We start from the raw sequence: 144,179 nt of genomic DNA on the forward strand, positions 1-144,179 counted from the left end.
ACACAGACCATCACCTCCAAGCTTTCACCTAAGTGAACGTAGGTGAATTATTCCGTTTCCATTTTTTTTAATTAATTTATTTTTTAGAGACAGAGTGAGTCAGAGAGAGGGATAGACAGGGACAGACAGACAGGAATGGAGAGAGACGAGAAGCATCAATCATTAATTTTTCCATTGCGCATTGCAACACCTTAGTTGTTCATTGATTGCTTTCTCATATGCGCCTTGACTGTGGGCCTTCAGCAGATCGAGTAACCCCTTGCTGGAGTCAGCGACCTTGGGTTCAAGCTGGCGGGCTTTTGCTCAAACCAGATGAGCCCCGCACTCAAGCCAGTGACATCGGGGTCTTGAACCTGGGTCCACTGCATCCCAGTCCGACGCTCTATCCACTGCGCCACCGCCTGGTCAGGCCGTTTCCCTTTATTTCATGTTGCCACTTAACATTAAACACTGCTGCAAGTTTAAACGTTCAGCCACTAGCCAATCAGAACTCAGTAACGCTACGTTTATTCTCCCCACCCCCTATTACTTTTTATGTTGAGGCTACTCTAAGCCCACAACATTTAAGAAGGCTACTCACATGTTAAAAATTTCTTTGAGATAATTTGGTGATTTGGTGGCTGACTTCAGTTTGTGCTGTCAAAAGACTATAAAGGGTTGGTTTTGATTATTAGGTCTTACTCTAATCAACACTCTTTTAGCAAGAACTACAAATAATGAAACTGAGAAAAATAAACACAAACATGAACAAATGACCTTTTATTTCATACAAAGAGATACAAAGGCAATTGTGTACTGCAACAATCTGATGGGCAGTCCAAATTCTTGGAAGTAAGTTCACGGTAAATGTCATGACGGCTGGTGGAAGAGAAGGTCAAAGAAGGAGAGCGACCAGACAGAGAAGGCTACAGCTAATAAATAAAAGTACTAAGAGCTATGCAGTTCCAATGCCACGTGAGTGTGTCTGGGCCGCCTCCATGTTACTAAAACCATGATTCTATGTTTAGTCACAATCAAAATTCTTGAAGTTCATTTTGTGCTATTTTACATTAAAAGTTGTGTCAAGGGAACTATAATCCTTACAAATAATTGCTAAGTCATGTAATGTTAAAGGATTTGTAAACTTGGCTCAGCGTCTGTCCTGGATACGGCCTTGGGGCCCAACAAGATTTTGGGATGGGAGTACTGGTTGAATGCAAACGGGCCGACACTTGGGTTGGTCCCAGTTTCTGAGGCAATGCTACTTGTAATAGCATCATCTTTTAATCTGAGGGAAAAATTTACAAAATAATCATCTTGCAAAATACAACAAAAATCAAGGTCAGGGCAGTGCGGACTCCTTCCATGGCACCTCCCCCTCACCTGCCTGGAGTGTGTAAAGATTCAGATAACTTCTATTTGTGCCCACAGACCCAACTGAGCAAACAGTCTATTATGAACAACATATCTCCAGTACTTACATGTGTAATAGGGACACATCACATAATTTGTTATTAACAAAACAGTTTATTGGCTTTAAATATACATCAGTAGATTTTTAAATGTTAGTTTATCTTAAGTTTTATGTCTTATGATAAAATACTGAACCAAAATATTGGAGAAAATGGAGGCTCAGTAGCATGATTTAATAGATTTTCCTGGATAAACAAAAAAAGGTGTTTCTTTTTAAGTATATGACTTTTTATCTAAGGAAAAAAACTTGCTAAAATTCAATGTTTAGAATTAATTTTTTTTTTTTTTTTTTTTTTACTAAACCCAGAAACTTGAAGATCATAAAATAAAACACAGTGTGGGCAGCAAAAAAGAAAGAAATGGAAAACAATAGATTTGAATAGCAAGTGTAATCTAAGTTGTCTGGGTTTTGTTTGAGTTTATTTAAAACAGGATTCTCTTTCTGCAACCCTGTAGATAAATCCTAATGTTTGGCTATAAGAAAGTTTTAAGATTTCAGATATACAGATAAGCCAATTTAAAAAATACCTTTTCTTATAGTACTCTAAAGGCTTTAAAGCATTATATAAATCTTTAAAATTCCTATCACCCACATTTTAAGAAATAAATCTACACTTTCATAAAGCACTCTTGAGACATAAAAGTTCTGAAAAAATTACATCCTATGCTAGGCTAACCCACTTCTTTGCTGCAGGGACCAAAGAGACCGTCTTCCTGAAGGCAGGCAGGCAGGCAATCACTGTGCATCAACACAGGCAAGCAGGCACCCCTGCCGAGAGGGGCGCCTCCGCCCATTCTAAATTTACTTAAATTGCTGAATTTAATCAACGGGACTCTCCTATCCACTGACAGGAGAGTTATACTAACAGAATTGCAAAACATAATGGTGAAATTTAAAAACATTATTGTCCTTTTCTAAAAAGGTTTCCTTTGAACACAAACAGTGACTTCTCTTAGCTCCTGCCCATAAAGGGAAGCATATTAGAGGAGGACAAATACCTTCCCATATCCTTCATTTTTACTGATGGAATGAAAATATAAAGAAACTTCACTTTTAAATGACAATCTAAGGGATAGATAGCCTGACCTTTTCATTGTGAATCTTATATGTCTGTATATTATTGATGCTAACAGCTTCCCCTTTAAATCATAAGAATTCAAATCCCACCATCACTATTGCTGATTAAAACAAACACCAAAGCATACAATATAGTAATGCAACCTCTAAGACTGAAACAAAGAGATTTTTAGTAAAGTCCCCACTGTTTCCTAAGTGATAGAAGGAAATGAAGGAGTAAGAAGGGTCAGACTAAGCCTGAGATACAATTCCACTAGAAAAAAGGGCTACAAATGTCCAGTCAGAGTGGGAGGAGTTACAAAGGCGGCACGGGGAGTCTATCAGATTGAGGCACCACTTTGGGCTGGGTCTTTGCTCCCATTGGGTAAAGAAGGGCCCTGGGAAGGTAGCCACGAGGGGTTCTTTCCTCTATCCTCCTGGGCTGGTGGCAAAGGATAAGTTACTTCCCGTAGAACTTCTTGTTGAGAAGGAAGATCAGAAGGTTGACATTTACTTTAGCTCTGTCAAATAGTTTCATGACTGCAACTCCTTCATATTGCAGCTGCAGCAGGTCCTGTTTGGGAAAACATTCTGACAGTTAATCGAGTCCGTGGGACAAGTAAAGCAAGGACACAGTGAGGAGAGGGGGCCAGAGGGAGTGATGTACCCTCGTGGGCTTGGTGCAAGTAGGCTGAGAAAGAAGTTCCTGACTGCAGAACAGCCCACAGCTCAGCCACCGGAGAGCGCGGGCAAAGCTCACACTGGTCAACTGATTTTTTTGGTACATTTAGAGTTAAGAAGTCATGTGGCTTGTTATCACAATACACAAAACATGCAAAGAAGAAGCAGCATGCTCAGTTATCACACACATCCACGCTTTTTACTTTACAACTATATATCTCTAGTTTGTCTAAGTGACGATTCAACCTGGAGAAGGTGAAGGCATTTCAAACCCCAATGAACCAGACTAATCATTGAAAATAAGACAAGGTCAGTAATATTGTGAGACAACATCTACTAGAGTCTTAATTTCTACTTCACAAGAAAAAGCTTTTATATCCAAAGGCACGGGAGAAAGAAAGGATTAAATGTTTACCAGGTGTCTACCATGTACTCGATACTGTGTAAGCGCATTATGAGGTACCTTTATAGTCGTGACAGAAATCCCAGGAGGGGTGATTATCCCAAGTTGAGAGATTGGGCTCGGGGAGTAAGTGATCGGCTGCCAGTGTGGACGGGGCTGGCTGGGCAGAATCAGGGTCTGACTGCAAAGCCCTGCATTTCCCACCCCACCCCACTGTCCAGAACAAATTAGGAAATCTGATGGGTCATCTCTTCCTTCAATTTTCAGAGTGGTGATAAGAAAACAAAACTCAAAGGGTCTGAAAGGCCCCCAAAAGTTCAACCAATTCCATGAAATCCCAGCAGCTCCATGAAGACCAGGACTCCGGCACATCACCTGTGCTGAACATAACACCTCATCCCTGGCAGTCAGATCTCCCGAACTGCACAAGAAGGACCACATTACATGAGGCAGCCTGGCCAGCCTGTAAGAATTTGGGGAAACTGAGGGAATAATAAGCTTTTTGTATAAGTACTCAAGTTAGTTATGTGCATCACAAAACTATCTCGCATGTCAGCGAACAGGTTTGGATGGTCTACAAGTCACTGAGAAGGAAACAAAGCAATATTACGTGGTGGTAAGGGCTTTGCAGTGTGGGGGTGAGAGGAGAGTAAGTCAGCACTGTGGTACCAGAGGCTGCTCCTAACGGCTGTGGAGCAAAGAGGGGACCATTTGCGGCTTGGCTGACCCAAGGCTTCAAGGCAGTACCACAATAAACGACAGAAGGAAACAGGGAGAGGGAAGGGACAGCTCCTAGTGAGAGAGCACAGCCGTGCACAAGCCCACACGCACGTTCAGAGAAAGGCACCGGCAGAGGGGAGCAGTGCAGGCAGAGGTGGGAAACGACTCTGAAACGCTACACACATAAAGCTGCACTTTCCCTAGGAATTCTCCTATCATCCTGATAATTTTTAATGCATAAAATATACAGACATTGCAGAATAAAACCCAGGAGTAATTGTGTTAGAAAATGATTCACTGCAGCATCCATTTTGAATTTAAAATGCGATTCAGTTTACAAAGATGCAATTTATGCACATCTTGTCAGAAATGCTCCTTTAAGCACCTATACCAAATCAAAATATTTTAGAAAAAGGATGTCAAGCTACTGAGTAGGCTTATAATTTTAAACTGTTGAAGACTCATACTTAAGCATTTAGTTTGAGTCCAACACATTGGCTCAATTTAGTGTCAATACTAAGTGGGAGCTTCAGGCAACTGCTTTCTGAGGATTTCTACATCTCAGAGTAGACAGACCAAATCAGACACACAGAATCCAGACACAGCGCCTTTCTCTGTGGTGTGGAGCCCAGCTCACCACCACACACGGACCACTTCCCCCAAATGGTCTCCACACTCTCGACTGTCCGACTTGGACAAGAACATGACCACTCCAGACCCAGCTGCAGTTCTACCTGGTGCAGACCCACCTGATAATGTAACATAAACGTCTCCATCTGAACTCCCATGAATTTGGCTTTCACTTCAAAGTCTCCAACTTCTTCTGTTGGACTGATTTCAAAGATAACATTTTTAAACCTGTTGAAACATAAAATCATAATGGTGTGATTTTTATGTCCTCATATAAAAATAGCCTGTGAAATGCAAAAAGGAGACGAACAATGTCTTCAAAAGTGACAAGGGGTACAAATTGAAGGTCCAAGGATGTCTGCAGGTGAAGTGGTATGGAAATTTAAGGACCACCTGCTTGGATGTGGAGAAAATGGCACCCCATCCCTGTAGTACCCACTTTCTACGGAAAGAAGGACTGCTGAAATGTCACCAATGGCCTCTGAAGGGATGATGTCAGAGGAACTCTATTGACCTTGTGCGTGGCCCCTGCTGAAACCAGGATAAAAGGAGAATCCAGAGCAAATTGGGCTGGAAGGAGAAGGTGGCGGGGGTGTGTACTGGAGTACACACATGCTTGAAGACTGGAGAAAGTAAGCAAAAAAATAAAAGGGGGTCAGAATAAAAAGAACTAAGAGAATAGATTTTCTGGAGAGAGTGGGTTACAGTTATAATGCGCTGAGTGCCACACAGATAAACTGCTATTATTGAATGTATTAATCATTCATTTTCAACATGCTACATGCCTGTAAATTTTATGGCACCAGAAGGTGTGTGTGGGGGGGTGAGCACACAATATGTGTTGTAGGATTGTGCACCTGAAACCTGTATAATTTTAACTAGTGTTGCCCAATAAATGTTTTTTTAAAAAAGTGAAAAATATGCTGTTGTCCAAGTGATCACAGTATGTCACCTCAGATTTTTAGAACTTATCTATGGAGCAACTTTATCTATTGTGAACAAAGCTGAGAAGCATGAAAGATCAAAAGAAGCACTAAGAATACATGTATTTTACTCAACAGGAAATCCTCATGGGTTATTCCTTAAAGATCTTTATTTTCTGTGATAAATAATTCTATTTTAACTGACTTAGTTTGTTATCTAGTTTCTAAGCCCATAATAGCAAATTAAAGAGAGGCAAATAATGGTAGGCACTTGAATAGTAGTAGAAAATGATGACAAAATAAGAGATAATAAATCTTATGAAACAAATCTGAAAAATACATAAAGTGCTCAACAAAAAATCTCCAAGCCTGATGAGGCGGTGGCGCAGTGGAAAGCGCATCAACCTGGTACACAGAAGACCCAGGTTTGAAACCCCGAGGTCACCAGCTTGACATGGGATTGCTGGCTTGAGCGTGGGATCACAGACATGACCTCACTGGCTTGAGCCCAAAGGTTGCTGGCTTGATGCTCAAGGTCGCTGGTTTGAACACAAGGTTGCTGACTTGAGCAAGGGGTCACTGGCTCAGCTGGACCCTCCTGGTCAAGGAACATATGAGAAAGGAATCAGTGAACAACTAAGGTGCTGCAGCTATGAGTTGATGCTTCTCATCTCTCTCCCTTCCTGTCTGACCCTCTCTTTCTCTCTCCTTCGTTAAAAAAAACCCCAAAAAGACAAGATCCCCAAATGAAACAATACCAGGGAAATTACAGTTAAGCCATATCTTTTTTTTTTTTTTTTTCATTTTTCTGAAGCTGGAAATGGGGAGGCAGTCAGACAGACTCCCGCATGCGCCCGACCGGGATCCACCGGGCATGCCCACCAGGGGGCAATGCTCTGCCCCTCTGGGGCATCGCTCTGTTGCATCCAGGCCATTCTAGCGCCTGAGGCAGAGGCCACAGAGCCATCCCCAGCGCCTGGGCCATCTCTGCTCCAGTGGAGCCTTGGCTGTGGGAGGGGAAGAGAGAGACAGAGAAGAAGGAGAGGGGGAAGGGTGGAGAAGCAGATGGGCCCTTCTCCTGTGTACCCTGGCCGGGAATCGAACCTGGGACTCCTGCACGCCAGGCCAACGCTCTACCGCTGAGCCAACCAGCCAGGGCCTAAGCCATATCTTACACACACCCACTAGAATTGAAAGAAATGCAAAATTTAAAATGAGGTACTTTTTTAAACTATTGAACTCAAAAATCAAAATTATTTTATTCAATAATGGAAAGGAAGCAGTGAGATAAAGCACTTTCATACACATTTTAGACACTATTGGAAAATATTTTGTTAATACACATATAAAATTTAAACAGTTTTTTTTTAACTAGTATGAAAAAGAGTATGGAAGTTTCTCAAAAAAACAAAAAATAAAAATAGATCTACCTAATGATTAGCAATCCCACTTCTGAGTATTTATTCAGAAGAACTGAAACAAGGATCTCAAATTGATATTTACACTTCCATGTTCATTGCAGCATTATTCACAATAGCAAAGAGGTGGATGCAACCCAAAAGTCCACTGATGGATGAATGAATAAATAAAATGTGGTCTATACACACAAAGGAACATTATTCAGCCTTAAAAAGAAAATCTGTCACATGTAACAACATGGGTGACCTGTGAGAACACATCATGCTAAATGAAATAAGCCAGTCATAAAAAGACAAATAAGGCAGAATGGCAGCTGTCAGGGGCTAGGAAATGGGAATGAGTGGTTGTTTAATGGACACACAGCTTCAGTTTTTGTTTTTTTGTTTTTTTACAGGGACAGAGAGAGAGTCAGAGAGAGGGATAGATAAGGACAGACAGACAGGAATGGAGAGAGATGAGAAGCATCAATCATCAGTTTTTCATTGACACCTTAGTTGTTCATTGATTGCTTTCTCATATGTGCCTTTACCGCAGGCCTTCAGCAGATCGAGTAACCCCTTGCTCGAGCCAGTGACCTTGGATCCAAGCTGGTGAGCTTTTTGCTCAAGCCAGATGAGCCCACACTCAAGCTGGCGACCTCGGGGTCTCGAACCTGGGTCCTTGGCATCCCGGTCTGATACTCTATCCACTGTGCCACCACCTGGTCAGGCAGAGCTTCAGTTTTATAAGATCTCTTTGTTTAGAAATAGAAGAAATGGAAAAAATAGCTTTCTTCTTTTTTTTCTTCTTTTTTTTTGTACTTTTCTGAAGTTGGAGGCAGTCAGACAGACTCCCGCATGCGCCCGACCAGGATCCACCCGGCACGCCCACCAGGGGGGCGATGCTCTGCCCATCTGGGGCATTGCTCTGTTGCAACTAGAGCCATTCTAGCACCTGAGGCAGAGGCCACAGAGCCATTCTCAGCGCCTAGGCCAACTTTGCTCCAATGGAGCCTTGGCTGCAGGAGGGGAAGAGAGACAGAGAGGAAGGAGAGGGGGAGGGGTGGAGAAGCAGATGGGCACTTCTCCTGTGTGCCCTGGCTGGGAATCGAACCCAGGACTCCTGCATGCCAGGCCGACGCTCTACCACTGAACCAACCAGCCAGGGCCAATAAATAGTTTCCTTCTTTAAAGAGGAAAATTAAGATGGGATCCACACAGCAGGTGTGAAAACATGCTAATACAAATATTCCACAAACAAGGCAAAGAAATACTTCCTGTTAACCACAAACAATTGCCTCTGAGTATTAGATCTAAATCTGCACATAAATATATATAGATAGAAAAATGTAAAACTGATCATCCAGCTAAGAGAAATAAAGACATTAAGATAAAGATGTGATAAATGCAGGAATAAGTTAAAAAAAAATCAATGTATAAAACAAAGTAAAAAAACTCTGGCTGGCCTGACCAGGCAATGGAGCAGTGGATAGAGCGTTGGACTGGGATGCGGAAGACCCAGGTTTGAGACCCCGAGGTCACCAGCTTGAGCGTGGGCTCATTTGGTTTGAGCAAAAGCCCACCAGCTTGAACCCAAGGTCGCTGGCTCCAGCAAGGGGTTACTCGGTCTGCTGAAGGCCCGCAGTCAAGGCACATATGAGAAAGCAATCAATGAACAAATGAGGTGTTGCAACGTGCAATGAAAAAAACTAATGATTGATGCTTCTCATCTCTCTCCATTCCTGTCTGTCTGTCCCTGTCTATCCCTCTCTCTGACTCACTCTCTGTCTCTGTAAAAATAAATAAATAAATAAATGATTAAAAAAACAAAAACAAAAATAAAAAACCCTGGCTGGGCTGGTTGGCTCCATGGTAGAGTGTCGGCCTGGCATGTGTATGTCCTGTGTTCGATTCCTAGTCAGGGCATGCAGGAAAGTGACCATCTGCTTCTTTACCCCTCTTTCTCACTTCTCTCTCTCTTTTCTCAAGAGAAAATTGGGACTCATAAGGGTGGGTGGTAGTATCTCAAGCAAGGGGCCAGAGATGCTGGCAGTATTCCTATAGAAGGTAACTGAAATAGCTATCAAAATTACAACTGGACAAAACTTTTGACCCAGTAATTCCACTTCTAGGAATTTATATTTAAAAATATGCCCACATCTGCCTGACCTGTGGTGGCGCAGTGGATAAAGCATCGACCTGGAAATGCTGAGGTCGCCGGTTTGAAACCCTGGGTTTGCCTGGTCAAGGCACATATGGGAGTTGATGCTTCCTGCTCCTCCCCCCCTTCTCTTTCTGTCTCTCTCTCTCCTTTCTAAAATGAATAAATAAATAAATAAAGTTAAAAAAAAATATGTCCACATTTTTCAAAATGACTTATGTACCAGGTTATCTGTTGCAAAGTTTTTTTATAATAAATAACTGGATATAATGTAAATGACCATCAATGGAGAATTTATTGAATTAGTTGATCTATCTACCTACCTACCTATCTACCTGCACAGTGGAACCCTAGGCAGCCATTAAAAAAGAAATGACACCCCAGCTATGTCTTAGCAGGCCTAGAAGCAACGATGCTGCCATGGCAATGTGCATATTGCCTCCTCTTCTGCAGCCATAGCTCAAGTACAGCTAGTTGGCCCCAGGCGCTCAAGGTGGCTCCATGGCCTCTGCCTCATGCACTAAAATGGCTCAGGTATCAACAGAGCAAGGGCCCCAAATGGGCAGAGCATCGCACCCACGTTGGGCTTTCCAGGTAGATACCAGTCGGTGCGCATGCAGGAGTCTGTCTCTGCCTCCCTTCCTCTCACTAAAAAAAAAAAAAAAAAGGAAGAAAAAAGGAAAAAAAAGGTAAAAAATACTCACTGATTCACTTGTAGGTCCTCAATTTCCAGAAGAACTCCTTTTTCATGTAGTCTTGCTGCTGTGTATTTCAGAGAAATTTTTTTGCTTTTCTTTCCTTTCATTTCCCTAGGCTTCTTGGAGACCCTATAAAAATGATATCATGTCACTTTCTATAAATATCTACTTCAATCCTGTTGATAATTCAAGGATATGAGGTCAGAAAATGAATTTCCCATACACAAATGTAAGTAACATACCAATTCTAAAATGGCAAATAAATATTAGGACTAGACTAAGCACAATTATCATTGCAAAACAGGGGAAAGATTAAGTTGATTTTGTCTTTAACTTAAATTACACTTGAGAACACACCATAAATTTGACAGTGTTTTAATCTTTCTATGTCCCTCACAGAACCTCAGAACATACCAGTAAGTGTTAGGGCTCCTAATGCCAGCCTGGTGAAACTGTATTGAAACCCAGGGGAGTCACTATAAGCCCCTCGACTGTGCAGAGACAAAGTATAAACATCTCTGAATAAGGACTTGTTAAAAGAGTTTAAGCCAGCATAGCTATTACAGAGGAAGAAGAGAAGAGCAAAGAAAAAGAAACAGATGTTAGAAGCTATTGGAACAATTGAGGCAGAAGAGTGGTAAGAAAAGTAAATAAAAGAAAAATAGATAAGTGAAAACCAGGGATTTGGGGCTCTGGCTGGTTAGCTCAGTTGGTTAGTGTTGTCCTAATACAACCAAGGTTGCATGTTCAATCCCTGGACAGGGCACAGAAAAGAGTCAACCAATAAAATATAAATAAGTGGAACTACAAATCGATGGTTCTTTCTCTCCCTCTCTCTCTCTAGAAGTCAGTAAAAACCAACCAACCAACTCAGGGAATTGGGACTCATAAGGGTGGGTGGTGGTATCTCAAGCAAGGGGCTAGAGATGCTGGCAGCATTCCTATAGAAGGTAACTAAAATAGCTATCAAAATTACAACTGGCCAAAACTTTTGACCCAGTAATTCTACTTCTAGGAATTTGTATTTAAAAATATGCCCACATTAGCCCTGGCCGGTTGGCTCAGCGGTAGAGCGTCGGCCTAGCGTGCGGAGGACCCGGGTTCCATTCCCGGCCAGGGCACACAGGAGAAGCGCCCATTTGCTTCTCCACCCCTCCGCCGCACTTTCCTCTCTGTCTCTCTCTTCCCCTCCCGCAGCCAAGGCTCCATTGGAGCAAAGATGGCCCGGGCGCTGGGGATGGCTCTGTGGCCTCTGCCTCAGGCGCTGGAGTGGCTCTGGTCGCAACATGGCGACGCCCAGGATGGGCAGAGCATCGCCCCCTGGTGGGCCGAGCGTGGCCCCTGGTGGGCGTGCCGGGTGGATCCCGGTCGGGCGCATGCGGGAGTCTGTCTGACTGTCTCTCCTTGTTTCCAGCTTCAGAAAAATGAAAAAGAAAAAAAAAAAAAAAAAATATGCCCACATTTTTCAAAATGACTTATGTACCAGGTTATCTGTTGCAAAGGTTTTTATAATAAATAACTGGATATAATGTAAATGACCATCAATGGAGAATTTATTGAATTAGTTGATCTACCTACCTACCTACCTACCTACCTGCCTGCCTGCCTGCACAGTGGAACCCTAGGCAGCCATTAAAAAAGAAATGACACCCCAGCTATGTCTTAGCAGGCCTAGAAGCCACGATGCTGCCATGGCAATGTGCACACTTGGCGCCTAAATCTTGGTTTCTAAATATACCATTCTTCATTAAAAGGAAGCAGGAATATTTGGAGAAAAAGCTAACTCTAAGCCTGGGGAGGGGAAAATACAAGTTGAAGCAGACACATCTTGCCCTGTAAAGTCAGGAAGTTCTCAAGAATGATGGGGACATGTCAAAAGGAAATAGGAACCAGCCCAGCAAGCTGGGTAAAATGGACCTGATTTTTGAAAGAGAAAGAGAGAGACAGCTGATGTGGCAAAATGTTAAAAAACAGGTGAATCTAGGCAAAAGGTATGTAGGTATTTATTTTTCTGTTTATTCAACCTGTCCGAGTTTTGAAATTTTTTAAATGAAAAGTTAGGAGCAAAAACTAAACTAAACTACACATAGAACCTACACTTAGTACCCCGCTCTCTGGGTTTCAGTTTCCCTCCCTATCAAACAGGCAGGCTGCTGGCTGCTGACCTGTGCCAGAGAGGCTGTACCAGACTTTCCTCAGCAGCCAGGAGAGCTGGGGACTGGGACCCTGTCCCCAGGAGGTATAGAGTGAAGCTGGAGAGCCAAAAAGTTTAATATCCCTTAACTGGTTTTGAAGCATAGCCAGGTTTCCAGACAACTAGATAACATCCATCATGACTCTTCCATTTCTAGGGCCAGGAAGATATTTTGGAAAAAGAACTGCATAGAAATAAATACCCTTGAAATCCCCCACACGTTTCCATGTGCACCATACAATAACAAATGGGACCACAAATTTATGCAAATGATTAGAGGCAAAATAAAGACCTAATGTAATATAGATCCAGTGTGTTTTAAGTAACCATGCCCCGTATCACTTCAGTTGCCTCTAGTTTTGCCCCTGACACAGATTCCTTAGAAGAAGTACTCACTTGCCCTTGCTGGCTAGGTTATCCAGGCAGGTTTTGATGTAGCTTTTGTAGTAATCCACCTGCTCCCCGTAGAAAGTGGCCTTCGAGTTCAGAGCAGCATACGTTTGCTGCAGTTTCACCAGCTCGGCCTTCCTCCTCTGTCGGTATCTCCGCTGATTCCGAATATCCTGGGACACAATCATCAAAATGAGGACAATACTGACAGATGTTATGTGCTTCTTCAATCAGTAACACTAGAATCCAGCAGCACTTCACTCTGCCTTGCCTGACCACCCATTCTTAACTGGCAGCAACTCATGTTCAATAATTAACAAAGACATTCAGACCCCATCCATTTCCCCCCATTTGTATTTTCTAAAGGTAGGGAGAAAATACAAATTATTACTTTTAGAGACTTCCACCTTCTTAGAATTTGCTTGCAAAGTTGGTTTAAACCTCTTAAATATCTTCTCAGGAGAGGAAGAAAAATAAAAATTTCATGATCAACTCAATGTGAATTTATACTTCACAGAAATCATTAAAAAAATCTGGAATATTCCAAAGAGGCCAAAGACAAACTGAAACATGGGAAGTTCTAGTTTGGCCCTCTTCCTATAAATTTAGGCTCTGAAATAAGTCATCCAAGGGTGGGCAAGGCCCTCATGTTCAAAGAATTAGACATGATTCTTCAGAGGGAAGAACACTAATTTGCTTGTGAACTAGAGGTAGGTTGTCATTGGAACAGCTACTGTCTCTTTACAAGGCCCTGAGAGAGCTGTACAGACGTGGCCAGGCCATCACGGACCCCCAAAGCAGTACCTTGGCAATGTCATTGATCAGCTCCTGATATCTGTTCTTTGGGTCCACGGTCCCAAGCTCCGTTAGCTTCTTCAAGCCCGACTGAATCTTTTCCTTCTTCTCCTGAAGAGTGAGGTTGCTGTCTTCCTTGACAAATTTTGACTTTTTCATCTTGTCTGGAGTTTTGGCATCACGAATAGCACGTCTCTGCATGGCTCTCTGATGTTCTGCTTCCTACACATAAGAAAAAAAGAAGTTCCAGCCCTGGACAGTGGCACAGTGGGTAAAGCGGCTTCCTGGAGCACTGAGGACCCCAGCTGGACACCGACCTCAAGGGGCCCGATTCAAGCCTGGTCAGGGCATATGAGAAGCAATTAATGGCACAATCAAGTGGAACAATGAGTTGATGCTTCTTACTCTCTCTCTCCCAAAAAGAAAAGACAAAAGAAGTTCCTGGTCAATTCAGTACATCAATCCAAACCCTGAATTTATGTAGCATAACTGCACCCAAATTTACCTAGCTCTCAAACTGCATTCTGAAAACAGAGGGAACAAACTTAGCTGACAGCTGACAAGAGAAAGAAACTGCATGAAGCAGAGGCAGATCTCTTTCCATCTTTTAATCATCTGGCTTCTCAGGGCTTCTCTGCTGGGCTCTTAGGTACAAGATTGGGCTCTACTGGCTACAAAATCCCTCATTCCCCCCCCCCCCCCCCCGTCACATTATGGGACACGAAACCTGTTTAATTTTATGGGAAACACAGTGTTATCCAGTGCTCAGTATATTCCTGCTAATTCTTTTGGCCACCTTGTCCAGGCTGAGTCATGTTCTGACCTTCCCTCTGCTTTTAAACAAGCTGCAAATGCCAGTATCTTGAAAACACACACACTTTCCCTTGAGTCTTCTCTTTCCTAGTCAATACGCAACGTTTTCCCAGTATGCCCTGGCCCGACATACAACCCAGCACTTTCTTCTTTCTTTATAACTCTCTGCCAGGGGCGTTCTGTATCTACCGCTCTCATCGCCAGTTACCATCCTCCACCCCAAATCCAGTGCCTTTTCTTAGTTGTCACCTTGCTCATCTCCGCATTTTCCTCTTGCCTTGAGTATGGGTTTGGTACCCGCAAGTGACCTAGGGTTGGTTTTCTGTAATGTTCACTCTCAATAATTCAGTGGTCACCGCTGTGCTACTAGACCCTGTCACTAAGACTCCAGTGCCATATTTTGAGCTGTTTGTACTGGGTTAATCACACTTGGAGTGGCTTGTAATTCCTCCCAAATTGGAGTGTTTCCCTTCCCCTTATTGTCTTTCCCCCTAATGTCAAGGCTACTCTGCAGCACAGAAAGCAAACAGCATAGACTCTGGACCCCGATCTGGGCTCTGCCACAATGAGCATATGACCTTGAGCAGGTTCTTTAGCCTCTCAGGGTCTTAGTGTCGTCCTCGGTATAAAGAGGACAGAAAGACTCACCTCTCACCCAGAGAAAGCCAAGGGCTAAAAGAAAGAACAGGTGAGTGCACCAAACTAGTATCAGGTTCTCAGTAAAGATGGGCCCTCCTCCCTCATTTTTAACTTCCTTGCAGGTTAAACAAGTCGTAGCTACTGCTTATGTCTCTTTTCTTGCCTCTCACACACTCTATCTATTCAGCAATCATCACAGCTTCTAAAAGCAGAGAAGTCATTTAAAACAGTGGGGTTTTTTTGTATTTTTCTGAAGCTGGAAATGGGGAGGCAGTCAGACAGACTCCCGCATGTGCCTGACTGGGATCCACCCGGCACGCCCACCAGGGGGCGTCGCTCTGTTGCGACCAGAGCCACTCTAGCACCTGAGGCAGAGGCCATAGAGCCATCCCCAGCGCCCGGGCCATGTTTGCTCCAATGGAGCCTCGGCTGTGGGAGGGGAAGAGAGAGACAAAGAGGAAGGAGAGGGGGATGGGTGGAGAAGCAGATGGGTGCTTCTCCTGTGTGCCCTGGCCGGAAATCGAACCCAGGACTTCCGCACGCCAGGCCGACGCTCTACCACTGAGCCAACCGGCCAGGGCCTAAAACAGTGGTTTTTAAACAGTCCTCTGTGCAGCCTGGAAAGAATCCCACAGGTACCACAGAGTTTCAGAAAGTGGGGTTTCAAAGGCCCCATGCCTGCTGCTATCAGAGTAGCTCCAATTTTACCTCCTTTATATATATATTGGGCTTCCAAGTAAATTACCACTTAATAGAAAGTATTTCTATGTTCAAACTCTGCAAATGAATGACTTGACCTACTTTTCTTATTTTATGAGAATGTGAAACAGGAGTCTTCAACATGAGGTGACTCATCCATCCCTTCCCACAAGCAGCCAGGCCTGGGACCTTAGCACACACCTAGGTGACTCAACTACCATGTGCTCTGATGTCACTGCCAAATTAGTTAGCATTAAATGGTCCCCAAGGTTACAAAGGCTCTTTACCCCGTATCTCTCTGGTGCCAAATTCCCATCCAGGTTTTGAGTTCTGCATAATTTGTTCTGGTGTTTTAGCTCTCACTCATCTTCACCCTCCGTCTTCACTCTGAGAAGCAGGTCTGGGCACATCCCACCAGCCCTTTCTGCCGGTTCTCATGCAGCCTCCTGCCTGCACTGGCGCTGCTGTCCCACAGCTTAGCCATTCTTTCTAAGTGTGGCTCAGTCCTACTTCGTTCTGATGCTTTGCTCTTCAATGGACTCCGTCTGGAACTTCTAGCATGTTTACAACCAATACTACAGTTAACTGTTAAAGGTTTCCTAATTGTTTCTGGTGTATATATCACATTTCCCCACCTACATCATGGATTTGTTGAGTTTAAGAGCCACATCCTGTACTTTTATTCTATGTACCAAGGCACTAAACAAAACTCTAACCATATAACATTTAATAAATTACGGGGTAGATGCATTGATTCTGGGTTGGGTTAAATTAAAACTCACACACACACACAATACATGTAAGTGCCAATGAGCCTTATGCCCTAAGAACATCTGCCTCTGGATTGAGAACTAACGATTTTCTCAACAAGCTTTAACCACCACCATCCCCCGATCTCCCCAGGCCATCACCTCTTGCTATCTGTGTCCCCCTATCATGGGAGCATCTCTGTACCTTATTACGGTATATGCTAAATCCCTAAATTTTACCTGTTCACTGGTGGCTGGTGTTTCTAGGATTTCAGTCAAGGTCTCTCCTGGCTGGAACCGGATGACATCCACAATTAAACGTTTTGTGCTAAAGGAAATAAAGGATACATTTAAATATTAGCAGATGTTCTACTTCTCAATAGACTTAAGCAGCAGTGGTCCAAACACCACCTCCCAAAGGTGCCACTGGGCAGCTGCTAATACCAGGTACTTAAGGCCTTAGATATTTTTATACAATTACAACAGAGTGGGTACTAAGGCTAAAATTTTCAAGATGTAAATTTCACCCTGACCCAGTAGCCCAGTTGGTTAAATCACTGTCCCAATACACCAAGGTTGCAGGTTCGATCCCTGATCAGGGCATATATAAGAATCAACCAATGAAAGCAAAAGAAGTGGAATAACAAATCATTGTTTCTCTCTCTCTCCCTTCCTCTCTCTGAAATCAATAAATTTAAGAAGAAAAAAATTTTAAGCTGTAAATTTCACCTTAGCATCTTATTGGCAAATAAGACAGATAAGTCCTATGCCCAGTATAATATATGAAATGACCACAGTTATGACAGGCTTACAAAGGCCAAGATGACCATTTCAGGTATGAACAGTGGATTCATACACCAAGGCCAAGGATGGCTGGGTTACACTGATTTCATGCTTCCCACTTTCAGTACTCACTTCAGTAAGATGGTCCGGGCATCCATTTCAGCATTCTCATCCCCAGGGACATCAAACTTGTTGGTCAGTGTGAGAGACACTTCTGTCTTAGCCAGTGCCTCCTTGTTTGGGTCATTTAAATTGCCAGCACTTTCTCCTAAAGTTTTGGGAGGATAGAAAGAACCAGTATAATAAAGACAGGAGATGCTGGAGAGAAGATAAAAACACAAGTAAAAGATAATGCAAGTCTAAGGAGATACTTGAATAATCCATCATGAGCACTGGGGCAATGGTACCTCTTACTGAGAAAATAGCCTGACCAGGCAGTGGCACAATGGAAAAAGCATTGAGCTGGGATGCTGAGAAACCAGGCTCAAAACCCCAAGGTTGCCGGCTTGAGTGCTGGCTCATCCCTCTTGAGCACTGGGTTGCCAACTTGAGCTTGGGATCATAGACATGACCCCATGGTCTCTGGTTTAAGCTCAAAGTCACAGGCTTGAGCAAGGGGTCACTTAGCTGGAGACCTTGGTCAAGGCACACATGAAAAAGCAATCAATGAACAACTAAGGTGCCACAACTGAGTTAATGCTTCTCATCTCTCTCACTTCCTGTCTGTCTATTACTGTCTATCTCTCTGACTAAAAAATAAAATAAAATAAAAATAAAATATGTATATATGCTAAATGATAAATGCAAAGACTTTATAATAAAATAATTTTATAAATGTTTGACAATGGTTTTAACACTATTATAATTCTCTCTGCTCATTTCCTTTATAGGACTTACAACTTCTAATTACGTTATTATGTATACACGCACATTTAAAATGACCTCCTCCACTGGCCATCAGTTCCTCATGGGCAGGGATCATGTTTATTTTCTTCCCTAATGTATATTCAGAGCATGAACAGTGCAGACATAGAGGAGGTGCCAATTACAACACTTCTCTGTTAAGAGTCCCCCCCTTATTTCTGGGCAGGTACGTCAGAACCTTACCTATCAGGGACTCGATGGTGGGCACCTCGCCAAGGTCATCCAGCAGCTCGTGGATCGGATCATTGTGCTCCGGGGCAATGGCATCCTGGTGATCTAGCAGGAGCTGCATTGAACACCACGAGATCAATCCCATTCACGCACTCAGCCCGTCAGCCCCTATCCCCACCCACACTCCCAAACAGAACAACAGGGGGTTAGAAAACAGAGCTCCTTCAAAGAACTGACAAGCCAATCCTCAGCAAACCTACCCAAATCAGCAATACATAAAGCATCACACTTGGCCTCTGTGGGATGACTTATCATGTGTGGAGAGAAAGCACTGGTACTCTCTCAACCTTATGGGCATAGGGGATTTAAATATGTCCTGTGTAAGAGAGAACAAGGAAGCCCACAGACGTCCATGTCCAAAGTCATCGATGTGCCCTACGACCAGTTCAAACAACTGTCATACTTTTCCTTAATGTCTGTAGTATACACCACCTTTAATTCAGAGAAAGTGTATACCCTGTCAATGTCATTATCTTGGAGGCACTCAAGCAAAACCTGTAAGAGTCTATTATCTCAAGTGATATACTCAGAAATGACAATACCTGAAATTTCATTTACATTTTATCTATTTTCTCATTTCCTATTCTGTATATCACCAAATAGGAAAGGAATGAATTAAAAGTATTTGTGGGAAGAGGGAGCACCCAACGGAAAAAAGGCGACAGAGAGGAAAAAGTTGACATTCTATTCATGTTATAAAAATAACACAGAGTAAAAAGAAGTACAAGCCAGGGAAAAGGAAGGGACAGAAACAGGTCGTTTATCAAGCCCTTAGGCTAGCGCTCATAACAGCTGTCTGGAGCCCACGTGGGTTTCTGGTTCAGGAGGCCTGTGCTGGGCTCAGCAACTTCATGTTTAACAACCAGCCTAGAGGGCCACTTTGAGAAACTAGAAGAATTGTTAAGAATAACAAACAGCAAGGCAGATGTGATGTCAGTAAGATCAAAGGAAGGTGAGGTGTAACCGTAAGGAGCAGCCAGGGGAGGCAATCAAGGGCAGAGCGATGAAATTAAGTAACCAAAGAAAAAGACCTACTGTGTGGGTGTTGATGATTTCCCCGATGGAAATGTAGATCACTGGCTTGGTGAGGGTCACGAGATCGGAGTACTCATCCACATTAAATTTATCCTGCAGCTCTGGGACATCGCAAGCAGTCTGAAAAAAACGCCTGGAAAGAAACATAAAAGCCAGACCCCAACAAGTGACAGAAGTGTGAGAAGTTGGCGAGAGAACAACGTGTTCAAACAGAAGCCAGTCCAGACAGGTGATTCTAGAGAAAGCTGCATGTTTACCATGCTTGACAGCCTTGAGACACCGGCTCTAAGAACTTTGCTCCCACCGAGTTTTAGTTCAACCCACAACCGCTCAAACACCCGTGTCATTAGGAGAACCAACTCTATCTCTAACACAACACCCTGAAATTAAACAGAATGTTCAATTTACAGATATTAAAAGAACTCTCTAGCTTTTCTCTGCTTATAAAGTGGCATGTGCCAGTGACAATGCAGAACCATTATTTTTATGTTTTTTTTCCTCTGGAGCTGGAGTGTGGACAGTTGTTTTTATTTGTTTTTGTTAAGTACTATCTATTCCACAGATTTTTTTTTTTTTTAGATTTTATTTATTCATTTTTTAGAGAGACAAGAGAGAGAGACAGAGAAGGGGGAAGAAGCAGAAAGCATCAACTCCCATATGTGCCCTGACCAGGCAAGCCCAGGGTTTCGAACCAGCAACCTCAGCGTTCCAGGCAGACGCCCCATCCACTCTGCCACCACAGGTCAGGCTATTCCACAGATTTTTTTTTTTTTTTTTAATTTTTTATTCATTTTAGAAAGGAGAGAGAGAGAGAAGGGGGGAGGAGCAGGAAGCATCAACTCCCATATGTGCCTTGACCAGGCAAGCCCAGGGTTTCGAACCGGCGACCTCAGCATTTCCAGGTCGACGCTTTATCCACTGCGCCACCACAGGTCAGACCTATTCCACAGATTTTTATAGCTCAAAAACCTTCTCCCGGCCCTGGCTGATGGCTCAGTAAATGGAGTGTTGGCCTGCTGTATGGACATCCCCAGGTTTGATTCCCGGTCAGGGCACACAAGAAAAGCGACCATCTGCTTCTCTCTCCCTCCCTCTACCCCTTCTCTCTCTTTTCCCTTCCCGCAGCCAGTGGCTCTATTGGTGGGAAAACAGCCCCAGTCACTAAGGTTAGCTCAGTTGGTCTGAGTGCATCAGCCTCAGGCACTAAAAATAGCTCAATACTTGAGCATCAGGGTACTTGAGCATCAGCAGCAAATGGGTCGCTAGGTGGATCCCAGTCAGGGTGCATGCAGGGATCTGTCTCACTGTTTCCCCTCCTCTAACCTAAAAAAACAACAAAAAACCTCTTCCAAGCTGGCTTTAGCTCAGCGGTTCCTTCAAATCAGGTTTACTTGCAAAAAACCTCTTCCTCCCCTCTGGGAGGTCTGAGCATATCACACATGTGTCCTACACTATAGCAGCCCAGGGAAAGCTAGGTGTGGTTTTCAGTCTTGTCTTGACCCTCAGAGACTGAAACACACCCACAGAGTCTTTCAAGTCCCTTATCATTCCCCCTTACCTGAATTTCTGGTAGGACTGGGAAAGGTACTCGTTAATGATGCTTAAGTGAGCATTATCTCCCAGAAACATCTTATTGGAAGCTGCATGCTGGAGCATCTTGGCAATAGAGCCAAGATTGCGGCGCTGGTCTGTGGTAAGCTGGCCTCCGGCTGACAAGTCAATGATGTCAAAGGCATCAGGAGCAACAATGGCCGGATTCATGTACCGATAGTAAAGCAAGTTACCAATAATCTGGGAACAGGTGAAAAAAAAAGGTGGGTGTTAAAAGGAATCTACAAATGACTCTGTAGCAAAGAAAATGCAGTCCTGTGAGGAAAAAATAAACACTATAGACACTCATGCACACACACTTTCTCTCAAGGCCTGGACCTGAAAGGACCCAATGTCCCATGTTTGAATGCAGAAAAAAAGAAAGCAAGGACAGAACTGAAAACCACTGCAATGAGAACAGGTTCAGAAGGTAAAAATGACAGACTGAAGATCTGTCACTGAGCATGTGCAGGCATCCTTTGTTCATGTGTCAGGGCAGCAAACAAGGCTTTCACCCACGTGCACCTCCCACTTTCATGTAGGTGGGCTTTCATTCTAAGAAGCTAACAAATATAGTTGAAATAAGTCCTTAAACATGCTCTAATTAGCATAGTGTAATCTGCCCAACCTCCATCATCTTGATGCTGCCGACTTCAAAGGTAGACACGTTTGTGACTCTGAAATTAAAGTCACTCCACACACAACTCTTCCACGGAAGAATTCAAGGGCAGTCACAGCATTTTCCCTAAAGTAGCATTCAAAAAAATAAATTCACCTGAATAGAAAGTCTAGAATTGAGGCCTCACTGAAGGAAAGCACAGAACTAGAAGAGAGAAGAAAAAAGCATTCAGATTAAGAAAAAAATTTTTAAAAGGTAAGAGCACAGTCAAGAGTTGAGTAAGAGTTACCAGCAACAGCCTTAGCAGAAACAATTGTGCTTGCTCCCATTCACCTGGCCACCAGCAGAGGGAGCAACTTTCCAGGAAAAGATAGGACTCAGAAATTTATCCAGACAGGAAAGATACACCTAACTTGTTTGATGCAGGCCATTCGAACTCTGTAGAAACTCAGAGTTTCCGCTACTATTTATAATAATTGTCAAAATCTCACAATCAATGGCAAGCTACTGCCAGAACCTATGCTTAGGCACTTACCAAAGGTCCATGGGGAGACCTATATAGTTTTAGAACTTTTCCCTCAAAGGTCTAATGGAAGGGCAAGACGAACAGCTCTTGGAGTCTTACCTTCAGCAGCTCATCCTCACCAGCATCGGGGAACTTCTCGTGTAATGAGTCCTTTAGCACTTTCGCAATGAAGCGCATCCCATAGCTGTGAGAAGGACAAAACTCGTGAGAAGGGCCAGGGAGCAGAAGGGTACTACGCTGGGCTTGATCTGGGTCACAGCTGACAGTACTCACGGGATTTTGTCCACAGAACTGATGATGGCTGAGAGGAACTTATCTGTCACAGCCCGCATGTTCCGGATGGAGTTGTCCAGCCGTGTCTTGACCTCTTCATGAATGAGAGCCTGCTCAGGAGTCACATCGTAGGGGAGTTTGCTGGGAAAGCAGAAATGACCCCCAGTAACGTTAGACCAAAAGCCAGGGACTACCTGAGGCAGAACCAAGTCTTTCGTAAGAGAAAGGCCCAGAGAGATTAGCAACTTGCTCATGTTCACTGAGCTGGCAAATAGGGGGGCCAGATTTTGAACTCGGGTTTTCAATTCTGAATTGGGTGCCTTGAATTATGTGCCAGGCACCATGATAGGTACTAGGGATAAAAGGAATATGAGATGTGACAGTTTCTTGAGTATTACTGTCTGGTAAGAGAGACACACAAACATGTTGATTTAAAACATACTGTGCTGTAAGAAGTTGACCACAATGCTGCTCAACTCAGAGTGGGGGAATCAAGGAAGGCTTCCAGAAGGAAGGCACATTTGAACTCAGGAAAAGGAAGAAGGGTCATCTAGGAAGGAAGATCAAATGCAAAGAGAAGAGGAGAAATGAGGGTGGGAAGGTACATAAGCCCGGTCACCCAGGGTCCTATATATAACGCTAAGAAGTCTGGACTTCCCCGGAGCCAGGGATAGCCATTAAAAGACAGCAGATTTGGGGAAGATTGCTCTGGCTCACTCTGAGGAATGAATTAAAGAAGTCCAGTCACAAAAAGAGACAGGAACTCAAGAAGTGATGAAGCATGAACAAGCATGTAGCAGGGGGAACAAAGTGACAGAATTGAGAGACATGAAGGAGACACAATCAATGGAACTTGTGACCCTCTGTGCATTGATGAGGGAGGTGACAGTTATAAACAGCCGGATGAGCTGACCAGATCCCTCAAGGAAAGGGCACTGAGTGAGAAAAAACTGTCAGTAGACATGCCAGCACCTGGCCTCGGCACCATCAGGAAGGAAACCGGATGGAAGGGAGTGGAAAGTCAAAAGTGAAAGGCGGGGCCAGGTTCTGGTACTTTTAGTGAGGTCAAAAGGTGGCATGATTATCAATGATTTTCTTGGATTATCTGGGTGGCCTAAATTTAATTAGGTGTCCTAACAGAAGAGAGGTAGACACACAGAAGAGGAAATAATGTGATGATGGAGGCAGAGACTGGAGTGATTCAGCCACAAGTCAATGAATTTTCCTCTAGAACCTCTAGAGCAGTGGTCCCCAACCTTTTTTGGGCCACGGACCAGTTTAATGTCAGAAAATATTTTCACGGACCGGCCTGTAGGGTGGGACAGATAAATGTACCATGTGACCGAGACAAGCGTCAAGAATGAGTCTTAGACAGATGTAACAGAGGGAATCTGGTCATTTTTTTAAAATAAAACATCATTCAGACTTAAATATAAATAAAATGGAAATAATATAAGTTATTTATTCTTTCTCTGCGGACTGGTACCAAATGGCCCACGGACCGGTACTGGTCCGCAGTCCGGGGGCTGGGGACCACTGTTCTAGAGGGAGCACAGGCCTGCCTTGGTTTTAGCCCATTGATACCGACTCTGGACTTCTGGTTTCCAGAACTGTGAGAGAATAAATTTCTGTTGTTTTTAAGCCCCAAAGTGCACGGTAATTTGTTACAGGAGCAACAGGAAACTGATAAAGACAGATAGAGATACAAATCCATTCATCACATTGTGGCTGGATTATAAACATAGGTAGACTATGAACACAAGAATTCAGCAAAAATCAACAAAAAACAAAGTCTTGCTATGAAAAAAATGTGCACTGAACTAATCAACAGTGTGCTTAGTGACATGGACAATTTTCAGTCATTGGTCCATGGACCACACTATGAGCGGCAAGGATATGGAGAGCTACTCCTCTTGAGCTCCAGGGAACTTCACACATGATCTAATCTGAGTCCAGAACAAGAAGAAACCTCCATAGACTCAACTGCCTGCACAGCCATTCTTCACCCTCTCCATGTCACCCAAGCTGGATAACACCAGAAATATTCTGGCTCTCTGAACTGTTTTTCCCTAGCATTCCCCATATTCTACTGACACACTTTTACTTCACGTGTGTTAATGCTGGTGGCGAACCACAGCCTTGCCCAGAATCTCCTGAATATTGTGAATTTAGTTAATCCAACTCTCAGTATCCCATACCATCTTCTCTCTGCTTTAACAAGACACTGATCACACTCAGACCTGTTTGAGTCTTCCAATCCAATGCATCTCTGGTTCTCAGTGTCCGTTCAGGTCCTCCTAGGCCCTCCTCACCTCCCTCCATCACAGAGCACTCAGGCAGGAAGAGTCTGTACCTCACTCTGAGCAAGGTGGGCCCCATCTTCTCCTGTAGGTCTCCGCTCAATGAAACTTTGCCTTCATAACAGGCTCTCTCTAACTAATCTCTGGGTTAGCTCCCTCTCGTAGTCTCCACTTTAGTTCCCTGCATGAGGCTTCATAAAATGACCCTCAATTTGTAACTATGCTTTGTTTATGTGCACTTTTCCTCACACTTTTTTTTCATTAAATTTTTTAAGTTATTGTGTTAACAGAGATTCAAGTGTCCCACTTAATATAACCCCCTCAATTCCCAACAATGTGTGCACCTGCTTTTTTGTCACTCCCACCCAACCAACTATAAAGAGGGCATGGAGCATGTCTGTTTCATTTATTACTGTTATGTGCATCTAATACAATGCCTGGCACACAGTAAGCACTCAATAAACATTTGCTAAGTGAACACTACCAGGTCAACAATTTAAAAAAGGTTTGTAAGGAAAAACAATATTGAACACTTATTAGTTTGTAAATGAAAGGTCAACTGCTAAAAAAGAGAAAATAATAAAAATATGACAGAAAAGGGCATTTCAGTTACCATACCTTGCCTCTCCGGTCTGAGACTCCATCTGATTAACCCACGATTTGTAAATATCCACGGGGTCAGTTTTGATGTTGAGAGACTTGTCATCCATAATCTCCTTCACGACTGGGGCCAAGATCTGTCGCAGGGCATTTTGACCCCGAGCACCACGGTTGAAACTGACAACCATCTTAATAACTGTAGGATTTCCTGTCACAATCTCTTGAATCTGGTCTACTTTTGACCTATAAAACATCAGAAACAAATTCAGTTTAAACTAATCACAGAATCTATGGGCTTACAGATCCTTCCTCCTTAATGATTCCATCTCCTGGACATAGAAATAGCTGGAAGGAAGGATGTACAGTACTTGTTCTTTCTCTAAAACACTTGCCAACTCTCATCTGAACAGAGAACACTGTTCTGCTGCTGCAAACTCAACCACAAGAGTACGATCAGGTGCTTTATTAGATCAAAACGTGGAATCTCGGTGTTTGGATCAGCTTCTTAAAAATTATATTTTAAAAGAGAAATTTCCTAAAGTTAATTTAGCAAGTTTATTATTTTATCGCCTCCCCAGAAGCAACACTATATTAGTAATCTAACAAGTAGATGCTTCTTTCACACAAATCACAGTATTAGCTGAGATCATGACGGAAGACAGTAAGCCCCACTCCCCATGCTGAGCGCCTATGATGGTGGGGGGCCTCCATACTTGATCTCCTCCTGCAGTGCTGTCTTAAAGAGCCGCAGCAGCAGGTACTCTTCCCGTTGGTTGGATGCGTAGTTGTAGAGGGTGAAGATCACAGAGTCCATAAACTTGGTGGACTTGTTTTGGGGCATCTGAAAAATCAGCTTGGCCAGGTAGGTGGGGTTGGTCTGAAATAAAAGCAAGGGGTAGCTCATTACTGGAAAATGGAAAGGCTACAGAAAATACTCACTTTTTTAAACTTGAAGGATTAGAATGTATATAAGTAAATAAATAAAGAAAATGTAAATAAAGAAACAATTCTGCTCAGTGGGGAAATCATAAATAGTTCCACAAAGTTCTATGGGTAAGGTTTTCTTATGAGAAGTAAATTAGCTAAATTTTCAATACCAGGAACCACTCACCTGCAATAAATAAAACAGGTGTTGATAAGCTTCCAACTTCTCTCTCTTCTCCTTGCTCAGAGCCTTGAGACCTCCCTTCTGTTTATTTAGCATCATCATATCAGACAACTGTTCCTTATTTTTTTTGGTAAGTTTTTTACTGTGGGAAACCACATCCTGTAAACAAAAACCAACACATCAATCGAAAGGCTTTCGAAGATGAAAAGCCCGCACATTAGAAAGGCCTCTCACTGTACTGACAGACTCCATCAGGTACGATGCATCACTACACTGAATCCTGTTTTCTGAACACGAACCAAATAGTCCTACTTCCATCTTTCAGTAAAGAACCTGATCCATAAAAATGTCCATAGATTCAGGAAACCAACTCCTAGAAATCTGCTGAAAAACAAACCTTTTTAATACAATAAAAGCTACATATACATTAATTGCATTGTTAGTTGTAATAATAAAATAGCCTGACCAGGAGGTAGTGCAGTGGATAGAGTGTCAGCCTGGGACACAAAGGCCCCAGGTTCGAAACCCCAAGGTTGCTGGCTTGAGCGTGGGGTCACCAGCGCACCGCAGCACTGCCACCCAGTCAAGGCACACATGAGAAAGCAATCAATGAACAACTAAGGTGCCACAACTATGAGTTGATGCTTTTCTTCTCTCTCCCCTCCTGCCTGTCTGTCTCTATCTGTCCCTCCCTGTCTGTCACTAAAAAAATAAAGAAAAAAATCTTGTCAAATACTTCAGAAAAAAAGAGGTAAATTATAGCCTATCTTCTAATGAATTCTAATGCTGCCATGAAAGATATTTATGACTACTTTTCATATATAAAACATTTTATATTCTAACATTAAGTAAAAGTGTAGGATACAAAATGATTGTGGTGTGCTGGAATTATGGGATAATTTTTATCTTCTTTTCTCTATTTTAAATTTTGTTATTAAATAACAGTATTTCATTTCATATATAACTTTAGAAATTTATGGCATTTGCTGAAAAGAACGCCAGCCCCCACTCTCCCCGCGAATCAGCAAAGGTGAGGCAGGGAACCTAACCTAAGCAGGACGATGTGCCCCATGCCTCACACCCCACCTGGCTCTGGCACATACCTGCAGTGTAATTTTATTTTTAACGAGCAGTCCAATTTTGATATCCATGAGATTGAGGTCATTCTCCAGCTGCTGGTTGGAACGAATGAGGGTAATGACCTCTTCCCGCATCTTCATAAGATCCAGCTCCTCCTGAAAATCCTGGTCACTCTGGTCGAGCAGGTGGACAAACTTCCGGACCACGATCATCGGAGGATCCTCAGCATTAACTGACATAAAGAAAGCACGTGTCAGACAAAGAGTCAAGTTACCAGGAAAAGCTCTAAGTCTCGAGAAATGTCAGTATTGTCTTGAAGAAACAGCTCTATTCACACGTTTATTTTTGAGATGTGCAAAGACAACCACCAGGCACAGTCTCTCAGTCATGCTAATGCAGTGTTGTGACAAAAGCTAACATGGCAGGAACAGGACAAGTAGCAACAGGTTAGCAAAGGGGGTTAAAATCACAAGCAGTGCCCGACCCCCAAGCCTTGCCTGCAGGACAGAAAAGAGATCCGCGGAGAATACCCAGAACCTGACGGCCTCAACTCCTTCTCCGCTGAGCCACACTACTCACTGAGAGTCTTGTAGTCATCACGAGCTTTGTTTGCCCGAATAAAAGCCTGGATTTTGATAATGTCATTTATCTAAGGAACAAAGAAGAAATTCCTTTGGTTATCTGTCCACCAAAAATATAGCAAAACTGATTCTGCTTGGCCTATGCTACTCAAGGGCACTTACGTGGTCTCGGAAATACTGTAGGCGATCTCTATAGCGCTTTCTAGCTCGATGCATCCTCGCCAGGGACTGAATCTGTGGGAAAAGGACCCCGGAAATTACAAAAGCCCCTCCTCTTAACACAGGTCAGACTTGCGCTCCACACTGCCCCTGCGCGGGCTGCCGTACCTTCACAACTTCATCTTTATGCGAGCGCAGGTACGCTAAACGGTCCTGATAGGCCTTCTTCTGCTTGTATCCTCTCCACTGCGACTGGAACCATCAAACATTACAGTCGATATTATTTCCCAAGGATCAGAGGAAGTTAAAAATAATCTCTTTTTTATTCTCCAAGTGCAATCCATGACAAAGCTTTAAAGAAGACCACATCTTCCAGGGACAGAGGGATGTGGTCAGGGGCTGTCCTGCCCCCAGAGAGCACCCTGGCTAAATTCCACTTTCCTGGTGTCAGCCTTTTAAAAGTGTCTCCACACAGATTTTTTTATTGGTTCCTTATAATAAATTAGGTGAGGAAGATAACCTTGGAGAGGGGTACCACTCACTACCTGACATGGCGGAACTGGAATTCCTCGCTCAGATTTCTTCCTGTGACATGTGCTACCCTGTCAGAGAAGCTGCGGCAGGGCTGACAACTCACCACTAAATACCACATGAAGCATACCCTGATTACACTGGCAGCAGAGAGGAAACATTTGTCAGAAGCACAATAAGACTAAAAGGTCAGAAGGAAAAAACCCAGACACTTGATCACAAGAGCTGACTGTTTACTAGCCCTGCTCTAGGCGCCTGCCTGCTGTCTGTGGACTGGGCTCTGAAATACCTGAATGCAGGTGATGGCAGGAATCTGTTTCTTCAGGAAATTCATCCTGGATCGGAATTCCCGCCGGACGAGGTACCCACGGCAGCAAGCCTGCAGCTTGGTGATCAAGCCTTCGTTGGCGAGCCAGAGCTGCTCTCTGTTGTACGCGGCCGTCACCCCAGAGATGGAGCTCTGAAAAGGCATGTGGTCACATGGGAAGACATACATAGGTGAGAAGGGACACAAATTTTAACACAGTACTGGCCACAGTGCACAAGCTAATGCTTCCTGCCTTCTCAGTCCGTACCAGATCTATGTGCAACGAGAATGATTTCAGAGCCAGGTTGCTCTCATACCCCAAAAAGCCAGAGACAAATACTTGGTCTTCTTTTATCTCAAATGTACCCACTCATCTGCCCAACACTGACTGTGCCGGGAACTGGGCTTGGGTCATTGTTTACAAGAAGAGAGAGTAACAGGTGCCAACAAAGTCTGAGTACCAAGTCCCAGAAACCCTTAGAACACAAAGGAAGACACTGCAGGGAAATGGTCAGACTGCATTTGAATGTATGGGTTATATTCTAACACAGTACAGCCTGGAGTCTGCAGAATAGTCAGAAAAGAGGTTGAAATGTAAACTGGAAGAGATTACCAACAGTTGCATGCAATAAGTTAAAGCAACTTTTCAGTTTTCTTTTCTAGATCACCCAAGTTTTCTTTAATAGGCACACTATTTATCTGACTCAATTCCACAACCCCAGTGTTTCCTAACCTAATTTAAACCTTAGTCACTCTCCCAACCACTAGAAAAATAATTATTCTAAAACAGTTCATTATGTAGCCTTAATTTTAGTCTAGGGCTCTGACCACATGCCCTCACCCTCCTAACTAATATTGGCTCTAACACTTTCTCTCAGCTTCTTACGTGAAGAAACATGACCTACCTGGATCTCCTCCCGGGAAAGCTGCATTGAATTTTGCATAAAGCCTGGGGGTTCATCCCATCCTCCTTTCTGAGTCTCCAAATTATGGTAATAATAATATCCACCTTTCACCCAGTGCTTCACCCACTTGCTGTTGTTATCTCCTGGCAGACAACAGAGGAAAGATTAGAGAGACCCAGAGCCACACTCCCCACACTCACATGTCTCATAGGACAGGATGATTCTGATCAGGTTTAACAATCTAAATAAAGAGATTCCAAAAATCTGTTCAAGAATCAGCCTGGTGTGCAGAAGTCCTGAGTTCGATCCCTGGTCAGGGCACACTTGAGAAGCTACCATCTGCTTCTCTTCCCCTCTCTCTCCTCCTTCTCTCTCTCTTCCCCTACCACAGCCAGTGGCTCGATTGGTTTCAGAATCAGCCCTGGGCACTGAAGATGGCTCAGGTGGTCTGAGCATTGGCATAAGATGGGGGTAGCCAGGTGGATCCCGGTCAGGGTACATGCAGTTGTCTGTTTCACTATCTTCCCCCCTCTCGCTTAAAACAAAATGAAACAAAATACCTACCAAGTGCAACTGTGGGATGAACTTTCATTAGTTTTGTTACTTCCAATTACCTGGTCAAGGCACATATGAGAAGCAACTACTGAGTTGATGTTTCCTGCTCCTACCTCACCTCTCTCTCTAAAATCAATAGATAAAAATCTTAAAAAAAAAAAAAAAAAGCCATTGAGCCTGACCAGGTGGTGGTGCAGTGGATGGAGTGTCTGACAGGGATGCAGAGGATCCAGGTTAGAAACCCCGAGGTCGCTGGTTTGAGCACAGCTTACCAGCTTGAACCCAAGGTTGCTGGCTTGAGCAAGGGGTCACTCGGTCTGCTGTAGCCCCCCAGTCAAGGCACATATAAGAAGGCAATCAATGAACAACTAAGGTGCAAGGTGCTTCAATGAAGAACTGATGCTTCTTATCTCTCTCCCTTCCTGTCTGTCTGTCCCTAGCTGTCCCTCTCTGTCTCTCTGTCACACACACACACAGGCCATAGAAAGGTATGAAAATCTTTATCTTTATTGCTCTCCTTTTGCAGATAAACTATTTTCATTTATGTATAGGATTAGATATTACAGGAGCTATGGACACCCAATACAAGATGAATAAACACTTTGACCTTCCTGCATTTTTAATTTAGTCTCCCACACACAAAAAAATAATATTTTCAAAAAGAGGGATAGTATTATCTCCTTAGGGCATTTAAAATGAGCCTAAATACTGTACTTTTACATGCGTGTCTCTGCCTACAGACTATCCCTTTCCTCTGCCTTCCGTTCCTTCATATATTCAAGTTCTTAGCTTCAGGGCACATATTTACTTCCCTGTAACTCACCTGCTGCCAGCTTTTTCTTCTTGGCTTCAGCAAGGTCACTCTGGTAGGTTTCACAACACTCAGGGATGACTCCATACAAACCCACATCGGGGGAACGAAGAGCACTCAGCGTTTTGCCAACATCACTACCCTCCACAGCCTCATTAATGGCAAAGATTCCTAAGGCAACTGTCATGGAAGAGAATTGTTACCAGGACAGTTTAGAAAGTAGCTAAATTCATACACTAGTTCACCTTACTATGCCTATTGGCAAACTGTTCCCCCATGTGTGCCACCTTGGTCAAGCTGAAATATGAAGAACATGATCTAAAGTATCTCGCCACTCTGCCCAACATCAAAATAGAAATGAAACCGCTGATACATACACTTCTGGGCTTCCTGGGTGTCTTTGTTAGACTGCCAGATTCCACCTTGAATTTCATCCAACCACAACACAGCTGACTCATCCTGGGTTTCCTACACACCATGAAAAGCAAAATAATATTAACAGCTATTAAATCAGGGCAGATATGATCAAGGTGGCTTCCGAGACTCAATTAGACATGGAGGAAGTTTCAAACACAAGACATACAGTCAACTGAAAGAAGCCGTGCATCAAAAAACCGGTGAAAGGTTACAAGAGAAATGCCTCAGATAAAGTGTTAAATATACAAAGATGAATTCAAGTGGTTCAGGAGGTCAAGAGCAGCTAAAAGGGGCAAAAGGACCAAACTGGGAAGGAACTCAAGGAAATTTCTGCCTAATCACTAGCTGACCACTAGCTAACCAAACAGAGACTTTAGTGCACACACGACAAAGAAAACCGACTTAACAGAAATAAAAGACACTAAACATGTAATGACAATAACAAACAGGAACAACAATACACCTTAAGAGTGGAATACAATCTGATGCTAGTCGCCCTGTTATTTTCATAAAATGTCCAATTTTCAAAAATTACAAGACATGCATAGAAACAAGACAGCATGTTCCAAATAAGGAAAAAAGCAGACAATAGAAATTGTCCAAATTGAATGTGGTAGACACAGACTTACATCAACTATTTTATTTATTTTAAAAAAATTTTATTGCCTGACCAGGTGGTGGCGCAGTGGATAGAGTGTTGGAATGGGATGTGGAAGGCCCAGGTATGAAACCCCGAGGTCGCTGGCTTGAATGCAGGCTCATCTGGCTTTATCACGGGCTCACCAGCTTAAGCAAGGGGTCACTGGCTTGAGCATGGGATCATACACATGACCCCATGGTCGCTGGCTTGAAGCCCAAGGTCGCTGGCTTGAACAAGTGGTTACTTGCTCTGCTATAGTTCCCTCTCCCCCCGGTCACGGCACATATGAGAAGCAATCAATGAACTAAGGAGCTGCAACAAAGACTTGATGCTTCTCATCTCTCTCCCTTTCTACCTGTCTGTCCCTATCTGTTCCTCTCTCTGACTCTCTCTGTCAAAAAAAGAAAAAAAAAATTTTTTTATTCGTTTTAGAGAGAGAGGTAGGGGGAGAGAGAAAGGACGGGGAAAAGAGAGAGACAGAAACATGAATCTTTTTCTGTATGTGCCCTGACTGGGGATTGAACTGTCAACCTCTGTGCTTCAGGACAACACTCTAACCAACTGAGTTATCTGGTTAGCGCATATCACCTATTTTAAATATGTTCAAAGAAATAAAGGAGACCATGTCTAAAGAACTAAAGGATATAAGAGCAAGTTCATATCAAGTAGACAATTATCAGCAAAGAGATAAAAATTATTTAAAAAAAAAAAAAGAATAAGCCTGACCAGGTGTTGGTGCAGTGGATAGAGCGTTGGACTGGGATGCAGAGGACCCAGGTTCGAGACCCCGAGGTCGCCAGCCTGAGCACGGGCTCATCAGGTTTGAGCAAGGCTCACCAGCTTGGACCCAAGGTCGCTGGCTTGAGCAAGGGGTCACTCAGTCTGCTGAAGGCCCACAGTCAAGGCACATATGAGAAAGCAGTCAATGAACAACTAAGGTGTCACAATGAAAAAAACTGATGATTGATGCTTCTCATCTCTCTCTGTTCCTGTCTGTCTGTCCCTATCTATCCCTCTCTCTGACTCCTCTGTTAAAAAAAAAAAAGAATAAGAAATTTGAATGGTAAAGTACAATAACTAAAATTTAAAAAATTCCTAGAGGGATTCAGCAGATTTGAGCCAACTGAAGAAAGAATCAGCAAAACTGAAGATAAGTCAACTGAAATCATCCAGTCTGAGGAACTGTAAGGAAAAAGACTAAAGAAAAATGAGCAAAGCCTCAGAGACCTGAGGACACCACAAATATTATCAATATATGCATAATGGAGTTCCCAGAAGACAAGAAGAAAAAGAGGCTGAATGAATACTTCAAGAAAATCTGAATAAACCTGCAACAAATATACGATGGAATAATAAGCATTGCATATCCTATGGAAGGAGAAGTCAGACCCCCTACCCCTCCTCCACTGAGGAGAAAGAAGCAAGGAAGAATGTAGGGGGAAGGGAGCCTGCAGGGAAGTAACTGCTTCCGATAATTCTCTGAAAAGGTGCATGGGGCAACTTGCTACACAGAGAAAGGAAGATAAAACTTACCTGAAAACCCCTTCCTCCTCTTCTCTTAAAAGTTCTTAAGACCTTAATTTACAAATTCCAACGCTTATTCTCTGACTTCCCCTAAACTCACCCTCCCATCCTAGAGTCATGTGAGTGACGTATACCTCTAGACCAGTGGTAGTCAACCTGGTCCCTACCGCCCACTAGTGGGCGTTCCTGCTTTCATCGTGGGCGGTAGCAGAGCAACCAAAGTATAAATAAAAAGATAGATTTAACTATAATAAGTTGTTTTATAAAGATTTATTCTGCCAAACAGCGAAAATCCGACATAAAGTACTTGGTAAGTAATTATTATTATATGCTTTAACTTGCTGTAATTCTGCTTTATAAATTTTATAAAGTAAAGTTACTTCCTTACTTTATAAATCACCATTACTGTGGAACCAGTGGACGGCAGGTATAAAAAGGTTGACTAACCCTGCTCTAGACAAAGGGATCACGAGCCCCTTGCATGAAAACCTGTATTCTGTAAAAGGTATATAAGATGTAAGAAATCTAACTTCAGGGAGCATGTGTTTGGTCGCCTCTTTTAGGGTCATGCAGCTCCGCTGGCTAAATAAATCCTACTTCCTCCAATCAAGTTGTCTGGGTATTTTTGTCCTCCTTTGATTCCTGCAATAATCCTACAAAAAAAGCAAGACTAAAAATACAGAACCACATGGCTTCACTGGTGAATTCTACCAAATGTTTAAAGGAAGATTAATGCCAGTCCTTTACAAATTCGTCTAAAACATAGAAGAGGAAGGAAAACTTCCCAAGTCATTCTGTGAGGCCAGTATTTACCCTGAAACCAAACCAGATGCAAAGATTCCATAGGAGAACTATAGATCAAATTTAAATTAAGATCTTTTGCTTGCTAAATTTGGAACTCAGATGATTATTTTTTCAACCGTTTTCAAGATGGCTCAGAGAAACTTAGAAGCTAAGCTGAGGTAAAAAAAGGCAATTGCATCTAATGTGAATAGTCCACCCCGCTGGGGCTGGCAGCGCTAAGCAAATTTTCCTCTAACTCCCCTCACTTCCTCTGCCGTTGATTAATTCTAAAAAGTTATTCCACAGCAAAAGGAAATGCTTCAGACTCTAGTCACATCCTCTAACAGTTTAACTCCCATGACCCAACCAAAGGAGCAGTCAGGCTTGGAGCATGAATGAGAGTTGGTACAAGTTATAGCCTCAATCTACTTTCCTTTTTTAGACATGAACCTGGCCTAGTTTATTTTCCCAAAGCCCACTCCTCTGTCAATCAAACATAAGATTCCCGCTGGACTTATCAGCAAAAATAAACATTACCACTGTGGACCTACACAGAATCATACAGCTAGGCCCCCAGTTAGAGAGTCTCAATCAGCAGAACCCGAGTATAAATCTGAGAAATCTGTATTTTTAAAAGGACTTTTCAAGTGTTCTAATGATCAGCCAAGTTTGGGAAGCATTAATCTAATTGATCCAAAACTGATTATCAGAGACACAGACTTCCACTGGCAGCTTCACATAGCTAACTTCTTCTCACCTGCATAAGGGAAATCAGTTGATTCCTTTGTCTCAATTTCCTGGCTACAGAATAGACGTTGTGATTCAACCCTCACCACAAGATCAACTGACATTTTGCATATTAATGTAGCTCTTATATGAAACCTGATACTTGCTATATTTACATGATCAGAACATGATAATGTCAACTACTCTGATGACAATGGAATCAAAGGAGATTTATTGACATTATAATATTACCCACAACTCCTCCACCCCTAACTGTGGGTATCAGTGTACAATACAAAAGCTCTAATTAATCAACCACCTTAGTCTGTTTTTCTACCTTTGGATTCCCAGAAAGAACCTGACCCCTGGATCAAGAATTTCTTTCCGTTTTTCCACTTGCTACAAGAACTTCACTATAGGGATCTCCTAAGTCAAAAAAAAAAAAGAAAGAAAGACAAAAAGCAAAGCTGTGGTCCTCCCTATCTAATTGCTGTTAATGGGGAAGAACTTAAAAGGAAATTAATCACAATTAGAAAAACAGAGGCAATTATGCTTTCATCACACAACTAATATCTGAGGTCCTACAACATACAAACTAACTTTCTATTCATCAACAGCAAAAACAGGTATAAATCTTGTCCATTTATTTCCTTAACAAACAAACTGAGAGGCAAGATAAATTTTTAAAAGACAGGTTTGTGTTACAATTACTGTGGAAAATGTTTATATTCATAGCAGCATTATCCCCATAGCCATAAAGTGGAAACAATCTGTATGTCCATCAACTCATAAACGGAGTAATATTCCACACAATGGAATATTATTCAACAATAAAAGAACTGAAGCACTAACACACGCTACAACTTGAATAAACCAAGCTAAGTGAAGGAAGCCAGTCACAAAGAACCACATACTTTGTTATTCTATTTATATGAAATGTCCAGAACAGGCAAAGAAAGCAGCCTAATGGCTGCCTAGGGCTGGAGAGACTGAGGGAAATGAGAAGTGATGACTATGGGTACCAGTTTCCTCCTGGCGGTAATGATACTGTTCAAAACTGACTGGGTGAAGGTTGCACAATTCTGTGAATATACTAAAAACTACTGAATTGTATACTCTGAAATGGTGAGTTGTGCGGTATGTGAATTATATTTCAATAAACCTGTTATAAAAAAAAATTTGTTCCTAACCTGTGGTGGTGCAGTGGATAACGCGTCGACCTGGAAATGCTGAGGTCGCTGGTTCGAAACCCTGGGCTTGCCTGGTCAAGGCACATATGGGAGTTGATGCTTCCAGCTCCTCCCCCCTTCTATCTCTCTCTCTCTCCCTCTCTCTCTCTTCTCTAAAAATGAATAAAGAAAAAAAAATTTGGCGTGCTCGCTTCGGCAGCACATATACTAAAAAAATTTGGCCCTGGCCATACAGCTCAGTTAGTCAGAGCATCCTCCTGCAGTGCAGAGGTTGCCAGTTCAATCCACAGTCAGGGCACATTCAGGAAGAGATCAATGTTCCTGTCTCTCTCTCTCTCTCTCTCTCTCTCTTCCTTTCTCTCTTGCTAAAATCAATAAATAAAAAATCATGGGCCCTGGCTGCCGGTTGGCTCAGTGGTAGAGTCACAGCCCAGTGTCTGGATGTCCTGGGTTCAATTCTGGTCAGGGCACACAGAAGAAGCAACCATTTGCTTCTCTACCCCTCCTCCTCTCCCTTCTCTTCCCACAGCCCTGGCTCAACTGATTCAAGCACATTGGCTCCAGGTGCTGAGGATGGCTTTGTGGAGCCTCCATCTCAGGTGCTAAAAATAGCTTGGTTGCAAGCATGGTGCCAGATGGGCAGAGCACTGGCCCCAGACAAGGGTTGCTGGGTGGATCCCAGTCGGGCACATGCAGGAATCTGTCTATCTCCCCTGCTCTCACTTGAAAAAGAAGAAAAAAGAATTTGTGGCATTATCTACTAGAGCTTATATGCATTACATTATATTACACGTCTGTATTCCCTATGACACATAAATTTTCCTTCTAAATAAATGTATATCTATTAGCAATGTATACATACTAACCAAAAGACATGCACTAGAATATTGACAGAAGCACTATCTGCAATAGCCAAAAGACTGGGAAACAACCAACAATTCACCAATAATAGAATATATAATCACATAATGGAATAGTACACAACAATGATAATAAATAAACTATTGGTGCATGCAACCACATGGACCAATTTCATTAATATTATGCTGGGCAGAAGAAGCCAGACACAGAAGAGGACATAATATATGATCTCAGAATTCAAAAAGAGGCAGAATCAGGATCCTGATTACTGACAGATGGTGGAGGGGTTTATAAGGATGGTAGGGGATATGAGGAGGGTTGTTAACACTTTTTATAATTTGTGTACCATTATACAGGTATGCTCATTTTTTTAAATTTATACAACTGTATACTTACATGACATCCATTTTTTAGATCTTGCATTTCAATACAGAATTTACTTAAAGACATAGAGACGTGTCTACAACAATAACAACAGAAAACCCCAATGTGTAAAACAACAGAGCTTCCAGAGGCAGAGTCTATGTCCCTCACACCTGTATCCCTCCAGAGCCTGAACCTGAGGCTGCCCAGGAAGAGTCACTGAGTGACTCCCTCTATCTTGGGGCTTGGAGAGATGAAGTTCTCTGAACAGAAATGAACTGTTTTGATGCTGCTCACCTGGGCTTTCTCCCTCTTTGCTCGGATCAGCGTGTCTTGGTAATGCTGGGCCACTTCTGCCAGGACGCCCTCCAGTTTGGCTGCAGGAATCTGGAGGGCCTGCAGTGTCTTTTGGGCATCGCCTTCATCCAGGGCTTCATTAATTAAACCGATGGCTAAAATCCCTAAAGGTGAAGAAACAATGGTCATTTCTTTAAGAAACTCTAGAAACAGGTCAATCTTTAAACAGTAGTTACCTAACTCATTATTATTGTAGGAAAAAAGGTGAGGCTTAGGGATCTCTCTTCCAAGATCATACAGCAAACAAGTGGCAGACGGAAGATCCAAGCCCAGGGCTCCCTGCTATAGTGCAAGGCTCTTCCCACTAAGTCAGCTGAATATCTCTCACAGGAAATACAAATTAAACTAGAAGCATTCACTCCCATGGTATCTTTCTTTATTTGTACTCCTATAATATCTTAGCTGTGCTACTTTTGTGAGCATTCTGTTATATAATAAAAACTTTGGCTGGTCTTTATCCCTAGTTCCTGGAAAAGAACCTCTAAATCCTTAGAATTTCCCAAGTGACAGGAATAACTTTGTTATTCATGGTGGTCCCTGGAATCACACCTGAGTTCATGCCAACTAGGTGACTTTGGTGAACCCGCAGGTAGTTTCCGGACAGGGGCCATGCTGAAAAGACCAACCATGTGATTAGAAGACTAGGACTCTGAGCCATGTGCTATACTAGCCCAGTCTCCCTATCTCCAGGGAGGGGAGGTGGTCTGGAAATTAAGTTCAATTACGTGGCCAGTGATATAATCAATCATTGTATGTAATGAAGCCCCAGTAAAAACTCTGGATACCCAAAGCTCAGGTGATCGCCCTATAGCTCTCTGTTTTTTGCTGGTTCCGACTGGTATCCCTTATAATAAAACTATAATCCTAAGTATAGCATTTCTGTTGAGTTTTGTGAGTCAGTCCAAAAAAATTACTGAACTTGAGTGGGTAGAGGAAGCACCTGAATTTATACAAAAAATTGTTCAGAAACGTGGTGACCCGAGAACTCCAGACTTAAAACTGACGTCTGAAGTGGCAAATCTCGTGGAGGACTGTGCCCTCAACCCAAGCAATGTGACCTAACTCCAGGGAGTTAAGTGTCGGAACTACTGGTTGTAACAGCATTTTAAAATAACAGATTGGCCTGGCCTGTGTATAGAGCATTAACCTGGAATGCTGAGGTCGCTGGTTCAAAACCCTGGTCTTGCCAGGTCAAGGCACATACGACAAGCAACTAGCATGCAGTGAACAACTTAAGTGAAACAACTATACTTTCCTCTCCCCATCCCTCTCTCCTCTCTCTATAAAATCAATAAATATAGTCTTCAAAAATAACAGATCAGGCCCTGGCCGGTTGGCTCAGTGGTAGAGCGTTGGCCTGGTGTGCGGGGGACCCGGGTTCGATTCCCGGCCAGGGCACAGAGGAGAAGCGCCCATTTGCTTCTCCACCCCCTCCCCCTTCCTCTCTGTCTCTCTCTTCCCCTCCCGCAGCCAAGGCTCCATTGGAGCAAAGATGGCCCAGGCGCTGGGGATGGATGGCTCCTTGGCCTCTGCCCCAGGCACTAGAGTGGCTCTGGTCGTGGCAGAGCAATGCCCCGGAGGGGCAGAGCATCACCTCTGGTGAGCGTGCCGGGTGGATCCCGGTGGGGCGCATGCGGGAGTCTGTCTGACTGTCTCTCCCCGTTTCCAGCTTCAGAAAAATACAAAAAAATAAATAAATAAATAACAGATCGTGTTCAATTCATCTCCTGAAAGTTTTAGTTTTTATTACCTACATACCTAATTAGAGCAGTTGCCTGGTGCTTTAAAAATAATATCCAACCTTAGATTTTTGAGTCTTATGTATATATATTTCAATTTTCAAAAACCTTTCCAGAAACCAAACCAAACCAAACAAAAAACCCTTCCAGGAGCAGTGTTTAGAACAAGCTCATGGACTAACACCACTTTCACTGTGACACACGGGGGGTGGGGGGTGGGAGCGGAATACTTACGCTCGTGTTCCTCCTGCACCACCAGGTTCACGTGGTCCACACAAGCCTGGATGTCATTCCATGTAACGAAGTCATTATTCTCTGAATGTGCCTGAGCTTTCAGCTTCATCAGCTCATCGAGATACCTGTCCCAGTCCCCAGACAAAAAAAGACAATGAAGTGCAACATAAGAAAAGGAACCACCTGACCGGGTGGTGGTGCAGTGGATAGAGCGTCGGACTGGGATGTGGAGGAACCAGGTTCGAGACCCCGAGGCCGCCAGCTTGAGCGCGAACTCATCTGGTTTGGGCAAAGCTCACCAGCTTGGACCCAAGGTTGCTGGCTCAAGCAAGGGGTTACTTGGTCTGCTGAAGGCCCACAGTCAAGGCACATATGAGAACGCAATCAATGAACAACTAAGGTGTCATGATAAAAAACTAAGGATTGATGCTTCTCATCTCTCTCCGTTCCTGTCTGTCTGTCCCTATCTATCCCTCTCTCTGACTCTGTCTTTGTAGAAAAAAAAAGAAACCTTGAAAAAAAAAAGAAAAGGAACCTTCAGGGTTATTGTGGGTGACAGGCATGAGAAGACCAGGAGCAAAGTATCCAAAGAACACAGATAGTTAAGGTCCTCTAACAGTTTGATACATTCTAGAGGCCAGCTTTGAGACTGAGGAGTTACCTTAAACAAAATGTGAAAATGTAAGGCTATCTTCTATTCTTAACAGACTCTAAATTCCAGGCAAGACCCACTCTAGAATCAGAGAGAGGCAGCAGCTCAAGTACTCTCCTCTACAGACAAAATAAAAACAAGGCCATCCACCAGCTAGGAAATGTAGAATGAATGACAGATCAATAAATCATTCAGCAGCTCTTACTGAAAGTACTGATTTAGGCAAGGATTATCAATTGGGGTTAAAAATACTAAGTCAATGAATTGTTAATAAGGAACTGGACATTTTGATAGAGCAAAAGGTACAAAAAGGAAGTATGGTCTGGTGAGGAATAAACACAGATATCCTTTGGAGGGATAAGCTGTCTCCCTAATTCAAGGATTAATCTTAGTATTATTAATGGCAAGATAGTAGATTTCAGGAGCCTTGACGTGAGAAAATATGCAATACACGTCACCAAAAATGTTCAACTGAATCTTGACAGTCCTTTAGACCTAATTCCTAATTTAAAGGAATAGGACAAGTATCAGAAATCAAGCAGAACCAGAATGGGACATTTTATAGGACAATTGTCCCCGTCTCTTTAACAAATCAGTATCATGGAAAAAAAGAGACAATTTTGGATTAAGATACCTAAGGGACACACAGGACAGATGTAAGATACGGTTCTAGACTGAATCCTGGTTTGAACAAACCCATTGAAGCCAGTCTTGAAACAAGTGAGGAAGTATGAAGATGGATTAGATTTAAAGAATATATTATAAAGAAGTATTACAAGCCCTAGCCGGTTGGCTCAGCGATAGAGCATCAGCCTGGTGTGTGGAAGTCCCAGGTTTGATTCCTGGTCAGGGCACACAGAAGAAGAGCCCATCTGCTTCTCCACCCTTCCCCCTCTCCTTTCTCTCTGTCTCTCTCTTCCCCTCCTGCAGCCAAGGCTCCATTGGAGCAAAGTTGGCCCAGGCACTGAGGATGGCTCCATGGCCTCTACCTCAGGCACTATGGCTCTGGCCACAACGGAGCAATGCTCCAGATGGGCAGAGCATCACCCCCTGGGGGCATGCCGAGTGGATCCCGGCCAGGCACATGTGGGAGTTGTCTGACTGCCTCCCCACTTCTAACTTCGGAAAAATACAAAAGAAAAAAAAAAGTGTTATAGCTTTTGTCAGAGTAAAAGGTATTATTTTGGCTATATAACACACATCCTCTTTGTTTTAGATAAGTATACTTATATATTTAGAAGTGAAACATCAGGATATCTGTTAATTTACTATAAATCCTTCAAGATAAAAAAGTATAAAATGAATCAAAATAGAAAAAAAGAATGACCACATGATAAGTCACAGTGCCTGTGAAGAAAACAGGGATGACACATGAAAGAGGTAACAGCCATCGAAGGAGTCAATGCAGCATGCGGGAACCCACCTCTGACAGTTCTCCTCCTCAATGTTGGTCAGGCCTGTGACTGAACTGCTCAACTGCTTCCACACTGTATTCATGTCTCCGGATTCCAGAGCCCTGTTGATGAGGGCTACGGACGACAACATCTCCACTGCGACAGAGAGCTCAGGATGCGTGAGGCTATGCTGGACAGAGAAGGCGAGGGCGACAGTGAGGAGACACTCGGGAACACCAATGAGATTAGAAATGTAATAAAAACATAAGGAGTCTAAGTTTCTGGTTAAAAACTTGATGCACTCACTACACCACGAAGTGGGTATTAAATTCCCTCCCAGCGCATTCTGCCCAGAAACAGGACATGTCCTGGTTACTTACTTCAGGACTCTGTTGCTGCAGGGTGGCCAGCTCTTTCTGATAGAGATCAGCAGCAAATGGATACACCTGGGGTAGCTGGGCTTCAGGATTCATTAGTTCCAGAACAGTCTTCTCAGCGACACCCTTCTGGATGGCCGCATTGATCGCTGCAACTGCTGCCAGCCCTGGCAGAAAACAGGGTCAGAAACACAGTTGGCTAAGAGAGCCCCAAGGGGAAGAAGATGCCAACTGTCACAGAACAAAGTTACAGTCTGGATGAACTGTGAGCCATGCCACCTGAAGTGGAACTCTGGTCTTTAGAAAGCTGTCTCCTTTGTGTGAGGGTGGATGGTGCGCCACGCAAACTATATTGCAATAAGGCATCCTCCTGTCTCCTCCCCCATGCTTTCTTTCCACTCCAAATCATCCACAGTCACCATACTATCCCCCTAAATGCCTTGTCCCTTCCCTGTAGCCGATAAGTAAAAAGCATCAGCCTTTTTAGCTGTGTTTGGAGCTTTCCACCATCTCCCTGAGCCTTTACCTTCCACAACCCAGCGCAAAGCATCTACAAAAACTTTCCTCTACCCACTGTCCCTTCAATATACCTTTTACCTCAGCTCACACTTCCTTACCCGTTGCCCCCATATTGGGAATGTCCTTCCCTCTCCTCTTTCACCGTCCAAATCTTACCTATCAATCCCTGAAGTCTCATCTGCTCTAGATGTTCCCTAACCAGCTGAAGGGAGCCACACCGACAAAGGAACCCTACCAACGGCGCCCGGAGACGGATTAGGGCTAGGAGGCTCAGGGTGTCATGAGGGGTAAGAGGTTCCAACCTCAGATCCCCAATGACATGGAGCCACTCCCCCAGTATTTCAGGACACCCTGCGGGGGGGCTCTTACTTCTCTGATACTGCTGAGCAGCACTGTTGGCAGCGTCCACTGCAGCCTGTAGCTCCTCCTTCTGCAGGGGATCCGCCTGACCACCCTGAGAAAAACAAGAACGTTTACGCCAAGATTACAGTACTGCTGCCTCTGCTTCCAGACCTCAGGTTCTCCCACCTCCACAGCAGTCACTAGGGACAGAAAGCCTCAGGGACAAGTGTGGCCAAAGTGGCAGCCCTGGCCTAGTCTGGGGTACAGTGACTTTCTGGACACCAGTGCATTTAGAGAAGTGTTTTGTGAGAAACATCAAAATGCCCTGGATAAAATGGGTACAGAATCACTAGCACACTTATGCTAATCTGGCCACGGTACGCTGGGAATTCGCAAAACGCATATGTGCCCTTATTTAGACAAAAAAGAAAGCCCCTCATATTTGTTCTGAGAAAGTCCACCAAATTCAATCCCATAGTCTGCTCCTGCTGCACAGTGGGCGCCTCCCCAGTGGTGGCCACAGGACACCAGGGAGGTATGGTTTTTAAAGTGGAAATAACTGAAGTGAGAAAGTAAAAAATCTCAGATTTTCCCCAGTGGCTTTTAGTTGTGGGAGTAAGCGAAAGGCTTTAGAGGAAGGGGGGTTAGATTGGGAGACAGGGTTATTATCATAAAAGAGAATTTACAATTCTAAAACCAAAGAGGGCTGAAGACAATGTGTACTTTACCTGAGGATATTTTCAAAGCCCAACTTATATGCAGAAGGAAAAGTTATACTAGAGAAAAAAGGCCTGTAAGTCTCTAAGCAACCGCACGGATTCAGATGGCTGTGCATAAACCTGTGCAGGCTGGCCCCCGAATCTTCTCACCTGTCTCTTCTGCTGTCGGTCACTCAGAAGCTGCTTGAGGTACCAGTCACTGTTCTGCTGCTGCAGGCTCCGCAGACCCAGCGCTGGGGACTGCAGGACCTTGAACAAGGCCAGGGCAGCTCCCTGGTCCAAAGCCAGGTCTATGTTTGCTAGTGCCGAAAATGCTGAGGAGGAAGAAGGCAAGCACTGTTAACAGTATAGCACAGGATAGCTTCCCCCCCACAAACCAACCTCGAGTCAGATTAGGGAAAGAGCATTCAGGGACCCTTTCTTCTGGACTATCGCAGAGGCATCAGATTTGGGGAATGAAAAAGAACCTTAAAGCCAGTCCCCAGGGCTCCATATGCCAGTATAGTAGCAAAGTAAGAAGTACCAATCTAGATTAATACATGCCTAAATTCCTTCTAAAATGCCAAATTGGGCCCTGGCCGGTTGGCTCAGCAGTAGAGCGTCAGCCTGGCGTGCAGGGGACCCGGGTTCGATTCCCAGCCAGGGCACATAGGAGAAGCGCCCATTTGCTTCTCCACCCCCCCCCCTTCCTCTCTGTCTCTCTCTTCCCCTCCCGCAGCCAAGGCTCCATTGGAGCAAAGATGGCCTGGGCACTGGGGATGGCTCCTTGGCCTCTGCCCCAGGCACTAGAGTGGCTCTAGTCGCAGCAGAGCGTCGCCCCGGAGGGGCAGAGCATCGCCCCTTGGTGGGCAGAGCGTCGCCCCTGGTGGGCAGAGCATCGGCCCTGGTGGGCGTGCCGGGTGGATCCTGGTCGGGCGCATGCGGGAGTCTGTCTGACTGTCTCTCCCTGTTTCCAGCTTCAGAAAAATACAAAAAAAAAAAAAGCCAAATTGTCTAAAACTACCAAACAGGAGAATGTGTCTCCCACAGAAATTTATAACTCTTTGGACAATTCAGTTTCAAAAATATTGTTAGGGAGGATGAGGTGGGGCAATTAAACACATGGTGGGACAAAAATAGGTTTAGAGTTGAGAGTACATGAAACACAGAGTTTATTCTTGTATTACTACTTATTAATTATTGTATTATTTGGCACACGAACAACCATAAACCTACCTTTGCCCCACCCTGTATACAGTGATGGAAAGACACTAGGTGGTGAGCACACAATGGAATATACAGATGCCATATTATAAAGTTGTACAACTAAAACTTACCTATTGTTATTAACCAATTATTACCCTAATAAATTTATTTATAAAATTTTAAAATTCACCCTAGAGCAGATACTTGAATACATCTAATCCTCATTGCCCTGTGACAGTCCACTCCAGACTCCAGACCCTTAAGTGCCCTCCATCTTTGTTTTTTCTTCTTTTCCAGCTTAGAAGAGGGGAGATAAAGAAAGAGACTCCTGGCAACCTTCTTCTGGGGCTGATCCTCTGCCCATCTGTGGCCTTGCTACCAACCAAGCTATTTTTAGCACCTGAGGTGGAGGCTCCATGGAGCCATCCTCAGTGCCCAGGGCCAATGCGTTCAAACCAATTGAGCCATGGCTGGGGGAGGAGAAGAGAGAGAGAGAGAGAGAGAGAGAGAGAGAGAGAGAGAGCGCGCGAAGGGGGAGGGATGGAAAAGCAGATGGTTGCTTGACCAGGAATCGAACCTGGGACATCCACACACTGGACTGATGCTCTACCACTGATCCACCTAACCAGAGCTTTTAAAATATTTTATTTATATATTGCCTGACCTGGTGGGCATCAAACTGGGATGTAGAGGACCCAGGTTCTAAACCCCAAGGTCGCTGGCTTTGGTGTGGGCTCATCAGGCTTGACCACGGGCTCACCAGCTTGAGCGTTGGGTCGCTGGCTTGAGCATGGGATCATAGACATGACCCCATGGTCGCTGGCTTGAGCCCAAAGGTTGCTGGCTTGAAGCCCAAGGTCGCTGGCTTGAGCAAGGGGTCACTCGGTCTGCTGGAGCCCTCTGGTCAAGGCACATATGAGAAAGCAATCACTGAACAACTAAGGTGCTGCAACAAAGAATTGATGCTTCTCATCTCTCTCCCTTCCTATCTGTCTGTCTCTCTCTTTGACTCTCTCTGTCTCTGTCAAAAGAAAAGAAAAAGATTTTATTTATTGATTTTAGAGAGAGGGACAGGAAAAGCAGGGAAAGGAGCAGGAAGTATCAACTCATAATAGTAGCTGCTTCTCGTATGTGCCTTGGCCACCAGGCAAGTTTGGGGGAATTTGAACTGGCGACCCCAGCGCTCTATGTCGATGTTTTATGCACTGCACCACTGCAGACCAGGCCCACAATCATTTCTCACATAACAGCATTCAGAACCTCTTCATTAGTCTGGCATGTCCTCAACACAGCCCAGCCAGAGTAGTCAGTGTGACACCAAGACGGTCTGACCTTGTGGGATGGAAGGGACTGTCTACTCTACACCCTCTTGACACTCCCTGCTTTTGGCCCAGTATTTGAGGTCACACAGGTCTCAGTACAATATCTGACAATCAAAACCCAAACGTGCCTTCATCTAAAAAAATAATAAAGATACCTTCCTTACAGTGTTACTAAGATTAGATAAAATCATATGCATAAAGTCACTTTGTAAATTTTAAAATAAATAAGGTATTAGGTTAAAAGTCAGAATAAAGTATTTTCTGATATCAGAAATGAGGGTATTATTTTAAATTTCCCAAATTTTAGAAGAGAAAATGGAGTTCTCCCTCCAATGCCCCACACAGAAAGAAACATCTAATTTTATCATTAAAGTAGCAAAACAAATCAATAACACTAAAAATAAAAAAATTTACATTTGACTACTTCCCAATTTCAAATGTCTTCATTAGTAAAAAAGCAAAAAAGAAATTAATATAAGGTATTAGAAAGAAAACAAAACAGTCTAATGGAAAATTAAGCCTCAAATACACTAGAGCAGCAGTTCTCAACCTGTGGGTTGCGACCCTGGTGGGGTCGAATAACCAAAACACAGGGGTCGCCTAAAGCCATCGGAAAATACATATTTATTATACAATACATTTTTCGCCTAAAGCCATCGGAAAATACATATTTATTATACAATACATTTTTCACCTAAAGCCATAAGAAAATACATATTTATTATACAATACATTTTTAAATAAAATATGTATTTCCCGATGGCTTTAGGCGACCCCTGTGTTTTGGTCGTTCGACCCCCGCCGGGGTCGTGACCCACAGGTTGAGAACCGCTGCACTAGAGGGTCATGAGGAAGAGCAGAACTAAAATTAAAACAAGAGGTAACAGGACTAAAAGGTTAAACATTCCCATGGCTCTGTGGTCTCACTGTAGACCCCGAGACTGCTCACTTCTTCCCAACAATTATGCCTGCAATTCAGCTAATTGATCACCACACCAAGCTGGTGGCCCCTTGAGCCATGGTAGCAGGCTCTTAGCCAACTAACCATCCATTCCTTTAACTTTGGCTGAGCACCACTGTATGCTGCATATGTAGCTGTGGAGCTTTTGTAGTAGTTGGGATGGAAAATAAACAAAAATCAACATAGGTAACAACCAGGCTTCCCCTAGTTAGGCAATGCAGAAACTCAGAATATTTACAAAAGGATCTAGTTAATTATGCTTTCACTGGAAACAGAAACTTCTTACTTAATTATGCAAATATGCAAATAAACACTAATATTTACATCGCAAACGTGATAAAGTTTAAAACATTATTTAAACAATTTTTCCCACTAAGCTTTAATTATCTCATTCCAATTTCCCCTATTCTACTCAATAAAAATATAAAATCTCTTTCTTATTTTTAAATGCAGCTTTCTTCTGGGGCAGTGTTAACTGCTTCATGCTGGTTCTCACGCCCCAGGGGAAAGATCTTATCTATAATTACAGTAAAATAATCCCTGGAACCTAATTTAACCTCTCTATATCTTTCTAGCATATGTACAACTTCCTCATGCCTCAGAATTTCTTCTCAATGAGTAAAAGAATGTTCCTCTATGGAGAACTCTGCCTCATCTGTGCCTTCTGTTACCTTCTGTCATCTTATCTACTGGTAAGAATCCCAGTGAACGTTCAGACAAACCTCCAAGGAGAAGTCATCATTCCTTTCTCTATTCTGACTGCACCTCATACACCTTTAGTGCCTTGTCCTAACCAACTTGCCCTGAAATTCCTTACTGTGCTAAAATCTATTTGAGGAATATTTTATTATCTTGCTTCTCTGATCACATATGAAGAATATGAATTGAACACTTTTAAAAAAATCCTGGAGCAAAAGGAAGTATTTTATACAGCAGGAAACGTACTGACCTTTCTTCTCACACAGACAACTATATATAAAAGGACACCCAGGCCCTGGCTGGTTGGCTCAATGGTAGAGAGTCAGCTGGGCATATGGACATCAAGGTTTGATTCCTGGTCAGGGCACACAGGAGAAGTGACCATCTACTTCTCTACCCTTTCCCCTCCTCCTTTTCTCTCTCTCTCTTCCCCTCCTGCAGCCATGGCTGGAATGGTTCAAGTAAAGTTGGCCTTGGGCGCTGAGGATGGATGGCTCCATGGCCTCGCCTCAGGCACTTAAATAGCTTGGTTGCTGAGCAACGAAGCAGTGGCCCAGATGGGCAGAGCATCACCTGGTAGCGGGCTCACAGGGTGGATCCCTGTCAGTCAGAGCACATGCGGGAGACTGTCTCTCTGCCTCCCCACCTCTCACTTGATTAAAAAAAAAAAGAAAGAAGGAAAGAAAGAAAAGAAGGCAAGAGGCCAAATCCCAGGTCGGTACCACTCCAGAGCCACTTAATGAGTTATGAACAAAAGAATGAAAATAGGAGATAATTAGGCAAACGAGTTTCTACAGTTATATGCAAAAAACACCACATGAAGAACTGCACTGGGCTGGGTCCTTCCCACATTAGGGCTGGCAAGTCAGAAGGACCCACGCAGGCCCTTTAGCAGAAGAGGGACAAAATGAAAATGATACTTTTAAGAAATTAATTTCTTAAAAGTATGCAACACATGTATACAAAAATCAGTATGACTAGTGAAATCTCATTTTTGTTTAAATATGTCTTAAAAGGATTACTCATAAAAAAATCAATAGTCGCCTGACCAGGCGGTGGCGCAGTGGATAGAACGTTGGACTGGGATGCCAAGGACCCAGGTTCGAGACCCCGAGGTCGCCAGCTTGAGCGCGGGCTCATCTGGCTTGAGCAAATAAAAAATGCTCACCAGCTTAGACCCAAGGTTGCTGGCTTAAGCAAGGGGTTACTCGGTCTGCTGAAGGCCCGCGGTCAAGGCACATATGAGAAAGCAATCAATGAACAACTAAGGTGTCCCAACGAAAAACTGATGATTGATGCTTCTCATCTCTCTCCGTTCCTGTCTGTCTGTCCCTATCTATCCCTCTCTCTGACTCTCTCTCTCTGTCCCTGTAAATAAATAAAAAATTAAAAAAAAAAAAAAAACCCAAAAAATCAATAGTGGTTATTTCTAGGTGATAGGGGTCTGGTTTTTTATTTTTTACCTCTAGATAAACTGTACTGGTTGTTAACAGAAAAACAAAGCTATTATATTACTTTAAAAATTGAAAAAATAAAATTCCTGTTCAGATTTTTAAGGTATGTAATGCAGGGTGAAGAGTGAAACAGCCAGAAAGCTCAGCCCAGAACCACAGCAGTGGAACAGATGGAGGATCCAGGACCTGGCCGAGAACAATAGTAGCTAACAGAGACATGAATACAAAACACAGTCATAAGCAATAGTTACTATGCAATTCCACTAACATCTACAATAAATAAATAATTTCACCGGTCCAAGAACTGAGCAACAGTCACAGTCTCTGTTATCCCCTTAGATGCCTGACTCAGGGGCATACTTACTGTTGACTTTGTTTATATTGCCTTGAATTTCAGCTTGAGTGAGCAGCTCCTCATAGACGTCCCTCTCTCTCTCAGAGTTTTCTGTCTGAAAACATGTTAGAAGTGTGATTAGATTAGCTCAAGTCTCTAAGAAGATGACAGAAATACACCTGAGCTCCTCTCCCCCCATAACAGAACCAAGAGCAAGTAATGGTGTGGCTTCAAATCCTTAGTAAAGAACAAAGTGGGTGCCACATGGCTAGAACTAAAACACAAAAAGCTGGTCTGCTTGTTAAGGAGCAGCCCAGGGTTCTGCCGGCGCCAGGCAGAGAAGGGAGCGCCGTGAGCCTTGTCCTTGCACTTGGGCGCAAGCGGCGCAGCTTCAGACTAAGCCGAGCAGGCACATCCAGGGACCAGTTCTCAGAGCCATCGTCGGTTTGCACAAAATTTAAGAAGAAAGTAGAAGTCAAAGTGGAATCTAATGCCAAAAGACTACATCCTGTGTAATTCCATTTCATTTCTATGAATTTCTCAAAAGCGTACACTGCAGGAACAAAAACATTGGTAGTTGACTGGGGTCAGGGGTGAGGAGTGGGGGACAGACTGGCGGTGAAGGCGAGCCTGGGAACTTTTGGGGAGGTGTTTACATAAACACATACATTTGTTAAAACTCTTCAAACTATACACTTAAAATGGATGAATTTTACTTGATGCAAATTGTCCCTCAATAAAACTAATTTTTAAGATGAAGTCAAATCAAAAAAGAAACTAGAACATAAATCAATTAGAAAAAGATGTTAAATTTTTACCCTGTTTTTAGCATTTGTCATTTTGTCTTGCTTGGCCCGGTAGAGTACATCCTGGTAAGTGGGAGCCAAGGGTTCTTCAAGGTTTACAAGCATGGCATTAGGGTTTTTCAAAGCTGCAAATGTGTCTGCTGGAATTCTACGGTCCACAGCTTCATTAATAGCGATAACGGCAGCATGTACTAAAATTGAAAACATATAAAGGACGTATGTGACACATACAAACCACTCTGCAACAGGCTACTACAGAGAGGGGCGTGTTTTATAGCCAATAACGACTGGGGTTGGAGGAGTGGCTCCCTGGGTCTGGTAATCCTAATGATTCCTTAGACTACACAAAGCCACAACTTTGATCCACAGCTGGGATGCTGAATTTGGAAACTCACAGGGAAATATTCAAAAGAGAACCTTGCAAGGAGAATTTGTTATAGAAATGCTAACCCTTAATCATCATGCAAATACCATAAAAAATAAGCAAATCAAAGAGGTGCTGAAATGTAGAACTCACTTTCTAAGTTATTATAATCAAAATCAATTCTCTTATTTCCAAATAACAACAGCACAAAAGACTATAACAGTATTTAAAACTAAGTCTATTGAATTAAGCTAGCAAAATTCCTAATGTCCAAGATCATCATGATAGTATTAATTACTGAAAGCTTCTCCACCCCCCTACCACCCCACCCCCACTTTCTCTTTTCCTCCCTCAACCATGGCTCGATTGGAGCACATCAGCCCCAGGCACTGAGAATGGCTCCATGGAGCCTCTGCCTCAGGTGCTAAAAATAGCTCAGTTGCTAGCATGCCCCCAAATGGGCAGAGCATCAGCCCCAGATGGGGGTTGCTGGATGGATCTTGGTCGGGGCACATGTAGGAGTCTATCTCTCTATCTCCCGTCCTCTCATTTGGAAAAGAAGGGGGGAAATGTGGTAGCAACAATCCCATTTGAACCCACAAAATTTCTCTTACATGCAGCTTCATCCACTGAGAGTTCATTAGCCAGGATGCCCCCGATCTTGCTGAAGGCTGGCATCTGGATCCCGTACTTCTCCAGTTCAATCTTCATGTTGTTAATTTCTTCTTCTACAGGGAAGAAGGGAGATGCAGTCAAGCAAGTTAAGTTACCTTTCCATAACTCAGAGGAGGAAACAGTCCTCAACTACAGAAATGGGGTGAAATGGCATCTACCCCTTAGGGTTGTTAAAAGGATTTAATGAGATAATATACAGAAAGCACTTAACACAGTCCCTGGTACATAACATGTGCTCAGTAAATGTTAACTATTAATACTATTATCAAGAACATCAAAAATAACTGCTGCTATGGCATTTCCCGCAGCGAACCTATAAATGGAGCAGCATCAAAGGAAGCTCAGTTAGAAGTGAATTACAAGCAGTTTGTTATCTCCGTCTCTCCAACCCAAACCACTAGCTACTAACCAATTTCATCTCTAAGGCGGGAAGCCAAATGATAAAGAAAACAACATGTAAGGCCAGGCCTTTGCCCCAGGTATGGTGAACAACTTCTCTGGAAGAAAACTATCGTAGATAAAAGTTTTATTAAACTCCCAGGTCTGTAAAATAATCACCAGTTTGAAAGGTCTGTCTTAACCCTCACCCAATATCAAATCAATGCTGTCCTTTTTCTACCCAAGCCCCCATCTGTTCAAGCAGCTGACTAAAGCAAATACTCAGAGTAAGCTAAATAAATACACTTTAAAATTAAATAGGCTAGGAGGATGAATTCGGGGGGACACTAGAATCTATGTAAATGCAATAAATTAATTAAAAAATTAAATAGGCTAAATTTTTAAATTACCCAAATAAGCTAACATTTTAAAAATTATAAAATTGTCACCTTTCCTCATTCCATACCCCACCCTTGCTCTGCCCACAGTAGTTGCTTGCTGGAAGGCAAAGGGAAAGACTGTCCTAAAGTTTGTTTCACAGACATGAGTGTTCAGTGTTATATGTTAATGTTATATACATTAATATTATTCCCAATTTAGATATAAAAAAACTAGGACTCACTAATCATACCCATGTCATAACTGAGAGAACAGTGCCTGAAATTCCAAGTTTAGTGTTCCTCCTACCACACCAAAGAAGAAAATTACTTATGCTACTTTCATCTCTGTTGCCAGAGTATTTTCAAAGCCCTACGTCATTAAGACTGGTTTTGTTGACTCTCCAGGCTATTTCCACATAAATCAAATATATCCTGCTAGGTTTGTAACTCCTTACCAGTGAAGTCAACCTTTCCATACAGGTCTTGAATCTGAGGAGCCAGGCCTAGCTTGAACAGGTACAAACTAGAAGACAGAAATGCACAGAAGATTTAGACCTCTCAGCCATTCCTGGCTGCTGCTGCTCAGAGGGAAAAACTGGCATGGAACAGAAACACTGAACACAGAGACTCCCAGTACACTACCATATTCCCCTTTGTAGTTACAATACTATACCCGGAGCCTCTTTCTGGTTTTACATAACTTTGGCCTAAAAAGTCACATAATGTAATACAAAAAGCGCCGAGCTAGGAACCAGCAGACACAAGTTCGATCCAAGTTCCAGTACAAATCCAGTGTGTGATTAAGTGTTAAGAAAAATGTTAGTATAATTAATGTAAATGAAGAACCTTCACTTCTGTTTAGCTTCCTATGATCAATGTTTGAAGTAACAAGATATTTTTTAAAAGTCTCATGAAAATGATGCAGATAGAAACCTTAATTAAACTGAATTTATATTACTGAATATGTTCCACCTCAATTCTAAATTATTTTTATCCAAGAAGTTCTTCCTCTTTTATTCCTACTTTAAAACAGGAAAGTGGCTGCCACACTCTAAAAAAGGTCAAGAATGTTGCTTTCACAGCCTTAAGAAGAGTGAGTCAGCTTTTAATGTCTCTCAATGGTAAATTAAAGGTGTTATATGACTAGCATTGGCGAAAAGTAGAGAAGGTAAAACCCGGACACCATCTTTCTTTTCTCATTTTAATTATTAGGAATATTTTAAGGAGATGCTGAAGCTATGAATGAAATCATAATGGCCACTTATATTCTCTTGCCCAAAATCAAAAGCACTTAGTCTCAAAGCCAGAACTTAAAAATCCTATCTGTTAACATCACTACCCAGTCCTTGTTCCTGCTCTCCCATTTACAAATAAGCTGTTAGGTACCTATGCTGGTTAGCCTACAATGGAGCTCAGATTTCTTTCCTTTTGTCCTACAAAAGTGGTACTTCAAAGCAATGGGGAGAAAGAAGCTGGTAGCCTATCTGGATTCCATGGATCTCTGCTGACAGCAGAATAAACTAGAAGTCACTATGCTAATCTCAGAGATTATTAATATGAGCTCTGAAACACCAACACAGCAGCTGATTAGGAAACAGAATCTAGTACAGGTCCATGATCCCACTTCTAAAATCTTTGGGTCAGATAAGAATTTAAGATTTCTCAGATGTTAGAAAGGTTTTTACAATGCATCAAGTATTATAAAACACCCCTGGCAAGCCCTGAGGCAGCCCCCTTAAACAAATACATTACCTTTCTTCAGAGAAATATACACATAAATCATTCCGAGTAGATAAATATTCCAGATGACCTCAATTAATTCTGATCAGATTTTTTTCCAACAAATCAGTTTGAACCAAACTTAAACTAAGTTTTCAGAGCTTTTAGATTTCTTTTTGAATTTAGGATAAAGATTTGTGGGTCTATTTAATCCCAAAGGGACATTGAAATAAAGTATATAATATATTTGGAAGAATGGACAGTTGGAGTCTTATCTGAGAGTAGAATGTAATCAACAAAAGTAATTCGGCCTGGCTAAAGTTCAGTGGCTATCTCTGGAATAATTCTAGGCAAAAAGGAGCCTGTGTTCACCCTGCACAGCACAGTGAAGTGAGGAACCTGCCTTGAACAGGTTGTGTTTCATAGTAACGAGGCTCCAAGAAGGAAAACACATTTCCTACACATTACCAAGTGTTCACCCCTCAGGAAAAACACTACTAGGGGAGGAAAGAAATCAGATCACCAAGCAGAAAACACTGTTCTGTATGTACTTTCTAAGCACAAACTGCATATTCAAGAGAAATGGAGAATAGCAGACTTCCTCCCTTTCTCATTCTGACTCATTAGAAAGGCACGGTTAACTCTGAAGACCTGGGTCCCAGGCTGCCCTGCAGAGAGTAGTGGCTACAAGTCTCGCAGAGAGGAATTCTGCTAGCTCAGCCTCTGTGCCTGCCAAGTTCAGATACTGGGACAGCCTTTGCAAGGTTATCGACACAGACAGACAGACCTCTTGTAACATGAATTTAATCAAAATTAATCTGATTTTGGCTCAGACACATACATTTCAAATTGCTACAGTCTGAAAATTCCCCTTGATATCACCCATTGCTGAACATTTTTAAAGAATTCTCATGTCACCATTGTTTGTCCAACACTATGCTATGTGCCCTGCAGGGGAAAAAATGTATTCTGTCCCTAAAATGCTAAAAATGTAACAGGGATAAAAGATTAAATATATGGAAGAAACAATATATAACTAAAAACCAAGACTAAGAAACAAATAAGAAACCATAGGAGCTCAGACAAAGGCACGAGCTGGAGTCAGTGCAGATCACACAACTTCTCTGAAACAGTGGGAATGAAGCTAAGACTTTACTGGCTAAGCCAAGACAAAAATAAAAACCATCTGATAAAGGGAAAGTAATTGCCCTTTTACATTTATTTATAGGGCAGAAAATATCCCCTTGAGCTAGAGGAAGGGCAGGAAGACTTGTTATAATGTATGATTTTGACACACATTTATTGTTTACTTACTAAAGGCTAGGCAGCTAAGTGCTAAAGACAGAATGAATGCATGAATAAGTGAAAAAACACATCAGTCCCTCTCTCTCTCTCTCAAATCAATAAATAAAACTTTAACAAAATTTTAATGAGTCTGACTGGTGGTGGCATAGCGGATAGAGTGTCAACCTATCCACACTGAGGTCCTAGGTTTGAAACTCCGAGGCCACTGGCTTGAGCACCAGGTTGCCAGCTTGAGCGTGGGATCATCAACATGAACCGATGGTAGCAGGCTTCAGCAAGGGGTCACTGGTTCGGGTGGAGACCCCCGGTCAAGGCACATAAGAGAAGCAATCAATGAACAACTAAACTGACACAACTACTAGCTGATGCTTCTAATCTCTCTCCCTTCCTGTCTCTCTCTCTCAAAAACAATTTTTTTAATGAAAGAATAAAGGAAATACATAGTTCTTACCCCCAAGGAGAACAAATAATCATAGTACAATCTAACACTACACTCGAAGTAACAGGTTTCTACAAAAAGAGGAACACAAAGATATGAAGTAGCTAATTCTGCCTGAAAGATACCAAATTTAAAAAAAAGTATCAGTGAAGAGGTGCATACTGAGGTGTCAGATCTGGGGAAGGGCATTCAGGCAAAGGAAACAGCACAGCCAAAGCCAAAGGCACCTGCAGGGCATGTATGCTGAGAATACTAGAGCAGCTACAGAGGAGGGAATGGCCAGCGGGGAGACTGGAAGGAGCCAGAGAAACATATAGCTTATGAAGGGTCTGATATAAGTAGGGCTGTTTTGGAAAGAGAGCTCTGGTGATATAGCATGGCAGATGCACCAGAAGGAAGAGAGCCTAAGGATGGAAACTTCTAGAAAGGAGGTTAATGCATTAGCCAACAGAAGAGACTCCCTAGAGTCTTCAGTTAATATTTGTTCACAGGTTTCACATTAGTTCCAGTGATATCAAGGATCTAGTACGTTTGATCACATTGAAGGTAATAGGCTTCTTCTGGGTCAATATTATATATACATTCATATAAATATAATTCACATAAAGCACACACAGGATGCTATAGAAAATGAGCAGGACAAGCAAGAAATCTCACACTCATGCCCACCACCCTCTCCTGTAGTGCCGGGGCCACCAAGCAAACACGGACCGCTAGGAAACAGTACCTACTCCCATCCACCCTAACCCCTCTGTATATAGTACATTGCCTCTTCCTTCCAACTTTGTACTCTGTTGATTCTAAGAACCGGGAACTCAAAATGAAGTCATTTTCTAAATTTACTATAAAATTGTGGGAAAAAATTTACTTTCAGTTCCTATTTATTTGTGTTGGCATTAAAAAAAATTTATTTAATGAAGAAATGGCACCTGACCAGGTGGTGGTGCAGAGGATAGAGCGTCGGACTGGGAGCAGAGGACCTAGGTTCGAGACCCCAAGGTCACCAGCTTGAGCGCAGGCTCATTTGGTTTGAGCAAAGCTCACCAGCTTAGACCCAAGGTCGCTGGCTTAAGCAAGGGGTCACTCAGTCTGTTGAAGGCCCGCGGTCAAGGCACATATGAGAAAGCAATCAATGAACAACCAAGGTGTCGCAATGCGCAATGAGAAACTAATGATTGATGCTTCTCATCTCTCCGTTCCTGTCTGTCTGTCCCTGTCTATCCCTCTCTCTGACTCTCTGTCTCTGTAAAAAAAAAAAGAAAAAAAAAAAGAAATGGCTTGGTGAGGACTTAAATAACTAAATAAATTAGAAATCAACCATTTGATATTTACTGGTATTACCTAAAGACGCTGATAAAATTTGATTGTACTATTAAAGAGTATTAAGACATAGTCTATTTTGTCACTCAACTTATCAGCTACAAAGTGGTAAACAAAAGTTTTCAAATGTATATACTATTTATAATTTTTAAGAGATTTTAATTAAAAAGAAAGGGACTGTATCCCAAGTGAAATGCACAGTTCACAGAAACACTAGACCAATAATGAAAGATTATAACATCTTTTTGATAGATACGTGAATTCCAAACTGCCCTCTTGCTGTTTCGCTTATCTGTCAGACCTCACCCTTACTGGACTATTGCCCTTGAGACAGAGGAATTCCAAAAAGCTGAGAAGCCGCCCCAAGGAGGGGCTCCGGACACACCAGGACTTTTGATTCAACACCCACATGCTCCAAGCCCCCAAGGAGGAGCATTCTGGACATACCAAGACTTTTGCCTCAGTATCCCCTCAGGCTCTCCCAAACACTATATAACTCGCCCCTAGTCTGGAACTGGTGCTCTTCTCCCCCAGGAGAAGTGCCCGGCAGGGTCCTTTCTTCCTTTCAATAAAGCCTGTTACTCTGGTCTTTCGGACTCCCATGGATTCCAACAGTTTTCACAGCAGAATTATCTTCCACAATGGGGATAAATAAACCTTTTGTCCCTACCCTCTGGAAAAACACAGCTGTCTCACCATTTTGTTAAGATAACAGGATCTTACTCTATTTGAAAATTCTGAAACTAATGCAAAATCTTTTTTCATTATACCATGGACAAAAAGCTCCACAGTCAATTCAGCTGTTATTCCTAAACTGCCCTTTTTAATTGAGATATAATTAACACACATTAGTAGTCTCTGATGTACAACATAATCATTATATATATAATATCGAAATGATCACAATAAGCCTAGTTAACATCTATCACCAAAAATAGTTAGAATTTTTTTTCCCTTGTGATGAAAACTTTTAAGATCTATTTTCTTAGCAACTTCCAAATACATAACAATGCTATTAACTATGGTCACTATACTGCCCACTATATCCCCAGGCCTTATTTATTTATTTAATAACTGGAGGTCCTTGTGCCGACTTCCCCCACTTCCCCCACCCCTCAACCCAGCTCTGGCAACCACCAATCTGTCTTCACTATTTACGTACACTGCTTATTTTTCTTTACCAAGAAAATCGGGTTACCTGAGTGCATGGATACAATAGATACATCTCGGCATGTTCTTTCGGTCATAGATATCCGTAGTTTCTGGATAAAAAATCTGAGGAGAAATAAAAGTAGAGTAAGGTATCCATCCACTGGATTTCTTTTGATCATTCACCAATCACTAATATTAATAAAACACTGAAAAGTTAGAAAACATTGTTGGTATTCAGCAAATAACTTCATCAGGGTGAAAAGACATTTCATTGTAATACAATGAATAAAATGCCATATACAGAATGAAAAACACTACCTGAATAAGCCTTTTTGGTCAACCCACTGAATCTCCCTCAGTATGTGAAAGTGACTTTTGTACTGCAGACTCAGACACAGGCAGATCAAACCCAAGTTCTAGTCCAGTTTAAAGCACTGGCTTTGAAGGATTACAATCTTCCTGGTTATTACCTTCTATGCCTAGACTGAGGAGTAATTCAACGAGAAACATTTACCAAGTACTTCAATCTATATAAATCACTTCATGTAGACAATGGAAAAACCACAAAATGTTAAAGTGTTAAGAGGCTTAGGGGAAGTAGAAAGATATGCAGAGGAAGCAGCTAGAATTGAGGATGTGTATGTATGGGGCTGTGAGAGATTGGTAGTTTCCCTTGGTAGCACTTAGCACAGTTAATCAGTTACTTGCATTATCATGTGTGACTCCTCCCATAGACTGTAAGACACACGAAGGCAGGGACGGACCAGGTCTATGCTGTTCATGGTACACCTTCAATGCCAAGCCCAGAGCCAAGGTCAAAAAAGGAGCTCTATATTTGATGAATTTATGAATGAGGTAGAAAAGGAATAGAGTAAGTTTAGACTGGGAATAGCCTTGAATTTCAGAACTTACTCTCATGGTAATGAGGTGGCATACAACTCCAGCTGTAATTTGGGGTGGGGGGAATATAAACGGATGGGAGAGTGAAAGACTCCATTAGGAGGTGATTAGAAGAATTCTGGCACGTCAGCAGGAGAGCCCTACAGCACTCTGCATCCATCACAGCACTTAACACATTGTGTCCAATTCTTTGCTTTTATGCTCTTCCCACAGAATCATGGCTCTCCACAAGGAAGAAATCCCCCCTCAAGAAATGGTATGTATCCAAATCATCTTTTAAAATAGTATTTCCAATTCTCCATGCTCACTTCCCAAGATCGAGATGTCCTCTCCTAAAAGGTGAGAATCACTGTGAGCCAGTCTTCCCAAAAACAATACAGAACATGTTTTAGAAAGTAACAGAAAAATAAGATTGGGAAGGTAGGTAGGATGGCATCAGATTATGAGAAAGTCAGACAAGTTTAAACTCGATATGCAGGCCACACAGAAGTCCTAGCTTTGGAGCCAAGAATTAAAAATAGAGCCTCAGAGCCTTGGGAAGATGTGCCTGGAGACAGGACACAGGATATACTGCACAGTGGGGAGGTGGAAGCTGAGGAGGCAGACTGGCAGGCTGTTTCAACAGATAAAAGAGACAATTCAAATAAGTGAAGAAGGCTTGGGGAATAACTGCATTTAGGAAGCCAAGGTAATGCCAAGGTTTTGAGACTGGATAATGAGGGAAACAATCACAAGGTTCCATTCATTACAGAGAAGGGGAAAAGGCAGATTTAGTTTGAGATATGAGAAATTGTAGGTGCTAGAAAGCTATTCAAGTAGAAATGTCTAAATGAAACTTATATCACAGAGTCTTCAAAATAATTGAAACTATGAGAATGAGAGAACATAGCTAAAATAAGAATTGTATTATAAGAAATGCCCACCACTAGGATATGGAAGATAGAATAGTTGCAGAAAACAGAGGACTAGTTGGGCAGATTAAAAACAATTTTAAAAAATCAGACTCCAAATCATTAAATACTTCACAGAGGACATGGCCAATAGTACCAATTATAATAAACAGTCAAAAGGCTAAGAACAAAAAATTATCACAATAAGTTTCTATAATCAACCTATATGTACCATATAGAAAGACTAGGGAAGAAATCCCAATAAATAATGTATATGACTATCGATTACAGTGGTTCCTCATCTATTGTGGGGGTTAGGTTCCAGAACCCCCCATGATAGATGAAAATCCGCAAAGTAGCAACCTTGTATTTATTTTATTATTTATAGATATATTAAGGTTTTATAAACCCTCCCCACACTCTTATAAACCTTTCCCATACTGTTATTAACCTTTCCCGTACTTATTTTGCTTATTTTACTGCAGAAATAATTAAAATATTAAGTATATAAAAATATCTATAGGCCCTGGCCAGTTGGCTCAGTGGTAGAGCATCGGCCTGGCGTGTGGAAGTCCCGGCTTTGATTCCCAGCCAAGGCACACAGGATAAGTGCCCATCTGCTTCTCCACCCCGGTGGTGCACATGTGGGAGTCTGTCTGTCTGCCTCCCCGTTTCTCACTACAAAATAAAAAACAAAACCTATATACCAAAAAATCCCGCAATATAGCAAAAAATATGCAATACAAAACTAGATATATACAATTTAAAAATCCGCAATACAGTGAGACCAAGAAAAGTGAACTGTGGTATGGCAAGAGATGACTGTATATATCATACATTATATTATAGCCAACAATAGATTTTTAGGCTACATTATTCAACAATTTCCTGGACCTAGCAGTACCTGTGGTACGCAGTGGTAAAGCATCAACCTGGAATGCTAAGGTCACTGGTTTAAAATCCTGTGCTTGCCTACTCAAGGCACATATGGGAAGCAACTAAAGTTAATGCCCTCCCCCTCTACCCTCCCCTCCTCTCTAAAATGAATAAAATCTTAAAAAAAGAAAATCTTCTGGACCTAAATTGTGTAGGGTGAACATTTCAAAACTGACAGCTGCCCTGGTCGGTTGGCTCAGTGGTAGAGTGTCAGCTCCGCTGTGTGTGGATGTCCTGGGTTCAATTCCTGGTCAGGGCACACAGAAGCCACCACCTGCTTCTCCACCACTCCCCCTTCACCTTCTCTCGTGTTCTCTCCTCCCACAGCCATGCCTCGATTTGTGTGTGAGAGTTGGCCTTGGGCGCTGAGGATAGCTCTGTGGCCTCTGCTTCAGGCACTAGTAAAATGGCTCCATTGCTAAGCAATGGAGCCCTAGATGGGTAAAGCATTGCCCCCTAGTGGGCTTGCAGGGTGGATCTGAGTTGGGGTGCATGTGGGAATCTCTCTGCCTCCACTCCTCTCAGTAAAACTAAAAAAAAATTTTTTTAACTGATAGCTATAAAAACCCTATTGTCCCTAAAAGTCTTTGGGAAATTCTATGTATTGCAATTGGTAGTCCAGGACAAGGCACTACTTTTAGTAAACCAAAAAGGTAACAGAACACAATCATTTAAAAAAAAAAAAGCCTTTTATGATAACAATACTACTAGCATGAGCAACTATTAACAATGCTCTTAGTACCATTCTAAAGAGGTTAAATTGTCATTGCCCAATGGACAAACCACATAAAAAACAGGAACAAGAAGTTACAGGTGCACAGAAAGGCCAAGCAGGTGTCAGAAGTTGACGTTTTGCATTTCCTGGCAATTGTGGGCCTAATTATCAAACATACCAGGGCAAGGAAGAAAACTTCAACACTCTGCTTTGAAAAAAAGAGGACAAAAGCTTGTCTTCTGCAAAGACTCAGGTCTGGATTTAACTCAGTTCAACAGACAGAAATGCAACAATGAGCTCAGCACTGTGGTTTTCGCCAATTCCTAATACTCCACATCTCACTTTTTTTTCTTCATCTTTTTTTGGTTACAAAAATTTAGAGTCTATAGAAAAGTATAAAGAAACAAAGAAAAAAAACACCCCAAAATGAAAACTGTATTTCCTTACAGATTTTTCCCAAGAATACTCTATTTTTTCACAAAAAGTGATCTCATCTCAGCTAGAACACAAAGTCTTTATGGCTTTAACCTATTACGGTTTTTTTCCACTTAACATCACAGATAACTTCCTTTTGTCAATAGAGGGTGATATTATCTTTTTTTTTTTTAATTTATGGATTGATTTAAGAGAGAGAAGAAGGGAGAGAGAGAAAGAGAAAGACAGAAACATCAATCTATTCTTGTATGTGCATTGACCAGAGATCAAACTCGTAACTTTTGCATATCAAGACAACACTCTAACCAATTGAGTTATCTGGCCAGGGTGATATCATCTTTTCTTTTTTCTTCTTTTTTTTCTTTCCATGACCTGCTGTCTATGACAGCTCTGATATCATCTTTAACGGCTGCACTGGTATCTGACTGGCTGTAAACAATTAATACCCCAGTGAAGGAACGTGAGGTTTGCTATCAATTTTTTCTACCATAAGCAAGGCTGAAAATCCTTACATATACATCTCTTTGTACTTGTCTGATTTTGGTGGAGAGATCAATTCCTGGAAGTGGAATTCTTAGGTCAAAGGGATGGGGGGGGGGATGTCCATGCCTGTAAGTGATAATACAGCACAGCCTTTACAGGTTCAAGGGAGGACTTGGTAGCTAGAAATGACAATTTCACTAAGAGCAGCACTAAATAAACTCCTGAGCAAAACACTCCCATCATCAACACTATAGCTATCATTCCAAACTCATTAAACAGCATTAAATATGTATGGTTTTTTATATATCAACTATACCTAAAAGCTGTTAAAAAAAAACTAGCCATCACCAAAACTGCATATTAAGAGTAAGTGTCATTACATTGTTTCTATAATTTGAAATATAAAATGACCCTTCAGGCCAGGCCAGGTAGCTCAGTTAGTTAGAGCGTCATCACAATACGTCAAGGTTGCAGGTTTAATCCCAGGTCAGGGCACATTCAACCAGTGAATGCATAAATAAGTGGGGCAACACATCAGTGCTTCTCTCTCTCTCTTTCCCTCTCCCTTCTTCTCTTTCTCAATCAATCAATAAATAAAATAAAATGACCCTTCATACTCCCTATAAATTTGGTTATTGTAAAGCTAGAAGATGACATTTCTAAAATATTTCCTTATATTTCCTAAAGTCAAATTTTGATGTAACAAGTTTGTGAATAACTTTTAGAAACCATTGAATTGTATATTTTAAAATGGTGAATTTTGGCCCTGGCCGGTTGGCTCAGTGGTAGAGCATCAACCTGGCATATGGAAGTCCCGGGTTCAATTCCCGGCCAGGGCACACAGAAGAAGCATCCATCTGCTGCTCCAGCCTTCACCCTCTCCTTCTTCTCTCTCTCTCTTTTTCCCTCCTGCAGCCAAGGCTCCATTGGAGAAACGTTGGCCCAGGAGCTGAGGATGGCTCCATGGCCTCCGCCTCAGGCGCTATAATGGCTCTGGTTGCAATAGAGCATCGCCCCTTGGTGGGCTTGCCAGTCAGGCACATGAGTCTGTCTCTCTGCCTTCCCACTTCTCACTTCAGAAAAATACAAAAGAAAAAAGTGAATTTCATGGTATGTGAATTTTATGTAAGTCTACAATTTGATATTGTAAAAGTAAATGAGATCACAGTAATTTCTCTAAGCTGAGATGAAGCAGAGATGAGAAAAAAGAAAGAGATCTTAAGTACTTTAAAAATAAATCAACAAAGAGTCAATTGAAAATAAAGAATACTTTTACAGGCAAAATGAGAACTCTTAGGCCAAAACAGTCTGATCTAAGCCAGAACTCTGACCCTCATGTTAATTACCTTAGGCAAGCCGATGTCGTCCATGGCATTCAACCACTGAATCACATTATCAGTGTGTCGAAAGTGGAGGCCAGTTGCCTAGAACAAATAAAAGACCATTAGGCACTGTTGGTAACAGTGATGCAAATACTAAATAAAAACTCTCTTGCAAAAGTTTTCTTGTGAGACTTTACAAGGCCCCTTAAATTCAAGGTCTACCTATAGTTTTATGTTCACATTCTGATCCCCAAACCCCAGATCCTCATCTCTGCTCCTCTCACTTAACAACTATCTAGGCCCTGGACGGTTAGCTCAGTTGGTTAAAAGTGTTGTTCCAGCCTGACCAGGCGGTGGCGCAGTGGATAGAGCGTCGGACTGGGATGTGGAAGAAACCAGGTTCGAGACCCCGAGGTTGCCAGCTTGAGCGCAGACTCATCTGGCTTGAGCAAAAAGCTTACCAGCTTGAACCCAAGGTTGCTGGCTCAAACAAGGGGTTACTCAGTCTGCTGAAGGCCCACGGTCAAGGCACATATGAGAAAGCAATCAATGAACAACTAAGGTGTCGCAACGAAAAACTGATTATTGATGCTTCTCATCTCTCTCCATTCCTGTCTGTCTGTCCCTATCTATCCCTCTGACTCTCTCTGTCCCTGTAAAAAAAAAAAAAAAAAAAGTGTTGTTCCAGCCCTGGCCGGTTGGCTCAATGGTAGAGCATCGGCCTGGCGTGCAGGAGTCCCGGGTTCGATTCCTGGCCAGGGCACATAGGAGAAGCGCCCATCTGCTTCTCCACCCCTCCCCCTCTCCTTCCTCTCTGTCTCTCCCCCCGCACACACAGCCGAGGCTCCATTGGAGCAAAAGATGGCCCGGGCACGCTGGGGATGGCTCCTTGGCCTCTGCCCCAGGCGCTAGAGTGGCTCTGGTCGTGACAGAGCGACGCCCCGGATGGGCAGAGCATCGCCCCCTGGTGGGCATGCTGGGTGGATCCCAGTCGGGTACATGCGGGAGTCTGTCTGACTGCCTCCCCGTTTCCAGCTTCAAAAAAATACAAAAAACAAAACAAAACAAAACAAAAAACAAAAGTGTTGTTCCAAACAATAAGGTTGCAGGTTTGATCCCCAGTCAGGGCTCACACATGAAGCAACCAAAAAATGCATGATTGAGTGGAATAACAAATGCTTCCCTTCCTCCTCCCCTCTTCTCTCTGTCTCTCTAGAAAAATAAATAAATAAAAATTAAGCCCTAGCTAGACAGCTCATTTGGTTGGAGCGTCATCCCAGAGCACAGAGGTTGCCGGGTTCAATTCCCCGGTCAGGGCACATACAAAAAAAGAGAACTGTTTTCCTGTCTCTAGTGTGTGCAACAGAACATGGTCTTTCTTTTTTTTTTTTTTTTTTTTTTTTTTTTATTATTCATCTTAGATAGGAGAGGGAGAGACAGAGAGAGAGGAGGGAGGAGCTGGAAGCATCAACTCCCATATGTGCCTTGACCTGGCAAGCCCAGGGTTTTGAACCGGCGACCTCAGCATTTCCAGGTCGACGCTTTATCCACTGCGCCACCACAGGTCAGGCAGAACATGGTCTTTCGAATTCAATTATCTTGGATTCAGTTTCTTGTTGGCCCTCTACTAGTGACACTGGCCCTTCATTCCTTTGAGTCCGAGTTTCCCATCTATAACACCTACTTTACACATCTGTTATAAAAGTTAAATAAGAAAATGTACATAAAGACCTAAGTGTGGTGTCTGGCAGAAGATATAAAGTGACAGGTACTATTAAATATATTTAAATATCAGGGGTTTTGTGCTACACATGCAAATATTCCCCTCTAAAGCTCTATGTCTGTTATTTTTCAGAAAAATTTACTCTCAAGAGGGGTAGGACTATTGTTTTCATTATCGCTGCAGTCTCTACTCTTCCTTAATGCCCACCATTCTGTCATACATACGGTTTATAGACTGTCAACCAAACAGCTCCTGAGCTGTCTTCAGAATAACCACTTATTAAAACTCAATATGTAAATATCTGCTTTTTGATTAAGAAAAATTTGTACTCGAGATTTTAATTTGGCTTAGGGTCTATATTGTCCTTTTTTCCTTTGATTTCAAACATAAACATAAAAATCTCTTTTGATTGTATCTTCAACCTTAGCTCATTCTGAGTTCTGGCCAAATTCTTACAGTCAACCCCTCCTACATCTTCTCTTGTTTTGCAATCATCCACTAGCTTTTACATGCATCCTTTTTTCAAATAAGAGCTCACAGAAAAGCTCTGCACAGAAGTGGAACAGACAACAGAATTTGGTCCTCATCAACTTAACTGAGCAGTCTTCTTTTTCAGGGCCCTGGGCCACAAGAATCAGTCCTGTCACTTATCTTAATTTTCTAAAATTGGATCGCTTTCCCATTTTACCTGAACTGTAATATCACAGGGTGACCTTTCTTTCCTAAAGTTGCCATTGCTTTCAATAGCCAGCAAATCTCAGTGTTTGGTTAAAATCAGATTTAAAGTAGTTCCCCTAGTTACTTCCTCTACCCTCTAAGAAATAAAAAAATTCATCAAGGACCATGATGATACCCACCATCATAAGAAATTTACCAGAAATACAGACAGCTAAAGTTCTTGACTACCATATCTTGACTTTGCACTATTTTCCCCATTCTGCTAGGTATTTTATTTTGTTGGAACAAACACAAACATATTTTTCAATAACTCTTCCACAGGTTAAAGACACTAACCGTCTCTCTCAAATTTACGGATATTTAAGCACCAAGCAAGGAAGTACCTACCCTGTATCTGGTCTGCTCTCGGTCATAGATTTTCTTCAGGGACACCACTTTGGGAGAAAAGAAGTTTCCTAGTTTGGCAAGGTAGACCCCATTCCGAAGCCCTTCCTCCAGTTCTGTGGTGGGAGGCAGATCTTCCCCGAGACACGCTTCCATCCATCTACACAAAGGAGAGAGGACTTGAGAAAAGGCAGGGAAGGTCTGAATCAGTCCTTAGAAAATTCAAGCGTAATTTCCATTCTCTTTGGAGAGGTTTACAAAGAACATAAGCAACACAATTTCATACACATCCTAGCCCTGGCCCAGTCAGATCTCAGAGGCAGGGAACTTAGACAAAGTCCTGAGCATAAATGCCACCTTCTTCTCCACCCTGCTTTCCTCTCCTCTGCAACAGAGCCAGCTGACTGCCCAGTACTGATGTCCCATGAACCTCGGATCCCTCCCCTCAGTCCTTAGGTTACTCCTTAAGAACGCCTAAGAAAAACAATCTGTAACTAAAGGCAACATCCAAACTGTTCAGAAATTTAAGTTTATTGCTGAAGTTTTCTTCTGGTTTTAGAATGGAGAACCCACATTGAGTTTCTAAGTTCAAGGTTTTATGGTGGTTCTGGCTTGCCAAAATAGTCAATTATCTCAGTTAAAATACTGAGGTTAACTCTAATGGAAGCAGTAAAAATAAATTCTTTTTTATTTTATAGAACTATTTTTTATTTTTTAAAGATTTTATTTATTGATTTTACAGAGAGGAGAAAGAGAGGGGGAAGAAATGAGAAGTATCAACTCATATATAGTTAATTCACTTTAGTTGTTCATTGATTGCTTGTCCCTTGGGGTTTCTTTTCTTTAATGTTTATTTTTACTGATTTTAGTGAGAGAAGAAGAAGAGGAGAGAGAAAGAGAGACAGGAACTATCAGTTTCTATATGTACCCTGACTGGGGATCAAACCGACAACCTCTGTGCTTAGAGACAATGCTCTAACCCCAGTGGCCGGCAAACTCATTAGTCAACAGAGACAAATATCAACAGTACGATTGAAATTTATTTTGCGAGCCAAATTTTTTAAACTTAAACTATATAGGTAGGTTCACTGTTATTAACTTAATTAGGGTACTCTAAGCTGGACTTTGCGCCCGTACGTGGTATTTTGTGGAAGAGCCACACTCAAGAGGCCAAAGAGCTGCATGTGGCTCGCGAGCCGCGGTTTGCCGACCACTGCTCTAACCAACTGAGCTATCCAGCCAGGGCTAGCCCAGGGTTTCGAACCAGGCGACCTCAGGGTTCCAGGTCGACACTCTATCCATTGCGCCACCACAGGCCAGGCATGGTTTTTTATTGTTTGTTTTTGTTTTAAGATTTTATTTATTGATTTTACAGGGGTGAGAAGTATCAACTCATAGTTACATCTATTCACTGAGCCAACTGGCCAGGGTCTATATAATTCTTTTTTTAAAGGCATCATTTTTTAAATTATTATTATTATGTTTTAAATTTTAGTGAGGAGACGGACAGAGAGAGAGAATGGGGGAGGAACAGGAAGCATCAACTCCCATATGTGCCTGACTGGACAAGTCTGAGGTTTTAAACCGGCGACCTCAGTGTACCAGGTTGATGCTTTTTCCCACTATGCCACCACAGGTCAGGCTATATAATTCTTTATATTAATAAAGTTGCTTGGAGGATATACAACAGAGGTACGCTTCCTTCCCCCTCCTCTTCCCCCACAGGCCTGCATCTCCTAAGCTCTAAGGGACCCCAGGAGACTCGCAACCAGGGGAGCAGTGGGCAGTGGCAGCTCCTCCTGAGCTCCCCCCCTGAACCTGTCTCCCAGGCCCCCTTTTCTCTGACTTCCCAGTGAGCCAAAGCAGTCCTGCCCGGGCTCTCCTATTGCATCTTCCATCCTAAAACCTTCCTTGTTTCGCTATCCCCAGCTTGAATAAACATACTCAAAAAAAAAAAAAAGAAAAAAGATACACAATTGAGCTTGAATGTATCATTCTTTTATAAATTGTTACTTTTATAACTCAGAATAAAACTTCTTGTATTAATTTTATCTTTTCAAACTGAGATTACTGCTCAGAATCTTTGAAAAATAATAAAAAGCAATAATTTTCCAGTTTTATTTAAGTTCTATAGCATAGTTCAGTGGTTCTCAAACTTTTGGAAGTCAGGAAGCATTTAAAATCCTACAACGCACTATATACAAATTTCTGAGAAATGTTATAATAATTAAGTCAAACATTAAAGAAAAAATATGAAGTCCAAGTGTGCTTTTATGGTAATTAAATGAAATAAATACAACAAAATTAAATTTATTCTGACACTAAAAAACATTTTTATGTTATATATTTTGAATTATGCTTTTTAGAATTCGTAAAAAAGAGGGGTTAAAGATAAAAAATAAAAAAACAAGGCCCTGGCCGGTTGGCTCAGTGGTAGAGCGAGGGCCTGGTGTGCGGGAGTCCTGGGTTCAATCCCCGGCCAGGGCACACAGGAGAGGTGCCCATCTGCTTCTCCACCCCTCCCCCCTCTCCTTCCTCTCTGTCTCTCTCTTCCCCTCCCACAGCCAGGGCTCCACTGGAACAAAGTTGGCCCGGGCGCAGAGGATGGCTCCATGGCCTCTCCCTCAGGCGCTAGAATGGCTCTGGTTGCAACAGAGCAATGCCCCAGATGGGCAGAGCATCACCCCCTGGTGGGCGCGCGGGTGGATCCCGGTCGGGCGCATGCAGGAGTCTGACTGCCTCCCCGTTTCCAACATCAGAAAAATAAAAAAAATACAAAAAAAAAAGTTATCTTTTTATATATATAGATACATTCTTAGTAAGATTTGGTAATTTGGCAGGTCCCAGTGCAAATGTGTTAAGTTTTTTCATTCTTGTGTTTATGAGAAACAGGAGCCTGATGTGTCCTAGTGATTTCTTCAATGTTTGGGCATATATTTGAAAGGCAAACTCTCATTTCTTTGTCAAAACATTGAAGAATTCCTCTCTTTTTACTTTTAATTGTGTTGAGGGTAGAAAATCCTAATTCACATAAGTAGGATGTTGAAAATTGTAGTAAGATGTTCAAAGCTTTTTTAGATATTGCCACATATTCTTCTTTCATAGAAATCCAAAAGGCTTCAAGAGACAATTCCTTATGTTTAATCATCAATCCAAAAACCCCCACCATACATATCATCTTAACTTTACACCAAACAAAGGATAGAAGAAACTTGCCTCTAGTCTTTCCCAGGGAACATGGGGGGTAGTGTAAACAATCCAGCACCACAGCTTAACAGCCTTTTGCAACCTAATCAGGCAAGTGAGGTGGGGAGTTCGGCAGACTGTCATCTTATAGCCAATTCCCCACACCTCTGTACCCCAAAAATCTAAACTCCAAAAACCCTGTTGGTTTTTGGTCCCCAACAGGCACATATTTCTCTGGAATACCATAGGGTGCACCTGGAAATCTTCTAGGGCACACCAGTGCGCCCTGGTGTACACGTTGAGAACCAATGGCATAGTCACTCAACCTCATTTTCAAAGCTATTCTACTTTTAAAGCAGTTAGCATTACTGTCTGACACATAGTAGACTCTTAAATAAATATTGCCTGGATCCTGGGTGGGTGGCTCAGTGGATAGAGTGTTGTCTTGGCACACTGAGAGGTTGGGGGTTCAATCCCCCATCAGGGCATATATAAGAAGCAACCAGTGAGTACACAACTAAATAAAACAACTAAGTAGAACAACAAGCTGATGCCTCTCTTGCTCTTCCTTTCTCTCTCTTCCCTTCCCCTCCCTCTTTCCCTTCTTCTCTCTTGCTCTCTTTCTCAAATCAATGGAAAGATTAAAACAAAAACAAAAAAAACAACTGCCTGGATACATGAATGGACCAGACTATTTTCTGGTTATTTCCTCAACTCAATGATAATAAATAAAAGTTTCTCCACTGACTCTTCTTTCAGGTATAACTTAAATACTGTATCAGGGTAAGGGAGAACCCACAGGAGAATAAATAAATTCTCCAGAAGAGACACCATAGTAACTACATTAGATAGCAATTTGTAACAGTTACAAAACCCAAACTATACTAGTGGAGGAGCCTCAAGACTGGAGGGCATTGTGGAAAAGGATATAGGTCACTGGTAAGGAAAATGATTGTAGCTTTGGGACAAATCTCATATTATCATCCCTCCAGTATTTTACTGCTAAAAGGACACAGCAAACAGCTCCTGACAACGCCAGCTCTCAGGGGACAGTCTAACTTGTGATCTCATTAACAGGGACAAACCTAGAACAACTTTAGTGTAAACCAGCAACAGCTCTTTACCATGTAATGGTATGAAGAAAAATTATTTTTCTTTTCAAAACGAGGTGAGCACACAGGGAAGACAATAAATAAATGGCACATTAAGTGCTTTTGTCTTGAATCAGAGCCAGTTACCAAAGTTGTTCAGGCTTTCCTCTCCTCTGGGATTACTAAATTAATATAAAAATAAAAAGAGGGACCACACACTATCTCCCACAACCCTCCATCTTTGCATTCCCTAGTTTAAGTGCTCTAAAAACAGTCCTGATTAACAGCTACACTAGGAAGTTTTCTATGGGTAACTAGAATACCTTACACATCACACAAGTGTCAGGCCAGAAGAAGAAAAGACAATTGTGATTTGGTGAAAGGGATAAACAGAGTCAGCTAGAATAAAGACAGGAGTGTTAACATAAAAAAGACAAGCAGACTGCCTGACCAGGCGGTGGAGCAGTGGATAGAGCCTCGGACTGGGATGTGGAAGACCCAGGTTCGAGACCCCAAGGTCCCCAGCTTGAGCACGAGCTCATCTGGTTTGAGAAAGGCTCACCAGCTTGAGCCTAAGGTCGCTGGCTCGAGCAAGGTGTCACTCGGTCTGCTGTAGCCCTCCGATCAAGGCACATATGAGAAATCAATCAATGAACAACTAAGGAACCGCAACGAAGAATTGATGTTTCTTATTTCTCTCCCTTCCCATCTGACCCTATCTGCCCCTCTCTCTGTCTCTCCCACAAGGAAAAAAAAAAAAAAAAAGACAAGCAGACTGACCAGGTGGTGGCACAGTGGATAGAGTGTCGGACTAGGATGCAGAGGACCCAGGTTCGAAACTCCAAGGTCGTGAGATTGAGTGCGGGCTCATCCAGCTTGAGCGTGGACTCATCTGGCTTGAGCCCAAAGGTTACTGGCTTGAAACCCAAGGCTGCTAGATTGAACCAAGGTCACTGGCTTGAGGGAGGCGTCACTCACTCTGCTGTAGCCCCCCAGTCAAGGCACAATGAGAAAGCAATCACTGAACAACTAAAGAGCCACAAAAAAATTGATGCTTCTCATCTCTCTCCCTTCCTGTCTGTCTATCCCTATCTATCCCTCCCTCTCTGTCATAAAAACAAAACAAAACAAAAAACAAAAAAAGCAGTAACAAGCACTGGGAAGAATGCAGAGAAAAGAGAACTGTTGTGCACTATTGGTGGAAATGTAATTGGTGCAGCTACTTTGAAGGCAATATGGAGGTTCCTCAAAAATTAGAACTGCCCTGGCTGGGTAGCTCAGTTGGTTAGAGCACAGAGGTTGTGGGTTTGATCATGGTCAGGGCACATACAGGAACAGATTGGAGTTCCTGTCTCTCTTTCTTCCTCTCTCTCTAAAATCCATAAAATAAACATTAAAAAAAAATTTAGAGCTGCCATATGATCCAGCCATTCCACTTCTGGGTAATAGAGCCAAAGGAAATGAAACAAAATCTGGATATCACACACAGAGCTGAACTCCCACGTTCATTGCAGCATTCTTCACAATAGCCAAGATATGGAAACAACCTAACTGACCATCACATATGAATGGATAAAGAAGACATGGTATATGTGTGTATAATGAAATATTATTCAGCCATGAGACAGAAAAAAATCCTGCCATTTGTGACAACAATGGATGGAATCTGAGAGTATTATTCTAAGTGAAATAGGCAGACAGAGAAGGACAAACACTGCATGGTATCACTTATATGTGGAATCTTTTTTGTTTTTTAAGTGAGAAGAGGGGAGATAGAGAGACAGACTCCCGTATGAATCCAGACCAGGATCCACTCGGCAACCTGAATCTGGGGCCAATGCTCAAATCAAAGTGAGCAATTGACTGCAAAAGGGAAAGAGGGAGAGAAGAGGAAGAGGGAGGAGAAGAGAAGCAGATGGTCACTTCTCCTGTGTGCCCCAACCAGAAACCTGAGACATTCACACACCAGGCCAATGCTCTATCCACTAGCAAACCAGCCAGAGCCTATAATGTAGAATCCTAAAACAAAAACCCTCATTGAAACAGTAGAAAAATGGTTCTAGGAGTAGGAGAAAGAGTGAGAGGTTGGTAAAAGCGTACAAACCTCAACTATCTAAAACATGGTAACTATAGTTGATAACAGTATATTATATAATTAAAATTTGCTGAGAGAGTAGAACATAAAGGTTCTCATCAAAATAAATTAATGTGAGTGATATATGTATTAATTAACTAGATGGTCTGTTTACAATACACACGTATAACAAACCACAACAATGTACAGTACACTTAAAATATCTTATAATTTTGTATGTTAATAATACCTTAATAAAACTGAAATAAAAAATAAAATAATCTAGCCCTGGCTGGTTAGCTAAATTGGTTAGAGTATCATCCGGATATGCCAAGGTTGCCAGTTCAATCCCCAGTCAGGGCACATACAAGAATCAACCAATGAATGCATAAATAAGTGGAACAAATCAATGTTTCTCATTCTTTCTCTCTCTCTAATATCAATATATTAAAGAATTTTAAGTAAAATAAAATAATCTATGCACAAAAGAAAAATCATTGGCCAACAAAACTTTCTACCAATTTTCATATTTAATGCCATCTTAACAATATTTATAGAATCTCATGGTTGGAAAGCTCATAAACTAGCTCCTTCACTATCATCTCACCTCCCACTCTCTCTCACACTTGAATGCCCGAATGCTCTCAAAACATCTCAGACTATGACCCAGGCTCAGCACTGCCACTGCTGAAAGGTCAAGTGCAAGGGAAATGGCGGGTGGTGAAGATGGTCAAGTCAGCAGGCTGGATTGTGCAAGGCTTGCCTGTAAGGTGGTGAAACCATTCTTTCATCCTAATCATTGGGACACTGAGGGATTTTAAAAGGGGATGATCTGAGCAGACAAGTGTTTCAGAAAATCACTCTGACAGCAATGTGGGGTTTTCATATTTTTCTTCAAGTGCAAACGTTTCTGCAAGTATAAATGTTTGAACAAATAAGTCAGTTAAAAAAAAATGTTCTGGCCCTGACCAGTTGGCTCAATGGTAGAGCGCTGGTCTGGCCTGTGGATGTTCTGGGTTTGATTCCTGGTCAGGGCACACAGGAGAAGCAACCATCTCCTTCTCTACCCCTTCCCACCTCTCTCTCTCTCTCTCTCTCTCTCTCTCTCTCTCTCTCTCTCTCCCCCTCCCTTCCTCCCTCCCTTTGCCACAGCCATGGTTCAACTGGTTCAAGTGAGTTGGCCTCAGGCACTGAGGAAGGCTTTGTGGCCTCGGCGCCTGAGGCACTAAAAAAAAAAGGCTCAGTTGCTGAGCAACAGCGCCAGATGGGCAGAGCATTGCCCCCTAGTGGACTTGCCAAGTGAATCCTGGCTGGGGCACATGCAGGTGTCTCTCTGCCTCCCCTGCTCTCACTCATATTAAAAAAAAAAAAGTTTTGAGAACATCATGCCAAGTGGTAATGTGACATCAGGACTCAGCCATGACCACAACAAAACTCTTCTATTTCTTACAGTATTTCTCATAAAACTTGAAAAAAATCTTAGTCCTTCATCTCACAGCAAGGGATAGAAACTTTAAACATTTTATCCTCCTTAAGGGTTCATTTTCAATTTAAGTAACATAAAAACATAATCTCTAACACCCCACAGCAAATATTAAGCTAAATACTTTGCAAGGATTAATTCACTTGATAGTTGCAAAAACTCCATAAGGTAAATAGTATTATTTTTCTTTTTGTGTGTATGTGACAGAGAGAGGGACAGACAGACAGGAAGGGAGAGAGATAAAAAGCATCAATTCTTTGTTGCGGCACCTTAGTCTCCTTAGCTGTTCATTGACTGCTTTCTCATATGTGCCTTGACCGTGGGGCTACAGCAGACCGAGTAACCCCTTGCTCAAGCCAGCAACCTTGGGTCCAAGCTGGTGAGTTTTTTTTTTTCTCAAACCAGATGAGCCCAAGTTCAAGCTGGCGACTTTGGGGTCTCGAACTGGGTCCTCTGCATCCCAGTCCAACGCTCTATCCACTGAGCCACCGCCTGGTCAGGCCATTGATTGCTTTCTCATATGTGCCTTAACCAGGGGGCAGTAGCAGAGCAAGTGACCCCTTGCTCAAGCCAGCAACCTTTCAACTCAAGCTGGCGACCATGGGGTCATGTCTATGATCTCATGCTCAAGCCAGCGATCCCATGCTTAAGCTGGATGAGCCCACTCTCAAGCCAGCGACTTCGGAGTTTCAAACCTGGGTCCTCTGAGTCCCAGTCCAATGCTCTATCCACTGTGCCATCACCTGGTCAGGCGTATTATTTTTCTTATTCTACAGAAAAGAAAACCATGGCTCCTAAAAGTAAAGTCATTTGTCCAAAATGACCAAGCTTGGAAGTGGCTGAGCTTTCTCTTGAATCCAAGTTGGTGTGATTCTAAAGCCCAAACTCTACTGCTACCATGTATTGCCTCCTTCAAAAATGACAGCTACCACCTACTGAACACTCACTTAAAAGGCTCAAGTTCTGCCTGACCAGGCGGTGGCGCAGTGGATTGAGCACTGAACTGGGATGCCGAGGACCTAGGTTCAAGACCCCAAGGTTGCCAGCTTGAGCGCGGGCTCATCTGGTTTGAGCAAAAGCTTACCAGGTTGGACCCAAGGTCGCTGGCTCAAGCAAGGGGTTACTCGGTCTGCTGAAGGCCTGCAGTCAAGGCACATATGAGAAAGCAATCAATGAACAACTAAGGTGTCACAATGTGCAACAAAAATCTAATGATTGATGCTTCTCATCTCTCCCTTTCTGTCTGTCTGTCCCTGTTTATCCCTCTCTCTGACTCTCTCTCTGTCTCTGTAAAAAAAAAAAAAGGCTTAAGTTCTGGCCTGACTAGGTGGTGGCACAGTGGATAGAGCATCGAACTGGGATGTGGAGGACCCAGGTTTGAAACCCCAAGGTCGCCGGCTTGAGCATGGGCTCATCTGGTTTGAGCAAAGCTCACCAGCTTGAACCCAAGGTCACTCATTGGCTTGAGCAAGAGGTCATTTGGTCTGCAGTAGCCTCCCAGTCAAGACAGATATGAGAAGCAATAAATGAACAACTAAAGTGCTGCAACAAAGAAATTGATGCTTCTCATCCCTCTCCCTTTCCGTCTGTCTGTCCCTATCTGTTCCTCTCTCTGTCTCTCTCTCTGTCACAAAAATAAATAAAATAAAGGCTCAAGTTCTAAAGCTGGACTTCCTGAAGCTTTCCACACCACAGTACAAGACCATTCACAATCCTACTCTATCAAGCATCAAGAGACAGGCATATTAAATATTGTACACTGGTGAAGTGAACACAATTAGTGTGAAAAATTAGTGCTTAAATAACAGCCTGTTTTTCATATAATTACATAATTCTCATAAATAATTCTTAAGTACCTTCCATATTTAGATTGTTTATAAACTTTGTTTTACACATTTTTTTTTTTTTTTTGTATTTTTCTGAAGCTGGAAACGGGGAGAGACAGTCAGACAGACTCCCGCATGCGCCCGACCGGGATCCACCCGGCACGACCACCACGGGCGACGCTCTGCCCACCAGGGGGCGATGCTCTGCCCCTCTGGGGCGTCGCCCTGCCGTGACCAGAGCCACTCTAACGCCTGGGGCAGAGGCCAAGGAGCCATCCCCAGCGCCCGGGCCGTCTTTTGCTCCAATGGAGCCTCGGCTGCGGGAGGGGAAGAGAGAGACAGAGAGGAAGGAGGGAGGGGGGGGGTGGAGAAGCAAATGGGCTCCTCTCCTATGTGCCCTGGCCGGGAATCGAACCCGGGTCCCCTGCACGCCAGGCCGACGCTCTACCGCTGAGCCAACCGGCCAGGGCCTGTTTTACACATATTTTAAATCAAGCCTTGGCCAGTTGGCTCAGTGATAGAGCGTTGGCCCAGCATGTGGATGTCCTGGGTTCAATTCTGGGTCAGGGCACACATGAGAAGCAACTATCTGCTTTACCACCCCTCTTCCCTTACTCTCTCTCTCTCTCTCTTTCTCTTTTCCTACTACAACCATGGCTTGATTGATTCAAGCACATCAGCCCAGGGCACTAAGGATGGCTCCACTTCAGGTGTTAAAAATTGCTCATTGTGAGCATGGCCCTAGATGGGTAGAGCATAGGACCCTGATAGGGGTTGCCAGGCAGATCTCTATTTCCCTTCCTATCACTTGGAAAAAGAAGAAAAAAATCACTTTTCAAAAACAAATCTACTCTGACAGCTATCATATCCATTCAGGAGACATTGTTAATGAACTACTCTGCACAATATTTATAAAATGTACTGAATACATGATCCCACCTTTAAAGGGATCCATCCTGCCTGACCTGTGGTGGCGCAGTGGATAAAGCATTGACCTGGAATGCTGAGGTCGCCGATTCAAAACCCTGGGCTTGCCTGGTCAAGGCACATATGGGTCTTGATGCTTCCTGTTCCTCCCCTCTTCTCTCTCTCTCTCTCTCTCTCTCTCTCTCTACTTCTTCTCTCCTCTCTAAAATGAATAAATAAAATCTTTTTAAAAAATAAATAAATAAATAAAGGGATCCATCCTCCTCTTGGAAAGGAGATGCTTAACCAGCTAGCTACAATAGGAGATGACATCTGAACTAGGCTTTGTAAGATAAATTATATTTAGAAGTAAAAAGGGGGGAAAGGAGCCTGACCAAGTGGTGGCACAGTGGATAGAGCGTCAGTCTGGGACACAAAGAATCTAGGTTCAAAACCCCAAGGTCGCCAGCTTGAGCGCAGGCTCATCTGGTTTGAGCAAGGGGTCACTCGGTCTGCTGTAGCCCCGTGGGTCAAGGCACATATGAGAAAGCAATCAATGAACAACTAAGGTGGCATAATGAAGAATTGATGCTTCCCATCTCTCTCTTTTCCTACCTGTCTGTCCTTATCTGTCCCTCTCTCTGCCACAAAAAAAAAAAAAAAAAAGGGAAAAAAAGACATTTAAGATAAAGGAAACAGCATAAACAAAGGCCAAAAAGGCATAGAACAAATGGCCTACTTAGAGAAGGACAAATCATTGTGCTGGAGCACTAAGTGGAGATGTGTCTGGAACACAGCATTTAATCTGCAGGCAATGGGAACCATGAAAGTTTTCAAACAGAAGAATGGCTTGGCCAACTGTACTTTCACTTTAAAAATTAATTTAATTAAATAATATAATCTAAAAAAAATTTTAAAGAGAAGCTTGATCAGATCTGAGACCTAGAACAGTAACTAGGACAACAACATGGAAGATAGATTCAAGAAAGAAGTATTATTTTAAAAAAAAAAGAAAGAAAGAAAGAAGTATTAGGCAACTATTTCAGGAATCCAGGTGAGAGACAAGGTCTTTAATTAGGGCAATGATGGAAACAGAAAGGAAAATGATGACTAATTACAGAGGAAGAGCCTGAGGATCTGTTAGATAGCTGTGATTGGGGATTAGAAGGGCAGTGGAGAAGACAAGGCTTGACAGACAACTGGAAAAGAACAAAACAGCAAAGTTAGTTTCTGGCCTCAAACTTTGCTACTGACATTAAACATCGAATGGATTCGAGCTGGATCAGGCAGTGGTGCAGGGAACAGTGTTGGCCTGAGATGTTGAGGACCCAGGTTCTAAACCCTGATATCGCTGGCTTGAAGCCCAAGGGCACTGGTTCAGCTGGAGCCCCTGCTCAAGGCACATGTGAGAAACAACTACTATAAGTTGATGCTTCCCACTCCTCTCTCTCTCCTCCCTCTAAAAGTCAATAAATAAAATATTTAAAAAGTAGCTTTATAAAAAAAAACAGTTAAACTTCTATAAGCAATTAAAAAAGTAAAAAGATAAACTGGAGGGAAATTTTATAACATAACAAGGAACCAATGACCTCCTATAATCTTTAGAGCATACATATATACATTTTAAATGCTTGAATAAAATAACAAATATTTTCCTAGAAAATAATGGAACCACAAAAAAAATCAATTCACGAAAGAATATAAATGGTCAGTAATTACAGGAAAAAAATTCTTAAACTTACTACTAATCAAAGAAATGCTAATTATAGTAACAATAAACCCCGATTTCAGCTATCAGACTAGCAAAGATAAAAATGAATGATAGCAACTGCTGTCTGGTATGTGGGAAATCACACATTCTCACACTGTTCCAGCAGAAAGTCTGGCAGCATGTACCCTCTATAGTAAACTTGCAGAAACTTCTATAAAAGGAAAAAGGTTGTTTTATTTTTAAACAATGATTTGGTGACTTGTGGCATGGATGACTAAATAAATGATGATGCCATTAAACGAGGCAGGGACACCAGGGGCAGCAGATCAGAATAATGAAGTCATGCCTGAAACATGTTCAGGTTGAAACATCAAGGGGACTCTTGGGTGGTGACATCTGCAGGCAACTGGAAATACATACACGTCTGAATAACTCAGGAGAGACCAGGACGGAAAGCCACATTTGAAAAATGGTACCATGAGAATAGATAAGTTCACCATTGTACAGAAATAAAAACGGTCAATGACTGTGCCTCAGAAAACAACATTTCTGAGGCAAATAATACAGAGAAAACATAGTCACTACAAAAACATGAGAACCATGAGAGCAATCACATGACAGCAATCAGAAGGAAAATTTCCGGAAGCTGGATGAGGTCACCAACTTCCAATGCTGCAGAAAAGGGGTGACAGAAAGAAAACGATATGGCAAATAAGAAAGAATGTCATCTGTGACCCCAGTAAGGGGAGTCTCAGCAGAGTGAGGCAGGAGTCAGATTACTAGCACTAGAAAAGCAATTATAAGTAGGGAAGTAGAGACAGCAAATATAGATGTTTTTTCAAGAGGTTGAAGAAGGAAAGAAAGGGTTAGCCTCAGGAGGTGGCATATACATGGAAGGAGTGTTTGTCTTAGCGTGTGTCTGCCTCTCTCTTTCTCGTATGACTGAAGAAGAGGCACTAATTTGCAGCCTGCAGGAAAAGAACAAGTGAAGAAGAAACTAAAGACAGGAAATAAAGAACAAATGAACACAAGGTTCTGTAGCTGGCTATAGAAAGAAGTATGCCCACTTCTTCCTTGAGAAAAGAGGGAAGGAAATGAGAATGAGCAAGAATGACATTTCTCTAACTAACCTCTCTGAAATTCAGTTTTCTGTCTGTAAAACAGGCTTAGGAATGGCACTTATTCTCATAAGATTATTGTTAAGATTAACTGAGCTAATTAATGTACACAAGCACCAGCAGGCTCTAAAAAAATGGCAGCTATGTATTTGTGTATGTATTTGTATGTGTTTGAGATAGCTAGGTCCCAGAAATTAAACCTACAGCTAGAGTCTAACACCCACTAACTTGCGTAACAATACCTGCCTGCCTTGTCTTACTGATAACATTTGTAGAAGGGAGTAGATATTTGGCCCTACCCTTCCACCACTCAGCAAGGCAAATGACTTATTTGGAGAACTCCACTGTGGTAAGCCTGAAACAAGCCCAGACCAAGAGCATAGTAGAAAAGAATCAGAGAGTGTGAATTAGGGGTCTGTGAAGAGGAAACCAGTTGAACAAGTTCTGCAAAGCACATGACTTCAGCGGTTTCCCAGCTCGGTGCAATACAGAAGAGGAACCTACCAATGCCGGAACTGACTACTCCAAACCACTGACATTCAGTTCCTCCAGGAACAGCCACTCTGCGACCACACCCAGCTTGCAGAGCAAATGCCCCCAAATGCCAGGGTTACTCACTGCTAAAACCCCCCCAAGTTGGGCCATGTTTCCTTGCAATTAGGATTCTACTAAGTCATAATACATCCGAGCACCATCTAGGCACTGGAAACAGCATAGCAATTTTAACAGAGTGTGAAAGAACAGGTCTTGAGAGACAGGAATGTAGAATATTCAATAAAGCATTCCTTGCCATATGAAGAGGGAGGGGAGTTAGGGCTGGCCTCCCAAAAAAAGAATGGAATGGAGGTCTTGAAGGACAAGGTGTGTGAGTGTGACTGTAGGGTGTGTTGGGTGTGTGAGTGTGAGTGTGAGTGTGTGTGTGTGTGTGTGTGTTGGTGGGGGTCTTGAAGGACAGTGTGTGTGTGCATGTGTTGATGGGGAAGAACATGTCTGGCCAAGGGGGGAGAATGTGCAGACCCTTTGAAGGATCTGAAGCAGGAATGAAATGATCAAATCTAATTCAAACAACCACTCTAGCAGTCTGGGTCAGGAAAACAGACCAGTAAGAGCTGAGGAAGCACTAACTGCTGTGATCCAGGCAAGAAATGATATAGGCTTCTTTTCTAAGCCATCAAGTAAAATGAGAAATCTTGATAGTATCTATTTTAAAAGAAACTTCTAAGTATAAAGTAAACCAATTTTAACAGTTACAAGAATAAGTGAGAAACAGAAGGAAAACATTTTTCTTCTTAATAACTTATTTAAGTTCTGTGTTTCTTGATATCTAATGCAGACCCATCCCTGAGCAAATCACTGCACTTTTGAATCAGAGAAAGTATATCAAATCTACTCGCCAAAATTAAATGTCTAATTATTATCATATTTCAAAAGAGTCCACTGGGGTGATGAAAACTAGACTATGATGACAATTGTACCACTCAGTAAATTTACTAAAAATCATTAAGTTGTGTATTAAAAATGGGAGAATTTTATGGCAAGGAAATTATACTACAGTGACGTTTTCTAAAAGTCCCTGGACTGAGAAGGTTCACTACTTGCTCCCAGACCCTGCCTTCAGATGCAGGACCTGATGAAACATTACCCTGCTTATCAATCCAGCCACCTCTATTTTAACACATATCATGAAACAGAAAAGTCCTTTTAACCTTCAAGGACAAAAAAATCTTCAGGCTGAAATACAGGTACTTCTTTGCAAAAGCAATTCTCTGAGTCACTGCCCACTGGCAGCTGCTAGAGCTCCTGGGAACAAGGAGAACCTGTAGAGCAAGTGTCATGTCAAAAATTGAATGTTCAGATCTAGTACTTGGTAAGAACATACCAGGAGGAGAGATTAACTCATTAAAGACAAAGTCCTTGCCCTCTAAGGCTCACAGTATGTTAGGGAAGAGAAAAGTATAAGGCACTTATGTTGTAAAAAGCTATAATAGGAAAAAAAAAAGCTATAATAAAGATACACTGCAGGGGGTGGGGAGGCTATAGAAACAAGAAGAGCATCTGACACCTGCAGTAAGGCTGAGTGTCTAGGTAAGCTAACTAAAGGAGGTGCGACCTGAATTTATTTTTTTAGCGAGATAATAATTTACACAGGTCAAAATTCACAAAGTATAAAAAGCCACCTAGTTAAAAGGAAGGAAATTTCATGAAATGAAATAGGCAAGAGTGTCATATGCTGCTGAGATTAAGAAAGAAAGTACTGAAAACTTTCCAATGGATATAGCAATTAAGTCACGGGTGAACTCAGCAAGAGAGACTTCAGTGGGGCAAAGGAGGATGCACAGATCACACCCACGCGAGTCAAGGTGAAGAAGTAAGGGCATAGGGAGTACAGACAAGTTTTCCTTGAAGGAAAAAAGGGACAATAATCACAGTGAGGTCTATTAATTAAGGGAGAAGATCTTGAATGGATTAGCATGTTTATGTATTAAGGAGAGAATATCGGAGAAAATGCAAATTATAGTTAAGAAATTAATCCCAGAATAGGGACCCTAGGAGACAAGAAAAGACAGGATCCAGACCACAGAGAGAAGGCTGAGTTTTAGCAAGACAGATACTTCTCCCATTGCTACAGGGAAGGAGGTCAAGATGACGTATGACGTTGAAATGGGATAAATTTGTTAGGGACAGAAAAATTGAGAATTTGTAAGAGAAAAATAGAGGTCATCAAGCCATACTATGGGAAGCCAGGGATGGATATGCCTACTGAAAATCAAGATTCGGTTACAAGTTTTGATGAGCCTAACCCAGGCGTGGCCAACAGTTTTTGCCCCCAGGCCAGATTAGAAAGAAAACTTTTTTCACGGGCCTGACAAAATATTAAAATTAAAAAACGTTAAATACAAAAATGATTCATTTAAGTAAACAAAATTTTATTATATAACTTGTTTATGAATAAATGTAAGTAATTTAGTACAACAAATTAACAAAAAAACTAATGTGATGTGTTGAGGCGCTTTGCATCACCTATTTTTTTTAATATCTGGCTCTATACTTGTAGTAGCTATTCTTTTTAAAAAAAAATTTTTTACAGAGTCAGAGAGAGGGGGGATAGATAGGGACAGACAGACAGAAACGAAGAGAGATGAGAAGCATCAATCATTAGTTTTTTTTCATTGTGACACCTTAGTTGTTCATTGATTGCTTTCTCATATGTGCCTTGACCATGGGGCTACAGCAGACCGAGTAACCCCTTGCTCAAGTCAGTGACCTTGGGTCCAAGCTAGTGAGCTTTGCTCAAACCAGATGAGCCCGCACTCAAGCTGGCGACCTCGGGGTCTCGAACCTGGGTCCTCCGCATCCCAGTCTGAAGCTCTATCCACTGCGCCACCACCTGGTCAGGCAGTAGTAACTATTCTTAACACAGCCTCCAAATGTAAATCATTCAATCTTGATCTTGTTGTACTTTTATTTAGATTCATTAAAGAAAAAGTTTGTTCACAAATATAAGTTGAACTGAAGATTACTGAAGATATTGTAGTTTATGTATAATGATTTAAAAGTACCACTTATTTCCACAGTGCGTCATGAGGAGAATATTAAAAATTTAATCGTGGGCCGCATAAACTTATTACATGGGCTGGATCTGGCCCACGGGCCATATGTTGGCCATGCCTGGCCTAACCCATCTCTGACCATTCAAATGTTATTTTCAAAACTCACCTCTTCCATGATCTACAATTGGGAAAAATCCCTTCTTCCTCCAAACTTTCTCCCATGGCACTTTGTAGCTCTCTACCTCTTAATACAGTTATTTAAATACGTAAGGGTGGGATCCGTTTCTGATTTACCTTTGAAGCATGGTGTTCTACAAATAACCGTTGAATGACACAAACTGCTCCTGGTCTCCAGGATTACAAAATAAAAGGAAAAGAAATTCCCCTGAGCGCTCAGTACCACAATACTGAAAGTCTCTTCACCACCACAACCGCCACATTCCCTCCCCACACTTTGTACCAATTCAACTGAACAATGTTTCTGGTCATCCATATACTTTGTGGAAAGCACTGTGGAAGGAGGTGGAGTTGGATACCAAGAAACAGAAAAGGCCAGTCTCAATCAGAAAGGAACTCAAAATAATAAGACAACTATCTGTGTAGTGAGGCTTTCCCTTCTCTCCCAAACCATTTCAGCTTATCTTGCCAAACTCAGCCATAAAATAATCTTTCCTCATCTAAACTCTCACACATTAACTCCATCAGTTCCTTGGCAACCATATATTGCCTTATGACATTAGTTAGGCCTCTCATCCTTCAATGTTGAGTAACTTTTCAAATGGTTATACCGTCTGCCCAATCAGTCTGTAAGCCCCCCAGGGTTAGGACTACACATGCACATCTCCTCTGCTTCCCCAGAAGGTCCTGAACAATGAAGAAGCTCAAAACTGGTTTTTACCTGTTGTAGTCCATTGAAAGTGTTTTCTCTAATTTTTTTAGCCATGTCAAAAGAAAAAAAAAAAAGAATGAGCAATAAAATATTATCAAGCCATTCAAAATAAAAATACCTTTTAGGGACAACATAGGAAATGAAAACTAAAATCATTTTAAGTAACAAAAAAAAAAAAAAATTAAGTACTTAGGTTAGCACATAATCTCCCATTTACTTTTATACAGTCTATGCTTGAAAATTTCCAACAGGGGATTTTTCCAAAGCAGATTCTATAGAAATTTTTAAAGAAATGTCTTATTGTTATAAAAATTCTTCATATTAAGTGGATTTCCATTGCCTAGTTCTGTTCCTCTGATACCACACATGATAAATTGAAACCCGCTTCCATTTTCCAAAGATTTTTTAATAATATCACAATGTTAACAGTTGAAAGAATTCCTATACAGGATGACAGCTGAACTGAGTGTCTATGTTTCTACATTCCCTCTAAATCTTGTTTCCCATATTATATAATCACAGTCGTTTCAATTATTCCTCATACATCAGAATTTATAGACCCTTTATTATCCTAGTCATGCTCATCCAACGTGCTCTAGTCCTGGAGCAATAACCAACTCAACTAGGGGACCAACACCCACTGGTGGGGAGTGGTTCTGCAGGTTCTATGTTGAAAAGGATTCCGACTGACCAGCAAGTAGGTGCTGTGGGTGTGAAAGCATCCCACCACCTATCTATCATCTTTGCTCTAGATTAGCCAGGTCCCTCTTAAAGCATGGCCTCCAACTGAACACAACTTCAGGTAGCCTCTGATCAGCGCAGAGGACAACAAAACCATCTCTTCCTCTGCTGCATTCTCCACATTTCTATTTTTTTAATTGACTGATTGATTTGAGAGCGAGCAAAAGAGAGAAACATCAATCTGTTCCTGTATGTGCCCTGACTGGGATCGAACCCATGGCATATCAGGACGATGGTCTAGCTATCCAGCCAGGGCTCACATTTCTTCTCGCCTTTTTTTTTTTTTTTTTTTTTTTTTTTTGAGAGAGAGAGAGGCAGGGGGAAAGAGCCAGGAACATGGAGCTGTTCCTGTACAGCTGAACAGGGGAATCAAACTGGCAACATCCACGCTCCCATATGATGTTCCAACCAACCAAGCTATTCAGCCAGGGCTTAATTTCTTTCTTTCTTTTTTCTTTTTTAATTTTCAGAGAGACATAGAGAGGAAGGAAGAGAGAGGGCAGAGGGAAGGGAAGCATTCATTCCACTCAGTCCTGCACCCATTGGCTTCCCGTGTGTGCCCTGATGGGGGATCAAACTCCCAACCTTGTTGTTTTGGGACAATGCTCTTAACCCACTGAGCCAACCAGCAAGGGCCCATATTTCCATTAATGGGTTAATAAACATCTCAGACTTGTTTCACTTTCTTTCATTTTCCCACTAATGCTACTTCTCTATATATTGTCCTTAGACACTCCATGTTTTGAACCCCAATGTAGAACATCACATTTATCACTATTAGATTTAAGGTATTTTGAAAGCAGAACTTGTCATACAGTATAACCATCCTTTGAGCAACAAGTGAAGCTCAAGTTTGATCAAAACATCATTGATGCATTCTTAAGTCCTAATAAAAATGTTTTATATAGAACATGCCTTGCCTTAAAAAGCTTTTTTTGAATTAAAAACTTAGCAACTTCGACCTGTGGTGGCGCAGTGGATAAAGTGTCGACCTGGAAATGCTGAGGTCGCCAGTTCGAAACCCTGGGCTTGCCTGGTCAAGGCACATATGGGAGTTGATGCTTCCGACTCCTCCCCCCTTCTCTCTCTGTTTCTCTCTCCTCTCTCTCCCTCTCTGTCTCTCTCTCCTCTTTAAAAATGAATAAAATAAAAAAAATTTAAAAAAAAAAAAAAAAAGAATCAGCATAGCCTGACCTGTGGTGGCGCAGTGGCTAAAGCAGTGACCTGGAACACTGAGGCTGCTGGTTCAAATCCCTGGGCTTGCCTGGTCAAGGCACATACAGGAAGTAACTACTATGAGTAGATGCTTCCTGTGTCTCCCCCCTTTCTCTTTTTCTCTCTCCCCCAACTCCAAAAAACTAATTAATAAAATCTATTAAAAAAAAAAAAAAAAACTTAGCAACTTCCTTTTCTATTGAGATAACATGCATATAATATAAATTTACCATTTTAACCATTTTGAAGTATGAAATTCAGTGGTTTTTAGTATATTCACAATGTTGTACAACCACCACGGCCATCTAATTCCAGAAAATTTTCACCACCCAGAAAGAAACCTCATACCCATTCAGCAGTCACTCTCCATTTATTTATTTATTTATTTATTTATTTATTTATTTTAGAGGGGAGGGGGTGGAGAGAGAGAAAGAGAGAGAGAGAGAAGAGGAGAGGAGCTTAAAGTATCAACTCCCATATGTGCCTTGACTGGGCAAATCCAGGGTTTTGAACCGGCGACCTCAGCATTTCCAGGTTGACACTTTATCCACTGCGCCACCACTGGTCAGGCAGTCACTCTCCATTTAGCAGCTCTTTTTTGCATATGGTTTGTTCAGCTGGCAACAAATGTTAATTATATCGTAATCTAGTCCACATTTATCCCACCTGTCTGAAAAAGTATCACAAGACATACTTTCAAAGGCCTTACTGAAATCTAGCCATTAGTGTGTTTCTCTAATTCACTAATCTGGTGACCCTGTCCAAAAGGAAATGACGTTAATATAAGAAGGCAATCACAGGAAGGCCTGGCTGACCCCTAGACATCCCTTCTTTCCTCACTAAGTGCCCATAAGCCATCCATTTGATAATATGCTATGAAATTTTGCCAGAGACTATTTACTAGTTCACTAGACTAGAATCTATGATTATCTTCTTTTCCTTTTAAATAATTAGTACATTTGCACTCTCCTGGTTTTAAAAAACATACTCCTATTCTTCACGATGCCTTTAAGATCCTGCAACAGTTTAGCAATTATACCTACCCAATTAGTACAACAATTTACATTTAAGCTTTGTAAGCCAAGAACATGAGAATTCAATGAAGAATGGAAAGAAACTATAGACAAAACATAAAACAGGCGCCCTGGCCGGTTGGTTCAGTGGTAGAGCGTCGGCCTGGCATGCAGGAGTCCCCGGTTCAATTCCTGGCCAGGGCACACAGGAGAAGCACCCATCTGCTTCTCTACCCCTCCCCCTCTCCTTCCTCTCTGTCTCTCTCTTCCCCTCCGGCAGCCAAGGCTCCACTGGAGCAAAGTTTGCCCGGGCGCTGAAGATGGCTCTGTGGCCTCTGCCTCAGGCACTAGAATGGCTCTGATTGCGGCAAAGTGACGCCCCAAGATGGCCAGAGCATCGCCCCCTGGTGGGCATGCCAGGTGGATCCCGGTCGGGCGCATGTGGGAGTCTGTCTGACTGCCTCCCTGTTTCCAGCTTCAAAAAAATACAAAAAAAAAAAAAACCAAAAAAACCCCATAAAACAGGTCTTGGCTCAGTGGTAGAACATCAGCCCAGTGTGTGGATGTCCCAGATTTGATTCCTGGTCAGGGCACACAGGAGAAGCACCCATCTGCTTCTCCACCCCTCCTCTCCTCATTTCTCTGTCTATCTATCTCTCTCTCTTTCCCTTCTGCAGCCCTGGCTCAATTGGAGCGAGTTGGCCCCAGGCACTAAGGATGGTTTCATGGCCTCTGCCTCAGGCACTATGAAGAGATCAGTTGCTGAGCAACAGAACAACACCCCAGATGGGCAGCGCATCACCCCCAAGTGGACTTGCTGAGTGGACCACAGTCGGCTGCATGCAGGAGCCTGTCTTTGCCTAACCTCCTCTCATTAAACTAAAGAAAAACAAAACATAAAACAGTGGAGAACTGAACATGAACATGCCCCAAATTCTTACTTGAAATAGTCCTTCAAATCCACTATTCTGACAGAGAACAGTGTTTCCCAAACTAGCGTAACCTAGAACACCAGTGCTGAGACAGATGATCTGTGAGAAATGACTCAGACAGGAAATGAGGGTTGAGTAGTACTGCTTCTTGAAGACTCTGAACTTACTGCCTATGGTAAAGAATCTAAACAACCCACCAGTTAAACAATCTGTTTAACTTGATTTAATCCAGTATTTTTGAAACTTATTTGACCACTAAACCTTTTCTTCCTAATGTCAGTCACTCATTAATAGAATACACCTCAAAAATAGTAAACAATCTACTAATATTTCTACTAATATTAGTAGAAAGCCAGCTAGCCACACGGTTTTCAAATCCCAAACTACACTCTCCTTTAACACAGAGTAAAGTACAGTATGTTAGTTTGACAACTCTGTTAATCTCTTCACAGTATATATGTCAAAACAGTTAATCCAAAACCTGTTCTCTCAATGCTGACTTCATCATATACTATTAATCTCTGTAACATCACAAAAGCACTCTGGAAAGTTCTAGCCAATTTCTCTAAAAGGAAATTTAAGCCATATGTTTAAAAAAAACTCTACAATTAAAGATGTCTTGTTCTGAAAAAAATTAAGGTCTCAATTCACACAGTATGGCAAACTCCAGAGTACATTCATAAGATAGCCATTACTAATGTTCAACAGTTAAGATATTACCCAAATAACATACAGGAAAAAAATAATAAAGCAGGATCTCTACCTCACTCTTTCCACTAACATAAATTCTAAATGGATCAAAAGGGCAAATGTTGCCTGACTGGTGGTGGCACAGCGATACAGCATGGACCTAGCACACTGAGGTCCCAGGTTCGAAACCCCTAGGTTGCCAGCTTGAGCATGGGGTTGCCAGCTTGAGCATGGGATCATCAATGATGCCAGTATTGCTGGCTGGAGCCCAGAGGTCGCTGGCTTGAGCAAGGGGTCACTGGGTTGGCTTGAGCCCCCCCAGTCAAGACATGTAGGAGAAGCAATCAATGAACAATAAAGTGACACAACTGTGAGTTGATCTTTCTCCCTTCCTGTCTCTGTCTCTCTCTGGAAAAAAAAAAAAGTAAAATGTTAAAACTCTATATACTAAATACATTAGAAGAAAGTACAAGGGAATGTTTCTGTATAATCTCAGTATAGATAAGAACTCTCTAAAAGTAACAAAAAAATAAAAAGTGTTTTAAAATTCTGAAGTATTTTAAACAGTATGACATCCAAAGGGTCAAACAGTATGACCTCCTGGATACATAAAGACCTCTTATAAATCAGTAAAAAAAGATCAATAACCCATGGAAAAATAAGCAAAGATTTCTTCTAAAACCATTGATGGGAAAAGAAACAGGTGGCTTTTAATTGTATGTAAAGATGCTCAGCTTTAAAAGATGACACTACAATGAAATACTATTTTCACCTATGAAATTTGCAATTATTTTTAAAAAACTGATGCCCTAGGCCCTGGCTGGTTGGCTTAGTGGTAGAGTGTTGGCCTGGTATGTAGAAGTCCCAGGTTTGATTCCCTGATCAGGGCACACAGAAGTGACCATCTGCTTCTCCACCTCTCCCTTTCTCCCTTCCCCGCAGCCCTGGCTCGATTGGATCAATACATCGGCCCCCAGGTGCTGAGAATGGCTCCGTGGAGCTTTTGCCCCAGCCACTAAAAATAGCTTGGTTATGAGCATGGCCCCAGGTAAGGGTTGCCTGGTTGATCCCAGCCAGGAAGCATGTGGGATTCTGTCTCTCTATCTCCCTTACTCTCACTTGGAAAAATAAAAAAAAAATTTTAAAAAGTAAATAAAAAAGAATAAAAACTGATACTCCAGGTTGACAAAATTATGAAGAAAGCAGCCTTCATATATTATTGAGGAATGTCAACTATTACAACCTCCACAGAAGGCAAATTGACAATATCAAAACTAAATGGACATATTCCCTTTGATTCAGAAAATTCCACTTTTAAAATTTTATTCTGTAAGAACACTCCCAAGTGCAAGTACAAAGTTGCTAACTACAGCACTATATATAATAAATAGTAAAGCTGGGGGGTGGAAGGTGGGGTATTCACTGAGAGGTTAAATCCATACACTGGAAAACTATGCAACCGTGAAGAACTAAATGAGGCACTCTGATGTATTTATGATGAATGAGTTACAAGATGAAGGCAGAATGTATAGCGCGCTAACAGTTCTAAACATGGAAATCAAAGTACCTTGCATGTGCCGGCATAGCCTATCTCTGGCAGGACACATGAGCATTACAATGGTCCCACCAGGGGAAAACCGGGTGGCTGGGAAACAGGACTAGAGACTAGGGAGACAGACATTTTTCATAGTAGCATATCCTACTATAGCTTCTGAATTAAGTATCAGGTCCATATATCTATTTTTAAATGGTTTTTTTTAAAGTTTTCACTTTAAAATAATTAACATTAAATCTGCCTAAAAATATTTTTGTGGGAATGCTCAAGTTTTGTTTTTTTGTTTGTTTGTTTGTTTGTTTGTTTACTGAGACAGAGAGAGAGTCAGAGAAAGGGACAGACAGACAGACAGGAATGGAGAAAGATGAGAAGCATCAATCATCAGTTTTTTGTTGCGACACCTAGCTGTTCATTGATTGCTTTCTCATATGTGCCTTGACTGTGGGCCTTCAGCAGACCGAGTAACCCCTTGCTTAAGCCAGCGACCTTGGGTCCAAGCTGGTGAGCTTTGCTCAAGCCAGATGAGCCCGCGCTCAAGCTGGTGACCTCGGGGTCTCAAACCTGGGTCCTCCGCATCCCAGTCCGACGCTCTATCCCAGTAGTTCTCAACCTTTCTAGTGCCGTGACCCCGCAATACAGTTCCTTATGTTGCGGTGATCCCAAACCAAAAAATAATTTTGGTGGCTACTTCATAACTGTAATTTTGCTACAGTTATGATTCAGAATGTAAATACCTGATATGCATTATGTATTTTCCGATGGCTTTAGGCGACCCCGCTGGGGTCGCAACCCACAGGTTGAGAACCGCTGCTCTATCCACTGCGCCACCACCTGGTCAGGCAGAATGCTCAAGTTTTTCAAGGAAAATCCCCAAAGTCAAGCAAATATCTAGCACTACCTTTTCAAATTATCAATGATTAAGAAGCACTGTCGAAACTGATACAATATTATCCTCAAGGTAGAAAAACAGTCATCCAAGTAGTAACTTCTGTATCCTTTAAGTGGTTTTAAAGGTCATCAGCGATGCTATTCCTAGTAAAATGATCTATACTATGATACTTTCCACTTAAATTTTATTTTAAAATCATTTTCTATCTTTTTTTTATTCATTTTTATTCATTTTTTTAGAGGGAGAGACAGAGAGAGAGAAGAGAGACAGAGAGAGAGAAAGGGAGGGAGGAGCTGGAAGCATCAACTCCCTTATGTGCCTTGACCAGGCAAACCCAAGGTTTCAAACCGGCAACCTTAGCATTTCCAGGTCGACACTTTATCCACTGCGCCACCACAGGTCAGGCCTCATTTTCTATCTTTAATGATCTTTTTTTTTTCTTTCTCATTTTTTTAATGGAATGCTTCATGAATTTGCGTGTCATCCTTGCGCAGGGGCTGTGCTAAATATCTCTGTAATCGTTCCAATTTTAGTGTACATGCTGCTGAAGCAAGCACAGTTTCTTCTTTTTTTTCCAATTTTTCCTTTTCTGATTTTGCCCCATTCCCTCTCTCTATTACTTCAGTTTCTTCTGCTTCAGTTTTCAGAAACACTAATTAATCCCATCAGGAAAATACCTTTCAGTTTGACTGATTGCCAGGTTGATTTTAGAGAGAGGAAGGGAGAATGAGACAGAAACATCAATCTGTTCCTGTATGTACCCTGATCAGGGATCAAACCTGTAACCTTTGCATATTGGGACGATGCTCTAACCAACCAAGCTATCTGTCCAGGGCTACTTTTAGTTTTTTTATGCTTTTAATTAATGATCCCTAGCAACAGACTGATACTTTCTACTTTATGGATAAATACCTATCAAAATAGCAGTATTTCTGTCTACTGTAGATAAAGTCTCATAATTTTTCTGAAAACCAGAGTTCTCTCAGTCCCCAAACATCTGTGTTAACAGAAGCCAAGCCCTGGGCTGGCAGCTGCCTTTCCAATGCTCCCTTCTGCTTTTTGTTATGATTTTCAATGAGTCAACAGGAAGGTATTCTGAGTAAAGAAATAGACAGGCCTTTCTTCCACCCACAATACCAAAAAATACAGTTCTTACCAAATGATCCAAGGCAATTTCCAATCCAATTTGCCACTCCTGTCTGCATGAGGTCATTATTAAAATAAAAAAAGAAAACCTGCACACAAACAAGCAATTGGAAAGAAGGAAAGTCTTTCTAAAGTGAATCAAAAGAAAATACCAGGTTATGGGGGAAAAAACCCAAACCTAATCGGGAACTCTCTGTCCTCCCCAGGGTCACTGATAACCTCTACTTCATTCACTTCCACTTCAGAGAGACTGTTTCAATGAATGGGAGTCAGGTCAAAAAAGTTAAACATACACATTTATCACAGGCCAATTATCATGTTTCTAGACACCTATAAAAATCACTTAACCATGGAGGTGCAGTAAACAGAGCATCAACCTGGGACGCTGAGGACTCAGATTCAAAACCCTGAGGTCGCTGGCTCGACCATGAGCTCACCAGCTTGAGCACAGGATTGCGTGCTTAAGCATGAAATCACAGACATGACTCCATGGTCGCTGGCTTGAGCCCAATGTCACTGGCTTGAGCAAGGGGGTCAGTAGATCAACTGGAACCCCCCAACCAAGGCACATATGAAAACAATAAATGAACTAAAGTGACACAACTATGAGTTGATGCTTCTCATCTCTCCTACCTCTCTCTCTCCCTTCCTGTCTCCCTCTTTCCCTTTCACCAAAAAAAATAAAATAAAATAAAATAAATTACTTGACTCTGCCTGAGCAGTCGGCCTGACCAGTGGTGACACAGAGGACAGACTGTCGACCTAGGATGCTAAGGTGCTGAGTTCAAAACCCCGAGGTCACCAGCTTGACTGAGGGCCAGTCCAGCTTGAGCGTGGGATCATCAACATTATCCCATGGTTCCTGACTTGAAGCCCAAGGTCACTAGCTTGAGCCCAAGACTTGAGCAAGGGGTCACTGGCTCAGGTTAAGCCCCATGGTCAATGTACATATGAGAAGTAACCAATGAACAACTAAAGTGACACAACTATGAGTTGATGCTTCTCATCTCTCCCTTCCTGTCTCTCTCTCAAATCATAAAAAAAAAAAAAGAAAATCACTTAACTCAGATTTTAAGCTTACTGTATTTCTTATAGGCACAGATGCACAGACCTTTCACCAATCAACAAACACTGAGCAACTATAAATGAGTCTATCACTGCCTTCAGCTCTGCAGTGAATAAAAAAACTCAAAATGGATAAAAGACTTAAATGTAAGTCATGAAACCATAAGCATCTTAGAAAAAAAACAGGCAGTAAGCTCTCCAACATCTCTCGCAGCAACATACAGTGTGTCCGTAAAGTCATGGTGCACTTTTGACCAGTCACAGGAAAAGCAACAAAAGACGATAGAAATGTAAAATCTGCACCAAATTAAAAGGAAAACTCTCCCAGTTTCATACCTATTCAGTGCAGTTCAATGTGGGCTCACGCACAGATTTTTTAGGGCTCCTTAGGTAGCTATCCCGTATAGCCTCTACAGACTCGTCACTGACTGATGGCCTACCAGAACGGGGTTTCTCCACCAAACTGCTGGTTTCCTTCAACTGCTTATCCCACCGAGTAATGTTATTCCTATGTGGTGGCACTTCGTTATAAACACACTGATATTCACGTTGCACTTTGGTCACGGATTTGAATTTAGCAAGCCACAGAACACATTGAACTTTCCTCTGTACCATCCACATCTTGACTGGCATGGCCGTGGGCTGCTCTGCTGTATACACGGTGTTACGTCATCATCTGCGCATGCGCACATGCTGCCACATCATCCTACAGAAACTGGGAGGGTTTTCCTTTTACTTGGTGCAGATTTCACATTTCTATCATCTTTTGTTGCTTTCCTGTGACTGGTCAAAAGTGCACCATGACTTCACGGACACACTGTATTTGCTGACTTATCTCACGGGCAAGTGCAATGAAGGAAAGGATGAACAAATGGGACTATATCAAACTACAAAGTTTTTGCACAGCTAAAGACAATATGAACAAAATAAAAAGACAAACCACACAATGGGAGAACATACTCGACAATATGTCTGATAAGGGGTTAATAACCAAAATTTATAAAGAACTTATAAAACTCAACACCAGGAAGATAAACAATCCAATCAAAAAGTGGGCAAAAGAAATAGACACTTCGCCAAAGAGGACATACAGATAGCCAATAGGCAGATGAAAAAATGTTCAACATCATTAATCATTAGAGAAATGCAAATTAAAACCACAATGAGATATCACCTCACACCAGTCAGAATGGCACTCATTAACAAAACAACACATAATAAGTGCTGGCCAGGATATGGAGAAAAGGGAACCCTCCTGCACTGCTGGTGGGAATGCAGACTGGTGCAGCCAGTGTAGAAAACAGTATGGGCGTTTCCTCAAAAAATTAAAAATAGAACTGCCTTTTGACCCAGCCATCTCACTTTTAGGAATATAACCTAAGAACACTAAATCACTGATTCAAAAGAAGAAATGCACTCCCCATGCTTATGGCAGCATTGTTTACAATAGCCAAGATCTGGAAACAGCCCCAGTGTACGTCAGTGGACAAGTGGATTAAAAAGCTCTGGTATATATACACAATGGAATACTATGGGGCCATGAAAAAGAAGGAAATCTTATCTTTTGCAACAACATGGATGGACCTGGAAACTATTATGTTAAGTGAAATAAGCCAAGCAGAGAAAGACAAATACCATATGACCTCACTCATTTGAGGAATCCAGTGAACAATGTGAACTGAGGAGAATAGAGGCAGAGGCAGGATCACAGGGACCAGAGAGAAAGCAAAGGGAAAGTAAATGAGAGGATGGGATCAGAGTAGGGAAAGAGATTGGTGAAATTATATATACATAACAGCGTTATAGAGAGCAGGACAGCAAATTATGGAGGGAAGGGGGGAAGGCATTGGGGGAGGGGGGTAAGGGGGATGTTGAGAGGAACATGGGAGTCGGGGGGATGTATTCGGTGGGACACTTGAATCTATGTAAACACAATAAATTTAAATCAATTAAAGAAAAGTGAAAAAAAAAAGTCTGAGACAGAGTCCAACAATATAATGTAGTTAGACACAAAAACACATGAAAATCAGAGACTTGCCCTCATACAGTCAGAGTGGCAGGTGAAAGACAGTCAGTACCTGTAGAGGGTGACAGCAGTAGGAGCTGGTGTCACATAGACCTGGGCTTGATTTCACATGACCTGAAACAAGGGATTCTAACTCACTTTTCACTCCTTTAAATAAAAATAATGCCTATTCACATTAATGTTGTATGTAAATTACTACATCATCATTCTGCTTAATCACTGGTAATTACGGCTGCTGTCAGTATTATTTTTAGAAGCAGGAGTACTGCAGTAGCAACCTGACCCAGGGAAGCAGAGCAAGAGGGCTTTAGAGTCCGCGCCAAACCTGAAATCTGGATCAACCACTTACTACATGGGCAAGTCAACCTCTCTGAGTTTTGTTTTCTTATCTGCTAAATGTAGATAAGAATAAGCACCTTCTGGGTCTTCAAGAATAACTAATTAGACAATACATGTAAAGTGCCCAGCACATCGTAAGTGCACAATAAATGGTACTGATGAGGAGGAGGAGGATGGAGAGGAGGAGGACACTGACATTGAGGCAAATGGCAGGGTTGGGTTTTCGAGTTTTTGGGTGGTTTTTTTTTTTTTGGCTTTCTTGTAGCTGTGTTGTGAAGGTACTTAAAGTATTAAGATTTCTAAAATAAAATGACTTATTGAAAAATAATTAATTTTTTCAACATACAATTGTAAGCAAACTTTTTTTAAATGTTTATTAATTTTAGAGGGAGAAGGGGGGAGAGAGAAAGAAAGAGAGAGGGAGAGAGACAGGAACATTGATCTGTTGCTGTGTGTGCCCTAACCGGGGATTAAACCAGCAACCTCTAAGCTTTGAGATATTGTTCTAACCAACTGAACATCTGGCCAGGTCACAAACTTTTTTTTTTTTTTCTGAAGTTAGAAGCGGGGAGGCCCTGGCCGGTTGGCTCAGCGGTAGAGCGTTGGCCTGGCGTGCGGGGGACCCGGGTTCGATTCCTGGCCAGGGCACATAGGAGAGGCGCCCATCTGCTTCTCCACCCCCCCCCTTCCTCTCTGTCTCTCTCTTCCCCTCCCGCAGCCAAGGCTCCATTGGAGCAAAGATGGCCCGGGGCGCTGGGGATGGCTCCTTGGTCTCTGCCCCAGGCGCTAGAGTGGCTCTGGTCGCGGACGCCCCGGAGGGGCAGAGCATCGCCCCCTGGTGGGCAGAGCGTAGCCCCTGGTGGGCGTGCCGGGTGGATCCCAGTCGGGGGTGGATCCCGGTCGGGCGCATGCGGGAGTCTGTCTGACTGTCTCTCCCCGTTCCCAGCTTCAGAAAAATACAAAAAAAAGAAAACAAAAAAATAAATAAAAATAAAAAAAATTCAATCTTTAGCAAGTAAAATCTCTTTAAAATAAACCACTAACCAGATGTTTCATTTATATGTGTAGGAGGAGTCTTTGATTCACATACTCTAAAAGCACAGGTATCAATCAGATTACTAGGAGCTCTTCCAGAAGAAAAATCAAGAAGCAGAATCCTGATTTGTTGAACCTCTGCATAAGTGGCACTTTATTCAGCTTGCTCAAAGATATAGTCTCTAGGCAACCAAGTCCCACATTAAACAAACAGCCCAGTAATATGAATCACTTCCGGATAGTCTCACTTTGCCTACCAACACTTTTTTACACAAATACTTCCTGTGAACTGGTTTATTTAGCAGCCTCAATTGAGAGCAACCAGGAGTCCATCAAAATACTACATGACTTAAAAATGTTCAAAACAGTTCCTGTTACCAACAGGTATCCCCAAATTGCTTACCTGTGAAGCAGAAGGAATTTTACAGAAATCAGAGACAGGTCACTATATAAGGCCAGAAAATTAAGTTCCTAGAACATGCCAACTTAGGCCCTAAAATATATTTTGTACTGTATTTTCATTTATAAAATTGTTACTCTGACCTCTAAGAACAGAAGTAATATATGCCAAATTAGGTCAAATTAATCGTCCACTTCGCCTAATCAGACTTTCCCAACTTCGGTGGACAATTCATACACGTAAGCTGGCCAGTTAACACTGGTTTCCTGTGATCACATCCACTCCAAGACTTATTAAAAATAGCCTGACCAGGCAGTGGCGCAGTGGATAAAGCGTCGGACTGGGATGCTGAGGACCCAGGTTCGAGACCCCGAGGTTGCCAGCTTGAGCGTGGGCTCATCTGGTTTGAGCAAAAGCTCACCAGCTTGGACCCAAGGTCTCTGGCTCGAGCAAGGGGTTACTCAGTCTGCTGAAGGCCCGCGGTCAAGGCACATATGAGAAAGCAATCAATGAACAACTAAGGTGTCACAATGTGCAACGAAAAACTAATGATTGATGCTTCTCATCTCTCCGTTCCTGTCTGTCTGTCCCTGTCTATCCCTCTCTCTGATTCTCTCTCTGTCTCTGTAAAAAAAAAAAAAAAAAAAGACTTATTAAAAATAATGGAAATTGGTAGAGTATTAAACCCAATTCTCTTGGCTACCAGCTCCTTTTTTCCTCCTTTAAAGGATAATTTTCTGTGTCACACTATTCTTCAAGAACTAATCAGCCTGACCAGGCGGTGGCGCAGTAGATAGAGCGTCGGACTAGGATGCGGAAGGATCCAGGTTCGAGACCCCAAGGTCGCCAGCTTGAGCGCGGGCTCATCTGGTTTGAGCAAAAAGCTCACCGGCTTGGACCCAAGGTCGCTGGCTCCAGCAAGGGGTTACTCGGTCTGCTGAAGGCCCATGGACAAGGCACATATGAGAAAGGAATCAATGACCAACTAAGAAGTCGCAATGCACAACGAGAAACTAATGATTGATGCTTCTCATCTCTCTCCGTCCCTGTCTGTCTGTCTGTCCCTGTCTATCTCTGCCTCTGTTAAAAAAAAAAAAAGAACTAATCAGAGACCATTTATTTACTCAACTGTCAAAAAAGTAGGGAGAGAAAATGAGTTAACAGTCAAAATGAAAATTGCAATAAGACAAAGCAACTAGCATTAACAGAACCAATGAAAAAATTAAGATAGTAGAAAATCCAGTCAGAAAAGCAGATGTATATACGGAACCTAGAATGCTGATTTAACTAAGATAAACGAACGAAATGAAGAGCAGCCATACAGCAGACAGCAGATCCAACCTAATAATAGGCACCCCAAGACAGAACTAACTGATGAATCAGAACTAATTCATTATTCAAGGTATAACAATTTCCTAGAGCTAAAATAAACAGAAAAGACACTATAAATCAAGAGAGTCTCAGAGTATGGGCAGAATTACTAAGCCAACATCAACTCTAATATATTCTTTGGGGAAACCTCAAGAAACAAGAATTTTACAAGTTTCAAATCATAAAAAAGTGAAGTGTAAAAAGAAATTACTTGTTATGGAGTGAAATCAAGCTAGCTTCTTATGTTATTTCTCAATAAGTATAAGAAAATGAAGTCATGAACATTTTCTCAAGAAAAATGAAATATAGGCCCTGGCCGGTTGGCTCAGCGGTGGAGCGTTGGCCTGGCATGCGGGGGACTCGGGTTCGATTCCTGGCCAGGGCACATAGGAGAGGCGCCCATTTGCTTCTCCACCCCCCCCTCCTTCCTCTCTGTCTCTCTCTTCCCCTCCCGCAGCCAAGGCTCCATTGGAGCAAAGATGGCCCGGGTGCTGGGGATGGCTCCTTGGCCTCTGCCCCAGGCGCTGGAGTGGCTCTGGTCGCAGCAGGGCGACGCCCCGCAGGGGCAGAGCATCGCCCCCTGGTGGGCAGAGCATCGCCCCTGGTGGGCGTGCCGGGATGGTCGGGCGCATGCGGGAGTCTGTTTGACTGTCTCTCCCCGTTTCCAGCTTCAGAAAAGAAAAAAAAAAAAAGAAAAGAAAAATGAAATAGAGTTCACCATAACAGAATAAAAAGTCTGGAAGTAGAACTATATGCATATAGTTTAACAGCTGAGAAAGCAGATAGCAATTGCTAATAGTAGTAATAAAATTTTTTTTGTTTTTAGTGAGAGGAGGGGAGACAGAGAGACAGACTCCGGCATGTGCCCCAACTGGTATCCATCTGGCAACCCTGTCTGGGACCAATGCTCTGCCCATCTGGGCCATACTCAGCAACTGAGCTATTTTTAGTGCCTGAGGTGGAGGCTCCACAGAGCCACCCATCTTCAGCACCAAGGGCCAACTTACTGGAACCAATTGAGCCATGGCTGCAGGGTTGGGTGAGGGGGAAGAACGAGAGAGAGAAGGTCATGGTCGCTTCTGCTGTGTGCCCTGACTAGAAATTGAACCTGGGACATCCACCTGCTGGGCCAGTGCTCTACCACTAAGCCAACCAGTCAGGGCCATAAAATTATTTTTAAATGATACAATAATTTAGAAACAACCATGAGAGTTAAAGACTTTTAAAAAATTAAGTCACGGCCTGACCTGTGGTGGCGCAGTGGATAAAGCGTCAACCTGGAAGTGCTGAGGTCACCGGTTCGAAACCTGGGCTTGCCTGGTCAAGGCACATATGGGAGTTGATGCTTCCAGCTCCTCCCCCCTGTCTCTCTCTCCTCTCTCTCTCTCTCTCTCTCTCTGTCTTTCTCTCTCCCTCTCTAAAATGAATAAATAAAATAAAAATTTAAAAAAACAAACAAACAAAAAAATTAAGTCACTTAATTATGAAAAGGTAACTATGAAATTTCAAATTTTAGCAAGGCTTTACAGAAATTAATATCTAGACAGTGAATTGACAAAAGAAATTATAAATAGAAATATTAACATGTAAATGCCATAAAATTTTAAACTGTAAGTGAATAAAAACCCAAAAAATTAAGGGAAAATATTTGTAGCATAATGATTGAATATTTATATAGACAGTAAGTCCAGTTAGTATGCATCCCATATGTGGTTACAAAGAAATATATTTTTTCTTGTGATAAGGGCTTTTGAGATATATTCTCTTAGCAACTTTCAAATATGCAATACAGTATTAACTGTAGGACATCTGTATTGTAAGAGCGCTCACAAAAGTTAATACCATGACCCCAGAAGACAGAGAACCATCCATGATTTGCATACTAAAATAAATTGCTAAACAAATATATGAGAAAACAGTTAACTTTCCCAGCAAACAAAGCAATATAACATTAAACTGGAATAAACAGTAAATACTATGTACCCACTGAAAATAGTCATTAAGATGACACTATACCCCTGACCTATGGTGGCACAGTGGATAAAGCCCTGACTTGGAATGCTGAGGTTATCAGTTCAAAACCCTGGCTTGCCCCGTCAAGGCACATATTACAGGCAGCTACTGCAAGTTGATGCTTCCCACTCCTGCCCCCTTCTCTCTCTCTGCTAACTCTGAAATCCAAAAAATATTTTTTTAAAAATAATACTATACCAATCTTTAAAATCGGAATTTGTGATTACAACAATCTAAAATTTATGTACTTAGACAGTTTTTCCCTTGACTTAACTCCTTTTTTATTATAAAACCCATGATCGTTGTAAAAATCATTTTAAATCTGCAGAAAGGCATTAAATAAACAGGAACAGTCCTCTCACACCGTCCACGCCAATTCCACTTCCTAGAGGTAGCCTCTGATTCCTGCTGGGTTTCCTTTTTAAGACAAAAGCTTATGTCTGAAGTGAAAAAACTAGGGCCAGCTTTAGGACATTGAAAGTACCCAGAATATTCCCCAGAAAACTTTATTAACACCTCATCATGTTTAGACACTGTGACAGGCACATAACCCTCACAGCAACTCCTAAAACACATGGTATATTCATTCCGCAAAGGACAAATTTAGGCTCACTCCCTGAGGTAAAGCAACTTGGAAAACCAGACTCAGAACTCTCACCTGCCAAAACTGAAAGTCCTCAGTCTTTTCACTTCGCATAATGTTGAAGTTCAAGATTTTCAAAGACGTTTTAATCACTTTTTCAAGTCCTGTTTTACTTAATTATAAGTATTATGAGTTACAGTTATATGACTTTTCTTAGATAGCTGACTGCCTAATATTTACCAGATTACTCTGCACATTTCTTTATTTTATTTATTTATTTATTTATTTTGTATTTTTCTGAAGCTGGAAACGGGGAGAGACAATCAGACAGACTCCCGCATGTGCCCGACCGGGATCCACCCGGCACGCCCACCAGGGGGCGACCAGAGCCACTCTAGTGCCTGGGGCAGAGGCCAAGGAGCCATCCCCAGCGCCCGGGCCATCTTTGCTCCAATGGAGCCTCAGCTGCGGGAGGGGAAGAGAGAGACAGAGAGGAAGGAGAGGGGGAGGGGTGGAGAAGCAGATGGGCGCTTCTCCTGTGTGCCCTGGCTGGGAATCGAACCCGGGACTTCTGCACGCCAGGCTGACACTCTACCACTGAGCCAATTGGCCAGGGCACTCTGCACATTTCTTAATTGTAAATTTTGCTATCTCAGCCATACAGATAAGTAAAAAGCTTTTGATGGCCACACTAGGAACTCATTTCCTCCCATTTATAACATTGGAAGATACAATGTGGAAAGTGCTTTTAGTTTGAAACACTTTGTAACAAATACACTTTTTCTCTCTCTTTTTTTTTTTCCTGAAGCTGGAAACAGGGAGGCAGTCAGACAGACTCCCGCATGCGCCTAACCGGGATCCACCTGGCATGCCCACCAGGGGGCGATGCTCTGCCCATCCGGGGCGTCGCTATGTTGCGACCAGAACCACTCTAGCGCCTGAGGCAGAGGCCATAGAGCCATCCCTAGCGCAGGGGCCATCTTTGCTCCAGTGGAGCCTTGGCTGCGGGAGGGGAAGAGAGAGACAGAGAGGAAGGAGAGAGGGAGGGGTGGAGAGGCATATGGGCGCTTCTCCTGTGTGCCCTGGCCGGGAATCGAACCTGGGACTTCCGCACGCCAGGCCAACGCTCTACCACTGAGCCAACCGGCCAGGGCCTGTAACAAATACGCAATTCATTTATTACCATGGAACCTAAGGCAGCTGTATTAAGTTTCAGAAGAGAGAATAGCTGTTCATCTATGTCAGCATTTTAAGAGTTAAGAATAAACCCCACCCCTGACTTCCTCCCTTGATAATTATGAATACACAAATGCACCCAGCTGGGTGTCCCAACATGTCACTAAGTAGCCATGTGCTATGCAGCCCCTTAATCACACTGGGTCTCCGGAGGAGATTAAACTAGTTTTCTCATCTGTAAAAGAAGAGCTTGAGTCACCTCCTAAAAATGACCCCCTCCCTCAATCTTTAAGTGATATTCCTCTGCTGTAAAATTCCAGAGCTGGTGGCAAGCTATTCTTCCTAGTCACCTCACCTATCCCTTTCATTTTCTTGCCTCTTCATGTCTTTAACTTCTGTTTTCAGGATCAGAGAGGGCCAGCCTGGATCTTTCCAGATGTTACTAGAATTCTGGTCCCACTTAGAGAGGATCTGCAGAGCCCATCCCAGAAAGGGTTTGATGCCAACAAAAAAGATATATACACAAAAGAGAGTGTGTTTCTCAAGACCTGATTTCTCTCCAAGATACTTGCTCTCTACTCCCCTAATTACAGAAGGTAAAGTGCCTCTATTTAGGGCTAAGCTCCTGTTAACACCATGTAGTTTCTGACAGTCTCTAACCAGCCATAGCCCTTACTTTCCCTTCTATAAGGAGAGGAGATGGGGGGGTGCCCTGCCCCTTGAGCTGGGGTATAGAAACTGAGCAGGAGGAAGGTGGCCAATGACTGGTAGAAAAGGCATATCAGCAAGCCTCTGAAGGACCGAATCCTAATCCTACCTGGGAGACTGCTTAACCTTCTTCCTGTGACCTTCAACCTAACTGAATTTAATCCCGTTCCAGTATTACTCATAGTAGTCTCCTTACCTTCCGGCTGCCCTGCCTAGTGTGTTCCCTTCCTTGTTTTTTTTGTGTGTGTTTTTTTTTACTTGATCTATTTTTCCTGATCTATAACTTCCTCCTGTGCAACACCTGAATACCTACTATACACCTCACATATTTAAATCTCACCTCCTTCACTTGCATAAAAATGCTATTCATCTCTACTGCTCCTTAGCCAAAACAAATGTAAAGCCCAATTAGAATAGGCAAAAGGATAAAAATAAACCCACAATTGAGCATAAATATGTAATTTAAGATGTCTCTCTTTATAAAGTCCTTGATCTGCTCTGTAGCCCTTAACCACAAGCCCTATATCCTTAGATATTTCATTAGAACTTAAGTTTCTCACTGACGCTCCTCTCCAAACAATAAAGAAAAGTAGAAACTCTATATTTTCTATTTCCCACCATTCTCAGTACATACTTTTATGGATTCACTCCTAAATTTTCCCAGTTAACATTTTGGGGAAACACAACCACAACACACTCTCATTTCTCTACACACACTTACTTACATGCACTGTCTCCACACATTCATATTCACTCTGCACACTCTCCTCTTTCCACTAAAGAGCTCTGTTACAGGTACCCGAGAAAACGGAGTACCCTAGGATACACAATGGGGCCACTGTACTACAAGGTGGAGCTCTAGTGGGCGGAGTAGCATTCTTATAAATAGAACTAAAGAGGGGAACCTTTCCTCCCTTGGATCTCTCTGATCTCTCTTCCTGGCCTTGGAGCCGGTGTAAATTCCAAACCTTGGGGCTCCTCCAACTTGGGAGGGGTGCAGGTTATGAAGGAAACAGGATGGGGCCAATCCAAAAGGCAAAATGGGCTTGTGCTAGAGGGGAAAGAGGGCCTCGAGCAGCACAGAGGTACAGCCCAGCTCTCCAGGGTAGGAGACAACTGGAGCTGAATCCCCACACTCATGAGGAAGAGCATGTGATCTGTCTGTGGTGCACCTCACCCAACTTTTCAGAGGTGGCAGCAGCTATAGTAGGTGGCTGACAAGGATCCAGTCCTCTTTTCTCAGCATGACATTCTGGGCTTCTTTTCCTAACCCTAATTAGCTGGAAAATCTAAATAGGTGCTTCTAAAGTTGATTTTCTAATCAAAGCTTTAAAAAAAAAAAAATAAATCACCCCATCCAGATGCTACATGATGGCCTCCATAAAATAGACCAAGCACATTTCCACGATGCCAGGCCAGGGGGTAAAGCATACCAGGGCAAATATGCCACTATTATGCCCTCCCTCATAACCAAAGCATAAAAAATAAAGACTATCACAAATGTCTCACTGCTTTAGGTACCTCCTAAGTATGCAAAAACACCCTACTAAAAAACATCTCATGGGATCATGGCCCTCTGGACAGGTTCTAAAGGAAATGGGCTATCACCTAACCTGTGGTGGCGCAGCAGACAAAGCACTGACCTGGAATGTTGAGGTCGCTGGTTCGAAACCCAGGGCTTGCCTGGTCAAGAAACATACAGAAGTTGATGCTTCCTGCCCCTCCTCAAAGTGAAAAAATAAAATCTAAAAATAATAATAATAATAAAGGAAATGGGCTACCTTCCTATCTGGAAAAAACACCTGACAAATGCCTTGCTAGCGCAGCAACTGAAAAAAAAAATGTGACAATAAAAACATTATTCAATTCAAGCTATTATATCACAGCATAAGGCAGACTTCTAAAAATGTTTAAAATTTTGTTTCTCAACTAGGGGAACCATCTGAACTAGCAGCATTTACAATATACAGGTGCTTGCACCTTCCAGTTCAGATCTACTGAAAGAGAATCTCTGTGATAAGGCCTGGATATCTATTTTTCTGAAGTTGCCTAGGTGATTCTAATGCACATGCCTGGTTAAGAACCAACCACTCTAGCCCTGCTCAGGTAGCTCAGTTAGAGCATTATCCCAATGCACCAAGGTTGCGGGTTCAATCCTAGTCAGAGCATATATAAGAATCAACCAATGGGCCCTGGCTGGTGGGCTCAGTGGCAGGGCATTGGCCTGGAGTGTGGAAGTCACAGGTTCAATTCCTGGTCAGGGCACACAGGAGAAGCAGCCATCATCCCCCAACCCCCTCCTGCAGCTATGGCTTGAATGCCTTGAGCAAAGTTGGCCCCAGGCACTGAGGATGGCTCCATGGCCTCTCTCAGGTGCTAAAATAGCTTGGTTGCCAAGTAACAGAGCCTCTCCCCAGTAGAAGGCTTGCCAGGTGGATCCTAGTCGGGTGCAGATAGGAGTCTGTCTCTCTGCTTCCCCACCTCTCATTTAATTAAAAAAAAAAATCAGCCTGACCTGTGGTGGCGCAGTGGGATAAAGGGTCGACCTGGAACACTGAGGTTGCCGGTTCGAAACCTTGGGCTTGCCTGGTCAAGGCACATATGGGAGTTGATGCTTCCTGCTCCTCCCCCTTCTCTCTCTCTCTCTCTCTTTCCCCTCTCTCTAAAAATCAATAAATAAAAAAAAAAATACCATTCCTTTAAAAAAAAAAAATCAACCAATGGCCTGACCAGGCAGTGGCACAGCAGATAGAGTGTCAGCCTGGGACACTGAGGACCCAGGTTCAAAACCCCGAGGTCACTGGCTTGAGAATGGGCTCATCCGGCTTGAGCACAGGCTCACTAGCTTGAGCACAGTGTTGCCAGCTTGAGCATGGGATCACAGACATGACCCTATGGTCGCTGGCTCGAGCAAGGAGTTATTGGCTCAGCTGGAACCCCCTGGTCAAGGCACATATGAGAAAGCAATCAATGAACAACTAAAGTGCCACAACAAAGAATTGATGCTTCTCATCTCTCTCCCTTCCTGTCTGTCTGTTCCTCTTTCTGTCTCTCTTACAAATAAATAGATAGATAGATAGATAGATAGATGATAGATAGATAGATAGATAGATAGATAGATAGATAGATAAAAGAATCACTCTATAAAACAGAGGTCTCCAAACTTTTTACACAGGGGGCCAGTTCACTGTCCCTCAGACCGTTGGAGGGCTGGACTATAAAAAAAAACTATGAACAAATCCCTATGCACACTGCACATATCTTATTTTAAAGTAAAAAAAAACAAAACAGGAACAAATACAATATTTAAAATAAAGAACAAGTAAATTTAAATCAACAAACTGACCAGTATTTCAATGGGAACTATGCTCCTCTCACCGACCGCCAATGAAAGAGGTGCACCTTCCGGATAAATGGCCTCAGGGGGCTGCATGCGGCCTGCGGGCTGTAATTTGGGGACCCCTGCTATAAAATGATAACAATTATTTTTCAATCATGAAAACTGTAAGTTGGCCCTGGCCAGGTGGCTCAGTAGATAGAGTGTGCTACTCTAGTAGATAGGTCCTAGTGCACTGAAGTTGGTGGTTCAATTCCAGATCAGGGCACATATGAGAAGCAACCAATGAGTACACAACTACATGCAACAGCTGAGTGGAACGAGCTAATGCTTCTTTTTCTCTCTCTTTCCCCCATCACCTTTCTCTCTCCCTTCCCTTCTCTCTACCCCCCTCTCTGATCAATGGAAAAATTAAAAGGAAAAAAATTTTTTTATAAAAAGGAAAACTACAAGTATACCATGTAAACTCTACCCTCAGTTTCCTCACTGAAATAAGATGTTGAATTAGATTAGTGGTGGCAAGGGGGTGTCAGTCAAGACAGCCTCTAGAACAAGGTAATTTTACTGTAGAAACCCAATATTAAAACAAAAGCAGCCCTGGGTGGATAGCTTGATTGGTTGGAGCATTCTTCCGAGGCACAGAGGTTGCCAGTTCAATCCCAGGTCAGGGCACATACAGGAACAGATCAATGTTCCAGTCTCTCTCTTCCGTCCTCTCTCACTAAAACCAATATATATATATATTTATGTTATTTATTTTTTTAAATAATAATTGGATGGGGGAAGAAGGATAAGCTGAGTTTCTTCCTGCTCACCCCTAGATCACCTCAACAAAGTCACCAAGCTTCAGAGAGCACAAACTGGTCTCAGACCAGCTGCAGCTTCCAAATTCTTTCACCTTCCAAAACCAGATCTAGTCTACAACTAGAAGAGCAGAAGACTTCATAGTCTTGCTCAAGGGGCTTTTATAAACTTTGTATAAGAACCAACCCCCCTCTAGCCTGACCTGTGGTGGCGCAGTGGATAATGCGTCGACCTGGAAATGCTGAGGTCGCCGGTTCGAAACCCTGGGCTTGCCTGGTCAAGGCACATATGGCAGTTGAGGTTTCCAGCTCCTCCCCCCTTCTCTCTCTCTGTCTCTCTCTCTCTCCCTCTCTCTCCCCTCTCTAAAAATGAATAAAGAAAAAAAGAAAAAAAAAGATTAAAAAAAAAACCAACCCCTCTCCCTGGGTGGTTGGTTCAGTGGATAGAGCATTGGCCTGGTATATGGATGTCCCAGGTTCGATTCCCAATCAGGGCACATAGGAAAAGCAAACATCTGCTCCTCTCCCCTCTTTCTCCCTCTTCTCCCAAAGCTAGTGACTCAACTGATTTGAGTGTCAGCCCCAGGTGCTGAGGATAGCTCATTGGTCCCAGCATCAGCCTCAGGCACTAAAAATAGCTCAGTTGATTCAAGCATAAGCCACACACAGGGGTTGCTGGATGATACCAGTCAGGGTGCATGCGGGAATCTGTAACTCTTTCCCCTCCTCTCACTTAAAAAATAACAACAAAAAACTTCTTTTTGCACTGTCCAGGTAGCTCAGTTGGTTAGCGGTGGTCGGCAAACTCATTAGTCAACAGAGCCAAATATCAACAGTACAACGATAGAAATTTATTTTGAGAGCCAAATTTTTTAAACTTAAATTATATAGATAGGTCCATTCCTTATCGAGGTAGCGCCCGCACGTGGTATTTTTTGGAAGAGCCACACTCAAGAGGCCAAAAAGCTGCATGTGGCTCACAAGCTGCAGTTTGCCGACCAAGGGGTTAGCATTGTCCCTTTATGTCACGGTTGCAGGTTCGATCCCCAGTCAGGGTACATACAAGAATCAACCAATAAATGCATATAAGTAAGTGGAACAACAAATTGATGTTTCTCCCTTCCTTTCTCTCTAAAATCAATAAATAAATTTTAAAAAGAACCAACCCCCGCCTAACCAGGTGGTGGTGCAGTGGATAGAGCGCCGGACTGGGATGCGGATTACCCAGGTTCGAGACCCCGAGGTCGCAAGCTTGAGCATGGGCTCATCTGGTTTGAGCAAGGCTCACCAGCTTGAGCCCAAGGTCGCTGGCTCAAGCAAGGGGTTACTCGGTCTACTGTAGCCCCCGTCAAGGTACATATGAGAAATCAATCAATGAACAACTAAGGAGCCACAACAAAGAATTGATGTTTCTCATCTCTCTCCCTTCCTGTCTGTCTGTCCCTCTCTCTGACTCTCTGTCTCTGCCAAAAAAAAAAAAAAAGAACTAACCCCTTTTCTAACAACATAGTCATCTGCTGTCTAACCTTCCACTAAAAAACACAATTCTCTCCATCTAAATCATTACTAATCCCACCCCACTCCTCCCCCAGTCTCCTGGAAGGGCGTCCAGCTCAGAAAAATGTCTGGGTTCAAGAGGACACACCAGCCTGACCAGGCGGTGGTGCAGTGGATAGGGCGTTGGACTGGGATGCAGAGGACCCAGGTTCAAGACCCCGAGGTCGCCAGCTTGAGTGTGGGCTCATCTGGTTTGAGCAAAGCTCTCCAGCCTGGACCCCAGGTCGCTGGCTCCAGCAAGGGGTTACGTAGCCCCACGGTCAAGGCACACATGAGAAAGCAATCAATGAATTACTAAGATGTCACAACAAAAAACTAATTATTGATGCTTCTCATCTCTCTCCATTTCTGTCTGTCTGTCCCCATCTATCCTTCTCTTTGACTCTCTCTGTCTCTGTTAAAAAAAAAAAAAAAAAAAAAAGAGGACACACCAAACACATGTAGTGGTAACCCCAGGGACAGGAAGAAAGGGAATGGGACCAGGAAAGGGCACAAAGGAAACTCTACCATGTCTTTTTGAGAGTAAAGGGAAAGATCTGAAGGGCTAACATTTGTTCCTTCTGAAATACTGTACATGGATGTTTGTTGTATTGTTCTTGGACTTTTCTGTAGCATTTCAGTATCTTCAGAATTAAAAATAAAAACGACTTGTTTCTTAGTAACATGCATAACATCCATGATTGTATGCTCTCTCTCCCTCCCAGGAACAAGGCTGCATGTTTCTCTTCTCCCTCTTCTTTCCCATCCCACTCTTCTTCCCCCACAGGCCTGCATCTCCTAAACTCGAAGGGTCCCCAGAGACTTGCAACCAGGGGAGCAGTGGGCAGTGACAGTTTGTCCCAGGTCAACCCCTTGAACCTGTCTCCAAGGCCCCCTTTTCTCTGACTTCCTAGAGAGCCAATGTAGCCTCATCTAGGCTTTCCCCTGTTGCTTCTTCTATCCTAAACCCTTCCTTGTTTCACTGTCCTCAGCTTTAATAAATGTACTGTCAAAATCAAAAACAAAACAAAAAATCCACAATTTTTATTAGACTGTGATCACAAATACTTTCCATTAGCTCTTGCTAGTCTTCTCTACCAAAGTTCATTTATAAGACACCTGACCTGTAATTACATCTATCTACCCTGGGACCTTCAAAGGAATACAGCACTGTAACAAAAGAAACTACAGAGAGCAAACCGATAAGCTAAGAGTAAGACCACAAGTTCTTGGAGCATCTGAAAAGGAAAAGAGCAGCCGTACGTTCACTTCACAAAGAACACAGAGGATAGTGCCTTTGGTAAGCAGTCCTTGACTATTGCCAAATGGACGAACTTACCCATAGCGCTACCAAGAAGGAATCTAATTCATATATAAGTCAAAACCAGTAAAGACCCGATGAAACATTAAAGCCAAGAACTTCAAACTCTAAAAATGCTCCTTCTCCCCCACAGGTGGTAGTACCCCAAACATGCACTGTAGGCATAAAACAGAGCAACACAAATCTGGATATTTTTCAGTATACAAAAATGTCCATCACTGTTTCATGAATCAAGTGCCATCGAGGTTACCTGCTCCCATGGATAAATACCCTACCTACACCTATTCCTTCAAAGCACCCGCCTCCCTCAGGCGCATCTACAACATACTCCAAAAGATCTTTATCTGTATTCACACGTATCAGCTCCCTTCTCCCAATCTTCTTTCCAGCCAGCCAACCTTTACCTCTTTGCTTCTTCCAAATGACAAAGGTATTCATAAGCCACATTCTGCCGTCTCCTTTCATCCATCTCCTCTGCTGTGAGTCTCTCATTATCCAGGACAGCTAAAAGATGAAAGAATGCAAACAAAAGACTCTGTAACCTTTCTGAGAGATAAAGGAATGCCACATCATCAAATTCCTGCTTGTCACGTCGAGTCAGGGTAACCTGTAGATGTGTGGATAGCCAGGACCACAATGACTTTCCTAAAATAAGAACTATGGGGTTTCAACCATACCCACCTTACTACTTTTTTAAAAAATGTACAGTAACATGAACATGTACTATATTTTAGCTTAACTTGAAAATTAATGACTTGAGATTTGGGGCTAAAACTGTCCTAGTCCATCCACCAGACTCTTTCTAAATACAGAGTTGATCATGTTGTTTCTTTCCCTTTTTATTAATAACCAAAGCCAACAGTCCAGTCATTGAGAACAAAGTGGCAGTACCTGGGCTAAGCATTTTACATGCATTCTCTCATTGAAGCCCCATAACAATCCTGCTATCAATCCCATTTTACAGATGAGGAAACTGAGGCAGGTTGATCTTAGCCCCACAGCTAATAACTAGCAGAGCCCAGATTCAAACCTAGGCAGTCTGTCTCAAAAGTCTACGAGCTTAGCCTGACCAGTGGTGGCATAGTGGATAGCATTGATTTGGGACACTGAGGTTCCTAGTGCAAAACTCCAAGGTTGCCAGCTTGAGTGCAGGGTTGTTGGCTTAAGTGTGGGATCACTGACACATATGTTCCCAAGGTCCTTGGCTTGAAGCCTACAATCACTGGCATGAATCCAAAGGTTGCTAGCCTGAGCAAGGAGTCACTGACTCTACTTGAGGCCCTAGTCAAGACACATACAAGAAGCAATCAATGAACAACTAAAGTGAAGCAACTACAGGTTGATGCTTATCACTCTCACTCCTCCCTCTCTCTCCCTTCCTGACTCTCTCTCTAAAAAAAGAAAGAAAGAAAGAAAAAAAAAGCCTGTGAGTTTAAATTGGAAGTAATCTTCCTCTGCAAGGGTGCCCAGGGTAGAAAATAAATTCCTAACTCCTTGGGATGGCATTCAAGGTCTTTGCCAATTTAGCTCAAATTACTTTTGGAAACTCTCCTGCCTCTCAGTACCCTTCCTCCCACCACTATGCACTCCCACTCCACACCACAATTTCCAGTGCTCTCCTACTGTTCATACCTTACTTAGTTCATGCTCTGTCCTCTTCAAGTCACATCTCTTGCCCCACCCTGCCCAGTCAAACTTGACAGCATACCGCAAGGCTCTGTTCAAACGTCCCTACCTGTGGCCCCCTCATTCCAAGCCCGTCAGCACCCACGCTCATTTACACTGAGTTAGTTCACTTATCTCCTATCTTTATTATACCTTATTATCATTGGGCTGTACACCTGTCTCTGATTAAAACGTTCTTTGAAGGCAGGGCCTGGTCTTACCTTTCATTTCACAAAAGTGACAATATCTCACATATAACTGTTGATGAGTGAAATTACCCTAAAAATATAACATTACTCTCTCAATATAAAATAAGATCGAGACTCCAAAGGAATTCCCTTTGGCCAGTGGTAATTATCCCGCCGGCGGCTGAATGACGTCCCAGGGACGACTACAGAAAATGAGGAAGTCAGGGGTTTTTTGTTTTTTGGGGTTTTTTACTTTTGAAATCCTGACGAGGGAATTAAGCCGGAGAAGGGTGAAGTGACTTGCCCAGGGCCGCACCCCTCGGCTCGCCCCGGCCTGGCAGCCCGGACCCAGGGTCTCCCCCGCGGCAGCACGAGGGCGGCAGCGCCCACGGAGAGCGAGCAGAGCCCCGGTCTGCGGTCCCGGGAACGCCCTGCACGATCCTCCTGCCACCTCACCCTAGGCCGTCCCCCTCAATCTCGGTCGGGCTGGGCGGCGGGCGGCGCTGGGTGTGGCCCTCCAGCTGGAGCGCCCCGGCGAAAGCGTGGAGGCCGCCAGGTCCCCCCACCACCTGGGAGGCCGAGGGGCGCAGTCGGGGGTCCTCGCTGCCCGCAGCCCCTCCCGCCCACCGCCCCGGCTCTTCCGGGTCCGCGCGGCCCACAGCTGCCCTGCCCCACCGTCCCGCCAAGCCCCCGGGAAAACGGCGCCTGGGAGGCAGAGAGCCCGGTCCCAAAACCCCCGCGCCCCGCAGCCCCGCACTCACAGCCATAGTGCGGCCGGGACACGCCCAGTCCGTCAACCTCGTCCGTGGCGGACATGGCGGCCGAGCGCAGGTCTCTGGAGAGGAAGCGGTGAGACCTTGGAGGCGCGGGTGCCGGTGGCTGCAGCTCCTGCAGAGTGCGCGGGCTGTCTCGGTCCCTGAGGCCCCGCCCCGTGCCGCCGGCCCTGCCCCGCGGCCCCGCCCCAGCGGCCCCACCCTGCCGCGCCGTAGGGAGCGGTTTGAAGTAGGCGGAGCCCGAGCAGGCCTATCCCGCCCGGGCTCCGCCTCTGGACCCCGCCCCGCGCCTTCCAGACGCTTATGGAAGGTGGAAGAAAGGAGGCGGAGCTCGCCCGCCAGTCAGGCTCCCGAACAGCTCCGCTCCGCAAGGAAGGCCCGCCCCCGCCCTGGAGCCTTAGTCTTTCCCGCCAGCACCTCAACTGCACATCCGACAAAAAAGGCTGCCATCGTCGGTAGCTTGAAATAAAAAACGTGGGCTTCATCCTTTCTCCTGCCTTCCAAGCTAAACTCAGCACCAAAGGACTCAAGGAGGGCGTTTTTTTGAAGCGGCCCAGGGTGTTCTTATTGGACGCAAGCAGATCCAAACTCCCTCTGGCCTCAGAACCCTCCTAGAGTCGCCAGCAGTTGCCAGATTTGAACTTCTCGACCCTCCTAATATTTGAGATGTGGATGCTAAAGCAAGAGAGCTGTCTGTGTTCGTCCAAATATTCTTAACCTTAGATTTCGTGCCACAGATCTTTGAAAGTTCTTTTTAGTGGACTTGCCCGTTTTAGGGCTCTTCCCCTTGCACCTTGTGCTGCCCTTAAATAATTTGACGAGGCCCTGGCCGGTTGGCTCAGCGGTAGAGCGTCGGCCTGGCGTGCGGGGGACCTGGGTTCGATTCCCGGCCAGGGCACATAGGAGAAGTGCCCATCTGCTTCTCCACCCCTCCCCCTCTCCTTCCTCTCTGTCTCTCTCTTCCCCTCCCGCAGCCAAGGCTCCATTGGAGCGGGGATGGCCCTGGCGCTGGGGATGGCTCCTTGGCCTCTGCCCCAGGCGCTAGAGTGGCTCTAGAGTGGCTCTGGTCGTGGCAGAGCAACACCCCGGAGGGGCAGAGCATCGCCCCCTGGTGGGTAGAGCGTCGCCCCTGGTGGGCGTGCCAGGTGGATCCCGGTCGGGCGCATGCGGGAGTCTGTCTCTTCCCGTTTCCAGCTTCAGAAAAATACAAAAAAATTTAAAAAATTAATAAATAATTTGACGAAATTCTGTCCCCAGCCTGCACACTTCTTTGTGCATTCTTTCTGAGTAACTTTTTCCACGCTCACCTTAAATTACTGAAGATATATATATATATAATATATATACATATATACATATACATATATAATCTCCAGACCCTCTAGAAGCCCCAATTCAATATTTTCGACTGTGCGATGGACATTTTCACCTGTGAACCCTGCAGATACTTCAAATTTAACATGTCCAACGCTGACCCTGCTCCTGCTATACTCTCTATTAATAGAAATGCTCAGTTAAGTCCAGTGAACTTTACCAATCACTTTTCAGAAACTTTTAATAATTTTTGGTCCCATTCACAAACTTAGTTAATTCAACATCATCAAACATTTAAAATCATGTGTATAGCCATTGCGGAGAGCTTGGTTGGTTTGAGTGTCATCCTGATAGGCAAAGGTTGTGGGGGTTCAATTCCCAGTCAGGGCACATACAAGAACAGATCGATGTTTCTATCTCTTTCTTTCTTTATCCCTTCCTCTCTCTCTAAAACAAAAAGAAAAGAAAAATCAATCAATTTTTTTAAAAATAGAAAAAAAGTGAAAATATGCCTATAAACTTACTAGATTTTCTTTTTACTTTCTTCAATAGTCTGTCTGACCTAGAACCGTTTCAAGGCTTAGTAATCCTTTAAAATCAGATAAATTTACAAATATAATGAATTTAAAATTCTCTTAGTTGGCCCAGCTCCATGTGTAAGCTTGGTAAGATTTCAATTCAAAATCTAAAGTTCGAAACTAACTCAAATGTACATTTAAAATAAGAGTTATGGCCCTGGCCGCTTGGCTCAGCAGTAGAGCATCGGCCAGGCGTATGGAAGTCCCTGGTTCGATTCCTGGCCAGGGCACACAGGAGAAATGCCCATCTGCTTCTCCACCCTTCCCCCTCTCCTTCCTCTCTCTCTCTCTCTTCCCCTCCCCCTCTCCTTCCTCTCTCTCTCTCTCTTCCCCTCCCACAAGCAAGGTTCCACTGGAGCAAAGTTGGCCCCTGGTGCTGAGGACGGCTCCATGGTCTCTGCCTCAGACGCTAGAATGGCTCCAGTCCCAACGGAGCAAGGCCCCAGATGGGCAGAGCATCACCCCCTGGTGGGCATGCCAGTGGATCCGGGTCGGGCGCATGCGGGAGTCTGTCTGACTGCCTCCCTACTTCTAACTTTAGAAAAATACAATAATAATAATAATAATAATAATAATAATAAAATAAGAGTTATAAGGTTGTCACTCTAATAAGCCAAATTTTGTTAAGCATTGCAAGTGCATAAAATGTGAAATATACACATTTCTTCTTAACCTCAACATATTAATCCCATAGTTTTTACTCTATTAATTCTACCTGTACTTAATTCTAAATATTCCTTTAAGTTGAAAGACACAGAGCTCCTGGTCAAGTTGCTCAGTTGGTTACAGCATCATCCCTATACACCAAGGTTGCAGGTTTTATCCCTGGTCAAGACACATGCAAGAATCAACCAATAAATAAGTGAAACAACAAATTGATGCTTTCCTCTCTCTCTATTTAAAATCAATAAAGGGGGAGGGCTGCTAAGAAAGACAGTTTCCAACCTAATATTATGTCTGTAGAGATTGCTACAGACATAAGTCCTGGAGCTGTGGACATTCAGAGACGTTCTTCTCACTGTGCCAAATGCCAATTTGAGCCCTTTTTCATATTATGTCATGGACTTCAAAACTCATTATCTCATCCTCTGACATACTCTTAGAAATCTGCAAGTCTTACCTACCCAGTTTATCTTTTTTTAAATTGATTTTGAGAGAGAGAGAGAGAGAAAAAAATATTGATGTATTGTTCCACTTATTTATGCATTCATTGGTTGATTCTTGTATGCACCCTGCCCAGGGATCGAACCTGCAACCCTGGTATATCAGGAGATGCTCTAACTGAGCTACTCAGCCAGGACCTACCCAGTTTATCCTTGCTTTTATTTTATATTTCTTGACTTTTAAGATAGGTACATATGTTTTTAATTTAATTCTAACGACCTTTGTAATGTATGCTATACATACATGTAAATGTATTTTCTCTCTAGTGATAAAGATTATGAACCTAATGGGCTCTGCATTCTTTTTTTTTTTTTTACTTTAGAGAAAAAGGAAGGGAGAGAAAGCATGTGAGAGAGAAACATCAATTTGTTGTTCCACTTACTTATACATTCATTTGTTGATTCTTGTATGTGCCCTGACCAGGGATCAAAAACCACAACCTTGGTGTATCAGGATGACACTCTAACCAACTAAGCTACCAGGCAAGGGCTTCTTGCATTTTTTCTTATTTTTAGAACTATACAATACTAACAGGTATTTAAATCAACATCCCCTTTATTATCAGATAGCTTTATCAGATGGTCACAAAATAAGTCATTCTTTATAACTATAATAACTATACGTACAGAGGTTTTACTAGACTAGTATTTTGTATTTATTTTCTTATCCAGCCCTGACCTGTGGTTGCGCAGTGGATAAAGCGTCAACCTGGAAACACTGAGGTTGCCGGTTCAAAACCCTGAGCTTGTCTGCTCAAGGCACATATGGGAGTTGATGCTTCCTGCTCCTCCCCCCACTCCCCTCTCTCTAATGAATAAATAATATCTTTAATAAAAAAAATTTAAAAAAATATATTTTCCTATCCAAACCTCATACTTATCCTACACAGTAAGAACTATTATTATCTCCAATTTACAGATAGGACAATGGGGAACTAAGTAATTCAACTGAAGGCACACAGCACGAGGCAGAGCTGGAACTCAAACCCAAGTCTGTCTAATGACAAAGCCCAGATGCCTAGCCAATAAACAATATTCAGAGAAATGCACATTAACATCGTAACTAACCACTTACATCTTTTTCATGGCTGTGTAGTATTCCATTGTATATATTGTATATGTACCACAGCTTTTTAATTCACTCTTCCACTGATGGACACTTGGGCTGTTTTTGGATTCTGGCTAAACAATGCTGCAATAAACATGAGGGTGCATATCTTCTTTTGAATCAGTGATTTGGTATTCTTAAAATATATTCCTAAAAGTAGGATAGCTGGGTCAAACCACAGTTGCATTTTTAGTTTTTTGAGGAAACGCCACACTGTTTTTCACAGTGGCTACACAAGTGTGCATTCCCACCATCAATGCAGGAGGGTTCCCTTTTCTACACACCTTCTCCAGAACTTATTGTGTCGATTTGCTAATGAGCACCATTCTGACAGGTATATCTCATTGTGGTTCTTTTTGTTTGTTTTTTTGGGGTTTTTTTTTTTTTTGTATTTTTCTGAAGTTGGAAACGGGGAGGCAGTCAGACTCCTGCATGCGCCCGACCAGGATCCACCCGGCATGCCCACCAGGGGGCGATGCTCTGCCCATCTGGGGCGTCGCTCTGCTGCAATCAGGGCCATTCTAGCACCTGAGGCAGAGGCCACAGAGCCATCCTCAGCGCCCGGGGAAACTGTGCTCCAGTGGAGCCTTGGCTGCGGGAGGGGAAGAGAGAGAGACAGAGAGGAAGGAGAGGGGGAGGGGTGGAGAAGCAGATGGGTGCTTCTCCTGTGTGCCCTGGCCGGGAATCGAATCTGGGACTCCTGCATGCCAGGCCGACGCTCTACCACTGAGCCAACCGGCCAGGGCATTTTCTTGCTTCTTAAGGTATGCCTGTAATGCTATAAACTTCCCTCTCAGAACGTTTCTGCTGTGTCCCATAGATTTTGAGTTGTTGTATATTCATTTTTATTTATTTCAAGGAAATTTTTTATTTCTTCCTTGATCTCATTATTAACCTATTCATTATTTAATAACATGCTATTTAGCATCCAAGTGTTTGAATGTTTTTCAGTTTTTCTATTGTAGTTGATTTCTAGTTTCACACCGTTGTGATCAGAGAAGATGCTTGATATGATTTCAATCTTCTATAATTTATTGAGACTCGTTCTGTGTCCTAACATGTGGTCTATCCTAGAGGATGTACCAGGAGCACTTGAAAAGTATGTATATTCTGCTGCTTTAGGGTGAAAGTTTCTGAAGATATCAATTAAATCCAGTTGATCTAATGTGTCATTTAGGCTGCTCTTTCTTTGTTAATTTTCTGTCTGGGGGATCTATCCATTGATGTTAGTGGGGTAATACACTCCCCTACTATTATAATATTGCTCTCAATCTCGCCCTTTATGCCCATCAAAAATCTGCTTCATATATTTAGGTGCTCCTATATTAGGCACATAAATATTTACAATGGTTATATCTTCCTGTTGGATTGCTCCCTTTATTATTATATAGTGACCTTCTTTATCCCTTACTGTAGCCTGTGTTTTAAAGTCTATTTTGTCAGATATAAGTATTGCCACCGCAGCTTTTTTTTTATTTCCATTTGCATGAAATGCTTTTTTCACTTTCAGTCTATGTGTATCTTTTGTTCTGAGGTGGGTTTCTTGTAGATAGCATATGTACAGATCCTGTTTTCTTATCCATGTAGCTACCCTATGTCTTTTGATTGGAGCATTTAATTTTTTTACATTTAAGGTTATCATTGATATGTACTTATTTATTGCCATTTTATTCTTTAAGTCTACAATCCTCTTTTTCTCTATTTATTTCCTTTGCTCTTTTTACAGTAGGCCCCTTAACATTTCTTTTTTTTTTTTTTTTTTTTTTTTTGTATTTTTCTGAAGCTGGAAACGGGGAGAGACAGTCAGACAGACTCCCGCATGCGCCTGACCGGATCCATCCGGCACGCCCACCAGGGGCGACGCTCTGCCCACCAGGGGGCGATGCCCTGCCCCTCTGGGGCGTCGCTCTGCCGCGACCAGAGCCACTCTAGTGCCTGGGGTAGAGGCCAAGGAGCCATCCCCAGAGCCCGGGCTATCTTTGCTCCAGTGGAGCCTTGGCTGCGGGAGGGGAAGAGAGAGACAGAGAGGAAGGAGAGGGGGTGGGGTGGAGAAGCAAATGGGCGCTTCTCCTATGTGCCCTGGCCGGGAATCGAACCCGGGTCCCCCGCACGCCAGGCCGACGCTCTACCGCTGAGCCAACCGGCCAGGGCCCCTTTAACATTTCTTGTAGTACTGGTTTGGTTGTAATGAATTCCTTGAGTTTTATTTTTTCTTTTTTGGTCTGAGAAATTTTTTATTTCTCCTTCAATTTTAAATGACAGCCTTGCTAGATAAAGTAGTCTTGGTTGTAGTTTTTTTGTTGTTGTTGTTTTGCATCACTTTGAATATTTCTTGCCAATCCCTTCTGGCCTCAAGTGTTTCTGTTGAGAAGTTGAATGTCATCCTTATGGGAGCTCCTCTGTAGATAATTAACTGCTTTTCTCTTGCAGATTTTAGTATTCTTTCTTTGTCTCTTAACTTTGGCATTTTCATTATGATGTGTCTTGTTGTAGGCCTACTTGGATTCCTCTTTAATGGAACTCTCTGTGCTTCTTGAACTTGTATGACTTTTTCCTTCATCAACTTAGGGAAATTTTCAGCTATGAGTTCTTCAAACAAGTTTTCTATTGCCTGTTCATTCTCTTCTCCTCCAGGAACCCCTATGATGCAGATGTTGTTTCTCTTCATGTTGTCCCAGAGGTCTCTTACAGTTTTCTCAGTCTTTTTGCACCTTTTTTTCATTTTGCTGCTCTGCTTCTGTGTATCTGTTTATCTTGTCTTCTAAATCGATTCAATGGTTGTTAGGTCCTGAACCAATGCTCTCTACAGCTGGCCACTGGATGTGCCAGCCCTGGAACCTCTGTGGCAGGAACCCAGTGCAGACCCATGGGAGACACTGCCCAGTCTAGCCCTCAGCAACCTTCTTGGGGCTACAAGCAATCCTGAGTTTGTGGCTACTTCTGCTGGGCCCAGGTACAAATGGAAATACCAAGCTGCACATGTAGGCTGGCTTTTATCCACACTGGGCCTGGAGGAAGGTCTGCTTAAAAGACCAAGGTTCCCTGAGTCCTGCCTCCTGCAGCCTCTTTCTGCTAACTGCTTGTTGGGCTCAGCCACTAAAAAAACCTCTAGTAGAGTCTCGAGCCTGCTGCAATTCATGGATTAGGAAGGGTGATGTGTGTGGCCTCTGAGTCCCAGAGGTGTGGTCTGCCCACAGTCTGGACAGTTTCTACTGAGTCTTCCATGAGGCAGAATCACCACTTTTAGAATCAGGAGTGTGTGGGGGAACTGAGTCACTTACGTGCCCCCTGCTTCCTGGCTTCTCAGAATGAACCAGTCTCCACAACTGGAGGAGAGATTCCCGAGGATGGAGCAGTTGCTTTTCCCTAGGCTGATGTTCCCCCCTTGGGTACAGAGGGGACTGCTGTACCCAAGAAAGATGGAGACTGCAGTATTGAGAAATGACTCAGGACAGGGGTTCTGGTGGCTGTCCCCCACAGTGTCTTTCCCTGGGCCTCCAACTTTATACTCTACTCATGCAACTCTAGTCCTCTCAGCTCTCCCTCCACCAGAGCCCTGGGTAAGTGGCTGTGCACAAAATTTTCTGTGTTGTCCCTTTAAGATGGACCCTGTATCTCTGAGATCTCTATCTCTTTCTCACCAACAGAAACCCAGCTCTTTTCACCTCCAAATGCTGTGTAGGTGCCTCTTGTAGGCTCTGGGGCTCTAGGCTGGGCCCCTGGCCTCAATATTAGGACCCATACCTCTCAGGGCGACCCTCCCTGCAGTGAGAGTTCCTCTGGACATTCAGCTGCCACTTGCTTCTGGGAGCCGGGCAGCCCTTTCCATGTTTCCGCCCTTCTTACCAGTCTCGATGTGGCTTCTTCTGTGATCCTTGGTTATAAATTCTGCTTTGTTTAGTCCAAAATTTGTTTTTCAAGATGATTGTTCTTAAATTAAGTTGTAATCCAATTTGGTCCTGAGAGGTGGCAGTTGGATCATTTGCCTACTCCATCGCCATCTTGGGATCCCTCTCATTGATTGCTATCTCGCATGTGACTTGACCAGGGGGCTCTAGCCAGAAACCTTGGACTCAAGCCAGGAACCATGGGGTGATGTCTATGATCCCAAGCTCAATTTTCCAACCCTGCACTTAAGTTGTGAGCCTGCACTCAAGCCCGATGAGCTTGTGCTCAAGCCAGCAACCTTGGGGTTTCAAACCTGGGTCCTCAGCATCCCAGATTGATGCTCTATCCACTGCACCACCACTTGGTCAAGCACAAAATTATTTATCTTTTTTTTTTTTTTTTTGTATTTTTCTGAAGTGAAAAGCAGGGAGGCAGAGAGACAGACTTCCCACATGTGCCTGACTGGGTTACACCTGGCATGCCCACTAGGGGGTGATGCTCTGCCTATCTGGGGCATTGCTCCATTGTGGCCGGAGTCATTTTAGTGCCTGAAGTGGAGGGCATGGAGCCATCCCCAGTGCCCCAACTTTGCTCTAATGGAGCCTTGGCTGCGAGAGGGGAAGAGAGAGATGGAGAGAAAGGAGAGGGGGAAGGGTGGAGAAGCAGATGGGCACTTCTTCTGTGTGCCCTGGCAGGGAATCAAACCCGGAACTTCCACATGCCGGGCCAATGCTCTACCCTGAGCCTAGTGGCCAGGGCATATCTTTTTTTTCTTTTAAGTAAGAGAAGGGGAGATAGTGAGACAGACTCACCTATGTGCCATAACTTGGGTCCACCTGGCAAACCCCCATCTCGGGCTGACATTGGAACCGACAGAGTCACTGGCTACAGGAGGAGAAGAGGGAGAAAAGAGGGAAAGGGAGGGGAAAAGAAGCTAATGGTTGCTTCTCCTGTGTGCCCTGACCAGGAATTGAACCCATCCATATGCCGAACAAACACTCTATCCACTGAGCCAACTGGCCAGGGCCACAAAATTATTTTTCAATTTGAAAAATAATTAGTGATTAAGCCCTGGACAGTGACACAGTAGACAGAGCTTTGTCTCAGAATGCCAAGTTCATTGGCTCAGTCCTGGGGTTGCCAGATCAATTCTAGGGTAGCCAGCTTGATCTTCGAGGTTACCAGTTCCAGCCCCAATTAGGCACATATGAAAAGCAATCAATGGAACAACTAAGTGGAACAAGTTGATGCTTTTCTCTCTTGTCTCTCTCTCTCCCTTCCCCTCCTTCCTGTCTCTCAAAAAAAACCCCACAAAACTGTGTGTGTGTGTGTGTGTGTGTGTGTGTGTGTGTGTGTGTATTTTAGTGATAAAGATACTCATTGGAAATGTCTTAAATACCCATCACTAGGTTTTTAAATCAGTGATGGCACCTTTACACAATGGAATGCTGTGCAGCCATGATGGCAATGATGTGTGGTTCTGGTCAGGCATGCTGGCTACAAGGAATAGAGACCCAGAGACCCACTTATTTTACCTCTAAAGGAAAATAGACCAGAAGGGAGACATTTATAATAAATATATACATGGACTGAACCTGGAGCAAGAAAAAACTGGACTAATGGAAGGTTGAAGGGATGGGATTTGTTTGTTTGTCCCTGTCTGTGTCTCTGTTTCTCCATGGTCTGCTCTCTCCTTCTCTCTTTGACAGCCAGCTTTCTTCCATTCTAACTTTTTTCTACTCCTTCACAACTCCAGCTTCTATTTGGCTTGCCCCAACCTATGGCACTCCCACACCATAGCCCCACTGAGGATCATCTCAGTTGCCCAATTCCATAACACAGGGTCATATCATTGATCCAGCTCATTTTTTTACCCCATGAGTTTGTCTCTGACTCAAATACCAATCCTTGGTTTAGATATCAATCCTTTAGTTCAATTAACTGTTGTTAAGAGATACAGCCAGTTAAGAACAGAAAACTATGAGCTGGGCATTATTTTCTTCTATGGGAGGCTGGGTAGGCAAATGAAAATCAGTATTTCTAATGTTATGGTTAAGTAAAAATAACAAATTATGAACTAATAAAACCATTTTGATATAATTTTTTAGAGAAGAAGGGGAAAGGGGGGGGGAGAGAGAGAGAGGCATCAATTCATTGCTCACACCCTTGATTGCTTCTCATACATGCCTTGACCAGTGATCTTGGGTTTGAGCAGGTGGTGAGCCAATGCTTTGGGACTATGCTCTGTCCACTGATTGAGGGGGGAAGGAGAGGGAGCATGGTACAAAAGTCATTTACTAACAAGCTTACAACATTTATCTATAGGATCTATTAAAAGGAAAAACATTCCTACACATCAAGACCATAAGATAACACAGTAGTGATAAATGTTTTATATACCGGACAAAGACATTCCCAAATCTTCCAGGGTCTAACACCTACCTCTGTTGCCACAATAGTGGGAAATGAAATGTTTAGCTTAGGATAAGGAGATAAGCTAAATGAAATTACCTTTGCTAAAAGTGTTGGACTCGGCCTGACCTGTGGTGGCGCAGTGGATAACGCGTCAACCTGGAAATGCTGAGGTCGCCGGTTCGAAACCCTGGGCTTTCCTGGTCAAGGCACATATGGGAGTTGATGCTTCCAGCTCCTCCCCACTTCTCTCTCTCTCTGTCTCTCTCTTTCCCTCTCTCTCTCCTCTCTAAAAATGAATAAAGAAAAAAAAGAAAAAAAGATAAAGTTAAAAAAAAAAAAAGTGTTGGACTCTGCTAAAGGCAGAGTCCCCGCTTGCTTAGTTTACAAGTTTTATATATATAAAGAAATTTTTTTTTTTTACAATGACAGAGAGAGAGTCAGAGAGAGGGATAGACAGACAGGAACGAGGAGAGATGAGAAGCATCAATCATCAGTTTTTCGTTGCGACACCTTAGTTGTTCATTGATTGCTTTCTCATATGTGCCTTGACCGCAGGCCTTCAGCAGACAGAGTAACCCCTTGCTCAAGCCAGCGACTTTGGGTGAGCTGGTGAGCTTTGCTCATTGCTCAAACCCGATGAGCCTGCCCTCAAGCTGGCGACCTCAGGGTCTCGAACCAGGGTATCCCAGTCCGACGCTCTATCCACTGTGCCACCACCTGGTCAGGCTATATAAAGAATTATAAAAGAGGTGATTATTAGAAAGCATATAAAATGTTACAGAATACAGGTTTTTCAAGCAAGGGGAGTGAGCTCGTGATCCCTTTGTCTAGAGGTATAGTCACTTTCATGATTCCAGGAGGGGAGGGAGAGTTAGGATCAGTGTGGGAATTTTTAATTAAGATATGTAAACATTGTCTCCTAAAGGCTCTTAAGGAAGGGGAAGAGGAAGTTTTCAGATAAATTCTACCTTCTTTGCTCTGTCTAGAAGGTGGCTTCAGTCCTTCCAGAGAGCTATAGTTAAACTATGATTAACTACTAACTTTTGCCCCTTTAATATCTTTCTCTTGGGATTTTTCCTCCTCAGAAAGGAGAGGTAAGGGGGGGCCTGGCTCTTCTTTATGAAATATCAGTATTAACAGTTTTGCAGTTTCTTGACACCTTATCACATTTCCCACTGATTTTATATTTTGAGTCAAATCCTTGACTCATTTTAACGTGGTGCATGAGGCTATTGAGAAGGCAGGGGCCTAAAGTTAAGGCTAGGATTAGTGATCTGCAGATCCTGTAAGTAGGAACATCAGCCTATAACATGTAACAGAAATGGTGATGCCTTTTGTTCATATTTAACAGGTAGATTTGATGTTTTCATTAACAGTAATATAGTCCACTGAAGAAATAAATGCTACTGATTAACTTCTTACAACCTGTACAAACCTTTTGCAACTTACATAAACCCTTAATTTTTAATAACTTTTTTATTTAGAAATAACTAGCTTTTATAACAATTTACTTTCTTCCCTTTTTTTTTTTTTTTAATTTTATTTTATTTATTCATTTTAGAGAGGAGAGAGAGAGGGAGAGAGACAGAGAGAGAGAGACAGGGGGGAGGAGCTGGAAGCTTCAACTCCCATATGTGCCTTGACCAGGCAAGCCCAGGGTTTCGAACCGGCGACCTCAGCATTTCCAGGTCGACGCTTTATCCACTGCGCCACCACAGGTCAGGCTACTTTCTTCCCTTTTTTAAAAAGTATTTTTATACCTTACACTTTTCATTATTAAAACTATATAATTCATTTTAGTCAGAACTCTTAATTTAAAAAATTTTAATTTTTAGTGACAACCAAGCTGGAAACAAGTAATTTTTCTTTAAAGTATACTTCCTTTTGGAGGTGTTCTCCCTCTAAGAAGCTCATATTTATAGGTTACTTTATAGGGGTAGCTATAAGCACATATGTATTTTTTAATTTATTTTGTAGTTTTCTTTCTAGCAAAGGGACTTATATTTCCCTTCTGTATGACTCATAGCAGCACATGCATTAAACCTTAAGACGACTTATTCTGGCTTTCCTTTGACCTTAATTTACCTCCCTCCCCAGAGTCCAATTATAAGTAGCTCCTTGGGGACGTTCTTCAGGCTTCAGGTGTGCATAGACCAGCCAGCTTCCGGTTTATGGCTGAAGCAGGGCATGCCTTCCTTTTCAGGATCAGCTTACATGGGTTGGTGGGATCCGTTTGCAACATCTCCAAGGGGGTCTCCATAGAAGCTTTAGGGAGAAGAGGTGTCACTATGCCTAATATAATTCTGTATGGGGTGAAGTTTTTCCAGTAGGGGGACATTTAGCTTTTAGCAAAACCAAGGGGAGTAAATCAGTCCAGTTTTCACCAGTTTTTTGTTTTTTTAATTTATTGTATTTTTTTATTTTTTACAGAGACAGAGAGTGAGTCAGAGAGAGGGATAGACAAGGACAGACAGACAGGAACAGAGAGAGATGAGAAACATCAATCATTAGTTTTTCATTGCGCGTTGCAACACCTTAGTTGTTCATTGATTGCTTTCTCATATGTGCCTTGACTGTGGGCCTTCAGCAGACCGAGTAACCCCTTGCTGGAGCCAGCGACCTTGGGTTCAAGCTGGTGAGCTTTTGCTCAAACCAGATGAGCCCGAGCTCAAGCTGGCAACCTTGGGGTCTCGAACCTGGGTCCTCTGCATCCCAGTCCGACACTCTATCCACTGCGCCACCACCTGGTCAGGCCAGTTTTCACCAGTTTTTAGAATGAATTTGATCAGGACTTTGTCAGAGTTTGGTTTATTTTTCCCGAACTCAGAGACCAGTAAGTACAATGTAATTTCTAATTAATATTGAGTGCCTTTCCTACTAGTTGTCAGACCTTAGATATAAACGCAGGCCCATTATTATACCTAATATTAATAGGCAGCATATAGTAATTTCTTAACAACTGTTACTATTGTCTCATTTCTTTCTTTTTTTTTTTTCTGAAGTTGGAAACGGGGAGGCAGTCAGACTGACTCCTGCATGCGCCCAACCGGGATCCACCCGACATGCCCACCAGGGGGCGATGCTCTGCCCATCTGGGGTGTCACTCTGTTGCAACCAGAGCCATTCTAGCACCTGAGACAGAGGCCATAGAGCCATCCTCAGTGCCTGGGCCAACTTTGCTCCAATGGAGTCTTGGCTGCAGGAGGGGAAGAGAGAGACAGAGAGGAAGGAGGGGGGAGGGGTGGAGAAGTAGATGGGCGCTTCTCCTGTGTGCCCTAGCCAGGAATCGAACCCAGGACTCCTGCACAGCAGGCCGACGCTCTACCACTGAGCCAACCGGCCAGGGCCTGGTCTCATTTCTAGTAGAGAAAGCTTCTACTTATTCTTTAGTAAAATTTATTTCTAATGTTCATCAGGGAAAGTTCCTTTCTCCCTGCTTCTTTTTATAATGTTTTACTTTGTTTAGTATTTATTTGGGCACAGACTAAATATGTGGACACTATGCCTTCTGTAATAGATTCTAAGTCTGATTGCTAATTTCTTAGGGCTTCAGGTAAGAAAAGTCTCTTGTCTGGTATTTTTAATTATTCCTTTTATTTTTAGTTGTCCCTTTTAGCTACTAAGATCTCTAAAGTTCCCACTGGTTTTAGGGCTACATCTTTGGCTTTTTGCCCAATTTTTTTTTTTTTTGTCTCTATTGAGTGCCCTTTTCTGGTGTCCTAAGCAACAAATAAAGGCTATAATCTCTGGTCTTCTTTCCCTTGGCCCACCTCAACACCAGAGTGAGAGTGATAAGTTCTGCCCGCTGAGCCGAGGTCTTGTGTGGCAAGGCTTGGGCCTAGATGGTCTTATTAAGAGTCATTACAGGCCCTGGCCGGTTGGCTCAGTGGTAGAGCGTTGGCCTGGTGTGCAGGAGTCCTGGTCCGATTCCCGGCCAGGGCACACAGGAGAAGCGCCCATCTGCTTCTCCACCCCTCCCCCTCTCCTTCCTCTCTCTCTCTCTCTTCCCCTCCCGCAGCCAAGGCTCCATTGGAGCAAAGTTGGCCCAGGCACTGAGGACAGCTCCATAGCCTCCACTTCAGGCGCTAGAATGGCTCTGGCTGCAACAGAGCGACGCCCCAGATGGGCAGAGCATCGCCCCCTGGTGGGCATGCCGGGTGGATCCATGTCGGGCACATGCGGGAGTCTGTCTGACTGCCTCCCCATTTTCAGCTTCAGAAAAATACACACACAAAAAAAGAGTCATTACAGTTGCTCTAGCATGTTGGGCCCCGTCTACAACAACACTGCTGCCATCTGTGCAGAAAAGTCCGTCCTTGTAGCCTGGACAGAGTCTAATTCCACAGAGCAGTCATGCAGAGGAATGCTGGGGTCCTTACCAGCAGATGTCAGAAATCCTTTCCCTATTTGAGGGCCTGGATAAGGGCTATGAGTTCTGCCCTTTGTGCTGAAGTTCCCCTGCTTAGTGCCTATGCTTAGATGACCCGGTCCAGGATCACTATTGCAGCCCCCGCATACCTGATACCATCCTGCATTTAACTGTTCCTATTTGTGTACAGTACCTCATTGGCGTCTGCAACTCAGAGTCCTTTATGTCAGGTCAGGCAGTCTGTATGATGTTGATTACCTCTGTACAGTCATGTAACGGAGTGGCTGTGTCATTATCGGGGAGTAGGCTTGCAGTTAATAGCAGCTGCATGACTACAGGCGGCTGGAGGGCAGCTAGTCCAGGAGGGTTGGTTTCTGCTCATATCCCTGGATAACTCTCCTGAAGCTGCGGGAGGAGAGATGGGCTGTGGGCATCTCCCAGCTTAGTTGATTCCTGTAAGAGATATTCCTCAGAGAGAGAGAGAGCAGGTTAAGAGTAGCTGTAACCTGCCTGACCAGGCGGTGGCACAGTGGATAGAGTGTCAGACTGGGATGCAGAGGAACCAGGTTCGAGACCCTGAGGTTGCCAGCTTGAGCGCGGGCTCATCTGGTTTGAGCAAAGCTCACCAGCTTGGACCCAAGGTCGCTGGCTCCAGCAAGGGGTCACTTAGTCTGCTGAAGGCCCACAGTCAAGGCACATATGAGAAAGCAATCAATGAACAACTGATGTGTCGCCCGAAAAACTGACAATTGATGCTTCTCATCTCTCTCTGTTCCTGTCTGTCCCTATCTATCCCTCTCTCTGACTCTCTCTCTGTCTCTGAAGAAAAAAGAAAAAAAAAGTAGCTGCAACCTGGCATTTGAAGTTTCCTTATTGGCCCCTATTGTTAAAGTTGTATTTTCCCCTTTGAAGGAAAATTGTGGCCTGGAGCTTTTGTAACAAGTCCAGTCCTATTAAAGGTAAGGGGCATTCCCGCATGACTAAGAACTAATGAGTGACACTTTCTTGCCTTCGGCTGTCTGTTGGGTGGTCCATGGATAGAATGCAGTTTTTCCCGTGGCCCCTTGTACTGGAGTTTTGTGAGTGGTGATAGGTTCAAGAGGCTCAGTTAAGACCGAATGTGTTGCTCCAGTGTCCATTAGAAAGTCCACAGTTTTCCCTGTTACTGCTGTTACCATAGGCTCCCGGGGGCTTAGTCCTCAAAGTTCAGGACCTTAGAGCTTGCCTTGGCCACTTGTAATTTTGGACATTTATTTTTCCAATGCCCTTCCTCCTTGCAATATGCGCACTGATTTTTCCCTAGCTGAGTCCTAGTCCTTTCTCTTGAGTTTCTTCCTAATGTCTGGAGCTGATTGGACACAAAGAGCATAATTACCCTAGCATTTTCTTGCGCTTCAGGGTCTAGGGGCGTATAGACTCTTTAAGCTTCCTGCAGTCTCATAAAGAAAGCTGTGGGAGACTCTTAAGGACCTTGAATAACTTCTGATACCTTAGATAAATTTATGGGTTTCTTAGTAGCTCCCCTGATCCCAGCTAACATAAGCTGGTGAAAAGTGTTCAAAGTTTCCAGTCCTGCTGTGTGGTTAGGGTCCCACTCAGGCTGGACAACTGGAAACATTTTCTCGAGGTGGTCTCGGTTGTCCTAAGTGGGGCGGCGTATGTACAGTACAGAGTCTAACAGTCCTGTTAGGGCTTGACGCTTCCCCGAGAAAGGGGATTCTGAGCTTTCTAATTCTATCGGTGACTTGGAAAAAGGGACTTAAATTATGTCCTATTACATTCATGCCTCAAATTCTAAAGATTTAGTTAAAATCACCGAGATGACTAATACTTCTTAGGTTTCGTTTCTGTCACCCTGTCGGCACGAGTTTCGTTTCAGGGCTTGCAGCAGGTGACCAACCACAAAGGAATGTCCGATGAAGTCATGGACGGTTGAAAGTGCTAACGACTGAAAATGCACCAACATCCATAATTGGTGAAAAGCACCCCTGCGCCCAGCAATAGCGGCAGCCAATCAGCAAATGCCCTGCCACGCTTCTTACTTCCCTATCCTAACCCTTAAAAAGTGGCTTAAGTCTGTAGCCAGGGCTGCTCTCCCTTACAAGACAGCCCAGCAGGTTTCCTTTCATTAAAGCCTGTTAAACTGGTCTTTCAGATTCCGATTGATTTTATCAATACTTGATAAAATAAATCTTATATTTTACTTAAGTACAATATAAATCCCTTTTACATTCTAAGAAAGCATACTTATTTATGCTGTAACTTTATGCACTCTAATAGATAATGTCTAAAAAGCTTAGGAGAAACAGATTTCTGTTCACATTTTTTATAGCCCTTTTAATCTGGGCACAAAACTTAAATGTTTCCTACTACCACAATTAGTCATTTATTTTCTCCCTTTTATCTACTATGTTGAGAATTCTACCATTAAGCCAATCAACAGTAATACAGTGTGTCCATAAAGTCATGGTGCACTTTTGACTGGTCACAGGAAAGCAACAAAAGATGATAGAGCCTGACCTGTGGTGGCGCAGTGGATAAAGCGTCGACCTGGAAATGCTGAGGTCGCCGGTTCGAAATCCTGGGCTTGTCTGGTCAAGGCACATATGGGAGTTGATGCTTCCAGCTCCTTCCCCCTTCTCTCTCTCTGTCTCTCTCTCTTCTCTCTCCCTCTCTGTCTCTCTCCCTCTCTCTCTTCTCTCTAAAAATGAATAAATAAATAAATTAATTTAAAAAAAGACAATAGAAATGTGAAATCTGCACCAAATAAAAGGAAAACCCTCCCAGTTTCTGTAGGATGATGTGGCAGCATGTGTGCATGCGCAGATGATGACATAACACCGTGTGTACAGTGGAGCAGCCCACGGCCATGCCAGTCAAGATGTGGACGGTACAGAGGAAAGTTCAGTGTGTTCTGTGGCTCGCTAAATTCGAATTCATGACCAAAGTGCAACGTGAATATCAGCGCATTTATTTATTTTATATTTAAATGTTTATTTTATTGATTTTATTTTATTTTTTTATTTTTATTTTTTTTTGTATTTTTCTGAAGCTGGAAACGGAGAGACAGTCAGACAGACTCCCGCATGTGCCTGACCGGGATCCACCCGGCACGCCCACCACCAGAGCCACTCTAGCGCCTGGGGCAGAGGCCAAGGAGCCATCCCCAGTGCCCGGGCCATCTTTTTGCTCCAATGGAGCCTCAGCTGCGGGAAGGGAAGAGAGAGACAGAGAGGAAGGAGAGGGGGAGGGGTGGAGAAGCAGATGGGCGCCTCTCCTGTGTGCCCCGGCCGGGAATCGAACCTGGGACTTCCTCACGCCAGGCCGACGCTCTACCACTGAGCCAACCGGCCAGGGCTATTTTATTGATTTTAGATAGAGGAAGGGAGAGAGAGAGAGATAAGAACATCAATCTGTTCCTGTATGTGCCCTGACCAGGGATCGGACCGGCAACCTCTGTGCTTCAGGATGATGCTCTAACCAACTGAGCTATCCAGCCAGGGCAATATTGGTGCATTTATAATGAAGCGCCACCACATAGGAATAACATTACTCGATGGGATAAGCAGTTGAAGGAAACTGGCAGTTTGGTGCAGAAACCTCGTTCTGGTAGGCCATCCATCGGTCAGTGACAAGTCTGTAGAGGCTATACGGGATAGCTACCTAAGGAGCCCTAAAAAATCTGTGTGTGAGCCCACATTAAACTGCACTAAATAGGTATGAAACTGGGAGAATTTTCCTTTTATTTGGTGCAGATTTCACATTTCTATCGTCTTTTGTTGCTTTCCTGTGACCGGTCAAAAGTGCACCATGACTTTACGGACACACTGTATTTGTCACTTTGGGTTTAGTGACCTAACAATGAACAATACTGCTTCTACGTGTTGGAATCCATGGGAATCCGAAAGACCAGAGTAACAGGCTTTATTGAAAGGAAGAAAGGAACCCTGCCGGGCACTTCTCCCAGGAAGAAGGGCACCAGTACAAGCTAGGGGGACAAATTATATGGGGTCAAGAAGAATTTCGAGCATGTGGGTGTTGAATCAAAAGTCCTGGTATGTCTGGAGCCCCTCCTTGGGGCGGCTTGTCAGCTTTTTGGAATTCCTCTGTCTCAGAGGCGATAGTCCAGTAAGGGTGAGGTCTGACATATCTATCACTACAGTCCACAGCTCATGTACAGAACTGGACCTTGCCACTTTAACTGCTTCAAAAATGATAATAAGCTGAACATTTATACACCGTATAAAAAGATACTATTGCCTGACCAGGTGGTGGCGCAGTGGATGGAGAGTCGGACTGGGATGCGGAAGGACCCAGATTCGAGACCCCGAGGTTGCCAGCTTGAGCACGGGCTCATATGGTTTGAGCAAAGCTCACCAGCTTGGACCCAAAGTCGCTGGCTTGAGCAAGGGATTGCTCGGTCTGCTGAAGGCCCTCGGCCGAGGCACATATGAGAAAACAATCAATGAACAACTAAGGTGTTGCAACAAAAAACTGATGATTGATCCTTCTCATCTCTCTCCATTCCTGTCTATCCCTATCTATCCCTCTCTCTGTCTCTCTCTCTGTCTCTGTAAAAACAAACAAAAAACCCTGGGCTTGCCTGGTCAGGGCACATATGGGAGTTGATGCTTCCTGCTCCTCCACCCTCCCCTCTCTCTGTCCTCTCTAAAATAAATAAATAAAATCTTAAAATATATATATTATTAATAATCATTACATATTCTCTAATATTTAAACCAAAGTTTCAACATCACAGGGCTATGAAATAGTAAATAAAAAAGGAGAATTAACAGAAGACTCTTGAAATAACATACACATTTCAAACATAGAAAATATTTTTCTACAACAAAGGATCCTTGGTACAAAAGGCAGTCTTTGTATTTGGCAGATTATACAATTCTATATGCTTTATCATTAGTATAAACTACCCCCAATGAACCACTGATTTAATGAGAAAAATAAGGAATGGTCAAAATGAACTCACCTTTTTTGTAGCTATCCAGCTGGCCTAAGAGATGCAGATAAAATATATTATGCTCACTTTGGTAAAGTTAGTACTGCCCACGTGGAAGCCATCCCCCAGGTGATATTAATTTGTGTTGGGGGCGGGCCGTGGGCAGGCAGGATCCTTGTAGCCTGGGGCTTGGTTTTAGGACTCTCGCATGCGCCCCACGGACTGGGATCCACCCGGCACGCCCAACAGGGGCGATGCTCTGCCCCTCCGGGGGCGTCGCTCTGCCGCGACCAGAGCCACTCTAGCGCCTGGGGCAGAGGCCAAGGAGCCATCCCCAGAGCCCGGGCCATCTTTGCTCCAATGGAGCCTTGGCTGCGGGAGGGGAAGAGAGAGACAGAGAGGAAGGGGGGGGGGAAGAAGCAAATGGGCGCTTCTCCTATGTGCCCTGGCTGGGAATCGAACTCGGGTCCCCCGCACGCCAGGCCGACGCTCTACCGCTGAGCCAACCAGCCAGGACCTCCCACCCTTTTTTTTTTTTTTTTTTTTTTTTTTTTTTTTTTTTTTTTTTTCTGAAGCTGGAAACAGGGAGAGACAGTCAGACAGACTCCCGCATGCGCCCGACCAGGATCCACCCGGCACGCCCACCATGGGGCAACGCTCTGCCCACCAGGGGGCGATGCTCTGCCCATCTGGGGCCACAGAGCCATCCCCAGCGCCCGGGCCATCTTTGCTCCAATGGAGCCTTGGCTGCGGAAGGTGAAGAGAGAGACAGAGAGGAAAGCGCGGCGGAGGGGTGGAGAAGCAAATGGGTGCTTCTCCTGTGTGCCCTGGCCGGGAATCGAACCCAGGTCCTCCGCACGCTAGGCCGACGCTCTACCGCTGAGCCAACCGGCCAGGGCCCTCCCACCCTTTCTGATGTGGGGTGGTGCAATCCTATCATGCCTCAGATAAGTGACTTTGTATTAGAGACTTCCCTATATTGTATATTGGATTAAAGGTTTTGATTTCTGCACTATAAAGTGGGGCAGACCGGGGTGCTTGCTGTCTCAGTTCCTGAGATTAGCATTAGAGCAGAGAGCAGGTTGGAGAGCAGAGTAAGGCCATGTGGAGTAGAGAAGAGGCAGCCAAGATAGTGGGGTGCTGAAAGAGAAGCCAGTTAGTGCAGAGTTTGTGTAGAGAGAGAGATGGGGAACAAAGGAGAATGAGGCTAGTGAGCTAGAAACCTTTGATTCTAGGAAATTCGGATAAGTCAGTAGCTTTGTGAGCACTGAATGAGTGGGTTTTGGAGCCCAGTGTGTGTTTTTACTTGCCCGCCGGGTGCAAGCTAGGATTAAAGATAATGGCCCACCAGTTCGTGGCTCTGTTGTTTCATTACCGTCTGTCCGAATCCAATGAGAACCTGCATGGGCCAGGCAGCTGTGATGATGGCAGTGGATACTGGCCACACAGATGCTAACCCTCTTTTTGACCTACAGTGCTTTACACTACCAAGTCAATATATGGGTCGGGGTGCCTGGGATTCCTGGTGCCTAAGGGGGGCACATGCACTGGGAGCTGCGCGAGGAGTCGCCACTTTGTACCGCTCCTTGGGGCGTAAGTAAGCGCAGCAGGGGCTCTGAATACTATGCATGCAGCACTATCCCTGCTGCTGCTTTTTTCCCTTTTTGCAAACATGTTTCTTTCTCTGCTTATTCTCCTGCAAACTTTAGCAAAACAATGGCCCTTCCCAAGCAGGAATGCAATCCAATCAACAATTTGCAATCAAATGCCTTGCTCTGAGAGCAAGTACACACATGGCTGCCCAGTGATATTTTTAACAATAAAAGTAGCAAACTCAAAAAGCACAAATTTTACTTTCCCAACAGTGGAAATCTACTTCACACAAGGTCCTCAATTTCCCCGGGGACATAGTAACTCCATAATCCGCTGAGAGCCCTTTCTTACAATTCTTGACCATCATGGCTAAAGCAGTGGGTTTAGAAGAGGCAGTATTCCCTAAGTCCTCTCCTCTGGTCTGATTCTAGGTATGAGGTGGTGATTCCCTGGAGTCAAAGCAGAGGAGGGGGGGTGTTGGTCAAATAAGTTTTTAGATATGACATATATGTTTACTCGCTTTGGATGTGGGAGACAGGCTGTAAACTGGCAAAGTCATTATAGCCTAAGGCTTCGTTTTAAAACTAAGCTTTTCCCCACACCCTTGACTGTTGTATGATAGGGGGTGGTGCACTCTTATGAGGAATTCCATTTATGCCTCAGATTAAGTGACTTTGTATCAGAGACTTCCTTATTTGTATATTGAGTTAAAGGTTTTGATTTCTACACTATAAAATGGGGACAGACCGGAGGCTCACTCTCTCGGTTCCTGCTAACACCATTGCAGGGGCCTCCCTGATCCCTTGCCCTCCATGGGAAAAGCAGGTTTTCTGCTTTTCCCTTGGCTTCTCTTGTGGCTTGCCTGTCTTGGTGAGACACCAGTAAACAGAATGGCCCACCATCCTCCAACTCTGCCATTTCTTTACCGTCTGCCCAAATCCAATGGGAATCTGCATGTGAATGGCCATGATAGAGGCTCCTGGCCTTACAGGGGAGCTGTAGCAAGGGGGTAGTAGCCCCTAGCTTACTACGCTGTTAAAATGTTTTGTCTTAAGGCCCTGGCTGGTTGGCTCAGTGGTAGAGCGTCGGCCTGGCGTGCAGGAGTCCTGGGTTCGATTCCCGGCCAGGGCACACAGGAGAAGCGCCTATCTGCCTCTCCACCCCTCCCCCTCTCCTTCTTCTCTGTCTCTTCCCTTCCGCAGCCGAGGCTCCATTGGAGCAAAGTTGGCCCAGGTGCTGAGGATGGCTCTGTGGCCTCTGCCTCAGGCTCTAGAATGGCTCTGGTTGCAGCAGAGCAATGCCCCATAGGGGCAGAGCATTGCCCCCTGGTGGGCATGCCGGGTGGATCCCGGTTGGGCGCATGCGGGAGTCTGTCTGACTGCCTCCCTGTTTCCAACTTCAGAAAAATACAAAAATAATATATATATATATTTTTTTTTTGTCTTAATCACTTGGTGCATGCAGCCCTTGAGCCAAGAAGGAGGTTTCTTTGTTCGTCAATATAAGGGAATTGGTTGGTGCCAAGGGGGCGGGGCAGGTGCCTGGAGCTGTGCGAGGAGCACCTGCCAAGCCTGCCATGGAGCCTAAGTGAGTGCGACCCAGGCTCAGCCGGCCCCAAACACCTTGGAGGGGGCACCGCCTGTCTGCCGCTTTTATTTTATTATTTTCTTTTCCCTGCCGCTTCTCGTGCTCAGCTGCAGCCTCTGCTTTTACTTTCTCCACCGCTGCTGCCTCTGCTGCGGCACTCAGCTGCTACCTGGCTACGCTACCGCTCGCGGTGATAGTATGCTAGACTGCCTGTGCTTTCTCTGGGTCTAGCAGTTCTTGATTTGGCCAGTCTGCTCTAAAAGTTGTCCACTTTAATTTACAGAGAGTTTTCAGTGTATTTTTAGACAATTTTATATTATAATTATTGGAAAAGCTCTTTTTTTTTTTTTTTACAGGGACAGAGAGAAAGTCAGAGAGAGGGATAGATAGGGACAGACAGATAGGAACAGACAGAGATGAGAAACATCAATCATCAGTTTTTCGTTGCGACACCTTAGTTGTTCATTGATTGCTTTCTCATATGTGCCTTGACCGCGGGCCTTCAGCAGACCGAGTGACCCCTTGCTTGAGCCAGCGACCCGGGTCCGAGCTGGTGAGCTTTTTTTTTTTTTTTTTTTTTGCTCAACCCAGATGAGCTTGTGCTCAAGCTGGCGACCGCAGGGTTTCGAACCTGGGTCTTCCGCATCCCAGTCCAATGCTCTATCCACTGCGCCACCGCCTGGTCAGGCGGAAAAGCTAAATTTTTTAAGCATTTTTATTTATTTATTTTGTGACAGAGACAGAGAGAGGGACAGACAGGAAGGGAGAGAGATGAGAAGCATCAATTCTTCATTGCAACACCTTAGTTGTTCATTGATTGCTTTCTCATATGTGTCTTGAACGGGGTGGGGGGGGGGTACAGCAGACTGAGTGACCCCTTGCTCGAGCCAGCGATCTTGGGCTCAAGCTAGTGAGCCTTGTTCAAACCAGATGAGCCTGCACTCAAGCTAGCGACCTTGGGGTCCTCCGCATCCCAGTCCAACACTCTATCCACTGCACCACCGCTTGGTCAGGCTGGAAAATCTAATATTGAAATTCTTAAGCATACACTTTAGTGGGGTCTGGTTCTTATTTTCAGATTCTTCTAAAGTTCTAATTTTTCTATTTTCCTGCTTAATATTTAATTCCTACTCCGTATCTTCCAAATGGGTAAAACTTCTTTGGGTCAGTATGTGGATATCTGAAACTAGTTTCTACTCAATACTTTCTCCAGCACTCACTTAGGTCTTTAGTTAGTTTTAGCTTTAAGCAATATAATATTTCTATGAATTTTGCTTTGCTTTTTAAAAATTTTATTTGTGGGCTTTAGAATGGTTTTCTCAGAGTTGCCTTTTAAAAGTGACAACCATCTGCTGAGTCCACCTTGGGATATTTGCCCTCCTTAGTATAGGCTGGTCAGTATACACCCCTGACTAGGTCAGACCCGGAGATGGAAGAGGTTTCCCTCAGCTTCCGGGGGGCAGCCACTAAACCATATGGAGTTTACAAATTTCCCTTCATTTTTGCCCTCTGGTTTTAAGCCAGAAATTAACAATTGAAATTACACCAGAGATTTTCTTGACAAAGAGAACCTAAAAAATAGACAATTTACTATTTACATTTACACTTGACTTTTAGGCACACAGTTCAACGGACAAGGGAAGGGGGTGCCCCCTCAGGAGCCTCTCAGGTGCTCTCCTGGCCGCATCCCTCGTGGGAGCTAAGGCGCCTCTTAGCATTGGTGGGTCGGTATAAAACCCCAACTAGGGGCCCTGGCCGGTTGGCTCAGCGGTAGAGCGTCGGCCTGGCGTGCAGGAGTCCCGGGTTCGATTCCCGGCCAGGGCACACAGGAGAGGCGCCCATCTGCTTCTCCACCCCTCCCCCTCTCCTTCCTCTCTGTCTCTCTCTTCCCCTCCCTCAGCCAAGGCTCCATTGGAGCAAAGATGGCCCGGGCGCTGGGGATGGCTCCTTGGCCTCTGCCCCAGGCGCTAGAATGGCTCTGGATGCAACAGAGCGACGCCCCAGAAGGGCAGAACATTGCCCCCTTGTGGGCATGCCGGGTGGATCCCGGTCGGGCGCATGCAGGAGTCTGTCTGACTGCCTCCCCGTTTCCAGCTTCGGAAAAATGAAAAAAAAAAAAAAACCCAACTAGGATCAGAGAGTGTCTGATACCACCCTAAGCTGTATGAGGATCACTACGGAACTGCAGGTTGGAGCCCACTCGGACTCCATAGTTATTTACCATGGAGTCACAAACTGGAAACTCAGGTGCAGGCACCAGAGATCCTCATTCATACACCAATCACTTAGGGGTTTTTTTTAGACAGAACAGCCATGAGGAAAAGGTAGAGCTCTTCCCCTAACCGGAGATCTCCGCTCTCACCAGAGAGTGCCTGGCATCAAACCGGGGCTCTCTGCTCTACCAGAGAGCACCTGGCATTAAAACTCTCCGCCAATGTCTTGGCCCTGCAGATATGAACAGGATAGCTTCAGATAAAGACCATAAAAGAGATTTCTCTGGGCCTGGAATACCTTTTAGCCTCCTATCTGCCTGGGATACTCCTACTCAACTTGCCAGACCCAACTCAAACGTCACCTCATCCCCCAGGCTAAATTAATTACTTCCTTGCTTATTTCCCAGGAGCACTTTAAAAACCATATGTCTTCAAAAATAAGTCCCAAGTCTTTTCATCTTGTAATTCTTCTGAAATCAGGATAGGTCTTACAATCAGTATTAAAAGAAACTAGCCAGATACCAGGTAAATAGAGAAGTCAATGGAAAAGCAACATAACTGCCATTGTTTGCAAATGTGTGACCTTAGTTAAACTCTCAGTAAAGGTAAAAAAAAACTCTTAGAGCTAGATTTGATGACAGATTTGTATTTTTTGGAATGGCTATGCGGATCCAAACGGGGTTAGACTCTTCACAGAAAGCTTGGTTCCAACCTTGACTTAAAGAAGAGACTAACTAGCAAGCAATTCCAGTGTTAAGTGTCTGCTGTTGTCTATCAAGTTTTTAAAAACATATACATTTGAGAAACTAAAAGGCCTAATCTTGTGTTGTGGACAGATGCTGAAATTGCATTCTAGAAAGTTCAGCCTCTAGGAAGAGGTGTTTGTTTCGGGGTTTTTTTGGTATTTTTTTTAATAAGATTCAAACAGCCTGACCTGTGGTGGCACAGTGGATAAAGTGTCAACCTGGAATGCTGAGGTCACTGGTTCGAAACCCTGGGCTTCCCCAGTCAAGGCACATACAGGAAGCAACTATGAGTGGATGCTTCCTGCTCCTCTCCCTTCTCTCTCTCTCTCAACTCAATAAATAAAAATCTTAAAATACAGCCTGGCCTGAGGTGGTGCAGTGACCTGGAATGCTGAAGTTGCTGGCTTGAAACCCTGGGCTTGCCCAGTCAAAGGTCAAGCATGTATAACAAGCAACCAATGAACAGCTAGTGTGAAGTAAAAGGAGAGTTTCCTCCAGCTGATATCCGAAGTAAAAGAGACTCAAAGCACTGGAAGGATCTGATGGGCCATTGCCTGTTGCAGAGATGAAGGGGGCCACATGGAAAGAACCTGGAAGAGCCAAGAGTGACCCCTGGCTAACATCCAGCAAGGAAATAGGGACCTCGATCTACAACAGAAAGGAACTTGATTCTGTCAGTGACCTAAATGAGCTCAGAAGATTCTTCCCCAGATTCTCAAGATCAGAGCCCAGTCCAATAGACATTTTGAGTTTCACTTTATAAGACTTGACCAAAGAATCCAGTCAAGGTTGCCCAGACTTTGGGAGAAAACTAATACATATATCCAGGGCTGGGGAGAGGCAGGAATGAGGTGATTTATAGGTAGTGTTGTTAAATATGCTGATGGTAAAAAAAAAAAAATTTTTTTTTTTCAGAGACAGAGAGAGAGTCAGAGAGAGGGATAGACAGGGACAGACAGACAGGAACAGAGAGAGATGAGAAGCATCAATCATTAGTTTTTCGTTGCACATTGCGATACCTTAGTTGTTCATTGATTGCTTTCTCATGTGTGCCTAGACTGTGGGCCTTCAGCAGACTGAGTAACCCCTTGCTTGAGCCAGTGACCTTGGGTCCAAGCTAGTGAGCCTTGCTCAAACCCGATGAGCCTGTGCTCAAGCTGGCGACCTTGGGGCCTTGAACCTGGGTCCTCGGCATCCCAGTCCGACGCTCTATCCACTGCGCCACCACCTGGTCAGGCTGATGATAAAATTTTGCATAAAAACGACTATAACTAGTGGGCACCCTGCTCCTCCCAGATAGGACTGACTCCATATATTCAATAAGTCCTTTGAGCAGGTGAAGCCCATAATAAAGTGAGTATTCTATTTGATCTATGAAATCCCTGATCTCATTTCTCCCATCCAAGTACTAACCAGGCCCGACCCTGCTTAGCTTCCGAGATCAGATGAGATCGGGCACGTTCAGGGTGGTATGGCCGTAGACTCTGATCTCATTTCTCTGTCTTCCTTGGTTAAACTCTGCTAGAGGCGGAACAAAGGGCAACATACAGCAAATTACGAAATACCATCCAGATGCAGTTTTCTTCTTTAGTGAACTTAAAGTGTTACGTATTACTGTTTAACTATCCTTTACTTCTTCATTTGAAGAGAACCTATTTGATCTTGTACTTCAAGTATTCAGATATTCTGGATCTTTTGTGTCTCAGCAGAGTTCCTGCCAGGTATTTTGACTTTAGACACTTCTTCAGCCTCATGTTTTCTAAGAAAGGAGCAAAAGTCTTTTGCTGTATATAATTTCAGCCATTTACCAAATGCTTACCATGTTCCAGAATGTGCTAAATGCTTTCTATAGATTGTCTCACTTAATCCTCACAATAACCCTAAAGAAGATAGAATTAGCCTGACCAGGCGGTGGCGCAGTGGATAGAGTGTTGGACTGGGATGCAGAGGACCCGGGTTCGAGACCCTGAGGTTGCCAACTTGAGTCCAGGCTCATCTGGTTTGAGGAAAAGCCCACCAGCTTGAACCCAAGGTTGCTAGCTCTAGCAAGGGGTTACTCTGTCTGCTGAAGGCCCACGGTCAAGGCACATATGAGAAGGCAATCAATGAACAACTAAGGTGTTGCAACGCGCAATGAAAAACTAATGATTGATGCTTCTCATCTCTCTCCGTTCCTGTCTGTCTGTCCTCTGTCTATCACTCTCTCTGACTCACTCTCTGTCTCTGTAAAAAATAAATAAATAAATAAAAATTAAAAAAAAAAGAAGAAGATAGAATTAGCCTTATCTTATAAACAAGGAAATAGGCACAAGAGGTTTGGTATTTTGTTCAAGTCATAAGATTCAGTATTAGGAATCAGCCCTAAATCTTTCTAAAATCTCTGCTGTATCACTATTCAATATCCTATCTCAGTTTATAGATAGCCTATTACTGAGAAGGTTTTCATTCACTTCCTGCCTAATGCCAAATTGCCTCTGAAAAACCCTTCAACAAATATTTACAAACACCCATGTACTGGTCTAAAGACAACTGACAAACAGAGACCTGGAAGTTGTGGGAGGAAGCCAGGAAGTCAGCCTAGAATGGAGTTGGGGCATTGGTTTCCGGGCTGGGGTTAGAATAGGCCACAAGATGCTACTGAATATTCAAGTCTAAAGACAAAGGACCAATACAAGGACCCATCAAGAGACAGAGTTAAGAACCATGAGCCAGCCTGACCTGTGGTGGCGCAGTTGATAAAGCATCGACCTGGAAATGCTGAGGTCGCCGGTTCGAAACCCCGGGCTTGCCTGGTCAAGACACATATGGGAGTTGATGCTTCCAGCTCCTCCCCCTTTCTCTCTCTCCCTCTCTCTCTCCTCTCTAAAAATTAATAAATAAAATTAAAAAAAAAAAACCTTTAAAAAAAAAAAAAGAACCATGAGCCGCCAGATCAAAGTATGTAGAAATGAGAGGCAGATGGGGAAAAGAACACCAGATTCCTTCACAAGACTGGGTCCTGAAACAAGCCTGCATGGGCAGGGTTCCCTCGTGGTATGCATTTAAAAGTCTGCAGAATGACAATGGGTTACTAGTAACAATAGCTAACCTGTATTTAATATACAAATGACAGATTCAGAGCAAAAGCCATGCTTAGTAATAAAAGCAACCTTCTGGCTTCAGGAGCCCTAGAATGTCTATTAAAGAATCTGATGGGCAGCTAAAGCCGGTGGGATCAACCTGCCATCCTGGCTGCAGGGAGAAAAGCCAAATCTTTGCACACTGGGACTTCATTGTGGACAAAGAATCTAGTATCTGGGGCAAAAGGCAGGGTCATACCAGGAGAAGAAACAGGAAAGGAAAGCTGATGCCAGAGCCCATGTAAGGGTCTTAAATTCTACATTAAGGAGATTCAACTTTCTTCTGTAAACGATAGGAAACTATTTAAATTCTCAAAAGCAGGGTTGGGGGTATAATTTGACTCAACAAAGATTTATGAAATGTTTTCTCTGCACTAGGTACTAACAAGGATATAAAATTGAGTTAAACATAGTCCCTACCCTTTAGACAAGCATAAATGACTTTGCAAGATAAAACAAAAAGTCAGTGTAATTCAAGATATAGAAAGGGTTACAGACAAAATTCCATTTTGACGAGATCAGACAAGATTGGGTGCATTCTGGGTGGTATGGCCATAGACCAAAATTTCATTTCCTTTTTTTCTTTTAGCGAAAGAGAGAGAGAGAGAGACAGACAGACAGACAGGAAGGGAGAGAGATGAGAGCATCAATTCTTTGTTGCATCATCTTAGTTGTTCATTGATTGCTTTCTTCATATATGCCAGCAGAGTGAGTGACCCCTTGCTCAAGCCAGTGACCTTGAGCTTTAAGTCAGCAACCTTTGGTCTCAAGCCAGCAACCATGGGGTCATGTCTATGACCCCACACTCAAGCCAGCGACTCTGCACTCAAGCTGGTGAGCCTTAGCTCAAGCAGTGACCTTGGAGTTTTAAATGTGAGTCTTCAGCATCCAAGCTGGTGCTCTATCCACTTCATTACTGCCTGGTCAGGCCAATATTTCATTTCTTAAGCTGTGTGGTAGATGCACGGTTATTTTTGGCACTGCCTTTTATATGTTCTGTATATCTTACGTAGTGATTTTTTTTAAAGTAGAGTGGATACCTATTCAGGAGGAAAAAATGAGGCAGGAAGTCATTCTAGTGAAAAGAAATTGTACTGGAGAAGTCCGTCTGTGTCCAGGGAACCAATGTCATCACTCTGTGTGCAAAGTAAAGAGTATTTTATGTCATAAGAACAGCAACTTGTGTTTACATAACACCCTGTACTTTATTAATCACTTTCACATACACCAGCTCTTTTAATTATCCACTTGAAAGACAAGTATGCTCGTTTCTTTTTTTTTTTTTTTTTGTACTTTTCTGAATCTGGAAACGGGGAGAGACAGTCAGACAGACTCCCGCATACACCCGACCGGGATCCACCCGGCACACCCACCAGGGGGCGATGCTCTGCCCCTCCGGGGCATCGCTCTGTTGCGACCAGAGCCACTCTAGCGCCTGGGGCAGAGGCCAAGGAGCCATCCCCAGCGCCCGGGCCATCTTTGCTCCAATGGAGCCTCGCTGCGGGAGGGGAAGAGAGAGACAGAGAGGAAGGAGGGGAAGGGGTGGAGAAGCAGATGGGTGCTTCTCCTGTGTGCCCTGGCTGGGAATCGAACCCGGGACTTCTGCACGCCAGGTCGACGCTCTACCACTGAGCCAACCGGCCAGGGCCTGCTCATTTC

The 144,179-nt window shown here is 43.3% G+C and overlaps 1 protein-coding gene and 2 non-coding genes across 3 annotated transcripts; all 3 read right to left on the reverse strand.

Annotated features, from left to right (window-relative positions):
* Positions 1–743: 743 nt before the first annotated feature.
* Positions 744–113,617, reverse strand: IQGAP1 (IQ motif containing GTPase activating protein 1). Its single transcript, XM_066355761.1, has 38 exons — positions 113,459–113,617; positions 111,249–111,348; positions 67,119–67,275; positions 64,355–64,432; positions 58,696–58,772; positions 53,170–53,237; positions 51,896–52,009; positions 50,930–51,108; positions 50,142–50,226; positions 44,307–44,470; positions 43,465–43,549; positions 42,580–42,743; positions 42,229–42,389; positions 40,154–40,278; positions 38,121–38,284; positions 31,697–31,787; positions 31,332–31,499; positions 29,954–30,096; positions 29,031–29,201; positions 28,379–28,462; positions 28,214–28,285; positions 28,050–28,119; positions 27,494–27,702; positions 26,394–26,549; positions 25,996–26,159; positions 25,301–25,525; positions 22,383–22,523; positions 22,209–22,293; positions 20,933–21,165; positions 19,375–19,507; positions 18,292–18,394; positions 17,317–17,452; positions 16,642–16,729; positions 13,511–13,723; positions 12,713–12,879; positions 10,129–10,251; positions 5,063–5,171; positions 744–3,083 (listed from the first exon to the last, which is right to left on the reverse strand). Exons 1-38 carry the CDS (start codon positions 113,511–113,513, stop codon positions 2,970–2,972), a joined length of 4,974 nt encoding a protein of 1,657 aa, XP_066211858.1. The 5' UTR covers positions 113,514–113,617; the 3' UTR covers positions 744–2,969.
* On the reverse strand, positions 92,435–92,542 carry LOC136385121 (U6 spliceosomal RNA). The gene has a single exon (XR_010747731.1). It is a non-coding gene; the product is annotated as a U6 spliceosomal RNA (small nuclear RNA).
* A 13,590-nt stretch (positions 113,618–127,207) lies between the features above and the next one.
* TRNAS-GCU (transfer RNA serine (anticodon GCU)) lies at positions 127,208–127,283 on the reverse strand. Its single transcript has one exon. It is a non-coding gene; the product is annotated as a tRNA-Ser (tRNA).
* Between the last annotated feature and the right edge of the window lie 16,896 nt (positions 127,284–144,179).

This window comes from Saccopteryx leptura, chromosome 13 (assembly GCF_036850995.1).
Source record: "Saccopteryx leptura isolate mSacLep1 chromosome 13, mSacLep1_pri_phased_curated, whole genome shotgun sequence".
NCBI classification, from domain to species: domain Eukaryota; kingdom Metazoa; phylum Chordata; class Mammalia; order Chiroptera; family Emballonuridae; genus Saccopteryx; species Saccopteryx leptura.

What these genes read in the sequence shown, in the direction of transcription:
- IQGAP1 (XM_066355761.1), bottom strand. Translation starts at nt 113,513, where the DNA reads ATGTCCGCCACGGACGAGGTTGACGGACTGGGCGTGTCCCGGCCGCAC. An exon ending in TCTCAGACCGGAGAGGCAAG is followed by an intron (nt 22,524 to 25,300) that starts GTATGGTAACTG and finishes CTGCTTTCCCAG; the next exon opens with CAAACTCCCCTACGATGTGA. An exon ending in GTGAGGATGAGCTGCTGAAG is followed by an intron (nt 21,166 to 22,208) that starts GTAAGACTCCAA and finishes ACCTGTTCCCAG; the next exon opens with ATTATTGGTAACTTGCTTTA.